Consider the following 135,024-nt stretch of genomic DNA (forward strand, 5'->3'; position numbering starts at 1 on the left):
CTCTTGCGGGCCTAAGCTGGTCAGCGCAGTACTTGTAGCCTCTGCCTTATGGGGGTATGAGCCATTGATGAAGATAGTTTTTGTTCACGGGGGAACAAAAATGCACGGAACCCTAGCCATGTACAGCTTTGCTGTAAAATAATTTTGTGAGATTAATGAAGGTACTAAAGGTATATGGATAGTACACCAATAAACATAATAAAGGAACATTTATGAACTGCTATGAGAATGGTATAATGAATAAGGAATCGAGCAAGTAAAAGAAGCATTTCCTTTATTGTACACCAGGTGTTGCTACCATTGAATGCAAATATGGCTACATTGTTTGGCGGACAAGGGGACAAGAGAATGACGTCACCATATTGAAACAAATAAAAATATAAACAAATAAGCTCCAACTTGGGCCACATGTCTGCTCCATGCCAAAACAACCACGAGGAAAAAAAGAAATGACACCCAAGAAGATTGGTCGCAAGTAACCCGGCATCACAGGTTGTATGCATAAGTAGTGTGAGCTCGTGCTTAGCCACAAAGATTACACCAAAGGCCAACTTCAACAAAATTTACCCGACTAAATTGGTTATTAGTTGTACTATCAAAGCAATCTCAGAGATAAGTTACAGTGCTGGTTGTCCATTTTAAAACAATTCTTTAAGTAACACCTGGTGGCTAACCGTGATTTCTTGGATGTTGCATAAGGGCACTGTGCTAGTTCTCAACATACTGGGCTCTGCGTCATTCCTGACGTTTGGTAATGGCAACATCATTTTTCAGTTTCGGTATCACAAATATGTAGTCAAGCTAGTTCCTCATGACTCAGCCACACGTAATTTAAACATTAGATTTCACGTGGAGGCTGCCCTGAATTTACATCATCTAGGCTTTGCATGCAGCCCGAAAATTTTGCTGCAGTTGACCTTTAACCTAAGACAAGCACAAATAAAGAAATTTCAGCATATGTACACGTCAAAAGGTTCGATCGCGAAAGATAAATATAAATACGACACATTCGGTAGCCTGCAAGACAAACACAAGTGTTCTTTTTTGGCTCGCGTCGACAACACACGCTTCAGTCCAGGCATGCTCAGGACTGTTACGTCGATAATGAAATCACACCAACAAAGGTCCACGCACTTCAATGTCGCAGTCTCATTCGTTGCAAATGCGTCTGTATAGTCCCGGCACCGGAACTTCCAAAAAGTCCATGCTACGTCTATGTCCCGGGTATCGTAATATGCCTTGGCTAGCCTGTGCACGCAGTGAAACAATACTGTGCAGGAGTTTACTATATCGTCCAAAATCGATCACTCCTATGAGCAAATCGTACGTCTCGGTTACAGACATCACAATGAGGTTAAAAACGTGCGTTTAATGCACTGGCCATGAGACATGACTGCAAATCTGTTATGGTCACGTGGTCCTCTAGCAACACGCTTGCAAGGAGTACCAGACGTTGCATAAATAAGCCACACAGATATAAACAGCTCTTCTGACCAAACTATTGGATTGATAGTGCTCGAAATTCACATGGAGGTAGCATTTTGTGGTGTAGTTTAAGGGGGGACGAGGCACTTTAAATTACAGTAAATGTATTTTTACCAGCCGATTTCAGAAATGCATTTTTTTTTCCATGATAAAATTTTTTTATGATATCCAAAACAGCGTGTTCTTTGTTTAGGGCCTAATTAGCAAATTAACAGCAACTTGTATGGTAACGTACAGCTCGCAGAATCGATTTTGAATGTTCGTAGTGCGTCGTAAATTATAAATCGTCGTTTTAGTATAGGTTGTCAAACTTGTTAGGAAAACAAAGATGCCCACCTTGATAATAGAGGAAAAAAATATCGAGTTGGGCATTTCTTGGGCGCAAAAGCTGAGCACGGACAAGCCAATAATTTTGTTAAAAGAGCAGTTTCATTTACACAGCTTTCAGCATATCCGAGCGGCAGCACTGTCAAAACGTCAAGTACCGAGGCAAGAATCACAGTCTAACACGAGAAAAGTACAGCACCAACAATAACTTCACATAAAAAAAGGGGGGGGGGGACAGAATACAAGTGGATACCTTTCATCAAGTTTGCAGGCCTATAGTTGTGTACAAGCAAAAGTTCCGTAATGTATATATATATATATATTTATGTATATATATAAAAGGCAATAGACCTATAGTGATGACAGAATACGTTGAGACAGCTTGTACATGTTCTGTTATCTACTGATAAATGTGTGGGGTATAGTAACTAAGCTGGGCAGGGAAGGAGCTGTTACTTCGATTCGACAACACATATACGAATAAAGCTACTGTGCGATACAAAAAAACGGCAGTAAAGTTGCCAGAGATGTAAAAAAATAATGGCCTGTGAAAGTAAGGTTGCACATGGCCACATTTATTTTGGAACCAGGAGAAGAATAGCATAAATGCCGTACAACTCTAGAGGACCCTAGGTAGTCCTCGGCAGTAAGACCTCGCTATATCATCTGAAATTTTGGCAATGAAGGAAGATGATATGGTCACGAGGATTTAAGGGGGAAATAGCTGACATACAAACAGCACTGGCATCAGTAACTGTGTCCAGGTATTGAAACACTACTAATGTCATCAGATGCTGTTGCCTTGTAGTCACTATATGCACCAGAGACTTTGCACAGGGCTGCAGGAAACCAATTTTACTATTATTTGCCATGGAACAATGCCATTAGCCGCCCACCATTAAGCACAGTACATGAATTCAGCACTCACGAGCCTATAACAGGCATGGTTATTACCACAGCGACATGGGCACCTTTAAGCATGCTTGAGTCTATCACAATCAAACTCAAAGCACATAGTGGGTTGATACATGGTAATGTTCGAGCATGCTGCTTGTTCCGTCACTCGACCACGAGTCAGTCGCAATCAAATTTCTCAATCAGAAAAAATTCTCAAGTGAAATTGAGACTGATATGCCTTGGCTCAGTAAGTTAGCTCACACAAATGCAAAAGAACCAAAATTTAGTCAACAAGTATCTTAAAGGGACACTAAAGCGAAACAATAAATCAGTTTAGACTAATGAATCATTCTTTGAGAACCCTGCAGGCAGTCATTTAAAAAAAAATAGTTTGATTATTAGATGAGAAAATGAAGGTCCAAGTATCAGTATTTGAATTTCGCACCGAAACCCCAGTGCCGGTACGCCAGCGTGACGTCAGGGATTCCAAAGTATGTTTTCGCATTTGGGCCGCGTTGGCCGAGTAAAGGTTCCGGAAACTTGCCATGTTTAATATTTGGTTCCTTTAGAACACAATGTAGTGAATCTGTAGCGCTATATATAATTAGTAAGCTCTAGAAGATGCCATCAAAATCCAAGACGTCACAGCCCCCAGGTGCGGGAACTTAAGTAGGCGTCACCACCCGCATTTCGTTCTTGTGCTTTTTCTGGCTTACCAAACGTCTTATCGTTGTAAGAGTGGTGTTTTTGGTGTTGTAGAATGGTAATTTACTGGTGCAGAAGAAATCATTTTTCACTTTAGTGTCCCTTTAAGAAAGACATATCTGAAGTAAAATATGGGTTGTGCTAAGATACTTGCACAATATAGCACATGTTTTGCAAATCCATGCTTGCAGTTGCTAGTGCTGATCACATCAATAAGGTGCAGCCCACCCTATACCTAGAACCAGATAGATAAAGCAGGTGTTTTGAGAAAGGAACTGTCTCCGCTGCTAATATTGCTACAACAGAGAATTGGTAAACTACTGTTTTCTGTTGCAGATGTATAAAGTGACGTCTGATATGTGGGAAACAACCAGGATCAATGTCCCGATGAGCGTTGAGAAGCGCTTTACTGCAACTGAGCTCAGATATTTTCAATTCATTTTAATCTGGTGCCCGCCTATGCGACAAGGTTACAAAAGTCCTGCATCATAGTTCACAGAGAAAGAAAAAATGATTGCTGTACTGTCCACCATGCAGTAAATTGAGCAATAAGGTAACATTTTCAAGTTCTATTGCCTTTTTTTTCGTTTGAGCTGAGCAAAGAGGAAATAGTCAACCATGCTTTTGAAATGCACAGGCTTGGTCTAGTGATACGCATGTCAGTGCTACTATTGACAAGTGAAGTGTGAATGGGACATCTCAAACGTTAACGATAAAAGCCAACAATCATGGTTGAGGTAAGCAAAAGAAATGCATGGTTTTTCGAAACTTGCTGCAAGGTACACCGCTAATTAGAAAGTGAAAACCAGGGGCACCATTAATTGACCTTTACCAAGCATAACCTTGCCGTCTTGTCAGCGTTTGAAACTGTCCCATTCATGTGCCATTCATCCATGACAGTAGTTCAAAGTAACCCAACCTATTGCTGCGTGCATCCCAGTGAGCTAAAGGTTTGTCTATGCAGAAAATGTAGTGAATTATTTTATACATGCAATACAGCTCATGTTAAACTCTGATGCTAAAGTACAACTTTTTCATGCTGCAAGGTTTACATGGTGAGTTTGGGCACAGATGTTAAAGGTGAATTGGGAAGGGGATTATACAGTTGGTAAACCAAGGATAAGTCTTATATGATGAAACACTGGTCAGTGCATATCTTGTACTATCAGCGAAGCACTCATCTTGTACGTGATGTGGTCATGAAAGCAATTCTTGATATGTTATAAAACCAGAGAAGCCTGACCAATGGCTTCTAGTAACGATTAGCCTTCCAGCACATCAACAACTGGCCTGATATTCTTTTGTTCTTTGCACAAATTTGTTCTGGACCACGAAAAACTAACAAAATGACGAGGCACCGACCTGCGATACGTCACGCATATATCGACGCGACTACTGTCACGTGCGACGCGCATCATGTGGCAAAGTCTAGGACTGCAAGGCCTGCTCATTGAAGTGAACATCAGGCCCCAGTCAACCAAATGACAAACATTGACCGTCGCATGACCACCATCACATCTGACACATGCATTGACATGCGACATCAAGCAAATTCTATCGCTGCAAGGCGTGTTTAATGGATTAGGCACCAATCTGTTGCACACCATACTACTGTCGCAATACACCTGTAACGTGCCATGAGATTTGCCATAAATGTCACATGTGACAAGGTCTAGGACTGCAAGGCCTGCCCAATGAAGTGAAGGTGGGCACCAATCTGTGACAAGATACATGTCTATCACATGACTACTGCAGCACCTGTCACATGTGACAAACATATTGACGTGCGACACATGGTAGGATCTAGGACTGTAAGGCTTGGTTAATAAAGCAAAAATTAAGTACTGCATTAAGATTTCCACCATAAGTAGCAAGCTTTGTGAAGCTTATTAAAAGAGCACAACATTAAGTACTCGACAGTGAACTGAATGCAGCTGGCTCATTTGCATAAAGCTGATAGATAGGCTGCTGAAGTTCTGCTTTAATCTGCTGGAACACAGCATATGAAAAAGCGACTCAAAACTCCACAGCAAAAATTAGATTGTACATAGTATAACACAATGTAAATGTTTCAAAGAATGAGAGAACAAAGTGACGAATTTTCACAAGCACAACCATGTCATAAAAATAACCTTCACACTATTATACAAACTTCCAAGTAAAGATCTACAAAAAGCACTGCAGTTCTTGAAAAAGGGAACACAAAAAGATCTACAAAAGTATTGCAATTTTTGGAACAGAAACCAAGTTCAGATGAAAGTGGGCAAACCCTCTAACAAAATCTGGTTAATTAAAATTGTAACACTGTATAAACTAGTACTAGAAGAGTCAGACGGATCCTTTCACCGAACCTGTGGGTGCTCAAGCGGACACAGCAAGACGAGCAAACGGCCACCACTAAAGAAAATATGTGAAAGGGGAAGATTTGCCTAATGCAATGATGACTGGATCAGCACAAGAGCAGACACCTTATCACGGTGACCTCAAGAACTTCTTTGGGCGCTTCAAAGATTTCATGTACAGAGTGAAGCATTCGAGTGAGGATTGATAAGAAAGCATCCTCTTGAGGCAAAGCAATACAAAGGAACTCTGCAAAAATGCTCCGCAAAGCGATAATATGAGGTTAGCAATAAGTCCCAGGTGCAACACAACGAAGTCTTTACATGAGAAAAAACTGAGACTGCACTCTGAAAACAGTTCACACCCTTTGGGGCGTAGTGTTGTTCCACAAACAATAATCATGATCTATCTTGAATGCCTTTCCTTTCTTTAATGCCACGAGCCAAGTATTCTAGGTCACAAATGGCATGCGCATTATCAACATGACATCGCATTCTTGACAAGTAGCAAGCGCAGAGCTTTGAAGAAAGGAAACGCAAGCAAGACAGATGATGATGGTTGTTTTCAGACGACGATAGACCCCAAAGGGTGTAAACAGTTAAAGTGTGTGGCATCATCTTGTTGGAGTTGCAAGTCCACTAATAAACCTATCACTCTAAACAAGTCTGTGATATGATAGCTGTTCAGGTGCAGTATTATTCCAGCAGCCAGCTGCGTTATCTAGCTATAGATAACTTCACGAGCCTAGGCCAGGGCATACTTCCACAGTCCTTTCTTTTTTGAGAGAGGGGCCAAGACTGCAAGTGGGAGAATAGAATCTAACATTTTGTAAAAGCAGCACTAATGGACGGGCCTACAAAAAGTAGGGCAAAGCAAAGACGCAGTGCTATCTATATTTTGTGGTCATGTTTGTTAACACTGCCTTTCCAACATACAACTCGCCCTATTAGTCAGCTTGCTGACTGAGTGCCGACCTTCCGTCAATCCCAACGGCACAGTCTGCAGGGGTTACGTCAGCTTAGTACTAGGAGTGAAGTTTACTTTTTACTAGGCGTGTGCGAGTATTCAATATTTCTAACACGAATCGGACAGATCTCGTTATTCGATGCAAGAGTTAACTATTCAAGTTGTTGAATATTCATTTCATTCGAATACTAAGGCGCAGAAAGAGTAGGAAAAACTAATCAAGAGGAGAGTCCGCCGAATGATTCTGCTACAGGAGAACCATGGTTGCTGGCCAGACGTACAGGTTTGTGATATGAACGCATGGAGGAAATCATTCACGTACAACGGTTTCCAGTAGTTATGACTGTCTCACCTTAGGCAGCCTACGAATTCTGTCTCCAACTCTGTCTTCCAATTTAGGCAAATCTACTTATTAGTATTTGGGCAATGTCACCATGCTTGGATCTCTTTAAAAAATTAGCGGTGGCTTAGCTTGGCTATGCCAGGATATACGTAGTGTGAGCTAAGGTTCATGGTTGGGCACGTCGCTCAGCCTCCTGGCGACACCGCTTTACTAGACGTTCCTCCCTTTGCTCCGGTGTCTCCGCAGCACGTTTAGCCCTCTGTTCATTCTTCCTACGCTCAACCGCTAATTGCCAGGCAACTACTTCGGGATCCGATGAGTTAACCTTCTCCACTCTTCTGCGCCGCTGAGCGGCAATTTCGCTCTCCTTCTCCATGACTATACCACACTGGCAAACGCCCTGCTACATATATACCCCCACTGATACCTCTGCGCAAGCGCACAAAATGAGAGGTGCTATCAAGCAGCTCTGGCGCAGCGTCAGACTTGGCTACTGCGCAACGGCGGCACACAGCTGGACGCGCGCCGGAGCTAGTGCGTCTGCCGCGGCTATGATGTCACTCCTCTGGAATGCGCAGACCAGCGAGGCGCGCGTTGCGGCGGTGGCTGTGTGCCGTGTGACGTTACTGCTCCTCGCGCATGCGCAGCACGGCTCTCCAGGAGCCATGCAAAATTGCTCAACCTCGGCCAGTGTATCTCACACTACAAAACAATGCATAGCATTGTATGGCATTGTATGAATGCGCTTAACACTACAGTTCTATGTGCATCCGACAACATGCCTTTTGTTTGCTGAATTACTGTCATTGTTATAGTGTGCCAGATACAGTCACGTTTGCTTTGTTCTCATTTGCAAGGTATTCAAATGAGCTGCAATGCATTCGATAACGGCATTAAATGTACAAAGCATAAATAAGCCTTTTGTTGCCAAACAGACTGCATGGGGGTTTTTATATCTTACTTTGTTTAGAAATGATAATATATTCTACATTCAATTCGACATTCGAAGCCCTTTAGCACAACATTTACAGCAACAGCACAAGACTGTGACCAGCACTTAACAATTTACATAGATGAAGGGCATTCGGGTGAGCGTGCGTCATGTGTTGATTGCGCACAGTGCGAAGTTCCTGTGAGAAATTCAGATTTTTCATGGCATTCCCACTCTGCACACTTAAGCTTGTGAATGTTCGTACACAGCGTACTTCTTGTGCCCGTCTGACTCTTTCGAATAAGACATTTTTTATTTTTTCACATTAGCTTCAATACCATCTGGATGATGTGTGAAGCTCAAACCAAAAGGTGTGAAGTATACACAAGGGCCTTTGGGAACACCATTACAAGACTGCTTATAGCATCTCCTGGTTGTTACATCTTAGAGCTGGGCCAATAGAAGCCTAGGTTATAACAATATGAAAGCAATGCACCCATTCACCTCCATCTGGTTGATATATGCGGTCTTCATGCAAACCGAGGCAATCTACACATTTGCAAAGTCCACGCCAAAAGCCCTTGACAATATACAAGAGTGCTTCTAATGCTTCTGGCCGTCTCACTTTGATTGAGTTGATGGAAGCCAAAGTCATACCAATATAAGACCAATGCAATTACTCACTTCCATTCAGTTGATGTACGAGGCCTTCACACAAATCAAGGCAACCTACAGAGTTCGCAAAGTCTGCACAAAGGCCATTGATTATACAAGACGAGACTTGCTTATGTGTCCCGACTTTCGTTTAAGACTGAGCCAATGAAATCCAAGGCTGAATTAATGTAAACACAATGCATGCATTGATCTTCATCTGGTCGATGTACGATGAGTTTGTGCAAACCATAAAGCATGCGAAAGCCCTAGAAAATACACAACAAGACTGCTTCTGTTGTCTTCTGGCTCTTTCGCTCTAGGATTGAGCCGATGGAAGTCAATGCACCACTGGTGCGACTCACGTTCCTGCTGTCTCATGACCTCTGGGCAACTGTTGGTGCACCGACCTCCGAAACGCACATTACAGATGTCTCCCGCACAACTGCACCTGACACTCACTACCAATTCAGAAGTCCTCGGCGTCCCTGTAGCTGGGCTCAGTGGAGACGAAGTAGTCGTCGAAGAAGCCGAAAAGGTACTCGAACGTGGGCCGCTTCTCGGGGTCGGCCTCCCAGCAGTTGAGCATGATGTTGTAGACAGAGTCCGGACATTCAGAGTTGGTCGGCTTGGGCATCCGGTAACCCCGGTCCACGTACTCTATCACCTGCCGGTTGGGCATTGCTGGAACACAAAAGAAGTTGCAAGGCTTCAGAAGAATGTTGTTTGCTTCGCAATTCCACGGTCCGTGTTCTTGATCGGTTACCTACCACTGTCAACGAGTTGATTAGAGCTATGCCTGTGGGAATGGATGAGACACCTTCCACCAGCCTTAATTTTTATGCCCTGTCTGTCACAAGCATGACCTCCACTTCAGGGAGATGTCGTGGTGGTTGTTTGCACCACGCAAAATGGAATGCAACACCGAAAATCATCAACTCAGATTATGCCTTAACGTAATACACACAGAACTAGAATAAGATCTCTAAAGCAGTGCAAAGTAGTAGTCCTTTTTTTCTTTACAGGGCACTTCTATTTTCTTTCAGTGTTGCAAGCGCCTGGTGCAGTAAAATGTTCGTAAAATATGTAATGACAAAAAGAAAAGCATTGCACTATGGTCACCATCACAAGAAGAAACAAAAGGGGGGGGGTACATACCCGGGTAAGGGATCTGCCCATGGGTGATGAGTTCGTAAAGCAAGATGCCGTAGGACCACACGTCGGACTTTATGGAAAACTTGCCGTACAGGGCTGCCTCGGGGGCCGTCCACTTGATGGGGAACTTGGCACCTGCGTATGTAGGCGGGGATGCAGGTCCTTCATCAAGGGCCAGATGACTGGTCAACGCAGTAATCACGACTGTTGTAAAGTTCACTAGCTTTTATGGATTCCTTCAGGCCTCGTCCCCCCCGTATGCGCATCTCCATGCATTTAACCCAGGTAAGCTTCATAAATCTATACTTACATTAAATGGTCAATGCAGTAATCGCAAGTGTTTCAAACTGCAGCGGCTGTTATAGATACCGTCAGCTCTTGCTGTGTTCACACGCCCTCCTTTTAGTTGCACTACAAAACTAGCTGACCTAGCCAAACCTCCACAAACCTCTGTGACATGACAGGCACCAATGGCACTGGACGTATACAGTCCGAGTAAGTCAACAGCCCATAACAACTACTGCTGCAAGTAAGCTGCACGCAATTATGCAACGCTTAGCTTATCTCAACGAAAACTGCAATAGCACAAGTGGCAAAGTCACAGGCCAACACCCACCTTGCCTTGCGGTGTACTCGGAGTCTTCGATGATCCTGGCCAGTCCAAAGTCCGCAACCTTGACCACGTTGTTCTCACCGACGAGAATGTTACGTGCGGCCAGGTCACGGTGGATCAACTGTTTGCTCTCCAGGTAGGCCATGCCGCTGGCAATCTGTGCACAACACGGGAGTGCTTCCTGCTCAGTCTTCGCTTCACTGAAGAATGGCATATAACAACTTCCCGAGGGCTTGCATATGGCTCTATTTAGCATTTCCAAATATGCTCCCGCTATAATTGACTGACTGGTTCGTTTGTTATGAATTGAAAACGTTGGCAACAAACACAACGTGCTGGTTGGTGGCTTTTCCACAATGTCAAATTGTTAAATGAATGAATGTCAGATGATCAGTGGAATGAAACGTTGCAGTTGCTTAGCAGTTCGTAGCCAAATGTGGGGCAGTCATAACATAACCTCTTTCAAACATAACATTGAAAGCATCATAGCTATGAAGGCCCATTTCTCTTCAGCATCTCAAAATGGACTTTTTCCAGATAATTTAGCTTCACAAGATGTGCTAACTTGTCATACTTTGCAACAAGTTCAACGTGCTGCTATCATGGTATTCATCATACAACATCGCTGATAAACCATCAAGTTCACTATCAGCAAAACAAATTTCCACAGTCCCATCGTGTGTATTATACAGAGGGAGTCTACTGTATCCCAATCCTCATCATCACATAATAGGGCCATAGGGTATCAGTTGCAGCAAGTTATCGCTTAGCCCATGATGCACTTGCCGAAACTTCATGAACTCACTGAATGACAGAGGAACGTACAGTCGACTCCCGATAATTCGAAGCTGCTTAATTGGAATTTTCGGTTAATTAGAAGTGAAGTGCTGGTCCCGTCAGTTTTGCATGTAATCCTATAGAAGAAATCGCTCGATAATTCGAAGTCCTCATCCAGTAATATTGTTTAATTGGAAGTTAATTTTCAGCCGGGATCCTCGAGGTGACCGTCATTCTTTGGTAGAATGTGCAATTTTTCAAGTGTTGCAACAGTTCCGTGCTCCGCGTTGGTGTCATCGCCACCGCAGCCGCCCGCAACGCCATCCTTCTTGGAGCGGCGCGATTATTCATTGCTACGGCTGCCGTGGCCTCCGTGATCAACTCCGGCGGGAGGCGAAGCGGCTGAGTTGATCAGGAGGCCACGCGGGTGCCATAGGTGCACGCAGCGCTGCATACTGGCAGTGGCGAGATTGTGCGAGATTAGTCTTGCAGCGTGCGCAGCGCGTGTTGGTCGAGCGCCTTTGTGCGGCAAGCTCGTAGGCTAGGTTGTTCCACGAGTGATTCGGAATTGACTGTACCTAGTCACGCAGTTTATAGCCATGGCAAACGGTGGCTCTTATCGCACGCTCGACCTGGCAACGAAAGCGGAGGTTTTGAAGGAAGTTGAGAAGGGAGGTGCCGCCAAACAAGACATAGCGCGGAAGTACGGGATCAAGCCGAACATGCTCTCTAACTACATCAAGAACAAGCGCACAATAATGGATGCATTTGAGAACGACAAGTTCAAGACTTCTCGGAAGCGAATGCGCACCGGCGCTTACCCAGAGTTGGAGAAGGCTCTGCTGGTTTGGATTAGGGAGGCCAGGAGCAACAAATTTCCTCTCAGCGGAGACATTGTTGCGATGAAAGCCCGAACGCTTGCAGAAATGTTGGGGATCGATGACTTCGTTTCGTCAGATGGATGGCTGACGCGCTTTAAAGATCGCCATGACCTGGTTTTCAAGAGCGTGTGTGGTGAAAAGGCGTCCGTTAACCAAGAAACATGCGCCACGTGGAAGGACGGAAAGCTGCGTGAATATCTCGCCGAATACAGACCGGAAGACATCTTCAATGCAGATGAGACTGCACTCTTCTATCGGCTTCTACCAGAGAAGACCCTGACATTCAAGGACGACGACTGTGCTGGGGGCAAACACAGCAAGGAGAGAGTGTCTGTGCTGATCGCGGCAAACATGACTGGCACGGAACGATGTCGGTTACTTGTGATCGGGAAAGCCGCGAAGCCTAGATGTTTTAAAGGCGTGAAGACGCTGCCTGTGGACTATGAGGCGAACAAAAAAGCGTTGATGACGGCCGAAATCTTCAAGAGCTGGATAAGCAAATTGGACCGCAAGTTTGCTGCTTCGAACCGCAAGGTGTTGTTCCTTGTCGATCACTGCAGTGCTCACGTGAATGTGCCAGTCTTGAGTGCAATACGCCTCGCATTTTTGCCTGCAAACACGACGGCTGTTTTTCAGCCAATGGACCAAGGCATCATCAAGAATGTTAAAGTCCTGTACAGGCGGCACCTCCTCGAGCGCATGATTTTGTGTATGGATAGCTCCACAAAGTACGAGGTGAGCCTGCTTAGTGCCATCCACATGTTGGCGCGAGCATGGGATCGTGTGAAGCAAGAAACAATCGCAAACTGCTTCAGGGCTTGCGGTTTTGTGGCAGCTTCTTCGGAGGATGCCTCTAAAATTTCAGCGTAAGAAACGTCAACAAGCGAGCTTGACGGCACCGATTTTGGTGATGCTCTCGGGGACGTCAATTTTGAAGATTACGTCGCCGTAGACAAGGCGGTCGAAACGTGCGGTACGCTGACCGATAGCGAAATTGTAGAGATTATTCGGCCCCAGGAAGCGACCCAGGAAAGCGACGATGACGTTGAAGGCGAGCCACAACCTAAGGTTGCCGATGTAGCTGCGGGCCTTGCTCTTGCGGAGCGCTTCTTTGCCGCTGAAGGTAACGCGGAAGAAGCGTTCCGCCACATCTACAGCCTGCAGAACTTGCTTTCAGCAGCGCGATTCGGCAAGAAGAAGCAAAGCAAGATGACCGACTATTTTTCTTAGAGAAAATACTCGATTTCGCCACAAATAAAGTGCTGTTTTTTATGTTTTGTGCTTAATTGGAAGTTCGTTCAATTCGAAGTTTTTTGCGGTCCCCGTGAACTTCGTATTAACGGGAGTAGACTGTATAATCAAATCACATGTGCAATAACACCATTGTACTATTTAGAATCTACATGAATGCCAGTGACAACGTTCTAACAACACATGGGGAGAACACGTTGGCATGACGCCGTACGCACGGTAGCTGCTGCTGCAAAGCAAGAACAGAGCCCCGTCAGCTACCAGGCGCCTCACAACGCTGGCATGACAAGTTCCGCCAGCGCCTCACAGGCATCTCGCGTTGGTGGCGCACGAGATGAAAGAGACAGAAAACTGTTGGCATTAGTCAGTGCAAAGCATTAGACAGCTTTAGCATGATGTTTGCTGTCCATCTGGCTCACACCAGCGTAGGCACACAGATGCTTAACAGAACGCTACTGCGTGTACACAATGCTCACGCGAGCAACAGAAGCGCAGAACGGGCTGCACTGCTGAGTAATGGTGCATACACTTGGCTTTTTTGTATTTGCAGCCTAATGTACTGCGCGTCTTGGGTAATTGCGCCGCCGACACCAGGACAGCACAACGGCGTGAATGCGTCGCGGGTGTTCGCGCAATTGCCATCGCAGCAAAAGCTGACCTGTGCGGCCATGTCTATGAGTGCGGGCAGCTTGAGCCCACGGCCGTCGCGTCCGCGCAGGTGCTCGAGCAGCGAGCCGTGGGCCATGTACTCAGTGACGATGTAGATGGGCTCCTCCTTGGAGCAGACGGCGTACAGAGAGACCAGCTTCTCGTGGCGGAACTTCTTCATGATGGCCGCCTCCTGGAGGAACGCCGCCGGGTCCATCGTGCCCGGCTTTAGAGTCTTGATCGCCACCTCCGTGCTGCCCTTCCACAAACCTGCGAGCGATTTTCAAGAGCAACTACTTGGACCAGTTTCCATACGCAGCGACACTGCATCGGAAGAACTCTTTGGCCTTATCAAGGCATTTGCAGAATTATGCACATGTGAAACTAACAAGGCACACGCAGAAACGTAAAAACAACGACGACAACACAGCCTGCACTTCCAACTCCCTTTTTTCTCATCCCCCCCGTCAGCTGCGTGACTGACTGGACAGCCTGGCTCAGGTCCGGGGACATCGACCGACAGCTTGAACTGATGGACTGGGCAGGGAAGGCCAAGCAGGCCCAGGGCCTTACTTGAGCCCGATCCCTCAGCCACCTCCCCCTTTCCCCTTTCGATAAAGTTTACCACCACCACCATTCAGCGTGCACACAATAATAGCATCCAGTAGGGGCACTCCAATATTTGAAACTCTGTTGAACATCTGAACATATTTAGAATATTTTTCAAATGCTTTGCACTGTCAAATGTGCTGGATCAAACGTAGAATTGAGGCGAAATTGCAGCATTGATGCCAGTCATTGTGGACTTTAGCAGAAGCACAAGAAGATATATTTTTTTTTTCAGTTAAAATGCAATCATATGCAATTAAACATTGTTTGGTGACGACATTTGGCAGTAGGCATTGCTTAACCCTGTTTAAGGTTGCTGCACTTGAGCATTCTGTTGACAATAAATCTGAATGTGCTTTGTTGCAACATTATTTGCATGTACTAGTATCCCCGTGTTCCACAGCTATTCCAACTATAGAAAAATACTTCCTTTTTTCTAAAAGATTTGTACGTGGCTTCAAATGATGTGCACCTTCAATGTAGTGCTGATGGTACGCACAGATGCAAACTTGTACACAGGACTCTTCAATGTGCTATGAATAAACCACACTTCTTACTATTCCATATGCAATCACAGAAGTAACTTGCCAACATTTTCTATGCCAGGATATGAACATTAGTATAGATTTCAAATAGTGTTGTTTGCACTCCCCTAGTACTTTGTTATCCAATGTAGGAAGCTATGCTGTAAGTTGTCTAAATTGTACTTACATATGGAGATACTGAACTGCTTATAAGAGTGACTGTCCATTTTTCTGTTCGCCCATCTTATTTATCTATTTTATTTATACATCATGATGCTAGAGACAAAATTGAAATCAACGGTCACCTGACAAGGCCTCCAAGCACAACAATACTCATTCACCACATAACGACATTGGAGAGAGAGAAAAAAAGAAACATTATACATAAGGGTTGACAAACAGGTTGTTCATGAATACTTAATCAGGATTGAGCTTTCTTTAGTAACAGGGCAAAAGTAACGAAAAAAAAGTTATGTGGCAAAAAAAAAAGTGAAAAAGGCGGGCGACACTTACCGTACCAGACCTCGCCAAAGTTGCCACTTCCCAACTTTCGGATGAGCTGCACTGAGCTGCGTGGGATCTCCCACTCGTCGCGTGTCTCTGGCGACAGGTCCCAGACCACGGGCTTGGGCTTGGGGCACGCGATTGTGAGCTTGTGGCACAAGCCATTTGCACCTTCTGCACATGCGAACAACAAGATGGCAAACACGAAGTATTCAGAGTGCTTCAGAAGAGGGTGTTAGAGAGGTCTTTCCAAGAAATTACCTGTGTCACTTTTCTTTCTTGCCACAAAATTGAGAAGTGTTGACATGCCCGCATTGAAAACTGATGATGTGTTTTGGACACCCTCGTACCATGAGCGCAAATTTAAACTTGAACAGAAGAATGTCGATGGCGACACCTTTTGCATGTAATTACACGAAAGGGCGATGTGTAGTTGCCCTGTGGCCAGTGTTTCTTAGCATAATGTACTCCCAAAAGCAGACTTTGGAGCCTGAATTAAGCCGCTGTTACAAGTGCAGGTGAACATAAAAATACAGCAGTGCCCATCAGTTGTTCACAACTTGTTCACGTTTTGAGTTATGCTGGTAGTGCCTTGTTTCGCTAGATTTGTCAGTGTGACGTTTGTAGTTAACATCAGAAGTGCGAATACGTGTACAGGATGTAACTGGCAATTCCTTGCATGTTCAAGAAATTCTGGCATGACACTTTAGTAATGGAGTTGACAGCTATCGGATAAAGAAATAAAAAGTGGGATGCAGTACCCCTTTAAGCACTTCCCTGTCTATCTCTCTCCCTTCTTTCTCTTCCCCTTCTCCCAGCGAAGGGTAGCCAACTGGACTCTTGACTGGTTAACATCCCTGCTTTCCTTAAATCCCTCTGCCTCTCTCTGTCTTGAAATGTGGCGGCAGAGGCACCAATGTGGCACTCACCCATGTAGTAGGAGATGAGCTCTTGGAGGGTGGAGAAGGTCTTCTTGGTGGTGACAAAGAAGCCACCATTGTCCATCGTCTTCACCTTGTAGTGCTTTACGTGGTCCCCCTTGGTTGGCTCGAAGTCGCGGATCGACAGCGAGAACGCCCCTACGCGCAAACAAATCCAGAGCCTTTAACAATCTCTATCACACAGGCGAGATTAGCAGCACTAAGTGCAGAATGCCTTGCTTTCTTCAATGCCAATATTTCCAAGGCTATGCCCCGCGCCCAGATTGCACTTCCCCCATGTTACAGTGATGGAAACCGCAAACCACTTGGTTAATTTCCAACGTACTCTTAAAACATTTTCGTTTGTTTAATCATCATCATCATTAGCCTATTTTATGTCCGCTACAGGACAAAGGCCTCTCCCTGTGATCTCCAACTACCCCTGTCCTGCATCAATTCATTCCAACTTGCGCCTGCAAATTTTTAATGGACAGTTTTGAGTCCAAGAACTATTGACCGCGTAATGATAATTTTGCAAGAGCCTATAGTGCGAAGCGCTAACAATGGGACGACAACAGACAAGGATGAGTGATGACTTCCAACTAAGGTTTAATTGCGAAAATGCTGCGATTTACAGTACAGGTTCCCAGAAAGTTGTATAGCAAGAAGGCAGGACGCTAGACAGCATTTCTACAACAGACCCTAGCTCATTTGTATTTCATGAGGTGGGTGTGGTTGTAGGGATGAAACCATGAGCAACAGAAAAGCACTGGCACACGCATTTTGAACTTCATTGCAAATGAACTGAGATTGGTTGGGCAAGTGTGCAACACAGAGAAGCAGACTTACAGAAAATCAGAAAAAGGACCTACACTCGCGGACAACATTTTTATGGCAGCTAATGGAAAGCTGCAGAGGCAAGGAGCGTACAAATAGGAGCGCTCCTGAAAATAGTGTCCCACATTCTCATTAGTGCCAGTTTCAGCCGGGGTAGAGAAACGACAAACATTGTATTTGCAAGAGCAGCATAAGACAAAATCTATGGCACTCAGTGCTAAACTTGAGCTGCCCCCCCCCCCTTTTGTTCTCCCACGTATGGGCAAATGAATAACTGCGGCACGTGGACATATGCTGATACAGTATCTGTTCCTAGAAAACAAAAGCATTGCTGCATGCTGCTGGAATACTTGGGGCAGTAAGAGGTGCAGATTTTCCGCCCCTGCAGTATTCTCTTCATCGTCACAGAAAGTTGTCCGTGAATATAGTACAGCTCGAGACTTTGCCAAAAGAAGCCTGAAACGCAAGGGGCGCCATGATGGTCGATGTACAGGTATGATAGAGTGCACATTTTGCCTCCAGGATGCACGGATTGGTGGCAAGGTTGCAAGGGTCGGCTATGTATTGTGCTACACTTGGCATTTTTGTCTTTGGGCGAGCTTGAAATGTGACACCAAGGCACCAGTCGATCGAAGTCAACTCTAATACTTTCACTGCTACTTTGTGGCTAACTGGATACTTCCGGAGCTTGATAGCTAGAATAATTTCGTCTCTTTGAACTGCTCGGCTACTATTGTAACCAATAACAGATGCCATAGACACACCGTAAAATTCCAGTACTCTCATTGGATCTTGCACAAACAGCCGTGTCTTTGCACTACAAAAACAGCATGCAGCCAGCTACACTTTGTGTTTCTGACTTTGGAAATGATGAAATGCAACATGAAGTCATCAACCCTTTCATATTGCCTTGATGAGCCCATAATGAGGGTTCCTTTGATGACCACTTTTTGCAGTTTGGCTACTTCCTTCTTAACCGATGCTTAAGTTGTCTAGTTTCTAGCTACTTTGAGAATTCGGTGGTTATTTTTTAAATTTAGGATTGATCTGCTAAGACTAACGCGTGCAAATATATTCGTTTTTATCTTCACAGTTCCAATGTATAAAATATAATGCATGAACCCCATTCAAGCGATTTTGCTTGCGTCAGTGACAAGTGACGCAACGGCGATGGCTGTTGCATCCTTTTATCGCTTTCAAGTCGAACCTCATGCGAGAGATGGGGACTCAAGGCCAAGTTTGAACTGCTGTCCCCAATCTCAAGTTACGTTCATGGGTGGAGGAGAAAAATAAGCTTTATTGTGCAATCTCTGGTCCATATACTTTTGGTCATGGGTATAGATCCTGTGCTGGCTTGGCCCTATTGGCTAGTCTCTCATAGGATTTCCAGGCGACGAATTCTAGATTTCCAGAATCAAGCAATCAAGCACACAAAATCGCCTGCATGGGGTTAGGCCTTAAGTCAATGGCAGTACAGGGAAAGGTGCAAACCTGTTGTCTGCTCGCTGTTTCGAATGAGGAACGTGCCCCTCGGATTGGATGCGAGCATGAGCATCTTCTCGGCGTCCTTCCGCGATACCTTGCCAAAGAACCAGCTGTAACATAAGAATTCGCAAGCATGAAGCAAGAAATGGCATGCTGGCAAATAGAAGTTAGCAGCCAAAAGACCAAATGATAAACTATTGTGCAGGATTGGGGCTACAAAACAGCTACCGCATTTACACGATTGTAAGTCGACTTCTTTTTTTAAAATTTGAAAGTCTGAATTTGGGGGGTCGACTTATGATCGAAACCAAAACATGGCCGCGCCAAAAAAAGCAATACCAACTGGAGCTACAACGTAGTTACAATTTTATGTTTGCTCTATGGCCCTACCCGTATCTTTTCGCTATCCTGCGTGTTTGTTTGCTTTTCGGAAGGGTTTTTCAACATTTTTGAGAGTCTTACAGTGCATGCAACACTCACGGGGGAGTGTCGATAGTTGATGGAAGCGCCGCTGTACTCATTTGCGGCGGCACCCTGAGAACGGCGGTCCTTGCGGGGAGTATCGGTAGTTCATAGAAGAGCAGACACCGCTCGCAAGTTTCAATTTCTCTGTTTAAAGGCATTGGTATTGTTTTGACGCGTTCCACTTGACTGCCAGCTACGTGCTACTTCTATGCTTCCCCAGTCGTCATGAGTGCTCCAGGCCCACTAATTGTTCGGCACTCGTTCACAGCAGCGTTCAAGAGGGCTGCCATCCTTTACGCCGAAGAAACAAATCACTGCACAGCGGGCCGCAATTTTGATGTTTCTAAACGGGTGGTGCGAGAGTGGCGACTGCAGCGAAGCGAAATTTTCATCTGTGTGACGGCAAGTGAGAAATTTCCCATGTGCCGAAGTATGGACGCTTTCCGGAGCTGTAGGCTAAGCTTGCGGCGTACGTCGCTGAAATGCGTAATCGGTCCCTGCCAGTGAAGTGCGACGTAGTCATGAAATAAGCCCGGACCTCCGCATTAATTTTAAGGTTCTGCTCTGCCGTGAGGGCCGTGAGTACAACAAGTGGCTGGCGGCAGAAGACTGTGAAATTACGCCAACCGGACCTGTCAAAAGAGCCTCCCTGATGGCTGCGTGTGGTTGGGTGCATTTGGCGTGGGCTGCTGTTCTGCAAGATGTCCTGGTGCGGTAGTTTGCCTAATTTGAAATTTCGCTGGACCACGACGCGCTGTGGGACCGCAGCAACGATGACGATGGCAGCACTAGTGAAGACGAGTAGTCCAGTGACCATGTCAGCTACTAATAAATTTTCGCTATCGAATGCGCCCTCGGGTATGCTCTCTTATTTTTTTTTTTTTTCCGGTCAAGCGATATGGGGGGGGGGGGGGGGGGCGACTTACATTCGAGTCGACTTACAATCGTGTTAATACGGTACTTGATGCGCAAGACTCTGTAGGCAGTAATAAGTGCATAGATCTGCGTTTCTTTCTTTTTGTTTGGTCAAAATAAGGAGCACAGTCAGCAAATATCTTCACGGCTTGAAAAATTAAGCATTGAAATCTAGGACACAAAAGGAACAAGAAGGATAATAGACGGTCAAGAATAGGACAGAAGAACAAGGACAAGAAAAATTTAATTGCTCAAGAGTTCAGCGTATGCCCTCCAAACTGAGTTAACATGATGGAGAAATAAATGTAAAGTCATAAAATGCCCAAGTAATGCCAAGCTGTACATGACCTGACGGTTTGTCATGGACCATAAAAGGAGTCCCGACTGATGACAAGGTGGGTTTGTTACAAAACTACTTAAGAGGTAGAGATAAGCATTAAGCATAATACAACAGTATTTCTTTGTTTCTGGTGAAATAGTGTAATTACATAGCTTTCTGGTTAGAAGAAGGGCATTAATGAGATGACACTGTTCATTGCTCTGGATTTTTTTTTCCTTGCCGGAGCCCAGCTAGCTCACAGAGAGTTAAATGACGGCTTAGATTTGACAGCTTAGCAAGATGAGAAAAAGAAATGGACTCACTTCAAACTAGCCAGGTCCTTGAGTAAGATTCTACACTTGAACTCTTTTGTCAACACACATTTGCTCCGAATGTTTGAGAAGGGCACACAACTCGACAGTTTAGCACCAGAGGACCCGAGGCTGGCATGTGCTACCATGGAGCCTTACCACAGCAACTTACGTTTTCACATCTTCTTTCAAGTGTTACTGTCTGAATTTCAATGCACAGAGAAAGGGAATTACAAAAGTGACAAGAAGAAATAGCATTCGAAGAGAGAGAAAATCAAGACTCACTCTTCACTCTCTACGGTCTTCTCAAATGCCACGTAGTTCTGTGGAATGTAGCCAGTCTGTGGGCCGTTGAGCTGTTTGGCATGCCACCAGTCCGGATCACTGGAAGAACGTATCAAAGACATGTTCATCATGCACTACAAATGTGACATTCATGACTCAAAATCGTGTACAAGTTCTTTGTCTATGAGCAGAATGTAAAGACAACAGTGACTGTTTGCCTGCTCTTGGATGCGAGTCCAAAGCCACACTAACGAAGAGTATATCATGCACAGTGGACATGGCGTTCATCACTTGGCGTCCAAAGCCGCCTTTGTTTCTGAGTAGCATGTTAATTACATGTTTACCATGCTTTGTGAACGTGACATTCATTGCTTAACTGTGTTCACCTCTGGGCCCACATTCTGAAACGTTCGCCTTCCGCGAAACTATCACCTTGGCTAGGCCTCTGCCAACGGCGCTGATTGGCAGTTTTAGCAAAACCGGAAAATAAACAGCGCCATCTAGTAGTTCCGGCCTATGTCACTTTAACGTCATGGTGTCGATGGGTGCTCTCGACATACATTGCATTAACGAACACGTATTTTGGCATTCGGTTGGTGGTGGAGTGTAGTAGAGATAAGGTAGGTGGTAGTTTATAGTAGCCTTATCGGTGGCGCCTTACACGCATTGTTTCGCAGCGATATTTGTTGATTCATTTAAAATAAAACATTTCACACTTCTTTATTCAATGTATTTTACCTAAAGCAGCCGTAACCAACCATATCAGTGCGCAGAACCTGTACTGCGGCCACTACACTCAAAAACAACACGCCCGAGCCACTCTGCACTCGCACGGTGCGCTCTCTTATACGATGTGAAGCGTTCGACAGCGCGTATTGGTAGTGCAGGCTGACGTCACAGGTAAGCAGTCATTTTATTTATTGAAAGCGACTATCGCAGCGGTGAAACTATCGCGGAAGGCGAACGTTTGAGAATACGGCCCATGTTTATGAGCACCGTGGGAGGACTAGCGAGTGTTCGAGTGCACCGGATTGATGCTCCCCTGTTGTTGGGAACCTGAAGTCGCATCAATGACATGTTTATCATGCACCGTTAACATGACATTCATGACTCAAAACTATGTCCAAAGCCCCTATGTAAGCAATAACTATGCGAGTACTACTGTAGCGTGTGTTACAGTTCACTTGACTACTGCTCACCTGTCGTTGAGAATCTGAAGCCGGTCTCCCTTCCTAAAGCTGAGATCACCATCGTCCCTCGCATTGTAGGTGTAAAGGGCCACTACCACCTTGCCTGCAATGGAAACAGGCAGGAGAAAATGACACATTGAAGAAAAAATACAGAATGCACTAGAAATCTAGGAGTGTTTTGACTGCATAGACGAATTCATATATATTAAGTACATTAAGCTCCTGTTTAGCACAGATACAGACTGAAAGCAAGTAGAAGAAGAGCCATCCTGCACTTCCAACATGACTGTCACATGAACCAGGCCTTATGTCAACCCTTGTCTACCAGATAATTTCGTTTCACGGTTTGCCCATGCAACACAACACCATTCGCTCACCCTGAGCTGAGCCGGCGATGTTGGGCACCCTCGGGGGCAGCCCCTCGTGGTGCAGGTGGGGCCCGTTTGTCGGCAACACTGCCACGGCCCCCACCGGTGCCTTGGTGTAGCGGCCGTCGTGCGGCCGCAAGCCGCCGTTGTTGTCGGCGGTGCTGCCCGAGACCTGGTGCATCGCTGTGGTGTCGACGCCAGTCTTGTCCAGGCCATCGTCACCGTGCCGCGAGGTGCCATCGTGTGACACCCGGGCATCTGGCGACGTGAGGCAGTTGAGGTTGCCCATGCTGGTGGCACACTACGGGCTGCACCGTCACTCAGCTGGCGTGTCTGAAGGGTAGATCAGTGAATGAACAAACGAATGAACAAGCAAACGTATATGATGTGCATGAAATGTATATGTACCAGTTGTGGAAAGTTTCAAATTAAAAACTCAGTCACTTTTTGATTCAGACCAAATTCTGTTTGGCTATGATTAACTGCAGCCTGTCGTAGATTTGACCTTGCTGCGTCTCTTGCCTCCTTTTGCTCTTTTTTTCTGTAATGTCTGTACAATGAGTGGCAGCTATGCCTACAAAAAGTGTGAAATGTTGCCACATTAATTAGTACCCGTGGCTATTATGTAACCTGAAATTATCACGTAACAGGTCTAAAGAACATTTTCAAGTTACTTCAGAACATGAAGTTTTTATAAAAATGAACACTGCTGCTGTTACACCCAGCACAATCAAGGTGCCCATTAGGAGGTTGATCACCTCGTCTTGTCCTGACCTGTGGGCAATGCCATTCATTGTCCAAACGAAAAACTAGAAGATGCTTCCTATGCTCCATTTACACTAATGCCTCGCATACTTTCCTGCAATATTGCACTTCTATTATAGACCTATTACTAACCAGCCTTTGGCTACTGCTCAAAATTGAGGCTGGGCATCGATCAAAATTTTAAACGCTATTATTGAAATCTTTCGTTCAATTGCTTGAACTTGTAGATTTATGTATGCAGCCTAAAAAAAATCTGAACTGATAATCTTTGTACATAATCCTTTTAAGAGAAAAGCCATGCCACGCGAGCAGACAGTATATAGTAACACACCAGCGACACCTTGCTTGAGTGTACATACATTAAGTGTATAAAATTCACTCAGATGAAACCGTAAGGCCAGACGCAGTTAGGCTATTTACTTGACCAACTCTCCCACTGGTTTGAAGTGCAGCATGCATAAGTGGCGTTTGTTCCCTACCCTGGGAGACATGCATGCAGGCACGGACTCAGTCGGGACATGTAGTCAGTAGCTCCATTCCTTTGAACAAATGAACTCGGGATGCCGGTGCCAAGGCTTGCCCGATTTTGTTCACATGATCTACCTAACTAATTATGATAAAGAAAATGATTTGTGATTAAACATGACTGTATTAATCGAAAGATTAATAGATCGATCTCCCAGTCCTAGTCTAGACAGCTTTTGTAATAGCGTTGTATGCTCTACGTGAAATAAAATGGAACTGAATGAATAAGGATGATGTTATACAAGTGGCAGAAAGCACACTGGCAAAGTGCATGATAAAACCTTAACAATACTGTCTCTGTACACTGAGAAATTCGCTAACCTAAACCGACTTAATGTAAAGTGCATATTGCAGCAGGAAGGCTGAGCCTACCTTCTGAAAAACGTTCAAGAAAAAAATGTTCTTTAATCTTAATTTTTCTAAATTGTTTCTTCTAAACCCTGATGAAGACCAATCCACCAGTCAAAACTGTTGATATTACTCTGAAAGGCAGCCGAACAAGCATATCTACAATCTTACATGCGAAGTTACTGCACTGCAAGATCACTGCGCTCTATGTGTTACGCTTTGAAATGTAGTGCTGCTCTTACCATGTATGAAAAGGTGCACGTAGGCACACTTGCGTACATTCTGAATGTTTTTTTTTCTTCTCTCTATTGCGCCCACACTGTAAAGGCCCACGAAGAGACAAATAAATAAATAAATGTATAAATAAATAAATAAAAAATCGAACAAGCATATCTACAATCTTACATACGAAGTTAAAGAAGTAGAGACACATTTTTGAAGTTGTAGAAAACCTGCCACATGTTCCTTGCACAAGAAAAGATGACACTTAGCAAGTATATAAAGGTTGGGAGACACATATTCCAACTTGGTACTAAAGGTGTTCTCGTTATGCCGGACTTGGCGCAAATGACCACCTAAAAGTACCAAAATCGGAAGCTTTTCATATGAACAATTAATAAAATAAATTATTTAGAGCACCCCCCAGATGCTTGTTAGTATTCTTTTTAGAATTCACTGAGCGTTTGGACGTCATACACCACAAAAAAAAAATGACGAGCCAAAAATGCCTTGTCAGTACTCCGACAAACTGCCTGTATTTAAAAACAACTCTAATAGGTCATGTGCTGGAAAATTGGCCAATTCTATGCATAAATAATTACAAAATGAGGTGCTGGAAGACAGGCGAGCCTGGGTGGTGGCGATGCCAGTAGCTGGCCTTGTAAAAGGTTCTCTCATGTTTCCCAATATGGCTGGGCAATCTTCAAGTACACATCTCACATGATACTGTGATACGTGATTCTGTCCCCATAACTGAAAAAAGCTTTCAAAGTTGTGGCACAAAGCACAGAAGATTCGGAGACAGAAATAACAGAGACGGAGAACTAACTGGAAAATCCAAAATTTCACGCCTCTTCTAGTCTCAATTTGTTGCTAATGTTGCTGCGCGTGCGACGTATCTTTCAAATGCTACTCCTGAATAACATTGCCAATAATTTATGGCATTTAACGAGTCCTAAAATCGCATAGTGAGTTATAACCAGGGCTCCGGATACATTTAGAATACCTGGAGTTCCTTAATGTGCTAGAATGGTACATGAGCACTTTTGCACTCCAACCCCATCGGAATATGGTCGAGGCATCCATGAGTCGAACCTGCGACCTTGAGTTCAGCAGCAAAACACCATAGCCACTTAACTGCTATGACAGATGATAACATGATTCGGTTGAAGCAGGTGACAAATGTCAGTGCCCCCCCCCCCCTATAGTTGCATACAACAACAACATTCATTACCATCAATATAACTTTATGTCCCAAGTAGTGGCAGTACACATTGTGGCAGGATAATAAGGAAGCATAGTGTGGTGCAGCCAGCAGTCATTTTCTGCTATTCCAACCCTACATTCCATCCAAACACAAAAGACAAAATAACCTATTCAAACGGTGCAGCCTGGACACTGAAATCTTGTTCTATACCGGGCGCAAGCGCTTTGCTAGCAATCTTTGTCCAGGGAACAAAAAGTGACGACACAACCATACCTAGTGGCGAACAGAACTCGAGGACAACCACACCTGGCGCAGGTGACGAGTTTCACAACACATGCTCACATTCTCGGCACATCCTAAACACACAAACGTGTGTGAATCACAATTGGCACCAAGGGCAAGTAACCCATTCCAGGTAAATGATCACAGCCACTGACGTCGACTTCCCCACCTAGTGGAAAAAAAGAGCGCAAAGCACTTTTGATGCTGCCCACCAACGCATGTCGATCGTGACACCTGAGACTGAAGTACCAAACATCAATAATTGATAGGAGGCTATTGCCGCATGCCGACAAAGATAAGCTTATCTCCTCTGCATTATTGAGGTGCTCCCCATTCAAGTTTGCCGTTAGTCATCAGCTCGGCAAGGCCACGCAGTTCGTTTCAATAGATGGGCGTAATAACAATGGAAATGGGAACCAAATGGGGGAAGCTCATGGAACCTCAATAAGTTGGAGGTGGGGTGCAAAAAACGATGCCAAGAGTACAGACGTTAACAAGAACCAGAGGGCAGCACCCACATGACAACTAATAAAGAGTAAAGATAAGAGGGTGCCCCAATAAAATGGCACATGACAAATCAGGATGACAATGTTAATATACAGATGGAATTAAAGGGACTGAAAACTGGCAAAAATGTGTTACTAGATGTTGATGGAAATAAATTGACCACGATTCATAGCGATAGAATCTAGCATGCTATACGCTATTTAAGTATGAATTATAATTTTAAATTGGCAAAGAAAGTCTCAAAAACCAGTAAGTGGCACAAACTCACGGTGCAGCCTTGGTACTTTGGATACAGTATATGAGATTACTGTATGCAAGTCAGCTGTTATTAGGTACTGCATACTTATAGTTTAAAATTGCAATTCGTATGTTATTAGGCTTTGGTACTTTGTTCTATGTGTATTGCGATGTAAAAGAGAAGTCCATCCTAACGAGCAGCGCTCAGGTCCCTCAATGCATGGCAGCGCGCACATGACTACTGTTGTACTTGCGTGATATTCTGAGCACACATGTGAGCTAAAATCCTTTGTTCCAGCTTGCTCAGGTCTTCAAGAGACGACATGCTTTGGAAATCAAAAGCACATGCATGGCTACGGCAAGACGCTGAACTGTGTATATTACTCGTAGAAGCGTAGTTTCACTTTAGAGAACTTGGCTTGGCTAAAGAACTCTCGGCTTGTTCATGACCAAAGCTGCCGGGACAAGAAAACATGAAAGCACGTAGCTATTATTGTAGAAATAATTTAACACCTCGAAAAGACAGGGATCACAGGAACATAGGTTTGATAAACAAAATAATACTTTCTTGCAGCTACGACCGCACTTGTCTGCCTCCCACCAATGCTGGCGTATAATCGCTATCGCGCTCATCTATCGCCGTTTCCAGCATGCCTATAGTGAATGACTACATCTTCACTGCAGGTCTGAAAATTCTGATAAAAAATGTTCCTAGGCATTTTCTGTGCTACCACTGCATGATTTGACACTCTGATTGGTAAACTTTCCACTGGACAATAATAATAAAAAAAAAATCGTACCACATAAATGCAAGAATTATATGCGCTGCATTTACAGTTTCCTCCTCCTGAGCATGTGCCACTTGATTATAAAGAGTACAGATAAGAAGACGCATCAATTGCATGGCAGATGGCGAATTATGGTCCTAATTATGATGGACAGCCAGAATCCTTTCATTCAATGGGTTTCTGAGAGACCGGTTTCACACTCCTTGCTTCACACGCAAGATATTTATGAAACATAGTTTCATTCTCACGAGCATGTGATAGGAGGGAAGATAAGCCATATGAGCTTTGCAGGAGATATCACCTGTTCTGCTGGCCCAAGCAAGCAAAGGTGACAGATGTAATTTTAGTCAGAGACGTCACACAGGCTGATTAGTTTTGACCATGCCACGAGAACACACGGATGATAACACTTGCACAATTTGTTTGGCACTCCAGCACTCTTAACACTCACTCACTTACGCAAGCCCAAGAGTAAAGTGCGCAATGCAAGAGGTGACATCAAAGAGCAGTGGCCTTTATGAAGACAAGTTCTGTCAAAATGTTGGCTCGAGGCTAGGTCAGGCTACTATAGAACGTACAGAATTGAACAGGCGAAGCAAGTAAGACTTCTGACCTCGCGCAGCAGCTCGCACGTTGTTAGATGGAGAAGGCATTTGACTAGCCCGACATGATGCCAGACCAACTGACTAATTTGACCTCAAGTGTAGGCTAGATACACACAATTGATGAAAACCGGACATCACAGTGCATGCCATTCTGACTACAAATAAGTGGTTAAAGGAATTCGAACTCCAATAATTCTTCCTTTGTTTGTACTTACTGAAATCATGTCCCTAAATTGTAACCCCTGGGTTGGTAAATAGAAAAATAAAGTTCGATACAGACACCTCAAACCAAACATGAGCATGGAGGTATAAAGCAGAACACCTCTTATAGGCCATAGCTTTGAAAGCGTGAGTTCACGCTGTTGCACACATTAGGCAGACATCACAGCAAATGTCATCACACACATAAAAATGGAAAAAAAAAAAATAACACGTCGCAATACTTGGACTGTCTTCGTGTTGCGCATGCGTGAAAATTACTCATTCTTTTGACGCCTTACTTTCAGTAAACAGTTTGGTAGCGGTGCTTGTGCATGTTGTCTTCTCTGCGTGACGTCTGTTTTTGCACCGTTAACAGAAAGCGTAGGCAAGCCCTGGCCATTTCAAGAGGCAGTGAAAGTGTCAACTTGATTAAAAAAAAAAAAGTAAATGCAGCGGAGGAGGCTTTCCTCACCTGGCCGTCTGGAAGTGGTGACAGCTGGCGTGGGAGGCTGGCCAGTCCCCATCCATGCCCGCGCTCCACGAAACACAGGCCCCCTTGAACACTGCGATGACGTGCGCCGCCAACGAACGCTCGCCCTGCGACGGGGGCAAAGGAGGCGGCGGCGAGGCCCACAGGCTCACACGAGGAAGTATAATCGCAACGAGAGGAAGTTGGCCGCTTCCTGTCACCACCCCCTCCGCGTGGAGACGCCACGAAAGCAAGCTGAGAATGCGCGTGTGTGTCAAGATGTCAACGCAGTCATGCAAGAACCATTTCCTTTGCAGGCAGGCTGGATGGCTAAGACGTTGGTGCAAAGATTGCGGATCTCGTGTGGGTCACGGAAAGTACAACGACACGAACGCCGATGCGGGGAAATCGGTTGGTTTGTGAAAGATACCAAAGGCGGAACCTTCGCAGGGATATTCCCCATATTTGTGTTTTCCTATACTTCCAGTTTCTCCAGGCTGTCTCCGACTAATTTGATACAGTGTCTTTTTATAATTCATAGTATTGTGGTTTTGACTGGTGGGGAAGACTAAGTGATTTATAAAAATATGCTAACTTTATTATGCCGGCCAATTATTTGCAATATTGCGAGCAAGTCTCAAGCTAGATTGGAGCCCCCCCCCTCCCCCTACATTTTCTGGGCTGGAATTCATAAACATCTTTTAATGGGACACTAAAGGCAAATACTAAGTCGACGTGGAGTGTTAATATACCACTCCAGAAACCTCGCAGCGCTTGTTTCGTGCCAAGAAAAGACTTAGTTTACGAGAAAATTGTATATGAAGGCTCCAAATACTTTTATCGCAATTCAAATCACCTGCCACCCAATCAGGGAGTGGTGACGTTGCATACGCCATCACTGCCCTTTGCTGCCATGAGTGAGTAAAACGGCGCCCGACAGATGGCAGTATGCCATTTTGCAAAGAAACGCAAGTGAGTGGCCACGGAGAGACTAAACCAGGACAGAGCAGCGGGGAATCCGCTGCTGCTTCTTTCAGTCAAGGGGCGTGGACTGTTCGGGCATCCCGCGACACCACGTGGACGTGCAGTGCTCTGCTACTTGCAGTTTGTGCGAGTTTCGCAAGCCAAGAAAACCAGCATGCCAATACGCAATAACAAAACTACTGAAACTTGAAAGTGCGGGCGGCACAGCGTCTAGCGAAAACGAAACCCTTCGATCGCTCGCGTTGTTGTCAAGGGTAATGCCAATGAACACTTTTTTTTTTCTAGAAATGAAATAGAACTGGACAAGTAGCATTTTCTTTCTTCTTATAATGCTGATGCTAAACAACGATGTTTTTATGACGAGTGGTTGAGTACTAGAGACAAAATTTTAATGAGGACTGCTTCTTTCATCGAGCAAGTACTTGAATGTTCCGGGGGAGTCTTAATCATGTGTTCCAATTAACTCAATTTGTCAATTACTAAGGCTTGGTTCACAATAATGATGCCTTAGAGATTGTTGAGGACGAATCTATCATTTTAACTTGACCCAACATTTGCCTTTACCTTAAAGTGTCCTGCATGATTGGCCATAGTCATGGCTGTCATGCCAATCGGTATCCCATGGGTAGTGATGACTGGCCATTGCTATGACAGACATCCTGTTATTGTGCCAATCAATACCCCAAATAGCAGGTACCCAAACTTCAACCAATGAGGATATGCTCTTTAGGGGGTCTTGATGCTGAATAGAACCACATATGTATCGTTCGTCCTAACCACTAGGAAAGGTGCAGCACTTATGCAAGTTATCAAGTGGGTTGGAGTCATCCATTTCATGTGTCTGGGGGGAAAATTTTATTTGTTTTGGGTACCCCCCTGACCTTACCATTAATGTTAAAGATGAATTTCCTTCCCTGTGGGTAAGTGCACTCTAAAAATTTTGCTGTCCATTCCCCGACTCTTCTAGAACTGCGTTCCATTTGTGTGTATTCCATTTGTTCCATTCAGTGCAAGGCACTGAATGGAACAAATGCGAATACAGTACCTGCTTGCATCATTGACATTAGTAGCAGTACACAAATAGCTTCTTTCATGGGAGCCAACACACTGAGACAACCTAAACACTGCATGTTAATTTCCATCCCATATCCACTACTTTCATATTCTTTTCTGGTAACTGCATTATGCCACTGTACGAGAAAAGTCTGTTGCATAAACCCTTAATTTATTTTTGCTTCAATTGTATTACATAATGCACAAGTATATTTATGTATACATCATATACAGAAGGAGGTCACAAAATCAGTGACCATAAAGCTATATCTCCAGTTAACACTAGCAAATAGAAAAAAATAAATATTACCTACAGCAGAGGGCAATGTGTTGTATAGATGCGAAACTGTGAGCATAAATATGTGGATGAACAGAACAATGTAACCACATAAACACAAAAACTACATAAGCATACTAAATCAAGCTTATGAATATTGCAAGGAAGCATGGAACTTGAACTTAAATGAACTAATGGCAGAATATCCTTTAAGTTAAGCTCTGGGGTTTTACGTGCCAAAACCATGATTTGATTATGAGGCACGCCGTAGTGGGGCACTCGGGGAACTTAGACCGCCTGGGGTTCTTTAACGTGCACCTAAATATAAGTACACGGGTGTGTTTGCATTTCGCCCCCATCGAAATGCGGCCGCCATGGTTGGGATTCGATCCCGCGACCTCGCGCTTAGCAGCCCCAACATCATAGCCCACTAACCGAATCTAATATTACCAGCTCATCGGCAACTTCTGTATGTACTACAGCAGTACTTTTAATTTTGAGGCCTCCTATAAGTCTGTCAATCATGTGCTTGACACAGTTGTCCTTTAGGAATATAATATCAATAAACTTTCAATTCACTTGTGCAATGGACACGCTAGCTCTTATCATATGGGGCAGGCACACCACAGTTTCTGCGAAGCCTGAGTCGCAGCGAGCTCATTGCCGTACATTTCGTGCTGTCATTTCCCCATGCCATGCAGGACAAGGTACAAGCATATCTTGAAAAATGTGACTGCTAAACAATGGCTACAGGAGCCACTACTCAACAAAAATGCCTTGAAAATAAATTACGACAATTAAGCACCATTAACTGGACCAAGCATGCCTTGTAAAACATGACAGCTGGGCAACAATCACAAAAGCAACATTTTAACAAGCATCTCTTGAAAATCTTGACAGCTGAACACTAGTAAGAGCTGCACTACTCTAACGAGCATGCCTTGAAATTTGTGGCAGCTGGACAACGTTCACAACAGCCACACTTTAGCAAGCATGCCTACAAGTGACACTAAGAGCCGTCTTAATTAACTGTTTTTGAGGAGGCAAATACTTGATTGGCACTCTACTAAGCAGCAAAGACTGCTTAATCTGACAGCTTCGCAACTGTTTTCCAGTGGAACTGAAGAGATTGCGAAGCGAAAGGGTCATGACAGCTTCTTTTTAACGCCTTCACAAACGTCACAACTGAGCTGTCACGGCTGCGAACGCTTTCTAATGACCACAGAAAAAAAAAGAAATGGCTCATGCGAAAAAGCCCTGCTGCACCCAAGACGGGGGTTTCCCCGACAAACAACACGCGAAGGAGCAACACCGACCGTTACCGCAAGTTTTAATGATGTACACGAGGAGAACTGTGCCGTCGGCAACCCCGTCGAGAACCGCCTGAACACAAACAAACCCAAACAAGCGATGACTAAAAGCTGCCGGCCGTCAGTAGTAGACAAGGGGAGAAGGCGTTAAAGCGAAAGACGCGGGGGTCGGTGATGGGGGGAGCAAAATAATGATCGCCCCGCTCAGGAGCCGCAAAGTTCGCGCTAAACCGTGACCTGGCGTTTTTCCAAGAAACAGACCGCCGCTGTTTCATCTTCTCCCGTTGTATAGTCGCCCGGCCAGTTTATATACACGTATGCCTGCCGTCCCGTCAGGTATGCGCCCACCCCGTAACACAATAGAGCGTCCTTCTGCGCAACGTCGTATCATCGGGGCCGCGTAGCTGAACGTCTGAGCTCGATTTGACGATGCGACCAGCTTGTTACGCTTTGATCACTGGGTACGACGCGACGGTACCAACACGGGCTGCCAGGGTCTTCTTGCAAGCGAGCCACTGTGTCGTCAGATCAAACTCGCAAAACGACGTCCGACAACTAGAAAAAGCGATGAAAGGAGACGTTTCAATGCACATTAGAAGCTACGCAACAAGCCATCAGAGAGAAAGTTTGGCCAGCGCACTTTCAGAAGCCGCCCGTTTATAAACTGGTTACACGCGTGACTGGTTATTCACACCAAAAAGGTCTCGTTCACACAAGCCGCGGCTTTTGGCTTCATTCGGGTCGACGCGTTTACTAAAAATAGTCCCCCGCAGCGAGAAAGAAAATAAAAGAAGGCAGAACAGAAACTTGTCGTACTCTTCGAAAGTTGCCCCGGCCTGCAAAGGAGACGCGGCGGCCCGAAGTGGGGTTCGCGAAAACGGAGGTTTGTCTTAACACCCCCAGGAGAGCTAAGTCCCGACCGACCGCGTAAACGACCGTGCAGCGAAGGACGGTCCCGGGGCGCGCATAAGAATGGGACGACGCATCTCCGTGACCCAGTCGTGGCGATGTCACTTTTATAACGGGCGTCCTTCCTAGCCGAGTTGATGGTGCGCTGGTGGCCCCGTCACAAACAAGGCACGGTTTGCGCGCGTGTGCGAATGAGGCCTACAGACAATACACTCACCTCGCCACGATGATCAGCTCATGACTGAGCTCCCCCAAAAAATCGTCTTCCAAACCGTAGTGGTGTTCAGCCGAGCCGGCGGAGATCAGAGGAACGGAGGTAGGGGGGAGACGGCGAGGCTTTGCGGCGATTCCGGCTCTTCGCTTTCTTTTCCTGTTGTTTAGTTTCCCTCGCTCCTCGCCGCAGCGACGGGACCTACATGCTAAGCGAGTACGTTACGGCGAGAGCTTGCGGGGAGACATCTTGACAGGGCATCGACACAGAAGGCCACCTTTGCGGTTGGCAGACCTTGCAGAAAGCGGCGGCGGCAGGCAATGAAATGTTGATGGTGGTTGGCCTTTTTAAAGTAGAGGACGCTGCTAAACGCAAGTAAAACATTTTTAAAATTTTTTTACAACATAAATATTATGTAAATGTTTTTTGCTTCTGTTTTGTTTAAAATAAAAGTAAAAATAATAATCATGACGTATTAGTTGTTATGCAGTTTGATGTCTCTCATTCAACGCGTCCCACAAGCTGGCGCCACATTACTATTAGTACTCTAGCGTCATCTGTGCGTTAAAAGTCATAAGCAACATTTTTATAGGGAATCGCCATTTACATAGTTGTATAATTTTTGGGTTCTATAACATGCTTCTGAAAACGATTTAGAAGGTTTACTTTACGCCGACTGTATTTAGATTAAGGATTGCCCCGCTTTTGCAACAACGCTAATCAACACGTGACCTCCAACAAATATGGCCGCCACGATGCACTCAAAAAAGCGGGTTTGTTACTATTACGATGGTAAGTTTAGTTAATTTTTGTGAATAGTTAAACTTACTGGTGTCGCGAAGAGCCGTAGCAGCGTTTTTTACGTACGTGCGATTTTATTAATTGCGTCAAATGACTACTGTCGCGCGAGCCGGCTGAAGTTTGCGTCAACAAGCATCGGCGGCTTTGACAAAACGTTTCGCTTTGTTCACGATGGCGAATTTAAAGGTATCGCGCGGTCATTACAAGAAAACTCGCTCTTTAGCTTCTCAAATAGAATGTTACGTCCGTTGTGTTTCGTGTCTTAGCTCGTGACAAAGCCGGCGGTTGCAATAACGTCAAGCCGGTGGAAAAAAAATGCGGTTTTGCGCTGAAAGTTCGAAAATGTGTGTTCGCCAGTTCGGCAGTAAAGTTCGCCTAAGTTCGTTTAGGGTGTGTAAACATTCTTAGTCGGTGTTAGGTTTACAAATTATTGCATGCGTTGTTTATAGTTTGCAGCTCGCGAACTTTTGCTACTTGGAATGCCGCATTTACTAGTGTTGCTTGCGTTTCGCTTCAAAAGCTGGGCTGGGCGGTTCGGTTCGCACTCGCCAAATTTTCGAAACTGTTTTCGAAACCATGTTACAGCGCGATCGATTGGTGTTCGTAAGTGCCGTTTTTCTTTCTTTTTTCGTCCTCCCGATACAGAACTGTAAAGAAAGCATTCAACAGCGATGTTCACGGCGCGAAATTTTGTAACAATTCGCGTAAGATTTAAAGCTTGTTATGGGGCGGTATTCTCGAGTAATTCGCACCGGTACAATATTCGGACTGCCCCCTGCACGAATTTTTTTGACCGCGCATTATGAATGTAGTTAACGCGCGGTTATGACGCGAAGTCAAGTTTTTAAACCGAAGTTAAAGGAAGCTCGCCGTAGATGCTTTCTAACGGAAATATTTCGAACCGAAACTTCATTTGTATTCTGTCATCAATGGCTCGCCGACCCGTTTAATTGCGAAACTGCAAAGCGAAGCTTTTTTTCCATGAAAGCGAACAAGAAAAGGTTGCACTACGGCGCAAGCGGTCTTTCTATTAGAAACTTCTTGGTTCGTGCTTGCGCAGTTGTAATGCTAGCCGTGAAAGGTATCGCCGCTAAGGTTTGTGCAATGTGTAATCTTAAAAATTGCGAAATTTCTATTTTGATAAAGGAATCATTTAACGCTGAGGGGCTCGATCTTGCTTTCTTTTTTATTCTCTCTTTTTTTCGCCGCTCGCTGTTACCGATAGCTCGCGAAAGCTGTAAGGTGATGCAATTCTGCGAAACGTCAATCTTTCTTTTCGAGTAGTGAAAGAAGTTTGGCTAGCACTCATTTTCGCCAGTTAGAAGGCAAGATAGGAATCAATGTGATATATATATATATATATATATATATATATATATATATATATACTATTGGCTTTCATTACAATTAATTTTTGTCACTTAAAAATAAATTCGTTGACCTGTCAGAGGCATGCTAACACATTATTGAAGTTTGAAAACTCATGCATTCGTCGCAAGTAAGGGGGTGACGCTTGGCAATTACTAATCTTAGGAAGCACGTGTAAGATATTTTAGTTTCATACTAAAGTTCTCGAAATGCTGGACCTGGTCTCGCAGATGTTATTGAGACATCATGGCACGGAGCGAAATTTCCTGATGTGCAGCTGTAAGCCTAAGTAGGATGACGTTACTCGGGTAAAAAAAAAATAAGTGTTAATACTGTGCACATTCTCGTGGTGCTTGCGTGTCGCCGTCGCGGCAATCACAGAAATTTAGTGAGCCAGCGCGTAGCGATGGCATAAAACCAGTCGTGGCCAGGATTTTGGGACACGTACATGTCGCACCATCCTTCACCAGAGGCCGTGTCCCCCACCTCAACTGAACAGGGAAGAGAAAAAAAAAAAAAATTTCGCAAACGAAATTGGTTATCAACAGTGACTCGCGTTTATAGATACTAGAGACCCACTTCGACAATCTCGTGAAATTCCAGTAGCATGCTACAAAACATGCATGTCCCTGGGACATAAATATTTCGCAACAGATCCTGTGAGCCTTTCTGATAGGTGCTCTCATAGACCAGTGGGTCTTCAGTATGTATCGCTGTGAGCCATATTTGATAAGGAATTTTGTGTGTGATTTTCCTTTTTTTCACCGATTCAGCGACGGCAGGGCACGGGACCGCCGTGCAAAGATGGTGTGACATCTATGTGTCCCCAGATCATGGTAATGTCGTAGAAACAAGTGCTATAGCTAAGTCAAATATGATGCGTGCCTGTATCGTTTCTAGGGCTCAGAGTGCTTGTAACCTTGCCCAACGCTGCAGGCCAGTGGCCATGGCATTGTGCAGCTGAGCTTGAGGTTGTGGGCTCAATTCCTGCCGCGGTGGCCACGTATTAATGTGGGCAAAATTAAAAAAAACGAAACACCCGTGTGCTTAGATTACGTTTAAAGAGGAAAAGCCCCAGGTGATCCAAATTTCCCAGAGTCCCCCACTATGGCCCGCACGCCCCTTATAGTTATGTAGGCAAACGGCAAAATTTATTATTATTTTTTTTTAGTGCTTAAACCTTCATTTAATGTGAGAAAAGGGACAGGTAAAAAGTGTCCGTGTCAGTATTCCTTTCATACATAGCATACAATGTTGGGGAATGTATGCAAATGGTGCAGTCATAAAAAGTCTCACTCTGTGCGTTTGCAGGGGAGTGTTCTGATCTATCACAGTTTCTTCAGAATAATAACTTCACATATTACAGCTACAACTCATGGGCACAAGGTTACATCAGATCGCGTATAGTAATACACAGTCAGACATTTGTTTTCGTGATCTGACATTATTTCCGCATCTTAGTGCTTCCTATGTGATGTACTATGTTCTGATCGCAAGTGGTGCGCCGTGGCTGTTTGGTCACATAATTGTGTGAATTGGCGGTAAATAGGCTCGTATATGCGACAATTTCTGCGTAACAAGTACGTCATGCTTTACGCCATAAAGGTAGACACTTAATGTTGCTTTGAATTACACAGCGCAGATTTCTCTCTTTCTTTCATGTGGGGCATGTTGCTTTGTGGTTGCAGATGCAAGCAGTGTGAGAGGTCTCTCTAGCCTTTGTAGCGTTGCCTGCCATGTGTGAAACGTAGTGTAGTACGTGCAGTAACGGGGAGGGATATATTGTGGCAATTGTGGCAGCAACTCGATACACACGAGGTGGCACACTTTGTGGTGTGTACGAATGAGTTTTAATGCAGAAGCACATCTTGCTAGAAATGTGCACTGACGTTGTGTTCTCATTTCATGACTGCAGGGGACATTGGAAACTACTATTATGGCCAAGGGCACCCCATGAAACCCCATCGCATGCGGATGACACATAATCTGATTCTTAATTATGGGCTCTACCGGAAAATGGAAATCTATGTAAGCTGCTCTACCATTGAGTGTATTTTTTCTTTCTTCTTTCTTTAATGAAGCTGGGTATTGTGCTAGATGTGTTCCATCATCTGGCTTATGAATCGCTGTGGTGACAAGTCCTTCACTTGAACTAAGAAGTTGACAGCCTCGGAAGTACAATGGCAAATGTACCACTGTTCAATTTAAAGGGCATGTGTTTGGATGTGTCAGCCTATTACGTTTGCTCAATTCCGTGATGTCATGGTGGAGGCAGGCTTCTTCGAACATTGGTATCCCTCACAAAATGTGTTTTGGAACATTGAGCCACCGAGGGCATGCAAGCACAGGGAACTTTTGTGGGTTGAGCTCATGCAAAACTCTTGGGCTGTCACCAAGAATGGTTGATGTTTATGAACTTGCATTGTCGCTGTAGCTTGAGAGAGCTAGATGAAAGAGGGTTAATTGGAACACCGCGGCAATATGCATTACAAGCAGTCTTGGGAGGATGTGGGCTTCCGTCAAGAGGCGATGTTTTAGGCTAGACTAGGTTGCCTAAAAACAATAACACAAACCGTCGAAGAAACCTGTCTTTTTTTTTTTTTTTTTCTGTGTGGGTGTGTATATGCATTTTCGTTTTTAGACAATGCCCTTAGGTGTTTTCACGCCTTTTCTTGACATAGCCCGTATGAAGGGCAATGTTTCAATGAAATTAAACATTTGGTAGTTTGCGCTTCTTTGTCTGGTGTATCCTAATCTTTTTACTGGTTTGTCAGTAGCACGCACTTCATTACAAATTGAACTGCTTGCTATTGCATGCAATTCTTATACCAAAGAAAGAAAACATTGCTTTTGGCGCAGGTTGTACACCTATGAACCTTTGGAGCTAGTGCGTTGTCACTGAATCCAGGTGTGTGCAAGAATCATGCGTGCAAGGATGGATGCGTAATTCACTTTGTGCAAATAGATGTGCATGTATCAGCGTGCCTTTGTGCTAATTCTGTATTTAGAGCGGAATAGTCATTGCCTCTGTGTTGAAAGCATTGTGATGAAACCGTTCCGTTTTGGACATTGCTAATCTTTTGCCTTCTTATCTCACTCGTACAGCGGCCACACAAGGCAACACAGGAGGAGATGACCAAGTACCACAGTGATGACTACATTCGCTTCCTGCGTAGCATCCGGCCCGACAACATGTCCGAGTACAACAAACAGATGCAGAGATGTAAGTGCCTTGTCTTACACTTTGTCATTGTTTACCCATCGCTGCTTCACTGTAGTCCAAAAACATTTTTTTTTTTACCTTCCATGCTTCCCTTGCGGAAGCATTATTATGTGCTGTGTTGGCGGAGCATCCATGTTCCGATGGGGGCAGAATGCAAAAACCAGAAGTGCTTAAAGTTAAATCGGAGCCTTCCATAATGCATCTTTTCTAGCTGGTGTGTTGCTTTAGGATGTTGAACTATGCAATTTATTTTCAATTTTCAAGGAAGCATTATGAGGGAAGGGGCTATCATACAGTTGAAGCTCGCAATAATGAAGTTGGCGGAGAAAGCAAAAAAAAGAATAAATTCACTTTTGCATAGAATTAGATTGTTGTAGAATGAGACAGCACAGATGGGGAATGCATTGCAAAGTGAAACTTTACTGTCCAAATTCTTAACCTGCTTTGGCAAGCCTTGCTCAAGGCTGCGTAATCGCATAGCCAACAGAATGAAACGGACGTTTGGGCGAGTTGGTAAGCCATATTTAAAATAGAACAGCGCCGTTTTGACGGGGACAAGCAGGGCGAAACGACACGGATGAGCGCTGACTTGCAACTCGGCGCTCGTCCGTGTCGTTTCTCCCTGCTTGTCCCCGTCAAAACCGCACTGTTCTGTTTCAAACAACAGAATAAAGTGTGCGCCATGCAACGGGTTAGCTATGGTGGCACTGCGATGGAGTGGTATTCTCAGTTACTTGCTTTTGAACATATACTTGCTATCACGAGGTTTCGCTGAGCAATCGCTGATGCACTGGTAGCGCCATACACTGACTGTTGTCAGGCCGGCAGAGCAGCCACGCTGATGCATCTGTTGCATTCCCGTTGCCAAGGCGACCTCTGCCGCCCTGCCTTGACTCCACCCCGCCCCTTCTCGTGCTCCCCCCCCCTCCATAAAAAAATTAATATTTTGCTTTGTGCTATATCATGGAACTTGTTGGCCGTTTTTAGACACCTTGCAAGTTTATCAGGAGCCACCAATCATGCGACCCATTTTTGCCACGTCTGCAAGATCTTGTCTGCAAGATCTGCAAGGTTTTTGCCACGTCTGCTTCCATGGGTAGCCTTATATCTGTATTCCATGCCTTCCGTCATCTTCGGTGTGCCGTGACAATTCGAAACTTTTCTACTTTAGCACACATCAGCTTGCATGATATGTAGTAGCTTCGCTGCCGGTGCAAAAGAAAAAAGCAAGATGTGTTTGGGTGATAAGAATTCTTGCACCGTCCCGAGAGGCAAGAGCAGGTACAAAAAGACATCACTGATCAGAAATAGTTGAACCTCAATATAAGATAGTGTCATGTCACTTCAAAATAACTTTGTTATATTGGATGTTCGCTATAGGCATATATATTCTTTACACACTGATATCAGTGGAAAACATTTTTGATTTACTTGGATATATTTTACCCGCCGTGGTTGCTTAGTGGCTGTGGTGTTGGGCTGCTAAACACCGAGGTCGCGGGATGGAATTTTGGCCACGGCGGCCGCATTTCGACGGGGGCAAAATGTGAGAAAACCCATGTACTTGGATTTAGGTACACGTTAAAGAACCCCAGGTGGTCCAAATTTCCGGAGTCCCCCACTACGGCTCATAATCATATCATGGTTTTGGCACGTAAAACCACATAAAAGTAAAAAAAAAAAGCTTTGATATGTTTTCACGTCAGGCTGCATTGCAGTATTGTAACTTTTATAGCCACCTCGCTTAATTGGTTTTTCGCATTTTCTTTCATTTTAACTTGTTTTTCAGTCACTAACTCGTTTTATTTTTATTTACTAAAACTCAATTTTTCAGTCCCCATTTCATTTGTAGATTGTGTCACAACTTTGTATTTCTCTTGCTCTTGCTTGCAGTCAATGTTGGTGAGGACTGTCCTGTTTTCGACGGCCTGTATGAATTCTGCCAGCTCTCCACAGGTGGCTCCGTAGGTAAGTTGGGGCTCGCAAGATCGTTATGCAATTTTGGCTGTTTTATTTCAAAGCTGATTGTCCTGTTCTGATTATTACTTCCTTCTTTCTGTCTTCCTTTCTTTCTTTTCTTCTTCGTATTCTCTCTCCTATTATTATATTTAAAATCTTGTTTAAGGGGAGACACGGCTCTTTGGGACCGAAAATCGGTCAAAAAGCCCGATTTTCAATCTTTTCATTTTTGGATTCATGGCATAATTCTGCACCTTTGAGCAAATTTCCATTTAAATCTTATGCGTAATTGCGCCGTAATGTCGATTTAAAATAGTGTAGTTTCTAAAAGCGCCCTTTAAATTGTGGACAAACAGCGCTAGTTACGACCGCGCGCCGCGCAAAAACGAAAAGCCGCACCTATGCCATCTTGGTCTTGTTTGAAAGCTCGCGCGTCTGGCTTCCCTTCCTCTCTCGGCCAGCCACCATGTGCCAGCCGCAGTAAAATAAAACAAGCGCAAAGTTTTCTTGAACGCGCGTTCTTATTGGTCGGAAAAAGCACGTGACCCGAATGGCACCATCTGATAGGCTTACGCCGGTTGCCCTGGCATGAGCACTGCACATGCCGCCATTTTGAGCGAGTCCTCGGTACTGCACGGAACTATGCCAGGGGGACCGAAGAAGCACCATTCGGTGTATATGTTCGGCCGGAGACGAAGGAAAACGAAGAAGAAAGTAGGGGAATCGTCTTCTTTTCCGTCTGAAGCCAGCGACCGACGAGGAGCAAGTGCCGACGAGCAGCCGCATGATAGCCGCGGAGAAGCAAACAATGCATCGCTGGACGACGCATCGCTGAACCGTGCACCCATCACTTCTGCGGATCGTCAGCCGCCCGATTGTCGTGGAAAAGCAGGAAATGCTTCGCTGGACGATGCTTCGCTGGACAGTGCAGCCAACACGCCTGCGGACGCCAGACTCGCCGACCGACGCACGGACGGGCAACCGCCCTGCCGCGGAGAACCAAACAATGCCTCGCTGGAAGTTGCATCGGTGGACAGCGCACCCGACGCGTCTGAAGTGTCCGCCCGAGTGAGAATTGACTCTAAAACTGTCACCGACAGCGACGTAAGGGAGGCAAGCGCTCGTGAAAAGGCTACGCTCGAGCGGCTTGCGTCGACGGCAGCAACGACGCGAAAGATGGAGCCATTCACGGACCTCGACGGCGCGGCAGCGTCGGTAACAGACGAACGTAAGGCAGCGTTTACTGCCGTCGACATGCGTGCGATAAACTCCCTCCTTGGCTTTTTGCGCTGCCAGACTTGTCAAGGACGCGCGGAGATGGTGACAGGAGATCGCGAGTACGGCCTCGCAGTGAAACTGATGCTGATCTGCGAGAGGTGCGGTGAGGTAGCGACTGAGTGGAGTTCGCGACGGGTACAGGGTGAAAAGAAATGCAACCCGTTTGAAATTAATATCCTTGCCGGGCGTGCGATGCTCGCAACAGGTAACGGCCAGACAGCCATGAATGACATTTTCGCAGCGATGGGCCTGTCTGGCCGAGGTCTCCACAACAAGACGTTTCAGCAGCATTTGAAAAAAACTCTGAACCCCGGTGCGACGCGTGCAGCTGAGGCTGTTATGGTGCAGTGCGCAGAAAAAGCGGTTGCACTTTACGAAAACTTGTGTTTTGGACACAAAGGCAACATTGCTGTGTGCTTTGATGGCACCTGGATGACGCGGGGCCATTCTTCGCATATAGGAGTAGGCGCAGTGGCGGAGCTATTTACCGGCTACATCCTGGACTACGTCGTGCTTTCAAACTTTTGTTTGGGCTGTGAAATTGGACCCACACCTGACTCTGAAGAGTATGCTGGGTGGAGGAAATCCCATCAGTGCCAGAAGAACACCGATTGTAAATCTGGCCAAATGGAAGTTGAGGCTGGATTAATCTTGTTCCAGCGTTCTTTAGAACGCAACAAAGTAAAGTACACAACCATGCTGTGCGACGGTGACAGCCGCACTTTTAATGCTATCAAGGATGCAAAGGTGTACGGCTTTGTAGATGTTCAGAAAGAAGACTGCATCAATCATGTACAAAAACGTATGGGTGCAGCGCTTCGAAACCTGCTCCAGAAGCACAAAAGTGAAGGCATGCGGGGACTTGGTGGCAAGGGGAGGCTCACAGCAGACCTCATCAACAGGCTGAGTGCCTATTATGGTCGAGCACTCAAGTCTCATTGTGGTGATGTTGACGCCATGCAGAGAGCGGTAATGGCAACGTACCACCATGTCACGTCAACTGACAGCTGCTCTAACCACAGCCTGTGCCCAAGTGGCAAGGATTCTTGGTGCCGTCATAATGCGGCAACAGCAAAAGGTGAGCCACAACCAAGGCACAAGTATAACTTGCCAGCGGACGTGGCAAAGGCTCTTTTGCCTGTGTATGAGCGCTTGGCAGATGTAAAGCTGCTGAATAGGTGCAAGCGAGGGAGAACCCAAAACTCCAATGAATCGTTCCACTCAGTCATCTGGAGTATGATTTCCAAAGAGCAGCATTTCTCCCTTTTTGCTGTGGAGGCAGCCGTTGCAGAAGCAGTGCTACGCTTCAATACTGGAAATGAATATGCAGCAACAGCCATTCTTCAAGAAATGAATATGAATGTGACAGACTCCGGCTCAAAAAGAGCCAAAGAAAAAGACTTGCGTCGCACCACTGCTTCCAGGAAAAAACGGGCATTGTCACTAGGCCTCCAGACGATGGCAAAAAAGAAGCACCAATCTGGGATGCACCCAGATTATTCCCCAGGTGCATTTTCGTAATTTGAGGTGCTTTCGTTCTCATAAAGGTGCTTGAAACCGTTTTTCTTCATTTTCTCAAAACTACAATTTTGACACACTAGCAGTTTTGGAGTGAACATATTTCTGTTTGTATTTGTGCTAGCACAGTAATTTTTTTTTCCCTGAAAACAGAAACTCTTACTCTCTGTAGTAAGGCTAATTTCACTGCGCATATTGGTCAGTAACATTTTTTTTAAAGTTACTTTGTATAAAGCAGGTGAGGGAACTTTTACTGCAATGGGTTTGGCCACCCCTAGCTTTACACCTAATTGGCCTAGGAGACTCATTCTTGTTTTACTACATTCCTTAGATGTTAAACATTAATTTGGTATGCTAAATTTTATCACTGCATCAATTGTTTGGGAAATTATCAAACTCCAAATGAAAAACATAATATTGTAAATATTTTGAAAACTGTTTGTTGTATGGAAAAAATAAATGCAGATTTAGAATCAGTGCATAAAACTTAATGAAACATGAAAGTTTCATTGCAATCAATCCACAAATAAAAAAAATTTTTCTAAGAGGGGTGTGCCCCCTTAAGCGTGAAAGGACTACAGTCGCCGACCAATAATTCAGATTCGCTGGGGCCCACTGAAAATGTTGAATAATTGAAAGATCAAGATATTAGATTTGCCAGGAAATAAGTGATCTTATCGTACAAGCTGCCAGAAAAGGTGTGCCATATTCTTGGATGGCCCCTTTCTGGGATACCTTCCATTGCACGACTAGTGCAGGATGCGTGAGCGTCTACGAGCACCAGCATTCTTGGCACGGTGTCCGGAACACTGTCCCCCATAGGGGTGTTCGGTCCAAGTCACTCAAAATATTGTGAAAGTAAAAGTACCACTTTTGTAAACGCATTGCTGTGTGCACATATGCTAGCCTTTGACCTTATACAGTCCGTACCTAGACCTTTGTCACGCTTTTACTACAGATAGACGGAAGTAAATGCGTGCACAAAATATCCATCCCCTGCCAACACAAGAAACATCTACAGTGCTGTGATAGCCAAATGTTCGCGAGTCTCTTCACAACTGTTACAGACCGGCGCTTCTCTTGCCGCTCTTGTCGGCACAGACGTCGAAAGTGAAGTTGGTGCCACACTTCAAGAAGTTGTCCTGGACCCTTTCACTATATAACAAAAATGAACAAATCATGAACGCGCGGAACTTGCATGACAAATTGCAAATACTGCCGTTGCAACTTAGAGGCTTGGCTTGACTTCTTCCAAGACTTAGGCACAGTAGGCGACTGCTGAATTGAGTAGGCTTCACTAGTTCCGATTTTGAGAAGGTGCCGGCGACAGGGCTGATGACCATGCAGGGGGCATATCAAAACCAAAATATCACCATTTCTGCTCAACTTGGTGGGCAAATTTGCACAAGTCATGCAGTTGGAGCCCCAATTATTGCGCGGCCCACCCGTAAGGTGTCTGAAATTTCAGTTGTCTTTGTACATTAAGTCTGTAGGGCGAGTGGTGTTGCTGCGGAGCCGTCCGAATAATTGGGTATGTCCGAATAATTGGTGAGCGACTGTATTCACTGCTGTCGTTAGTAGTGTCTCCTGCTTCTTCGCTATCCCTGCGGTTGGACAATATGAAACACTGTAAGATGAAAGATGCAACACAGTTGCCTTTACATAAAGGGAGCTCATATTGATTTAGTGTCTTTATAAGGCCTTTTCTTTTCCTTGTCTTTTTCTTGGCAGCTGGGGCAGTGAAACTGAACAAACAAGCGACAGACATCGCGATCAACTGGGCCGGTGGCCTCCACCACGCCAAAAAGTCGGAAGCGTCTGGCTTCTGCTACGTCAACGACATTGTCTTGGCCATCCTCGAACTGCTCAAGTGAGTAGCCCGGTTCAGTAGCCCCTTGTCAAACTGCCTCTTGTCGTTTGTCTGTCCGGTAAGCCAACACCTTGGGACCCTGTTGCAATCCAACTGAAACATGCATTCACTTTTTGCTCTCCGGGAAAACGCTTATGGCACCAAGGGACACGGACACACATAACTGGTGGATGTCAAAAAATATATATATGCAAGCGAAGCAGTTATTTCTGTCCTCTGAATTTTCTTTGCTATCATAAGAGTGTGCTGTCTCCCATTTCGGGCTCACGCCGTGATCAGGTAATCCTTTTCTTGCCATGCCATTGCATTAAATCCGTATGTTTCTTTATAATTCTTACGGAATCTATACGGATTCCGTAATATTTCCATAAGAATTGTTCAGAGTTATTGAAATGCATACAGATTGTTTCAATAGGGATGGTACACTTTCCACACTTATCAGTTTGATACATTTCGAATACAGTCGAACCCGGCTATATCGAACTCGCAAAAAAACGCCTATCAGTTCGATATAGAGCATAATTCGATAAAAGCCTGCTAAATAATTGGATGTCATAAAAGCACATACCATTTATAAAATCACTTTATTGATTAAACTAGCTTAGTTTCGCACGATATAGTCCTGCATTTTCTTCTGCTTTGGCAATTTTGCTGCCTGCGACGCACGCACTTTTCCACATTAAGGAGTCGGAGCAGCTGAGGCCGCAACTTTCCGCATTCGCGCAGAAGCACCGGACTAGTGCGAGCGCACCAATCACTTCGGAGGATGTGGGCCAAAGACCGTCGTTGCTTTCCTCATTGTGCCCACTTTCACTTGTGCTCGCTACGATGTTGGCAATGTAGTCTTTGTTTTCGGGCTCTCCCGTGGTCGCGACACATCATTTGCGCTCACAAACTCATCCACCGTTGATTCGTCAACAGCTTCCGGAAATTCTGACAGTTCGCTCCAAACTTCGGCAACACGGCAACGGCTTCGTCGCATTCATCAGAATTTACGGTCATCACCGAGCGCGCGGAAGTCAGCACGGCTGAAGCAATTTCAGATTAACCACTCGTACACGGCCGTGCGTACGGGTCGGGCGCCACGGGCACCGGGTTGCGAGTTTGGACGCTTTAGCCCTAATCTCCCCCTTATTCTTCAAGATCGTGCCGAGAGTGCTCCTCGGAATCTTGCGCTCTGCGGGGACATCCGACTTCTCACCGCGTTCGACACGATTTATGATTGCGAGCTTCACGACGAAAGGCAAGTTCTGCCGCTTCATCACGGCAACACTGCGGGAGAAGGCCTACAAGGCGCACACAAAAACAGCAAGACAAGTCGCACTTTCGCCATCTTGCACGACGAGGGCTCAAGAGCTTCTGATTGGCTGTCTGAGCAAGCGCTGTGGGCGGGCCAGGATCATTTTTTTGCAGGGGGGGTGCCGACGGCTCGTCCGAAGCAGCGCGGTCGGGCGCGGTCACGGTAGGGAGAGCGGTTGGATGGAGCCGCGCAGCCGGGTTTTCTCCGCCGCCGCGAGGGAAAGCCAACTTCCGGGGGCGCTTTCCGCCGCTTGACGTTCGATATATCGGGTGTCGCTGCTATTTTTGTTCGATGTAAGCGTAATATTTGCGATATATACTCATTGTAAATATATTGTGTCCAGAAATTGTTCAATATATAGAATAATTCGATGTAAACGGGTTCGATATAGTCGGGTTCGACTGTAGTTCAACTATCTCTTGCTCAGTTTGGTACTTTGACTGTGTTATGATTTTTGTATCGCCGAACTGTGGCTCACAGGCACACATTACGCAGTGTATGGCATGCATGAAGGGGCTCTCTAAGCCATTTATTGACGTGTCTTCCAGCTTGGCCTATGCATATATGCTTCTCACTCAGCTGGGCATGTCAAGCTCAGGTCACCACTTTGTTGCTATCTTAGCTGCCTGTGAAGCGTGGTCTACGGTTTCATATCGTAGCACAAACGCACCTACCTTAGTGATCGGTTTGATGGCCTGTACAAAGGCTGGTGCTCGTGAAAAATCACAAGTCTCCTCTAACAAACTCGAGTGTGATGTCTCTTTGACAGCACAGCTCACCACACTGAACAAGCACAGTCGTCGCAAGAGTGGAAAGAGTAGATATTGTAACACAAACACTATCATTTTGTAGCTATGCAGGAGTGTCAAAAACCTGAAATATACCCTAAGCTTGAGAGGCGAAGGAAGAGAGGCATCGTACGAGGTGGAGTCTACACAAAATCATGTCGTATAATCCAGGTTTTTAATAGATTATTTCTATGGGGTTTTTGCCAGGACCAGACCAATTCATTGCAAAATGCGGGTCGTTGCATGACCTGGGGACGTATAATTGAGGATTCATTGTATGGAGAATGTTGGGAAGAGCACTCTCATTTGGTATTGCTGCAGAGTTCAAGGTAGAGGGCCAGAAAATTACTACTTCGAAAAAGCAAAACACTGTGTTCTGAAATTGAAAAGCTTTATTAGAGGGCATGCCTCCTGAACACTTTAGCAGCTGTTATAAGACTCCTCAACATCAGAATAAAAAATAAAAACGGCTTAGCACATGCAGCACCGCAAAGTCGTGATACCAATTGAAGGCATGCCATGCTCCTTGCCATTTTTGAAATAGTGGATCACATCAGAGATGCGCCACACCTTTTAACGACAGTGCACAAAGCCAAATTGGCCAACTTGGGAGGCAGCCACATCAACTTGCTGTGGTTGGAGATGTTCACCTTGGTCTCTGTTTAACGTTTCTTCAAATCTGCAGGTACCACCAGAGGGTGCTGTACATAGATGTTGACATCCACCACGGTGATGGCGTCGAAGAGGCCTTCTACACAACGGATAGAGTGATGACGTGTTCGTTCCACAAGTATGGGGAGTACTTTCCCGGCACAGGTGATCTCAGGGTAGGTAGCCCTGCAACAGGCTGCTCGAGTTGTGCGTTTTCTTTAAAAACTTGGAAAGGGCATAGGTGAGGTCAGTTCGTTCATGGCCAAAACTGCTTTTACACTCTGTTGTTGGCAAGAAACGTGTGGAATTTAATGTGCTATATCCATTAATACATTTTATGCATGTTCCTGGTATCAATGCTTCACTGTAGCTGCATAAATAGTGAAAGTAGTTACAACTGCAGCATTCCCCCGTTAGCTGAAAGTAAAGCAATGCACTGGTAATTACCACGTTTTGCTCATGATTAGCCCTGTTAAACAATTGTTGCAGCTCTGACCACCTCCTTGTCTTTTGCCCAGGACATTGGAGCTGGCAAGGGCAAGTACTATGCCGTCAATTTTCCCCTCAGGGATGGCATCGATGACGAGTCGTACGAGAGCATCTTCCAGCCGGTAAGTTCAGGATGGCCAAACTCGGGCATAATGTTCCAGAGGGCCGTATCATTAAATAACGGACAATAAATTTGCTAACTTATTGTCGCAGCACCTGCACCAAATGGGACATCATGCCTTTATTCGATGTCCATAAAGAAAAATTTCTAAAAATGTGGCAAATTCCCTCAATTAAAAAAAAAATTGGCTGGGGCTTAGTTAAAGTTAAGCCTGGATATCTCGAAGCGAAAAGGTTCGATGATGCTTATGGTTTAGATTATGGTTATGCTTTATGATTTAGCCTATGGATATGCTTACGGTTTAACTTATGGATATGCTTATGGTTTAGGTTATGGATATGCTTACGGTTTAGCTTATGGTTATGCTTTGTGATTTAGCCTATAGTTATGCTTACGGTTTAACTTATGGATGTGATTTGGTTAGTTTATGGTTATGCTATACGTGTGCCTTGTGTAGTTATGCAAATTGCTTATCAATGATATATACCATAAGTTATGCAGGATTATTAAACTTCTTTATTCATCATTGTTGGGCACATTGTCTTGCGATTTCTGTACAGCCATAAACACAGCTCTCTGTATCGGTAGTATCACTCTCTTCTCTTTCCATGTTAAATGCGCACGCCTATTCTCTGGCAAGCAGTTATATACGAGTAGTCGGCCTTCGCGATAAACACGCGCTTGCGGCGAACGTCAAACGATGACACATAGCGCGCGGCAGTGACCACCTGCGCCGACTCCGAACATGCTTACAGAGCCAATTCCGACATACACCGGCTCGCGTGAAGCGCGGTGTTGACTAGCGTAGTGAAGCTTTTCGCTTCAAAAGTCGTAAGAGATCACTAGAGGTTGCTGTCAGAAACGGAGTGCATTGAGCACTCTGTGGGATTAGAGCAGTGCTGGCAGATTTTTGCGGACAAAGCTTTTATGTTGCGGCCACAACACTCCACATATAGTGAAAAGTCGCTAAGTGACGGTGATAATTATTTGCCAAGTCAATTCTTTATTTATTTATTTATTTATTATTTTTTAAATTTATCGTTGCGGTGCCGTTGCAGCTCATCTCCAAGGTGATGGAGATGTACCAGCCCAGCGCGGTGGTGCTGCAGTGTGGCGCCGACTCCCTGTCGGGCGACCGACTCGGCTGCTTCAACCTAACCCTGAAAGGCCACGGCAAGTGCGCCGAATTCGTGCGGCGTTACAACCTGCCCCTTCTCCAACTTGGGGGAGGCGGATACACCATCCGCAACGTGGCACGCTGCTGGACCTACGAGACAGCCGTCGCGCTGGGCGTCGACATTGCGAATGGTGGGTGTCCGCTGTGCATTGTGGTGGTCCATACTGTAGTCCCCTGAAACCTCTTAAAAAGGAGATAAAGATAAGTTAAGCTGTATAACCATATTTACTTGAGTGTAACGCAACTGCGATTATAACACGAGGTTTGACTTTTCAGTCAGGTGAAATATAAAACATAAAACTGTGAATGTAAAGGTAGTTGAACCTAAGAAGAAATGGTAGCTTTATTCAAGGAATTGCCATTCGGGAGTGAGTTCTCCTACTTATCATCGCCTGAGGAGGAGACTGAACTTATTTTGGGGTGGCATTCTTGGGCGATCAGTTTCGGAGATAAATTTCACTTCTGCAAAATTTCATCCGACTCTGCACCGAAAGTGTACCTGGCAAATGTTTCTGGCACTATGCCAAGCTCGCTATTAGTGCCAAGTGCGCTGTCGGACGTATACTTCGAGGGGTTCGCTGCCGAATTAAGGAAAAATAGAGCTTTGAAGGAGTACCAGTTTGTGTAAACTGACTCTGTGTTTCTCTCTTGTGTTCCTTTAAATGGGACAGCACTTCTTTATGCACTGCTGCCAATTTTTCTGAATATACCTAGCTACCTAGCTACCTGTACCAAGCGTAGCAAGAACAAGAATTCTAGACTTCTATTGATTTTGAACCGAGCACACTTAAGTTCGCATGTTTTATTAATTTTCTTACTAACTTCAAGTTGCGGGTATAATGACTGTTTATTTAATGACTAGAATTGTTCAATCACATAAATGATTGTACTTGTTTAAATGTTGTATTAATAATTGTGTCACTGCTGGTATTATATTGTAACAGTTTTTGTTATCATTATTATTTTTTACTGTCTGGTAGTTTTACGTTGCATGTAACATATTATAGGTAGTCCCCCTACAGTGTTTTCACTGTGGGACCTCCTTCTGCATGACATCATGCCCACCTTCGTACATGCATTTTTACCAGAATAATCTTCACAAACTTGAAAATTATTGCATCGGTGTTGAATTTAGCAATTGCACTGAAATCTCCTCATTTAACGGGCTTTTGTCAGCTTTCGACTTAAAGATGTGCACTTTGTGGCGTTTGCACTTAAATGCACTGCTTGTTAAGCTGTTTCCTGCAACAACGCAATAGGACATGTTGCACAGCTCTAAGCACGCATGCCAGATAGCCTCCTCGAGGTGATGGCTGGGTGCCCTCTAAACAACACTGTACCATAGCATGGCCACTTTGGATGACGTACCAAGGTCTCCCACAGAGGTTTTGTGACGAGAGAAAAGAAGGAGGTCTTAGAGGACTTCACCAGTACCGTGTGTTGTTGTGTATTCTCACCACCTCTTCCTGCTTGATTTGTGAAGTTCCAGTGTTCATGTTATCACTGATAGGTTGTTCAAATGTGCTCCCTGCTTTTGTGCTGTCCTCTTGCAGAGCTTCCGTACAATGACTACTTTGAGTACTTCGGGCCTGACTTCAAGCTGCACATCAGTCCTTCCAACATGGCCAATCAGAACACACCAGAGTACCTTGAAAAGATCAGGTATGGTGGAGCACTTTCAAAGTATCTTGTTAAATCAATGGTGGTGCAGGTGGACTTCACTCACTTTGGAAGTATCCATCATCTAACTCTGCGCTGGTTCCCAAGGCAGTGAAGTCTAACAGAGCATCTCAAATCACTACAGTGAAATCTCTGTATAACAAACTTCAGGGGACCGCGGCGAATTGTTCGTTATTCTAAAGGGTCGTTAAATTGAAAGCCCCAAAATTATCCATTCTGCCCATCAGGTTATCAGTTGATGCCGTATGAGCTATCCACGGAAACGTCACTGTTGACTCTTGGCCTGTGCGGTTGCTATTTTCCATTTATTCCACTGCTACGCACCACCGAAGCACCGTACAGTAAGAGTGGTGCTCGCAAAATAGACGCTGATGCCGAGTAAACCAACCGACAGAGGGAGCTCCATATTGCCTTTCAAAGCACAATGTCTCTTTTTGTTTGTTTGTTTTTCACATACCTTGCTATGCGCGCCGCAACTTTCTCACTTGAGGCGGACAGTTGAACTATTCCAAAGTGCAAGCATGTGTAAACAACACCATAGTTCAACGATTCACGAGACCGTGTAGCAACCCCCGAGAACGGAGGTTACATTTCTCAGCACGCTTAGCTAGTACAGTTGCAGAAAAAGGGAAGAGACATGCCTCCGTTGCTAGGCAACGCTTGTCTCGGTAGAGCATACTCTCACAAAACCTGATGCGTCATCGCCTCCACAATAAAAAAAAAAGAAAGAAAAGAAAAGAAAAACCTTTTCCATTTTTGTTCTCCGGTGCCATCTCAGGTTTTCCAAACCCATGCGCTGTGGCGCATGATTTTGTCATGTGAACTTTCCCCGGGCCTCCCAATTTGAGAACTCTTTACCGTTGACACCAACCGTAGTCAACGCGTGTGGAGCCGATGAGCGCGTGTGGAGCTGGGCTGAGTCGCGTGATAACTGCATTCCTCACTTTTGTCTGTCGCCCAAATTGGTCTTAATCAGCTGACCCACGGAAATAGCCTGCCATAGAGAGCGAAAAACCCTCGTTTTTTTGAAAGGAAACTGAAAAGAAGGCCTTTTTAAGCAACAGAAACTTGCCATAAGCACAGTATGGCCCACTAGTAAACTGAAAACCCCTGTTGGTATTTAGAACAACTTCGCTACTTCTGCAGTTTCAGAGGTCGGAAAAAAAGCACTTGATTCTATTTGACAGGCATTCTATCAATAAAAAATATTTTCCAGACCTTCCAGACTAATTTGGGGTTCCCTGTAATAAGAGTTCATCATTGTGGGCATCACGATTCCTAACTACCTAAGTTAATGACAGCTAGCAAGATTCTGGTTAAGTAATGTTAGTAGCCTCCTGAGCACGTGCAGCCCCGAGGTTTCTGCGCAAAATTTGGGAGCATAAAATACTGTGTTAAATTTTCTGATATTTGATATTTGATTCAAAATTTACTATTCAGTATTCGCATGCTCTTACTATCAGTGCTTCTTTGCCTTTCTGGTGAAACCGCAATCTTTTGTTTTGTTTTTGTCTTTCACTAGAACTGCTACAAACTGTGTCCTTACCCTCTGTTGCAGGACACGACTTTTCGAGAACCTCCGCATGCTTCCGCATGCACCTGGTGTCCAGATGCAACGTGAGTTGGCAGATTCATGATTTTGCTTAGCTGCCGTCGTTTTAATGAGTGCTAACTCCTTATTTGTACAGCAACCGGCTCTGCACGTGCACTTTTTTACAATAATTAAAATTTATATATGTTTGTTTGCAAAACTGTTGGTAGCCAGGCCATTGCAGGGGGGGTAAACAACCCTAAAACAAACTCTGTGCAGTGTAACCTCGTTAAACCACAGTTGGCCAGAGCTCGAAAAAAGTATGTGCTAAACGGTAGCCGTGAGATAGCGTGAGATTACCCAACGTGTCAGAAACGAAACTCAGCGAGAGTGCAATGAAAGCGAAAAAAATATGCAGTATTTATTCACTTCGCATGACAAAAGTCTTATTTTCTTTTGATGCCGCGGTGGCCTAGCAGCAACGACAGCAGCCTCAAACTTGCTTAAGGGGGGACACGGCTCTTTGCGGCGAAAAAATTCCGAAAAAATCGATTTTTTGAAAACGAAATTTTCTATATCTACAGCTAATATTCCTTTAGTTCACCAAGTTTCGAATCTCAGGGAAGAGTATTTCGTCCGCAATATCAATTTATAACATCACTGTGAGCTGAATTCCGCGCAAAAACAGCCCTTTTATTCGCGGCGCGTAGCTCTCTTTCTATGCGCGCGATCGCAGCCATCTTGGTCTCGTTGGAAAGAGGAGCCTTCCTTCTTTAATTTCCCGCCAAAAGTGACTCCGTCTGTACGCCAGTGACGTTGAAATCCGGGGAGAAAAAAAGCCTGAACGCGCGATTCGATTCGTTGACTAGCGCACGTGACCAAAAGCGCGTGCTGTGGTTGGCTGCGCGAGGTTCCCATCGTCTGCTCCACTCCGCAGGCGACGCGACGGCGCGTCTCGTAGGTTTGTTGGCACATGCCGAACGATGTCCGATCCACCGGGGAAGTTCGCCACGAGGCACAAGTTCGGCAAAAAGAAGAAGCGATCCGCTTATAACTTTCAAAAGCGCTCCATTCCTTCTGAAAGCATCGAGAGTAGCTCGCCGCCAACCGCAAATGATGCCGAAGCCGCGGACGATGCCGAAGTAGGCCTAGCCAGCTCACAAATGAGTGAAATCGTTACGGACAGCGGCCGCGTTCCGCGTGACACTGCAATGTTGCAGCGTGCGGATTTTTTGCAGAGGGAGATGAATGCTCAAAAAAACTTCAAGTTCTTGCATCAACGCCAGCAACAAAGCGGGTGTTGGATTTGCTCACTCGCGCCGACGGCGTTGCAGCCGCGCCAGTCGACGCCGAGACAGGCTTCGCTTTCCTCAGTAGAACTCGGTGAACGCACTGATGTCGTTTGTCAAGTGCAAAGTGTGCGGCGGCAGTGTCGCAGGAGGCAAAAGCGAACAGTAATCTGGCCTCGCCATAAAGATCGTTATCACGTGCGCGTGTTGCGGCGATATCGTGTCGGCGTGGAGCTCGACCCGCGTGAACGACAACCTTGCCGCGCGCGCGATGCAAGCCACCGGGAATCGGCGAAAGGCGCTAAACGATGTTTTTGCCGCATTTGGGTGGCCGTGGTCAGAGCGACTACATTCCTGGTGGCTTTTAGCCACTTTCACAGCAAAATAATGCAAAATTATTTCTGTACTTTTGATTAAAAGTGAATGTATTCCTTTTTTCTCGTTTTCTCAAAACACCGACTTTTGACTTGTTGCTGATTTGCCGCGGCGATGTCTATGCCTTCAAAGCAGATAGAGTCATAATTTTTGTTGTGGCTCGTAGCTGAGTGTACAAAGCACACAGGGGTAGGAACAGATTTTGGAATTTATGCTTTAAAATTTTTCAGTTCTGCTTTAGATCAGACAATAGGGCACCCACAATTGGAACAGTGAAGATTGAATGGCTATATTATTACTAATATTTAATATATCTAGAAAGTATTGCTACCATTGTGTTTCTTATGTTTTCTAGTACCTAGGCGTGTGCCAATATGAATTTTTGTACTGCAGTTTTTTTTCTATTGTTTCCGCAAATGATGGACAATGAATTTCATTTACCTTCAGAACTAAATGGCCTATTGGAAAAATAATTACATATTTGAAATCAGCACAAAAACCTTAACAAGACTGGAAAGTTTCATTAATATTGATGGAAAAAGATGATGAACATTAATTTAATAGCAGTGTCCCCCCTTAAGCTCCGATCCAGCTTTCCCTCCAGCCCCCTCTTCTCTGCAAAACAACCGCATGAGGCTGACATAACGCGCAGCTTCTGCCATTGTAGGGCCTGATTGCCCGTGCTGTCGCTTTCCATGTTGACCTCATCACTGTCGTTAGGCAACACTTTGACAACAACAGAGGCAACGATGCCATAAAGTCGAAACTCGAAAAGTTGAAACTCGTAGCCAACATCTTTTTGCAGTCGCAGCATCACTGCTGACCAACTTCTCCTTCACATTCCAAATGCCACGCACCATAGTAAACGGTAGATCCCTCTTGCGTGCCAGCGCCGACTTCTTGCCACATTCTATAGCACAAACAATGACCAATGTTTCTTCTATGCTGAGCACCCAGTTTTTGTCCAAGCTTGGGCATGACGCGAATCCTAGCTTGCACGCACAACAGTCTCGGGCATGACGCCAAAATGGTGTTGATGTGGCTTCTCCCTTCCAAGCGCCTTTTGTGTTTGTGCTTGGAGGCCGTTCTGATATCGGAGGCTTGTTGCTCTGCCGTGCCGACGTACGCCTGTGATTGCACAATGAAAAGTAGAAACACTACGTGTTAACTGATACGTACGCAGTAGGCTGGTATGCTTTATGCGGATACAAAATGCATTATGTTCAATGGCCGCTGAGTGGGAGACTTGACTTTACTACGTTTAAAACAAAACTACTGTTTAAGCGATACCGGTTTAATGAGGTTTTACTGTATACAAGATGACGGTATAAGCAGTAGATGTAGTAATAGTTGTTGTAGTCTAGTATTCGTAAATTTAGTAGACAATTTTCGGCACGAGGGCTGCTTAGGCAATAGTTTGCAAAGATGAGTCGTGTAAATAACTTGCCAAGTAATAAAAAGGTTAGGGCAGAGCTCACCTACGATGACTGTCTAGGTAATGCGAATAGCATTATCTTGAGATGAAAATATAATTATTGTGCACTGAATGGGTTAGACTCGCTCGTCAATCAAACACGCAGTCTCCAAACATCCGCATGTGCCCAGGACGGAGTGAGCGCAAGTTGTGACTTTGTAGCATTGTGGGAGCAACATGACCAGAACAGGATCACATTTGAGTGGGCCCTCACAGTGTCACAAGCTTCGGTATTTTTTTTTGTAGCGCAAGTCATCACTCATGCTAAAATCAAGTCTTATTTCAGCTGAACAACAGAAGCGATTCCAGTACGAGGGTCCTTTATTCAAATTTTCTTCAAAACTTCGATGTCAATGCAAAGCTTTGCAGAACACAGGTGCTCCCATTAGTTCTGGGTGCTTCGCGAAAACAATTAGACACAAGAAAAGAAGGGTTACCAATGCTAAGAATGCTATTTGCATTTTAAGTCGTCTACAGTAACCACTTAGCCATCACTATGACTCTTCAATAACGGCACACCCTAAAATACAGCACATACGATTTCTAATGTGCAGCCATCCCCGAGGACGCCATGGACCAGGAGAGCGAGGACGAGGACAAGGTCAACTCAGACGAGCGCATCAGCATCCGGGCATCGGAGAAGCGCGTCGCTTGCGACGAGGAGTTCTCAGACTCTGAGGACGAGGGCGACGGTCGCCGTGACAACCGCTCGCACCGACCCAAGAAGCACCGCAAAGGGCCGGCGCCTGGGTCGGCCAGCGCTGCGACTCCTGGTGCCAACGCAGCCGCAACACCTGGGGGCGGAGCCGCGGTCGCCCCTTCGCCCACGGGCGGTGACGACGAAGCCCGGACGTCACCTGCCGTGGACGTCAAGGTGGCCGTGCCTGCTGGTGGGGACGGACCACAGGCACTGAAGAAAGACGTTGATGGTGAGTATTACAATTATCATCATCTATATTATGTTCAGTGCAGGACGAGGACCTCCCAGTGATATTTCATTACCCCGTCTTGTGCTAGCTGATTCCAAGTAGTGCCTGCAGGTTTTCTAAGCTCATCGCTACACCTAAACCTGCAGGCTCCTGTCGATTAGATTTTCCAGCTGACCCGACCCCCACCGAAGGTCCTGGCCAGTGCCCGTGCATTTTTATGGGCTGAAACTTTCGTTATTTCAATCGTAAAATTTCGCCAGATAATGAACTTGACCAGTCAGCACGCACAAGCACACCTGACCCCTATAATTACCCCAATAGTGGCCCCTTAACCAGGTTAGCCAACCTAATTGTCGTGCCGCACCGTTTCGGCACCAATATACGCCAATCGATGTTAAGTGGCCGCGCCTGTCTCGGTGTAGTTTAAGGGACAGTGAATATGTTGAACACACGTCATTTCTCATCGGAAATGCCTATTTTCGACCTGCACTAGGAAGATTTTCAAGCAATAACAATAGCTCACAGTGTCTGATTACAGTATTTGCACTATTCTAACGAGTGCCTTTTTCTTCTTTCGAGAAGATTGGGCCAAAATTTGCCTGCGTGGTGCAATTGGATACTCAGCCAAAACAACCTTAGTGGTATTCGTGTGCTTTACCGCCTAGCAGGGATGCATTGCGGCGAAGCTTACTAAACAAAACTGTGTGGCAAAGCTGACTTTAGAAAACCAGCTGTCATTGTGCCACACACAACCCTTGCCAATTTTGCTTGGCTGAAAATTGGGTACATGTTAGATTTCTACTTTGTTTAGGGGCTTTAACATCATTTATACATTGGACACATAGAAAGCGGACATCCGTTTGATTCAAGGGCTTGTTAGAACTGAGCAAATACTTTCAAATAAATCAGCGTTGTGTTCTGCCATTTTTTTTTCTGCATCTTGTTTAATTCGACCCGCCAGATAACTCGATCAATTTCGTCGCTCCCGTCAGAGTCAAATTAACGGAAGCGGACTGTAGACCATCGGTTACATGCTCTATGCATACATTCCCTGCCCAAGTCTTATACTCAACTATTGGGGACCCGGCCCCTGCTTGATAATCTACACTGCTGTCTTAACGTTGTGCCTTATTGTTTTCGTTCCATTGCTTCATTGCACGGTCTTTGGCTTCTCAAGCTTCCATGTTGAGTTTCCACACCATATTTTAGTACTAGTAGAATAAATAGGTTGTGCAGCTAGCTTGACAGAATGACAGCCTAGCTTAAATTCAGATTGTTGATGATGCCTGGTTCTCTCTTCATTTATTGCTTTGCAGATAAGGACGACAAAAAGATGGACACCTCAACGTCAGATAAAGATGCAAAGCCTTGAACTGGAGGTGAGTGTGTGGTGCGACTGCATGTAGCTTAGTTCAACGCTTTGTTGTTCCCCTTGTTGATTTTTTTTTTAGACCCTCTACTGCATGTTTTACAGTGCCAGATATTAAAGAGTTCATCCACACTTTGCTATATCACCCTTCCCTTTGTGTTGCTGGAGGTTACCAATGCGTATAACCCACAACAAAAATGCAAAAAAATTTAGCAGTAAAGTAGATGTGTGTGTTATATACAAATTCAGCCTTGTAAGTGTGGCTTCACGGTGGTGCGGCACACGCCATTTTTTAATTTTCCTTTATCTTTTTTTTTAATTTATCTTTATAATCTATTTATTTTATCTTAATTTTCTTTTATCTTTTTTTTTTAACTGATACTCCTGGCTATCTTTGGGCCCATGCAGCAGTGGTTACCACAAACAAAACATAAAATCAAGTACAAAGGTACAAAGCTGGGTTCTCTGTAATTTAGTTTTGTTATCTCCTGGGGAACTCCACCTTCTCCCCTCTTCTCTTCGTAGTCGCCCATTCTCCTCTTTACGGATTGCCATTTTGCTTTTAGTAATTAGCAAATAGCGCAAATAGTGCTGGCAAACCGTAACCCAGATCACGATGAGCTGTGCTCAACAGCCGTTCTCGCATAGCAGAAGTTGATGATAAAGTTACGAATGGTGCTTGCAGATTGCATATATCACGGGACCGTACGTATTTCACCAGTGCACACAGTGTTCCCTCAGTCTGCACAAAGCGCTTCACAATACGGCTCGGTCACGTTTGCTCCGTTGCCTGTGCGAGAGCTGCTCTTATCGCGCCGTGATACTTTGTCATGTGAACGTTAGCTGCAAAGTTATCTGATTCACGTCACATGTCAAGTATCTGATTCGTCTGGGATCGCACTGTTGTGACTCCACCTTTATCGGTATCGCCGAAGAGGTGGGGGGAGACCTTTTGCAAGAACTTTAGCGTTGTTTTATGCAGGGTATATGTGAGTGTTTTTTGTTTTTTTTCTCCAGGGCTTTTCTAATTGGTGGTGTGGGTCTTATGCATCTTAACTTGAGCCTCATGCTTGACTTGATGTAAGTTGCACCTGATGTGAGCACACCCAATGCACTCATTGTGTTTCCTTCGACGCATTCATGACAGGCATCATTTATGTCGTCAAGCATGGGCGTCAAGCTAAAGTGCATTTATGAATGCGGGGGTAAGTCTAGTATACCAAGTATAGTAAAGAATATGAAGTTTGGCATAGCTAGATGTAGCAAAGTATAGTCATTATTTGCTGGCTGTTTCGTTTTTTAAACTCAGAAGAAATGTTTTAAGTTGCCTGTGGCAGATAGCAAAATTCTAGTCTTCAAACTTGAAGTAGTAGCTTAGCACGAATAAAACCATGGACACAAGAAAGACGGACGAGGACAAGCGCTTGTCCTTGTCCATCTTTCTTGTGTCCATGGTTTTATTCGTGCTAAGCTACTACTTCAAATATGGGCGACCAACTAGCCCAACAGTCAACTCTTCTAGAATTCAAACTTGAACATCATTTGCACGATAAATCAAAATGCATAATCTACTAATTAAAAAAATATGTGCTAATTAAGTTGTAAGAACTGTAAAACTAACCTATTGTAGCATGTAGGCGCTGCATTAGTACAGGTAAACCTTGATATGATTAACTTCTATACTACTACTAGTAAATACCTTGAAAGTTTAGGATAAATTGTTATATAAAGCCCGTGATTAACTTGTTTAAATTAATCCTTGGCAGAGCATTTGGAGCAGGAACAGTTGTTGTGCCTTCTCAGTGTTTCCAAACTTCGGCAAACTTGAGAAAGCTTGAGTGAATACTCCAAGATCAGCTGAAGATTGTATACAGCAATCCTTGCCGGCCTTTAGACGTTCGTTACTTATTAGTTTATGGCTATTGATGTGTGTATCGATTAGTTTGCACTGATCTGCTAAAGGCTGTTTTCACTTCTTTTGCAGGGAGTACGCCTTCCGCTCACATTTCATGCAAGGAGGAGGGGACGCAAACGGACATTTTTTTTTTATCACACGCTCCATTATAGCCTGCTGAGAGGATGGAAACAGCCACTCCCAGCGATGGTGCAAACCGTGGCGAAGAAGCCATCGCGTGTGTGGGAACATAGTAGTTGTATTTATCAGACTCTTCAAAAGAAGAAACAAAAGTAGTTTTTATCGTCACGTCACGCTTGTGCACCCTACAGCCCCGAACATGTGTACCCCCCACCCTTTGCCTACACCTCCCCTCCTTCCTTCGTCTGTCTTTGTCATCTCTCTCTCATCAAAACGCATTTCTTCTCTTGCTCGTGTTCCAGTCCAACCATGGTGCATTCCCATGTGTACAAAGTGTTCAACTCGTCATCTAAGTGCCCCCTGCACCCGTCTGTTCTCTGTTATAGGCATTTTCTTTCTTTTTCCCCCTGAGAGTGTGTTGCGAGTTTTAAATGGAGGTCTTAAACATAAAAACCCCGACTTGCAGCTGCAGTGGCCGGCAACACATTGAGTCTAACGCGATTGAGGGTTCTTGGTCTGCCCTGTATGAGTGATTGTGCTCCTGTCTATCATTGTTCATTAAAACTTTCGGGATGGATCTTGTTTTCTTTTTTTTTTGTGTGCTTTTTAGTAAATTAGTAAAGCCTAATAGTAAGTAAACCCTATTTATGCATTAGCACACAAATAGGCTTTATTTTGCACAGAGTGAAAAGTAGAGTTCCGCAAAGTGGTGGGTAGTTTAGCATGGGATGCTGTAGTACAGGCGAAACTCGTTACGACAAATTTTCACCCGGCTCTAAATAGGTGAACTCGAATATGACGAATTATCGCATATAGCAACAAAGTAAATGTGATATCTGGTTGGCCATGCTCTATTGAAGCCAAGAAGGCGGGTCCCGACAAAGTATTGCTTATAGTGAAGCGAAGCAAGCTTTGCTTGTGTGTGGCTCAAAACATGCATTATAGTAGTAAAAATACACTTGCCGAAAACAGTTCTTATCCGTATTTCTTCATACGGAAAAGGTATACAGCATAATGTGGCGTTATGTGAACCCTGTGAGAACCGTCGGCAATGGGCATCCACAGGAATGCTAAACGTTGCAGAAAGCTACTTGCGCAATTGTACCTTCTGGGTCAAGATGGGCACTGCACTGTCGCGCCCATGCAAGGCGCTGGTGTACCTCAGGGAGGCATGCTCAGCAGTACACTCTCTATCATCGAGATGAATTAAGATGAATCCACTCTTGAGCATCATTACTTTCAACCATATTCTATGTATGTCGACGACGTATAGATGGGTTACAAATCCTGTAACCTTTCAGCGTGTGAGCGAACAGTTCAAGTAACCTGAACGAAGTACGTAGGTGTGGTACAGAAAATAGCTAAGTTAAATACTAGCTCGTGTTCTATTCACACAAAAGAGTGCTGGTAGTAGATCCTGATTAGAACTACCAGTTAATGAACGCACATTTTTAGGCATCATTCTAGAAACTTTCATTCCCAGCATTGAGTATCTCAAAGCTAAACGTACTGAAAATTTAATGTAATTCAGTGTAATGCCTCTGGCAAAGCTGTTATCACCATGGCAGTAGTGAATTTTAGAATGTGACACATCACTTGTTCGCATCGCAAAGCGTGCTACGGAAGTGTGCATCCAAATGCATATGCTTCAACTTCAGTTAAAATACTTTTGCCCGGAATTTTACACCGATGCTTCAGTCACATGCTGGAGTATCATATGCAGCAGTCACTCCATCCTTCTCGGAATCTGATGACCTGCACCCTTAAACAAGTATCTCTGCAGCTGAGGCCTGTGGACTATTATCGGCTGTGAAGCAAATGAGAAAATTCAAAGTTCGAAAAGCAATTTAAACTTGTCCACAATTCACTAGTGCAGCTGAACCACGACAAGGATTGAAATGACAAAAGTCGTGACAACTTGCATGAGAAACTGCGTCTTAACAAGGAGAGCAGTAGAGCAATGAAACAAAAAAAAAATTGTAGACTAATAAAATATGAAACAGCTATTTAACAACACAATTGAGCTAATGTACCGTTAAGAACTGCAGAACAGCAATATATGTATTTATATATACACACTGAATGCATGCACCCTCCAGACGCTAGCGACAGATTGATTGATTGAAAACTTTATTATTCCACCGAGCTGGGGTGCCCCCCTCTTAGCCTACACGTAGGTAGGGGGGGGGGGGGGACGAAGCAGTCCCCGCGCGTTGAGGACGGTGAGTCCTCATGGCCTCAACGGCAAGACTGATTGCTCGACGCTGTTCTTCATCAGCCTCGATCTGGAGAAAGGCCTCTAAGGCTTCTCTACTGTCAATCTTTTCCTTGGCCCCTGGGGAGCCAGCACACTCCCATATTACATGGTCTAGCGTACCTTTCTCCTTACAAATATTGCAGAGGGCGTCGTTATAGTCCCTCGTCTGTGTTAAGTAGATCCAATGTGGTGATGTATGTTTCCCTGGAGGCGCCGCCAAATGCGAGCATCCTCCACAGAGAGAGACCGATGCGGAGGTGAAAAGATTCTTCTTTTGGCCTTGCAATGATCTACGATCTCCCTGTACGTTATGATGTTATCTTTGATCCCTGGAACTGGCTGCTCAAGAGTTGCCCGGTGGTAGAGTGCTCGGTCGAGCTCGTGAGTGGCTTCGTTACCTCGGACTTCCTTCATCTTTGCTACAAGGTATTAAAATGTATAAAATTGCCACGTTTCAAGCCTTGTGCGCAGCTAGAACAAATCTGTCGGAACTGAGCAGAACCGTGAGCGATAGGCATAAAGTAATCATAGTGACCGCACCGAGGAACATTACTGAGTCAAAATAAGCATGACAAGCCGCTGCTTCAAAATATTTGCCAAGTTAAAGTGAGAGGAACAAAACACGCCAATCTTGATTCAATTCATGAACGTAAAGTTTGGATATCTTGGATTACATATTTAGCCCCGCTTTTAGAACAAGCACCTTATACACTGCTCGCGCCTTTTGGACATAGGTTAATCAGCTTCCAAAGCGCTTTTCCATGTTCTCTGAACCTGTGGTTAAAGCTTAGTGTCGTCCACGTAGTCGCCGTCTACGATATCTCCCAAATCGCGGTTTGCTAAGCCATACCGGCGTCATACACATCTATTGTAAACACGGATTCAATGAAGGCGGTTGAGGCAAGCAATGGACGCGTCACCACGTGATCAAACATGGCAGTGCCAACGAGATCGGACAATAAAAGACGGAAAGGAAGTGTAACGTCACCACAGCATCACGTATCGCTTAACAGCGTAACAAGCCACCCCTACCAGGAGAAGAACACTATCTCTTTCTCTGACAACGCGACCAGCTCACACAATCTTAGTTTCTGTTCATTTCAAACGCCTCTACGATTTTCATTTTCACTAGATCAGAATGCCTGGCCATCGGTCTAGTCTTTATTAAACAAAGATTTGCAGCCACAGCGCATGCAGTGTGCAGCAAGGTGACCCGTTCAAAATGACAATACAAAATATATCGCCGTCTAATAGGCACTATCTCAGAAAAAATTTTTTTTTTTTTTTCATTGAAGAGGTATTCCACTACAAAAATTCAAGTGCAAGCACTACAGTTGGGCGTGCCGGGCTGCGGCCGCCGATGTTCCGGGCTGCTTTGCGTTGTTATCGCCTTCAAAGTCCGACGAAAAAGGCAGCATTCTCAGACTCGCTGCTGCTCGATCCATCGATAAAAATCAGCCGCAGATGCAGCGGAATCGCGAGATCTGCGACCTCTTGAAGCGCGCGTGCCGCTTCCAGGGGCGGCTATTTTTGCTTTGTACTTCAACGATCGCGAAACTAGGAGCCACAATGCTAGGAACCACAGCGAAACCGCGAAACCACAGAAGAATGGATGGATGGATGGAAGGTAGGTGGGTCCCCATTGAAACGGGGTGATGGCAGTTGCCACCATGCTCAGCTTTTTATTTTTGTTTAACTGTGTTGTAAGTTATCAAAATTCACCAATTTCTTTAAAACCTGCGCGTTCAAAAGTTACCGCCTGGTGGGGAAAAATAGAACTGCTTAGAAAACAAAAATCTAGTTTTCCTCCTTCACGTCCAATGGCGCGGTGTGTCTGTGAGCGGGCGCGGAAGATCTATTGGTCATGAATTTATAAATATTGTAGATCGAAATGTATCACTTGTGTTTGCCATGGTTTCAGTGTTATTTTCTGACAAATGCATTAATAAACTAAAATAACTTTTGCAACATGAAAGAAACGAAAGAGCTTTTTCTTCCCCCTCGCCTCAGTTCGATAGTAAGTCCGGCATTGATGCTGTCCGGCGACTGCTGACAGATGCCCAGCTCAGCTGACCAGAGCTGACTTAGCCGCTAATGCTTGCTGTGAGTGTTGTGCGGGTGTTCCTTCGCTTTGGCGACAGTTGTTGCTTTCACTGTAAGACTGACCGTGAGAAACTTCGGAACCGTCCCAATTGGCGGGGTGTTGAGAAACGACTGAAGCAGACGATCTCGGATCAAACGACGAGACGTCCATGTTCGGGCATCACAACGCTTGTGCGGCTCTGCGGTGCGCGCCAGGTTCTTTCGACTCACAAAAGATGACAGGTAAGCGATATTCTTTTCTGCACGCGTTTCATTTCCGTTATGCGAGCATTTCCGCGTAGTCGCGGCAATTACAAACGAACTCCATTCAGTTTCTTTTTGCGACTCTTGCTTGATGGAAGCTTAGTTTATCGTACAGTTCGTTTGATGTGTTCAAAGAAAGAAATGAAGCTAGGGTTTGTGTTTGGTTTCCTGTCGCTGGTAAAGTCCCTCGATAATTTGACAGTGCCGCCACACTTTGAACTCTGCTGCCGCCGCGCGACCTCCTCGACTCCTCCTCAGCCCTTGCGCGGGAAACGGATTCGCGCCTGTTTTTCTGCACGACGATTGGTCTCCCTGCCATTGCCGTAGGAAACGCGCGGATCCCGCGTTTTGCTTGTGTTTTTCTTTTTCGTTGGCGCCATTTTTCTCGGCCCTGCGCAGCGAACGTTGCACGCTGTGTTTCCTGCGGCGTAGTGCTAACGGTATGCCGTGCTGTAGCGCATGCGACTGCAGCAAGAAGCCTGGAGCCGGTTATGCAGTCTTTTTTATGATACCACAAGGAAAGCGTGACGGCTTGCGCAAGAAGCAGTGGCTGCACAACATTGGCCGAAAGAACTTTGTTCCGAAAGAGTACAGCGTTGTTTGCGAGATAAGGCTCCTTTCTTATCGCCCGTATCGAAGCATCCCCCAACGCTGCAGTTTTCAAAATTCTTCTGGCCAGCTCATCAGCGGTTTTGCTGCAACAGTTTGTATACGTTGCATGAAAAAATGGGTTTGTTCTCAGTATACTGAATATTCTGCCTGTATTCAATCACCTCGCGCGTCGTCAGCTGTTACTCAGTCTGAAAAGCAGCACTAGAGGTTCTGCGTTCAACTGTGAACAATTGTGTGCGGAGATACCGCTTCTCGATCGCACTTTTTTGTGATTGTTAGGATACGTTGCCTGTTTTACTGAAAGTCGAAATAGCGGCTTGAGGAGAAGCTCCCTTTCCAGCTTACTTCGATGCGTGCGCCAGTGACTTAGATGCAATGAATGTAGGCCCTGAAAAAGTTAATGGCAAGCAAGTATACCCGCGGTTCTGCGGTTGAGCGCACTAGCTAGTTCACGTTGCGTTTTTTTTTTTTTCAGTCCTTGAATTTGCTTTGAATTGGGCTGCCACGCTCGCATGAGCGGGTGACTATTATTATTTGGTATTCTCGCGGTTACAGTCAAGGTGCAAGGTGTGTTCACATGATCTCACACGCTTGCTCGCACTGAAACTGTGTAACCGTCCCATTTAGTTTGGGGACCACAGCGCAAAAGATACTTTCACATTGAGGAGACAAACGCATGGAAGGACGATACGCTCGCGACTAATTCATTATAACAAGGTACGCTGAATATAATACCTGCGGCGCACTTGCGCTCGCATGCAAGAAAAAAAATTACCGACGATTACGTTACTTCCTAATGCGAAATTTGAGCGCAGAAAATTAGCTGTTTCACCTTTTCGATAGATTGAGGCAAAGAAATCGAGCAACACATGTATGCGCTATCACAGAATTTTTTTTTTCTTTTTCACACGTATTCCTTTAACAAAGACTCCACTAACAGTTCTTGACAGTCATGAAGGAAGCTTTGTGGTCGGAGAAATAGACTGATATATGTTCGACTTGGTACACCAATGCTTGATTCTCAAAGACGATATCTATACAAGTGCCTCGCGAGGTTGTCACAGCCGTGGGACGCGTTACGAGCGAGAGGAACGGGATGTTCTCCCGCATAAGTGTTAGGAAATTGCTGTTTGTCTTTATGTCAAGCCGCCACCGATCTGGCTCTCTGATTGCCACCGCACAGGGCGAACGGCAGCAGCAATTTCGGCTCGGGCGGTGCACATATACAGATCCGCCGCCACCGATCTGGCTCTCTGATTGCCACCGCACAGGGGTTGCATTGGAGGAGGAGCAAAGAAAGGAATTAAGTTCGAGCCGGCGCTTTGACAACCGGAGACTCGCAGGAAGAGGGGGGAGGGGGGCGGCGTGTACACCCAGCGGCAAACGATGGGGGCAGAAGCGCGCGCAGCAAGCGGACAACACGATAAAGGGAGGAGGGAAGAGATAGCAGCGACTGACTGATGCCGCTGACGCCGATAGTGAGTCAACCCCAGCTGCGGAGTTGGTTTCAGGGACAACGCCGTCGATGCCGACACAAACAATATGATACCCTCGCTTCCGCAGCGCTAAGAACCAGGTCTAGCCGTGGGAAGGTGGTCACGTATTCGTCGACGTGCCGGGGCCTACGTGAAATAACCGGCGCGTCGGCAACTGAAGAGCACCCTATCCGCCACACAAGAACAGGGGGGGGGGACCCTTTCCTCCTCTTTCTGCATGGCGGCGACGGTGTTCTATGCAGTCATGTTATCTTGACTCTCTAGCGGCGTCAGCGGCATCCAGCGGTATCAGTCGGTCGCTGCTAGCGCTGGGGGGATGAAAGGGGGGCGGAGCTGGTTACGAGGCCGACGACAACGCCGACGACGACGCGAAACCCAGGAACGGACGCCAAAGAGCTGCGCTCTAAAAAAACCATACACAGAGGCATGCGCCACAAGCAATACTAGATCAGGTGCACAAAGTAAAGCATCTGATCGTGTGGCACAAAAAAAAATGCGTGGTGTATAGAACTCGCCTCAAAGCTCCTTTTACATCAGTATGCCCCACTCGTACGGCTTTAAGAAGGAATCAAGCTCCTCATGAACGTTACCCTCAGCATTCTCGACGCTGTTATCACCACTTTTCAAAATTCACTGCACCGACTGAGGAGCGAAACTGGCCCAAAATCATGCGCCTCCAGCGAATGCTGCGGCCTGTCCGCGGGAGCCAAGGAGAAAAAGCGTGCCGTGCGCAGCGCGCGCAGCCGGTGTGCGAGGAGAATAGAGGAGAAAAAAAGCCCCGCGGAGAGGAGAGCGTCGTTACTTTCACATTATGAAGAGGTTTTAAGGCGTAAGCCTTTAGCGGCTCATGAGTGTCCGGGCGCAGGCCGTGGTGGACGCAGGAAAGCGGTGATCACCGGCGAGGGGAGCAAGGAGAGGAGGCGCCATGCCGGTAGCGCTGTGCGAGATGGGCGCGTGGTTGAGCGCGGACATGCACGTGGGGGTGCGCGCACATCGGCGACAAACCTTGCAGCCATATGGTTGTGATTGCATACCATGCTCGCGGCCACGGCGGCGTCCGTTCGCAGAACAGTCCAGACGGCAGCAACAGAGGCAGTCATAGGCTTTCGCCTATCGTAGTTTAGCTCAGCAAAGTGCCCATAGATTTTAGTCGCTTGTGGTGGCGCTTTATTTACTATTTTTTTTTTACCTATACACCGGCCACACGAGTGTAGCTAGTGCAGGAAGTCGCCCTTCTTTTTACTTAGTGCAGAAAGGAGTAGCTCCGCCAACCTATACAAAGCCATTTTTTTCATCCAAAGTCATCCAAACCACGGCGCACACTCTTAATCGCAACGAAGGCAATCTGCCGCCCATGTATGCCAGGTGCCTTAATCATGTTTTGAGACGCACATAAAAAGGGGCGCCAGCTCTGCCGCTACTTTCATTGTGAACAAGGCTCCCGTGGGGGAGCCGAAACGTAAATGACTCTTTTAAACCATTTTTGGTCGGTGTCCAGACCTCTTCCTGTTAAGAAAGCCATTTTTTTATAGCTGCAGTGTAGCATGAAATCTACACTTTCTACACTGCGGTTTCGATGAGTGTATAGGCAGCAGACGACAAATAACAGGCTGCCGTTGCAAACGCGCGGCGCCATTTTGTCGGCGCTGATATAGCGGCGATGGTGAATATTCGCTACGAGGTCGGTAGGTAGCGAAGTGCTGGCGTGAACACGTGTCACAGATTACGGTGAGCTAATCTTCCCAAAAAGGTCAAATTATCTTACTCACGGATGGTGCGGGCTGTTTCAGACTCCGCGCTGTATTATACGCATTGAGAAGTTGTCTTCGTGCACTGCCCGTTCGCGACGTATTTCGCTATAGTTTGTCTAGATTTGTTGGTGAAGGGAAGCTCGTACGTTGACATTCCATTTCAGTCAAGGGCATATGCGCAACCATTAAGAGCGAAGTCAGGCGAAGTGCAGAGTCCGGCGCTTTTAGTCTGCTGTTGCAGAAGACGACGCGCTGTCTGCTCTAATTGGCTACAGCCCAGCGAGCCAAGTGTAGCACACAACATCATAGCTTCTGCCCGACCCTACACTCGTCTACACTAGCCTGCACGAAGTGTAGGTAAAAAATAGCCCTAGTGTTCCTGTATATATGCTATATACAGGGACACTAGCCGCTGGCAGCGGTCAGCGCGAACACGTGGCGGCCGGTGAAGTGAAGACGCAGAGGGCCGTCAGGGGAGAGGAGGGTGGAACGCGAAAGGAGGGTAACGGGACGCCGCCGCCGCTTTTGATTTGTTTGCGATTTACTTTTTACACCGTGCACCGCCAGGGGAGACATTAGAGAATTTTAGTGCGTCCAGTATTATAGTGTACTAGGATAGGTACACTGTGCCAGTATTCCGGCAAGCGCGGGCGGTTTGCCGGATGAGCGGGGGGGGGGGGGCATAAACGTGAGCGGCCAGATTGGTGGCGCCAGCTGGTGGTGCAAAACTGAACCACACAAACACCGAGTCAATTACTATATTCTGATTAGCTGCTGGAGTAAATTTTCGGCAGCGGCGCAATCGTGTTCACAATTACGGCGCTACGGTAAATTTGTACCAGCAGCGAAGCAGAATATAGCAGATTACTGCAATTTTAGCACTGTGTTTGTCTGGTTGAGCTTCACGCCACCAGGCGGCTGCACTGCTCCAGTCGCTCTGTTTACGCCCCCGCCCATCCGGCAATCCGCCCTAACCACCCCCGTTTGCCGGAATAGCGGACAAGATAAATGTCCCTAAATTGGCGTTTGTTGTAGGCCTAACCACGGCCGGGCTAGGCAAAGGGGGAGACGCGGCCGTGGCCTGGCGTAATTGTGACATGATTTGACACGGCTAGCGTGAGGTTTTGACCCTTGTCGCGGTGATCCCCCGTGGACGCTGCTATGCTTGATCACGTAGTGACGCGTCCATTGTTTGCCCCAACTGCCTTCGTTGCCTCCGCGTTTACATTAGGTGTGTATGGCGCCGGTGCGGCTTAGCAAATCTCTGTTTCGGGAGATACCGTAGACGATGACTGGGTGGACGACATTAAGCTTTTGCCACAGGTTCAGAGAACATGCAAAAGCGCTTTGGAAGCGCATTGAGCTATGTCCAAACGGCGCGAGCAGCGTATATGGTACTTGTTTTAAGAGCGAGACAAAATATGTATCCCAAGTTGTTCAAACTTTCCGCTCATGAATTGAATCAGGATTAGTGTGTTTTGCCCTTCGTCCTTTATTGGGCAAGTATTTTGAAGCGGCGGCTTGTCGCGTTTCCGACTCAGTAAATTTACTTGGTGCGGTCCACTATCTGATTATATCTGCCTAATCGATCGCGGGTGTGCACAGTTCCGATATATTTGTTCTTGGTGCGCGGAAGGCTTGAAACGTAGCCGTTTTGTACATTGTAACACCTTGTAGCAAATATCGCTAGTAACTCGCTTACTGTTGTTCACCGTCGCGAAACATTCAGCTTCGACCATTCGGGCGCTATCGGTGTAGTCCGTCTTTTATTTTGCGTATACGGTGCGCATATATTCAAGTGTGCGCCCATTCGCTTATTGACACGTTGGCGATAGAGTGGGCGTACGTTTCCGGGCCAGTTGGGGTAGATGTGTGTAGATAAAGTGCGTGAAACTTGCTATGACAGGAAGCGGCGCTACTCGTTCTGTTACTGTTTAACAAGCGGTACTCACTCTTGCCGAAGTCCCGGGGCTGAAGCCCTTTCTTTGAAGGCTAGCGATACAACGCTGGCGGATGAGCAAATTTCTGTATCCTCGAAGAAAGCCGTACAGCTCGAAGTTCCGGTGACACGTGCGGACAGGTGCGCAGTAGCGGTCCGCGAATTCGGCTACGCGGATTCATTCCTTTCCTTAATATGCCAGTCGCTATTTTTCGCAGCCGACTACTGCACACGTCTCCAATCCACATGATTCAATCCGGCACGATTGGAGCACGCTGCGTTATCGAAAACTCAGTGCCACTTCCGACAGGAGATCGCGCAGAAGCAAGGTGCTCGTGGTAATGGTTTCGTATTCGTGCGCTGTCGCTGAGGCGACGTGCGGCGCGCCGCCGAAAGCGCCATCTCGTTTCTCTAGAACGAACTGCTCCGCGAAAAGGGTCCAATACGGAGTTCCCACCTCCTGGTGTTGAAGCGCTGCCCTCCGCCTCCTCCCCCCTGTGTGAAGGTAGCTGAAGTTTCCTACCAAACCAGATTGCGGAAACTCCCTGTACCTCCATTGGGAATTTGAAATGGCCCCCGGTGGCATGCCGACGGCGTCGCTTCGATCGCTATCGGATGCCGGGCGTCCTACTCAATACAAATCAGAAACGTAACAAAGCGACGCACTTGTGGCGTCACTGGTGACGTGTCCAATAGGTGGGAGAGAGATGGGTATGCTCGGAAGCCGCCCTTGCCCAAAATATCATATGCCAAAAACGCCTATGTAACTTACATTCAGGCGCCCATTTAAGGACTCAAATGTTCAATACAATCCGGAACCTTTTATGACAGTGTCCTGAGCAGCCACAGTCTCCCTTTGGGACGTTAGTCACTCAATAAATAAATAAATAAATAAGAAGCCCGGACACAAATTCGGTACGTCCAATCGTGGCATCCGAACAGCCGGAAGTTTTTTGCGGGCACTAGCAGTTGCTGGTCGAACACTGACAACACAATTAATGGAGAAGGCAGTGGTCGCGCTTTTTTTTTTTTTTACGAAGCCCGACACTTTATTGCACTAGTTTAAATTTGTCTCAATCGGAATACCCCCCCCCCCCCATTTTTCACCGTGTGCGATGCAAACCTTGAGAGATTTGTTTTTTTAAAATATAATTTACAACACGCTGCATTGAAATAACATGTGGATTGAAGTGTAGTCGACCAAGTATTCGTCCTGTCATGACTTCGAAACACGGGCTCTCCAATTGCGCCAGGCGACGACATTGTGGGAGTAATTCGTGGGAAACACTCAGTTCTATTCCGCAACCGTGCAGAAAGTAATCAGTTTCTTTTTTTGACGGTGCTATGAATGAACAACTACCCGTAAAAACCCGAGGACCCCGGACAAGGCGATAACGGAAATCACGAGGCATCCCGTATGCTCACTCGGGGAGTGTCCTCAGGTGATGTTTGTCGCGGGCAACGATAAGGAAACAATGCGAAAGTCCGCGCTTGCTTATAAACGTCGCATCACTCGAAAGCACAAGCGCTTTCAATGATGGCCTCAGTCGTTGCCGCAGTCCTGCTGTGCGGAGCATTCCTAGCTCCAACCTGCGCGCAAGATGCCGAACTTCGGCACGCTCGGGCCAACAACGGATTCGGCGTTGCGCTCTTCAAGGAACTCTGTTCGAAGACTGTGGACCAGAACGTTTTCTTTTCGCCCGCGAGTGTCAGCATCGCCTTGGGAATGCTGTACGCCGGAGCTGGGGGCGGTACACTCGAGGAGTTGTCTTCCGTACTGGGACTTGCGAACGCCGGGCTAGTCGACCGGGATGCCGTGCTAACGGCGTACAAGTCGCTCCTCGAGACGAAGCCCGCGAACGCCACGCTGGACATAGCCAACACGGTACTCATCCAGAAGGACTTCGAGATCCTGGACCAGTACAGAAATGACGTGGTCAAGTACTTCCAAGCAGAGGTGAGGTCGGTGGACTTCGTTCGGGATGGTTCTAGAGCGACGGCCGAAATTAACGAATGGGTGAAAGCGAAGACCGAGGGAAAGATCCCGAAGCTCCTGGACGAGGCTCTGCCGATGAACACCGCCGCGTTTCTCATCAACGCCGTCTACTTCAAAGGGACGTGGGTGACCAAGTTCCAAGCGCGGGACACCAAGCCGCTACCTTTCTACAACCACGGTCGAGACGAGGTGAAAGTGGCCACCATGTCGATTCGTCGGCGATTCGGCTACGCCGTGGTGGACGAACTGGAGGCGAGGGCCTTGGAAGTCCCTTACGCGGGAGACAGGTTCAGCATGATCATCGTGCTTCCGAAGAGCAGGACCGGGCTGCCGACGGTCGAAGCCCGCCTGACAGCCGGCCTGGTGGATAAGATCGCGACTCGCCTGACGCGGGGAGACGTCCAGCTGTGGCTGCCCAAGTTCGAGCTGCGTACCGACTACGACCTCGTGAAGCCGCTCCGACGGCTGGGGCTCGAAAGCGCCTTTGGCGGCCGTGCGGACTTCTCGGGCATCAGCGGCAGGAACGACCTGGCGGTGTCCGACGTCAAGCACAAGGCCATGGTCGAAGTTGGCGAGGAAGGCACTGTGGCTGCTGCCGTCACGTCGGTCAGTTTGAGGTGGAAGACAACAAGCGTTCGACGTCTGCCTCCCATTGCGCTCCGCGTCGAGCACCCGTTCGCGTTCTTCATTTGGGACAAAGTGAGCATGCAGGCGCTTTTCATGGGGGCGGTTAGGAGTCTCAACTGATCCGTCGTTACGTTTACGCTTGACAAAGTGCCTCAAATGCTCTCCACGAGTGCGCGAGCAATTTGCAAACTTGAGTTAGCGCATCGTAATTGTTCCGCGAGGCTCTTCGCTTCGACGTCGTCGCGCGAATTCCATGTGTTGCTTTGGGACTTAACAATAAATCATCTTGTACGGATGGAGAATTGGTTTCCCGTCTTTTTATCATTGAGGATACGTAACTTAGACTCAACCGGGCATAATGAAGGACAAGAGCAGGTTGGCAACTGCCGCCTGAAGGGGCGCACATACTCGCTTGTTTTTCTCCTCTTGTTCGTTTCGTTTATTGAGCTTCAAATGCGTACGCAATTAATTTGCTTCCTGCGTCACTCGGGAGGCTAATCCACCTTTATAAGCCCATGCGCCGTGGTATGAGGTCATTATCATCATCATCGCATGCAACGTTGCAAAGGAGAGGCTAGTTGCTGTTGCTGTCCGGAATAATTCTAGCGCATACCCACAGTGGAGGGATTGGCCATGAATGAGGCGCTTAAAAAACAGGCATCAAGACGAGAACAACAACAACAAAAAAGATGGAAATAGTAATTATATTTAAAAAGTGTAGTGTGCAGGAAGAAGTGAAAAGAAAAAGACTTGTTCATTTCTTTACTATCCTCAATTTATGTGTACAGCATCACCGCCCACGTAAATAGGCAGGTATCTCACATGTGCGAGTCAATTACCCTAATTTCTGAAAAGGATACAGCCGTTTACCACGTTCGTCAATGTCACTCGATCAGAACATGGCTAGTGAAGGTATCTAAAGTAGTACTGCTACAGTCTCACAAGAGATCGAAGCAGGATAAACACGTACGTACATACGTATAGTACGTTTTATACGGAGTGACCATTGTCAAATTTTACGGATTAAAAAAAAAAATGTCCTGTTGCAGGTAACATAGTTTCAGTCCTTCAGCTGGGTTTTCCAGAGTCGGGCATTACTTGCACGAGAAATCAAAACTCATGTTCAACTAATTAAGAAACATTAACTGATTAATATAATAGTTAATTACCTTACGACACACATTGAAATTTAGGGCTTGTAGCCGGTGAGTCTGCAAGGCGATACACTTGGAATGAACCTGCAGAATGACACCACTTTGGAGATATACACGCCATCAAATGCCGTAAGAAATGCTTTCCGTTTACTAAAGATGCTCTTTTATGCATTGAAGCACAGAAGTAACTGAAACGCCGATGTATTTCGTCCCACACTTTGCGAAAAACTCTAGAAACAGGTGTTATCCTGGAGATTCATTTCAAATGGACACTTCTTCCAAGCTCACCACCTGCAATTCGCAAATTGCGATATGTGCCGTGAAGTAATTAATCAAGAAGTGAACTCGTCGTCAACTTCGTCGTCAGCCTGGTGCGCTGACGCCTCATCATAATGACATGTGCAGCTTTTTCACTCTAGAACCACATATGCCAATGCCGGGGACATAGTTTCGGAACGGTGAACCGTTGATCTCTTTTTGGTACAGATATTTTTTACAAGGCTTGATCGAAACAAGAAGCTCATCTTGCCCAAAGTCCGAAATAACTGCGGCAATGAAAACTATTCATTTCATCGCTTTTTCATTTTGGAACTCGGTACGATTTGTTTTGAAGTTGCTATACTCCTTAATCCTTAATTTTGAAGTACTACACTCATTATTCACGGAATTGAGAAGCCTTTTCTTGCGTAAGCCGAATCATAACATAGTTTCTTTTTGGGCATGTATTATATAATGCATCCGTTTGCATTGCCACTGTTAATTATAAATAATTACGGCTTATCATATCCGATTAGGAGACTTAGATGTGCTATAGTTGGTTGCTGGCTTGATGGACATTATATTCGATTGACCTGCGCAATTGTTAAAACATTGCCTCGTTTATGTCCAAGTTGTCTTTGCTGTTGCATTGTACGTGTTTCTACGTCTAAAAAAATAGATTAAGTTTTCTGTTTACTCGTTGATTACGAACCTCTTTGTATAAGTGCGTTCTTTTCGTGATGCCTTGGCATGTGATAATTGATGCCATTCTGATTTGTTTGATACATAATTTTTTTTATGCGGCTGCTATTGCTTCGTTACTTCTCTTTCCGTGTCTACCATAGACAATTCAGTCGCCGACTCCGAAACGCGCCCCTTTCCTGTATATTCCGTTCTCTAATAACAACTGTTTTGATCTCACCGCTGGTACGATCTGTTGTTGGGAGCTCGGCGCTGACGCCCGTGGTTGTACCTGGGTCGCAAGCCCCAAGGGTAGCGTTGGCCTGGCGGCCTGGGGTACAACTGGAAGCATCCGAAGGTCCCGGCAAAGCAAGAGTCGACTGGTAACAACAAAACAACTTGTTTATTTTAACATCGCAAAGAGTTGGCGGTCAGGTTGACCGAAGTAGAGAGACGGGAGAGCACTTTACTCAACAGAAGAAATCGGAGCCCTCTTTTTGGCGTCCGGGGGCAGCTGTTTTTATACTCTCGCAGTTGAGGGCAAGAAGGAACCCCTCAATTGACGAGCACGTGATTGTACAATGGGCTAATGGTGACGCACACTGTCGTAGCGCCGCCGGTCGGGCACAAAGACTAGGATGAGAGGGTGATCCCTGCTTTCGCATCGCCTGGTTCGGGCACAATGACTGGAAGGAGAGGGTGCCCCTGCTGTCGCATCGCCTGGTTCAGGCACAATGACTGGAAGGAGAGGGTGATCCTTTGCGGTCGCATCGCCGCAGTCGCGCCTGGAAACACCTGCCGATGAGCGTTGCGGCGACGACGATCGGGCCAAAATGTCTGCCGCCCCGCCGCAGTCGCGCCGGCAAAACCACGTGTCGCAGGCGAAACGCAACAGACCGCCCCGCCGGGGGAAGGAGATCCCGATGGACAGGGGACTGCATCCGCTGTCCGGAGGGATGTCGCTCGATGATGCTTATAACCGAAGTCGGGCGTCCCTCGACGTTTCTTGAGCGCAGCTCACAGAGAAGGCCTCGTTCTCTCGTTCAGGTTCGCACGGGACACTGCAAAGTGACTTCGGGAGAGTTCACATTTTTGTTCTCGTTCCCGGCAAGCGTTGGAACTACGCTGAAACTCAACCGCTCAGTCAGCAAGCACGGCACAACCCTCACTAAGCCCTGCCAGGCTCTTTCCCCTTTTTATACCACTGCCTAGTTCCTTACAGTAGTCTAGCATCACTCAGAACGCGTCCACAAATTGAAAAATTGCACTAGAAAGCATATCATCACTTTGAAACACTAAACAAAAGCAATATGTTAAAAAAAATCCTGCCTCAGGAAGAAAAACATCAGTAACAAACAATTTTGAGGCTGATTCCTACGTTAGGGGCTTCGACTTAAGCCATCGGCGTTACCGTTGAGACTCCCCTTTTTGTAACGCACCTCAAAGGAATATTGTTGTAAAGCGAGGCTCCAGCGCAGGAGGCGGCCATTTTTGGGAGAGATGGTCTGCAGCCATTGGAGAGGGCAGTGATCCGTCTCAATGATAAACCTCGAGCCGGCTAGATAGCATGACAATTTCTGAACGGCCCACACGAGACACGCACACTCTTTCTCGGTGGCGCTATACGCCTGCTCACGACTGGTCAGCTTACGACTAGCATACAGGACGGGGTGTTCTACTTCTCCATTTTCCCGTTGGCACAGTACAACGCCCATGCCTCGCTCACTAGCATCGCACTGAACAATGAACCCTGTTGTATAGTCTGGCGATCGTAGCACAGGCTGGCTTGTTAGGGCACTCTTTAGGGCGCTAAAAGCTCTTTCCTTTGTCTCGTCCCAGACGACTGTTTGAGGCTCTGTCTTTCTTAGAGCATCCGTCAGGGGAGCCGCGATATCAGAGTACCTAGGGATGTACCTCTGATAGTAGCCGGCGACACCCAAGAACGACCGAATATCGGTCTTTGTGCGCGGTTGCGGAAAGTCTCGCACAGCGGCCACTTTTATTTCAGAGGGGCGGCGACGACCCTGACCAATCACGTGACCGAGGTAGACAACCTCGGCCTGTGCTAACTGGCATTTAGGAGCCTTTACTGTCAAGCCCGCTTCGCGCAGGCGGGTTAGCACTGCCCGCAAGTGTGTCATATGCTCAGACCAGGATGCGGAGAATATCGCTACGTCGTCTAGATACGGTAAAGCGAATTCTTGCTGTCCCCGCAACACTTTATCCATGAGGCTTGAAAAACAGTATGGCGCGTTCTTCAAACCAAAACTCAACACTTTAGGACGGAATGTTCCCATTGGTGAAATGAACGCCGCATACCTACTAGCCTCTTCTGTGAGTGGAACCTGCCAATAACCCCTGACAAGATCTAGGGTGGAAATAAACTGAGCGCTACTAACTTTTTCTCAAGGCGCTCCTCGATGTTAGGGATCGGATAAATTTGATCCTTAGTGATGGAATTAAGCCTGCGGTAGTCGACGCAAGGACGAGGTTCCTTGCCCGGTACCTCAACTAAAATCAAAGGGGAGGTATAATCACTCTCACCTGCCTCAATAACACCGAGCTGTAGCATTTTCTTTACCTCAGCCTCCATAATATCGCTCTGGCGGGGTGACACCCGATACGCCTTGGATCGTACTGGCTCTGGGGAGGTAAGTTCTATATCATGAGTAAGTACAGAAGTCCTACCAGGCCTCTCAGAGAACAGACCTTGAAACTCTTGGAATAGCCGGTGTAGTTCGGTTTTCTGCTCGGGCGACAGCGGTGCTTTACTGATAAGGTCACTAATGACTTGACCTGTGTCTTCCCTGTTCGTCACTGAGCCTAGTCCCGGAAGCTCGACCGGAAGCTCTTCAGGAACGTTTACCATCATGCACACCACTGCTTCCCTTTGTCTATAAGGTTTGAGCAGATTACAGTGGTAAACTTGCTGTGCTTTCCGCTTTCCTGGCAGACTTACCACGTAGTTAACGTCCGACAGTTTCTGAACAATTCGTGCTGGGCCCTCCCACTGCACGTCTAGTTTGTTGTTTAGCGATGTGCGCAATATCATGACCTCATCGCCCACCTCAAAACGACGGGCCCTGGCTGTCCGATCATAATAAACCTTGGCCCTCTGCTGGGCCTTTGTCATTGCTTCACCTGACAACTCCTGTGCCCTTCTTAAGCGTTCGAGGAGCTTAAGTACGTACTCCACCACGACTGGGTCGTCGCCCCTGCCTTCCCATGATTCTCGAAGCATGCGAAGCGGAGACCGAAGCGAGCGACCGTACACCAGTTCAGCTGGCGAAAACCCCGTAGCCGCATGCGGCGCGGTCCTTAATGCAAACATCACCCCAGGCAGACACAGCTCCCAGTCAGTTTGATGTTCAAAACACAAGGCTCTCAACACGCGCTTCATGACGGAGTGGAGCTTCTCAACGGAATTCGACTGTGGGTGGTACACTGAGCTGTGTAGCAGCTTTACCCCACACCTTTCGAGAAAAGTTGTCGTCAAAGCGCTAGTAAACACTGTGCCCTGATCTGATTGGATTTCCGCAGGAAAACCAACTCGCGCAAATATGGACAGTAGTGCATTGACTATCTCAACTGAGCTGAGTTCTTTAAGCGGCACTGCTTCAGGGAACTTTGTCGCTGGGCAGATCACAGTCAAAATGTGTCTGTACCCCGTGGCTGTTACCGGCAGAGGTCCCACTGTATCAATAACGAGCCGTCTAAAAGGCTCCGTTATGATAGGTACCAATTTCAACGGCGCCCTTGATTTGTCCCCTGGTTTGCCCACACGCTGACAAGTGTCACATGTCCTCACGAAATGGTCTGCGTCCCGAAAACACCCTGGCCAATAGTACTCTTGCAAGAGACGGTCCTTAGTTTTCTTAACTCCTAGGTGTCCGGACCACGAACCCCCGTGTGACAAGCGCAACAGATCCTGACGATAGCATTGAGGCACGATCAGCTGATCGAACTCCACTCCACGGCGGTCTAGATACTTCCGGTACAGGACTCCACCTCTTTCCACAAAACGCGCAGTTTTCCTGGCGATACCTTCTTTGACATTGCAGCGCACGTTTTCCAGGCTGCCATCCTTTTTTTGCTCGGCTATCAAAGCCGACCGGCTGACTTTTAGCAACCTATCAAGTCCGTCTGACGTAGGCGCGATGAGCAAATCAGTAGATAGCTCTTCTAACTTTCCCGTGTCGGGCGTTTCCTCTCCAGTATCTGGCGCCTTTAACGTTACAGACTCAAGTTTATTCAGTTCGGGCGTGCTCTGAATATCAGCTTGCTGCGCCTCTGACCCTTTTTCGTTGTTTGATAACGTCGGCCCCGCAACTACCGCCTTTGCAGCGAGCTCCCGAACCTTCGATCGGGTTAAGGCCTGAACACTAGCTTCACCAAACAAAAGCCCCTTCTCGCGCAGGAGGTGATCGGACCTGTTTGAAAATAGGTACGGGTACTGGGGTGGCAGCATAGATGACACTGCCGCCTCCGTCTCAAGCGCTCCGAAAGGTCCTTCAATAAGCACCTTTGCTACTGGCAGACACACGCTATGAGCTTCCACGGCTTGCTTGATCCACGCGCACTCGCCCGTGAACATATGGGGTTCTACGTAAGACGGGTGAACTACATCCATCGTAGCTGCGGAATCGCGAAGCACTCGGCACTCTTTCCCGTTCACGAGGAGGTCTCGCATGTAAGGCTCGAGAAGCTTCATGTTCTCGTCAGTGCTGCCTATGGAAAAAAACACAACTTTTGGTGTTGTTTCCGGACACTGCGCCGAAAAGTGACCCGGCTTCTGGCACGTATAACACACGCGCGCTCGCCTCATCTCGAACCGCTTTCTGCGTTTGGCTGCCGCCGTCTCTTTACGTTTGGTCGGACTGCTTTCACTCGCATCCGCACTACGCGTGTCCCCCTTTAATCTCATGGGCGTGAACTTCGGCCTCTCAAACTTGGGGCCAAATTCACCCTTTTGACCGTCCTTAGCTCCGCGAGCCCGACGCGTCACAAACTCCTCGGCTAGCTCAGCGGCTTTAGCCACCGTACAAACGTCTGGCCTATCCAAGACCCAGTATCGCACGTTCTCCGGTAACCGACTATAAAACTGTTCTAGCCCGAAACACTGCAGAACTTTATCGTGGTCACCAAACGCTTTCTCTTCTTTGAGCCACTCCTGCATGTTCGACATAAGCCTATACGCAAACTCTGTATATGACTCACTTTTGCCTTTCTCATTTTCCCGAAACTTCCGACGGAACGCTTCCGCAGACAGCCGGTACTTTTTTAGCAGACTCGATTTTACTTTGTCGAAATCCTCTGCCTCCTCTCTATCCAAGCGAGCGACTACGTCGGCCGCCTCGCCGGGTAACAAAGTGAGCAAGCGCTGTGGCCACGTTTCCCGAGAGAACCCCTGCTTCTCGCACGTTCGCTCAAAGTTAACCAGGAACAAACCAATGTCCTCTCCAAGCTTAAACGGCCGCATCAGGTCAGTCATTTTGAACAATACTCGTTCTCCTGCACCGTGTGCCTGACTTCCATTACGAGCGCGTTCCATCTCTACCTCAAGACGCTTCATTTCCAAAGCGTGTTGACGGTCACGCTCTTGTTGCTCTCGCTCTTTCTGTTCTTTAAGTTCGCGCTCTTCTTTTTCTTTTTGCTCTTTAAGTTCGCGCTCCTGTCTTTTTGCAGTCTCCCTCTCTTCAATGGTCTCAAGGCATTCCGACAGCTCGTCATCCTCAGCCTCTAACTCAAGAATAGCCTTTAGCAGTTCTGGTTTTCTGAGTTTGTCCGAGACATCCAGACCCAACTCTCTTGCAAGCTCCAACAATTTCGGTTTGCGCAACGACTTCAAATCCATGGCTGCTCTGAATGCTGCTTTCTCTACTGCTTACTATTGTCTTGCCGCAAACTAACCCGGCAGCAACGACAACCACAATTACCAGCTCTGTTTCTGACACTAACAAAAGCCTGGCAAAGCTCAGAAGAAGAAAGTCCCGCACTCACCAAACCTCGCAGCCAAGAGTCCAGCGCAGTCGTTCCGCTGCAGGCAACCAGTCATCACACAGGGCTCGTTGCACTGCTCCCGGATCGTCGATGAGCTGCTCAGCATACAGTCAACTGCATCTCTTCGCTGCTGGCCTCCGTTGTCGCGATCTCACCGCTGGCAGACAGTTGTTTGAAGTCGGAGGCGATCTCACCGCTGCCAACCAGATGTTTGGATCGCACCGCTGGCGCGATCGGTTGTTGGGAGCTCGGCGCTGACGCCCGTGGTTGTACCTGGGTCGCAAGCCCCAAGGGTAGCGTTGGCCTGGCGGCCTGGGGTACAACTGGAAGCATCCGAAGGTCCCGGCAAAGCAAGAGTCGACTGGTAACAACAAAACAACTTGTTTATTTTAACATCGCAAAGAGTTGGCGGTCAGGTTGACCGAAGTAGAGAGACGGGAGAGCACTTTACTCAACAGAAGAAATCGGAGCCCTCTTTTTGGCGTCCGGGGGCAGCTGTTTTTATACTCTCGCAGTTGAGGGCAAGAAGGAACCCCTCAATTGACGAGCACGTGATTGTACAATGGGCTAATGGTGACGCACACTGTCGTAGCGCCGCCGGTCGGGCACAAAGACTGGGATGAGAGGGTGATCCCTGCTTTCGCATCGCCTGGTTCGGGCACAATGACTGGAAGGAGAGGGTGCCCCTGCTGTCGCATCGCCTGGTTCAGGCACAATGACTGGAAGGAGAGGGTGATCCTTTGCGGTCGCATCGCCGCAGTCGCGCCTGGAAACACCTGGCGGGGAGCGTTGCGGCGACGACGATCGGGCCAAAATGTCTGCCGCCCCGCCGCAGTCGCGCCGGCAAAACCACGTGTCGCAGGCGAAACGCAACACAACCTTTATATGTATAGTAGTAAAATCTTACTATGAACTTGCCTAGTTCGTATATGTGCATGGCGTTAAAGCGCCAACAGAGACACACGGAGAGCGAGATGGGAAAAACGCCTACTGAAGCATGCTTAGGCTCCTGGCACTGCCCAGGTGGCGCGTCGGATTAACAACAATCAACGCCTCTGGCGGCAGGTCGAGTCAACACTGGCACTCACGGACCGCTCTGCCCGCGTTGCGCTAGCAACGTAACTGCACGCGCGCTCTAGAAATGGGCACAAATATCCGTACTTAATACTGTTTACTTAAACAGTATTTAAACAGCATTAACTATCGATTACCAACGAACCCGAACGATTCGCAAATATTCGCTTCCGCAATGCGTTCGTCATCAAGTAGAAATGTTGTGCAGCGCCTTGGACGCGTTCAAGATTGTCAACGCTGTCGTCAAGTCTTTGTTGGAGTAACGACATTCTCAGCGATGGAGACACAGTTAAGCTGTTTCTCCGGACACCACCATATCCCGTATTTTCATATTATGTTTTGACCGGGCGCTTCAACACAATTTTCAAGCACGACTCGTCTTTCTGTTCAAATAGCTCGCTCGTTCATGGCACTGATCAAGGCTCTTGCGAGCGCTCGATTTTCGCTCACTTTTGCGTGCTCAAATTCATTAGCCGCTTCTCAAGCTGATGCGCTGACGTTATGTCGAAGTGTGTTCATGTGATATCCACGTCAAGATGCCCGTGCATTTTGCCGGATTACTGCTGCGGCGCCAACGTATCGATGAAAGCAGTATGCAAACAGATTTCTGGCGCGTTGGTCAACGCTAATCCGGATTTTTGTACTACGCCCCGCCTCACAGCATACGGTGGACTTCTGGCGTGTTATTACAGAGGTTTAGCTTGTCCGGTATGTCCGGTATTCCGTCGGGGCCTCCGTTGGGGCGGAGGCGTGAACGTGAGCGGTCTGCATGGGGCAGCCACCTGGTGGCGCAGTGCTTAAACAGACAGAAACAGCTAATATTGCAGTAAACAAGTGTATTTTACTTGTGTTGCTGCCAAAAATTTACACCCGCAACAGATTACGCCAGTGCCAAAAATTTACACCAGCAGCGCCTGCGTTTTACCGGAATACTGGACAGGCTAAACCACTCTATTATGCAGTGCAACGCTATAGCAAGTCAGCGACAGGAATCACGCACGAGCCAAAAAGCTTTAGTCACCAGGTATTCGTATGCGAAAGTCTTTGGCACCCGTTTGTTTTTGCATGATGGTTTATTCGTACGGCGCGACTGCATAGAAGAGGAATTGAACACGTGACCGCGAAACGTCATGTCTTCGTGGGCAACGGAATGCCGTTGGGTCATCGTAGATGTGTGTCAAATATGTCGGCTTTTGCATTGGCATGCACTCCTACTGAACGTATGATCACATAAATACGAATAATCCGGAAGAGTCTATTTAGTTCGCGTATGCCAATTGGCCTGACAGCCGCCGGGTCGATCAAATGCGTCGCTGTGTACGTTCCATTTACTCTTAGCTTCCGTTCACGGGAGCTCTGGCATACTTCCGTTCGTAGGCTCGTCGGGGCCTCGGCGCGTATTTACTTAGCGTCGCAAAATAGCCGCATTTGTACGTCGACACGTTTGCGGAGGGCAAAACGAGAAGCCATCCCCGGACGTTGTTCCGGGCGTTCGCGGGGAAAGCCATTGTTTCCATCAATCCACTAGCGCCACCACTTCCGGCTTCTGCTTACTCGCGGAACTGTTCCGCCCACTTGCTCTTCGCAACAGACGGCGCCCGTTTTTGTAAGAGACAGCGCTGGCAGAGGCTGTATAGCAGGCGGCATCTCGAAACTGGGATCGTCTGCTACGCTAACGGTCGTCGTCTGCTGATGCCCCTGACTTACGCGGCGGAAGTCGTCTGCTCACTTTTGATTGGCGGAAATGATTTGCTCGTCTTGCCGCGGCGCGGCTGTCACGTGCCTTGTCACTGCATGCGCCCCCGCGTTGTGAAGTCGCGTATGTAGTGTTGTCCCAAGGGTCTTCAGGGATTTCGGTACGCTTTCTTCTGCGCGCGTCAAGGCGGCTTCGGGCGCATTGAATCAACCGCACTGGAGGCGCGCACTGTTGCTTTCTTTTTTCCCAGAAGCGAACGCAGGCACGCGCGCGCGCCACTGTGACGTTGCGTGTGTCGTCTGCTAACCGGTTTCGTCGGCGACCCTACCTCGGCGAGCCGACGACGTTTCGGGCAGGCTGCCTGCTCTTCGCCCCGCTGTGACGTAATTTGCCGCCGGTGTCTGAGGAGTTAGATAGACCTTCGTTCTCGCCACTGCGCTTTTATTGCATTGTTTATTTGCTCAGAGGAACGGAAAGGCAGCCTGTCTTGCGGTCACTATTGTTTGGCGTTTCCTCTTAGAATACTCACTGGCGTCTTCCTGTTATTGCTCACGTCGCAGTCTTACGAGCTTTCAATAGATGCTCTTCTACTCTAAACGCGCACCCGTGCCTAACTTACGATCTGGCGCGGTGTTTTGTTGCTAAGAACGGTAGTCGGGGCTTTCTCGTACCGACCGCATATTGAGAGGGCGGAGAGTTAAGATGTAAATTAAGCAACTGCAAGAACGTTAGAATGACAGAAGTTTTCGTAAGCTAGAAAAGACGCATTAATGATCGAGCGCCGGCGCCATCCTGAAGTCCCCGCGATAGTTAACCGTGACGTCATGTGCTTTGGCAACTCTCTGGTCTATAGTTAAATCGGTGAAGAAGAAACTACACATTAAATGCATTCTAAAGGAGCCTTAGAATTAACCGAGCTTGTTCTGATCAACCCTTATTCACCGCCAAACGCGTGACGTACCGGCGTCTATAGGTTGCGGCGCAAAATGAAAAAAAAAAGCGTTCTTGCATTTCGTCTCCATGGAAACGTTGCCGCTGCAGCCGGGGTCGAACCTGCCACCTCGAGGTTAGCAGCGAAACGCCATAGCCATTGGACCACCGCGGCAGGTCTCTCCAAATTAAGGAGGGCAGAGTTTTGAAATAATGCTTTGGCAGTCTTGAATATTCCTTTCAAGCGGCACTCATGCCTCTAACAACGACTAGCGGATCCAACGACGTTGAAACGGATGACAGTAATGACTACGACGATCGATAGCAACGACGAGAGGACGGTGAGCGGTATTCTGGACAGTTTTTTTTTTCAAGTTCCGCCATATTGACTGTTCTGATTGGCTCACACAGCCGCTTTCGGCCCCTGTGCTGATTGGCTCGAGGCGCTGCCATTGCAGAATTTGACAGTGTGGTGGAATTCGACGCAGACATGGTGGAAGATAATATAAAGATGTCTCAAGGACGCCTTCTGTCGGCGGAGTGGGTTGACTATACGGCCCTGTTCGCTCTTAATTCCTTTCTCCGCCGGCAGGGGTGTTGCAGTGTTGGTGTCATTAGGGGTTTCAAAGGGAAGCTCATTACTTTTCGAAGCGAGATCGGGATGCCTTAGAACACGCTCCTATGATGCGTGGTATAAGAAGGAAGAAGAAGCATGTGCTTGCTGCGGCAAAGCTAGGGAAACGATGGAGCATGTTTTATTAGAATGTGCAGACATATGCCCAGCGGTCGAATTAGGCACCACTGGCCTCCTTGAAGCCCTCGGGTTCAGCGAGAGCAGTGGAGAAGTAAGCACGTCCGCAATAGAGATTAGTAAGAGGCGATTGGAAGATCAGTGGAAGAAAAGTAGGGAAACTGCAAAAAACGGAGACGTACAAAAGCACAGTTCGCAATAGGGGGATCAGAAAATTTGGTTGTGGCAATTCATGGTGTTCTTTTTTTTCGTTTTCATGTTTTTCTTTTCTTTTTGACCTAGGTAGGACATTAGGCAATATAATAACAATAACTTGGTGGCACAACCCACTGCCCCGCTCCAAAGGGGGCGCTCGTAGCGTCCGTCCATCAATCCGGGGTTCAGCTTTGACTGCGCGGTTTCGACACATACGCACTCACGTCGGACGTACAGTCGACCAAAAAAGTTTACGGACCGAGAGATCTGACAAAAAGCTAGATATCTCCTCAGTCTCAAGACACAGCCTGTTATTCCCATTTCCAGCCTTTTGTGGCATATGCGAATGACATTGTGATGCACAATTTTACTGGCTGCTTTTAAAGGTTGCTCGTATATTTTGAATTTTCTGAGATCCCGTGGTCCGTAAACTTTTTTGGTCGACTGTGCAGTGTACCTACTGACTGTACCTATGACGCCTGGTAGGTCCCGGGGCAGTGTTTGCACTGCGCAGCAGCGTAAAGCTCGCGTGCTTGGCTATCGCTGTGCTTGCTTCTTTTTATTGATATGATATAAGGAGATGTTGACCCACAATTTAAGGCGCCGGCTACTCCTGAATTCTTGAATGGTTCCATTATACAACGTACAGGGTTCAAGGTTACATATCAAATAACCTTTTCACGCAAGCACCAGGACTTATCACGCAACGTTTTCACAGGAAGACTATGACGTAAGAAACACATGGTACGTACAATATACAAGGTAAATGTCTCCACAGTGATGTAGATAGAAGTCTCAAAAGTACAAACGATACTGTCGCCTAGTAACACAGTCTCTAGCTTTGCTCGTCGAGTGAAACTTCAAATAATAAAAGACTGCCCATTTGTGGTCTTGTAGTTGTGAATGCGCAACAAAGCCTCCCCCGCTGCTTAGAAAACACATTTCACTTTCGTGTTAGGAGCAGTATTTCTGAAGGCGGGATAAACCAATCTTTTTTTTTTTCTCTCTACAAGAGTGACGTGAAAGAGGTTAGACAGATTGGGAGGTAGAGATTTGCGTCAGGTATCCTAATAGTGCTAATCAGGTTAACACTGTTATTCCAACCCGCCGTGGATGCTCAGTGGCTATTGTGTTGGGCTGCTGAGCACGAGGTCGCGGAATCGAATCCCGGCCACGGCGGCCGCATTTCGATGGGGGCGAAATGCGAAAATACCCGTGTTCTTATATTTAGGCGCACGTTAAAGAACCCCAGGTGGTCAAAATTTCCGGAGTCCTCCACTACGGCGTGCCTCATAATCAGAAAGTGGTTTTGGCACGTAAAACCCCAAATATTATTATTATCATAATCAGAAAGTGGTTTTGGCACGTGAAACCCCATAACATAATTTTTAGTGTTATTCCAACGAAATACTATACGAATATCGTGAGTCACGATGACGGCATGATGCAACCTGTATGATAATACAGAGGTATTTTTCTTGCGGCACCAAAATGTTGTAAATGACATGTGGCACTTGGAACGATTCTAACCCCTGACCTAAATTACTCGATGAGACGGCCATTGCTTCTAGAAGAAATCAAAATTCCTATTTGAACGATGCATAGAATTGCGCTAATTAACATTCTAATTAATTATCTTACGGGACACATTTTAAATCTACGAATTTTAGTTGGTGAGTTCGCAACGAATATTCACTTGAGGCGAACTGTCAGGGCTCCACCTGTGTCCAGATATTAATTTTCGAAGTGTCCGGCGAAATGCATGGGCGTTCCAGTTACTTTTGTGCTTCAGTGTATAGAACAACCATTCTCTTAAAAAAAAATAAATGGAACAACAGTGCATTTTTACCGCAACTCTGACGGCGCTTATCGAAACAAGTGCCATTGTTATCGTTATCGTAACAAGTACCATCGCTTATCGAAACAAGCCATCGATATGGCTTGCAGACTCATTGCCTACAATTCGTAGACTGAAATAGGTGCCGTAATGCAAATAATTAAACAGTTAATTAGCGTATTTATATGAATTATTCAATTGAGGATTTAGAGTTCTCGTACAGGTAATGCCTGCCTCATCGAGTGATTTAGATCAAGGGTTAGAATTGTGCTATTTGATGCAGGGAACTTATTTTAAATGTGTTGCCGCTAATAAAAAAGCCCCAAAGTACAAAAAAAAAAAAACGAGCACTATTTACCGTGCACGTTTTTGCACCAATTTCAGAGTTCTCACGATCTCACTAACATATTATTGCTGAGACAAATATAAACACAGTTACACATAATCGAGTTGTCAAATTATAAACATGTCGCATGTATTTAGCAAAAGCTTGGTTTTCCTTCTACAAACTATTCCAACAATAAATTAGTGTCGTTTCATAACTGAGTCACATTGTGTGGTTGGAGCCGATCTTAAATGCATTCAAATGTAGGACACTCATTTTCAACATCAACAGTGACACAAGGCTTTTCGGTAAGCTTTCTTAAAACAAAGACGTTTCAACTGCGAACATATCTACATTTTTAAAAGCCATGAACTACGTTTCAGAACTTGCATCGAAATGTATTTCGAACATTTGACAACAACTTAGCAAAGTTCGGTCGAGGCCTAGTTATCACTACTATATACGTTAGTATTCCTCACATATTAATATCTCACCTTGTGTTCTCGGAGTGTTCACATGATTGTGAAACACTTCTCAGGGTGCATGAGGCTGCTCAAACTATTGGCCTTAGATGTGCGCCGGAAAAATCTTAGTTGCTACTGGTCCATCGCAGAAGATGGAGACCGCCCACCATACAAATTGTAAACGAAGGCGTGCCGATTTCCCCACCAAAATGTATTAAGATACTCGGTCTCCATATCCAGAAAGATGAAGGTCCCGCTGCGACGATGCAGCACCTGCTCAGGCAAGGAGGACAGGTGCTGCACATGATGCGTAGGGTATCCAACCGAGCCAACGGGGCGAAAGAGGCGGATATGCTTCAACTAAGAAACGCACTAATTATGTCGCGCCTGCGCTATCACCTGCCTTATACTAATCTACGTCAGCAAGATATCAATCGCCTTGACGCGCTCAGGCGGAAGGCGACAAAGCTGGCCATCGGCATCCCGTTTAGTGCCAGCACTAAGCTCCTCCTTGACATCGGTTGCGATAACACGGTGGCGGAACGAGTCGGCATTCATCGTCGTCGCCAAGAACTGCGTTTGCAGCGCACGTGTCAAGGCACGCACATCCTGCATAGCGTCGGTCATCATCCAGAAGCTGCGCCCCTTGGGAACACGTGCCCACTAACCCCGAAACAACGCGAACTCCGAACCATAGCTCCACTGCCACGCCACATGAATCCAGAACGAGGCAAGGAGAGGCGACGCCAGCGAGTTGCCTGCTTCAAGAGGTACACGGCAAGGCACCCTGACGGCATATACTTTTACGCTGATGCTAGCGTTGGTGCACGGAGCTCCGCAATAGCAGCCGCGAATAACGACCTCCAAACTGTACATACGGAGGTACTCCCAGAGACAGATCCGGCCTTAGCGGAACTAACGGCCATCGCAATCGCGATCAAACACATGCCCCCTAGTAACTCAGCCTACCCAAGAATCATATTTACCGACTCCATGGCGGCTTGAAGGAAATTGTTGCACAACGATCTCCCGGCCCACATTTCGACATTCATTCAAGGGCACCTTCAGGGTCCCTTGTAAATCATCTGGATACATGGTCATGACGGGCTGCCGGGAAACGAAAGAGCTAATCAGCTGGCCTGCGAGACTTTGAACCAGGCACCCTGCATTCCGCGACCAGCCCAGACGAAAAATTGGGCTCCCCTGCTTCTGTGGCCATATCAAGAGGCAAGGCGCAAGTTCCCCAAGCTCAGCAAAGTGCTCACCCGTGAACCGGGTGTACGGATTCGTCAGGCCCAGACTGAAACACTCCCTACACCAGCGCGAATGCACCTCCTCCGCGGCCTCTTACCTGAAGATCCCCCACCTTGCCGATACTGTGGCGAACACCCGAACACATCCCATATCCTCTGGTCCTGTGGACCACCCCCACCTCCCCTGCCTGCCCCTACAAATCCTTACCCTAAACCCCATGCCGGGTGGCTGACAGAAGCAGCCAGCTCCGACGACCAACGGTACCTTGCGGCGTTTATCAGTGCTGTACTGAAGAATGCTGCAAGCGAGGCTCTGGACTGAGGGCCTTTCCATTCACACCACCCAACATTAAATAAAGGTTTCTCTCTCTCTCTCTCTCTCTCTCTCTCTCTCTCTCTCTCTCTCTCTCTCTCTCTGATTTTTGCTATTTTAAATCTCAGGGGGCTGTAATTTAAACGAGTGCCTTTCACAGTTGGCGAAAGCTTCGTAGTGTAGTGGTTAGTTTAGAGCGATAACAATTATAAGCGTAGTCATGATGATGATTTATTGCCAGGCCCATTGAAATGGGGCGGTGACAAATTGTCATCTAGCGTGCTTGATTTAATCCGGTTTAATCGGGTGTGCTATACGTATTTCAATGCGCAAGCATTCTTTGGCGAGTGTCCCAGCCAAATCTGTCACGCCAAAACTTGAGTGCCTTGTATGTGCAGAGAAATGCGTGATTTGCGAATACCTTTAATCGTTGCTAAAATGAAAATGTAGATGGTTGGTAGCTTTATATGCGATAAGAAACAATTGAAAAAAAAATTGATCAGAGTGAATACCGGTGCGATCAAATTTATGCATGCCTATAGAGGAACATAGGGTTCCATAGAAAATGCTTGGGGAAGCCTGTAGTAAGGGTGGGCCAACTGAAATGTGAGGTTGGGCCAACTTAAAGTTGGGGACGGGCCAAATGAAATGTTGGGGTGAACAAACTTGAAATATTAGGATGGGCTAACTTGAAATATTGGGGTGGGCCTACTTAATATTTGGGGTTGGACCAACCTAAAATTTAGGGGTGGACCAGCTTAAAATTTAGGGGCGGGCCAGCTTAAAATTTAGGGGCGGGCCAGCTTAAAATTTAGGGGCGGGCCAACTTGAAATTTGGGGGTGGGCCAACTTGAAATTTGAGGGTGGTGGGCCAACTCGAATCTGCGGGTGGTCCGAAATTTCGAGGTGGGCTAACTTGAAATTTAGGCGTGGCCCAAGTGAAATTCAGGGATGAGTCAACTTCAGTTTTAGGTGCGAGCCACCTTGAAGTTTGGGGGTGGACAAACCTGAAATTTGTGGTTGGGCTAACTTGTAATTTGGGGGTGGGCAAACCTGAAATTTGGTGTTGGACTAACCTGAAATGTGGGGTATTGTTGTCCGATTTTCGCTGAAAAATTGGCGTCAAGTTCGTGGAGTTCTTACACCTTGATCCTGTCTGCGTAGACTCACCACGCAGAGTGCCTTTTTCGCATGGTCACTTTGTACTTAATCGAACTCCTTCTTGTCTTTTGCTGCATAGGAGTGCAATGCCTACGCGACAAAGGACTGAACGCGCCCTGGCTTTAAGCCATGCCAACAGCGCCCATCTACCTTGGCCAGCCCTGCTTCGCCTTTAAATATCTCGTGATGCTTTTTTTTTTCCTACCGTAGCAGTCGAGAAAAATAAAATTCCCAGAAGTGGGTAAGGCTTTAGCTTTGTGCGTTTCCGACCAGGCCACTACGGGAATTTCAGAATGCGAAAACTGCAGCGGGAACTGCAGTTCGTCGACGTACGCAGCTGACATGCATTGGCAGTGCAGTGCTAACTCGCACTTTTATTCGCCTGCGCGTTTGTTGACTTAGTTGATGATGGTGCGGATTTCCATTAACGATCTCACAACTGCTCTTCACGAGGATATCTTTACGGCGGTTATATTCGGCGGTTATATTCGGCGGTTACATTCGGCAGTGTCACCTGTACTCAGTGGTAGCAAGATCACTGCAACGTGTGTCGGCAACGCGCCGCGTCGTGTCGCTTAAGATAAAACTCTGCTCCAACCACGCGCGTTTATAACCGAGGTGAAAAAACAGTATCACGGCAAGGGTAGGATTGAAGGAAACAGCGATCGAGACATCTCATTCGTCAGCGAAACGAAGCGGACACTTAACGGGAGCTCCACTTCGTATAAATGGGCATCGTCCCGCTTGTGTGCGGGACCCATTCGGGATGTGGGCCGACTGGTCTGTCCCAAACTTCGGTTACACCGTGTTACGTATACATGTCTGCCCTCATACAAGCAGTGCGCCTTTCCTGCTGCTGTCACCGCTCAAGTAGCGCTCTGGCACGCGAACAAGAAAAATTGCTACGATGAACTTCAGCCGTCCTTGCTGCAAAGTGTTGTAGTCTGCTATTGCATCCCGATCGCATTTTTGTTGTTGACCTGAGTGCTTGTGGCGCGTATGTACAGTGGGGGATTGGCCATGAATCGGGTGGTTGAATGGGGTGTACAAAGACAAGGGAATTAACACTTTGAACGTCGGAGCTTAAAAAAGTAAAGCTTTTGTGAGAGCAAGAAAGTAATGAGAAGAAAACCGTGAATAAAAAAAAAACAACTAATAATAGATAAGTAAACATACAAACAAATAAAAAACCCGGCAGATCCCACGCCCTGTGGGAATCGATGTTGTGCGGAGCAGTGGTCAGGAAGCCTACCAATACCAAGTTAACGAAACGACCATGACAGCACCAAGACACAGGCGGCTGTTTCATGACCTACATGATACCTATAGCATGACGTTCATGTCATGTCCTAGCATTTATGTTCGTCATGCACTGTTGTCATACCATGCCACTTTTGGTACATACCAAGACGTAGGCTGCTGTTTCATGACCTACATGACACGCATGTCATGACCTAGCATGTGTGTTCGTCACACGCTCTTGTCATACCAGGCCAATTTTGATACATACCAAGTTAACGAAACGACCACGAGAGCACCAGGACGTAGGCGGCTAGGTAGATAGATAGTATCAAAGTGGCAAATGTCCGCGAAGAAATGTTTCGCATTTGATAAGTACGTAAGTAAGTCAGTTAAGGGCAGGTAAGGTGAGGTAAGGTAAGGGTAGGGTAGGTAAGGTAGGGCAAGGTAAGGTAGGTAAATAAGTAAATAAAAGAAAGCTATATGGTGGGGCAACGGGGTAGAGAGAGGTCGCAAACGTGCCGAAAGTGCTCGAAAACGTTACACGGCAACGCAAAAAGTTTTATTGTGCGCAAATAAACCCGTGTTCTCCGGCCGGTGCCAGTAGCCAGTGCCAAAAAGATCGGCAGGAGCCATCTTTTATTCCTTTCCGAACGGGGCAGCCTGCGGCTATTCAGAAAAAAATTCCGTTTTGTTCGGCACATTAACGCATCTTTAACGCGTACACGTCGCTTCAATGCGGTGAGTTTGTGGTTTTTAGACGTCGTATGACAAGCAGGTAAACTGGGTGCTCACGGTACCGTGCATGCGCAGACCCATACGTCCGGGTCTGCGCATGCGCAGTACCGTCGCCCCTAGTTCTTGCGTACGCAAGCCGCTTGCGTCCCCTAAACTAAAACCCTATTAGAGAGTTTCCGTGTGGGTCTGCATAGACGTAGGTCTAAGGGACACAAGCGGCTTGCGTACGCAATAACTAGGGGTGAAGGTACTGCGCATGCACAGACCCAGACGTAGGGCTCGGCGCATGCGCAGTACCGTGGGCCCTAGTTCTTGAGTACGCAAGCCGCTTGCGTCCCCTAAACTAAAACTCTCCAATAACAGTCTTTCCACTCTTCGCTTGCAGTTCCCATATCAGGGGGGGGGGGGTGATAGTGAAAAAGGTGACGCGAGAAGGCAAGGAAACGCTAGTACTATGGACACAACAGCGGTTGCGGGCAGGGGGTATAAATTTAAGTTCGACGTCCGGTACGGTTCTACTATTTCTGAAAAATACACACCATCCAAATTTGTTGAGCGGGCAACTTGCGTATAGGAAGTGCAGAAGCAGAGCCGAATTAAAGCGCACCGTAGGGTCTAGGCGACACTACGGCAGCGATCGCAAGTCAACGCTTCTGGGCCCGCCGCGGTAGCTTTGCGGCTGTGGCATTGCTCGAGGTCTCGGGTTTGATCTCGATTGCAACAGCCGCATTTCGAGGGGCGAAAAAAAAAGCGAAAAAAAAAGAACGTTCGTGCGCTTAGATTTAGGGACACGTTTGTTTCCATAAACCAATTGTGGTTTTGGCAAGTAATTCAAGTATAGTTTGGTGCTTCTGCCAAGATGCGATGGGCCATGTGAGGCAATGAATATGCTCAAACCCCTCAAAGGCTCTGAAGTATGCCGTACAACGACGCCTCAAGCGAATACCTACCCTGCCTGTTTGTGTACTACGCAAATATCAGTATTGCACGCAAGATAACGTTTAAGAAGAACTCGCCACTCTCGTCTTGGACTAAACGTTGAAGAAACGAAGCAGTCACCGCCAACATCACCGCAAATTATCCTCAATCAAAGGTAACATCACAGAAAGCTTCCCTTATATCGATCCACACAATGCGTGGGATCCGCACATTTTTTTAGATCTTGTCGGTTGTTCGGGCAGACGTGCCAGTAGAATTACGAAGATCACTCAGTCTGTTTCAGGACGCAGGCTCGTCATCATCAGCAGCTCTAGTTTAGTCTAAACAGCATCCCAATCTAGAAGTATCGAAACAAGATATTCCCGGTTCAAGACGTTATCTCTCTCTCTACGCCAATTATATGGCCAGTCGAGCTGATGCACCAGTGGATGGTCTGATTTTGTGCGATATTAGAGCTTTGAATACACGGTTCATCGACGGCGGAGTACAAACAGCTTTGTTAAAAATAGGGTTCGAGGTCATCAACGAAGGCCTCAGCACTGCGAACGTTAACATTGAGCTTGCATTTCGGACACAGGACAACCCACAGTACTACAGCGTAGTATCAAACACGAACGTCGCCTTGAATGCAATGGTATTAGGAAAGGCCCCTTTACAGCCACGTCACACCAACTTCATAGAAGTCGCAACTCCACTGTAAACTCAACACTGGCTTGGCGCTCTTTGGCCATACCTGGCCCTTCCGCCAATAAACACCACACATTCATTCAATCAATCGTATTAGGAGCCGCACGGCATTAATAGAGCGAAGAGTATCGACGTGGACGCCATAAGGTCAGAAACCGCTCCAGAAGCACTAATATTTAGGAACACAAACTGTATTATCACAATAAATAAACTGAATGAACAGCCAGTATATATAGTCTTAAACCAATAGGTTGACATTTACAAAGGATAGCAAATCTCAAAAAATAAATTTCGCAGCGATAACCTTGTTTAGGAGAAAGGACATCAAAAGTTCGCTAAGGTTAAGTCACGCACAAACACACATACTGCAAGTGGCAAGGAGGATTCAACAGTGCAGTACACATTCTGCGATGACGAACGTTAGGGTGCTCCTATGATCCCGTGGTCCGTTGGCGTATAGTTGAGGAGGATATAGAATTTTATCTTTCCATTTCGGAGGTCACCGCCATACTTAAGCAAGGCAGTGTCTGTGCGAAATTGAAGGTGAAAGTGTGCCAATGAGTCATCGTAGCGCCCGCAGAAACAAAGCCTCGCACTGGAAGTCAAATCTACTTTGTCTCTTACGCCATCCACCACGCTCACGTGCCAAATAGGCGGCAAACACTTAGAGTCCGCCAGTATCCCGTTAAACTCGATCTGAACAGTGATGTCGTTCGGGGAGTATTCGCAGTACTTCCAAACGGCGACCTTAAAGTACGTGTCCCTCATGTGCCACACCGTAATGTCGGCAAACTTTCTTCTGAAACCCTGATACTGAATGATTTCCTCGCAGTTTTCCAGGGTCAGGTCATACGTCACGTTCCCAGTTTCTTTAATCGACGCGAGTGTCGTTGGCAGCGCACTGCATAGATGCCCAGCGCCACCGCGGAAAATGCTACAATGAGCAATTACACGGCCGAAATTAGGCTTCGGGGAAGTTTTCTGCGAGTGTTCCAGGTGGGCCAAGTGTTCCAACTTTCGAAGTACTAGCGCCTTTTCCGAGCGCAACGAAAGCTGCGAGGAAGTGCAAGCTTCCTCCTCCGGATTTTCCCTAGACGTCCGCTGGTGCGACACGTTCGATGAAATCGTGGCGGCGATTTGAGCCATCTCGCCCTTTAAATTGCGCTCGCATGCTCCGAGCTCGCGAGTGAACCTGGCTTCCTGGTTTCTGGCTTGCTCCGTAAGCTCATTCAACTGACTCTGAATCACTGGCAGCAGCTGGTCGTGGTTGAGACATCCCAGCATCGCCCTCACGTCTTCAAGGGCAGCGTTCACGTATTCGAGTGTCACTGCTGTAGGTTCCGAGGACTCTGTGATCGCGGAAGAAACACCGGCACTGCATCCGGCCGCGTAGTGCGTCGGCAGGTCTCTGTGCTGGACTCCCTCGCCGCATCGCCAACATTCCACGGCGTGAAATGTGCACTCGTTCTCGTAGTGTTCCAGCATGCGGTCCATGGTGCCGGTGTACTCGCAGCCATGGGCTTCGTTCCAGCAGTACACCTTAATAGCAAACAAAAGAAAACAATAATTTTGCTTTGGCAGACAATTTTTTTTTTTACTAATGGCGCGTTGCACCCCTGTCCCTAACTTTTAGACGTACGTTTACATGAATTCCGGTGCGAACCAGTGCATACGCGAGATTCGATGGAGTAGTAAATATCCTGAGATCGCTCAGTAGCATTTGCCGCTGTCTATGCACTAAAGATGCATCAAACATGGACACTAGGTCAACGTGAATCACTTAATTATGCTTCTAAATAGCAACTTATCCCACTCTTACAGAAAAAGCAGGCTTGGTAAGCCACAATCGAGGAAGAAAGGGCGCCATATTCCGACTATTCTTCAGCTCCTAGCTTATCTTTGGCGACAGCGGCATCTTGTGCAGTGTAGACCGCCATCTTGTTTTCGTTTGCTAGCTTGCTCCTCATATAGATGCGCTCACGCACTACGGGCCGAGATAGTTGTTTTAGGGTGGTTTGGGGGCGGCGAGGCTGGGGCGAGTTGCGGTTGAGGAATAATGTCTTAACATAAACATTTGCGGAAATTGTACTTTTTCAGAAACAACACTACTTTTTAGAAGAATATGTAATGAAGTTATTTTGTGGTGTACGCAACTTTCTTTTCTGATGTTTCAGTGCGAATATCAAGGGAAAGAAGAATGAATAGAAACTGATTGTCACTGTCGTGATTAATTCTCGCCGATTTGCCTTTCAATTTAGCGAAGAAACGATAACTCCAAAACGTCAGTGTGACGTCGCACATTTCAAAGTATTTAGTTTTTTGTATTTCTCTTATCTCTCGCAATAAGAAATGAATAAATAGTTCCAACAGAACATTTCACATGAGCCTACAGCGAGTTTGCGTTAGTTTTGATAGACGCTAAAGAGTAACATTTAGTCAGGGTGAATTTGTGTATTAGCGTTCGGCAATAGTAAAAGGGAGACTAATCGTTAGGCTTGCAGATATGCCGCGGCGGAATTACGCGAATGCATAATTGCTTTTAGCCCCATAACCCCACACGAAGAAAAGCAACAGAAATTGTTTCTTAGTTCCTCACCTGCACGGTGTTCGCTTTCCTGGCAAGGAGTTCATAACTGACGCACTCCGCTTCTTCGAATGCCTCTCGATCCAACGGACACTGGCCAACGCCCCCTTCGAGACTGGCCGCGTGGCAAGATTGGCAAAGAGCGTGCGAGCACGGCAACAGCACCGTCCGCTTTGGGATCATGCGGCAGAGGCCGCACATGCGTGAATTCGGCACCTCGTCGACGAACCGCGTCGGTCGCCAGTTGACGCCGGCGACGACGTGGTCGCGAAAACGGTGCACTCGTCCCTGTCCGTGATCTGGCATCGCGTTGTCTTCAGGCACGAATCCTACGCTCACCAAACAGCGCGGTGGCTTTTTATACCGAGCTTATCGCTACTGAGTGGTCTCATACTTTGGCTAGAGTAGCGTCAACGAGAGATAGAATCGGCTCTGCACGAGTTATCGCTTTCAATGACGAACACTTGTCGCACCTTGGCCTTCGCGACGCGGCGGGGAACAAGTGCTTCGTCATCGTCGGTGACAGCCGTTCCATATATCTGCCGCGGATTCTGCAGGTGCATATACATTGGGCTTGCTCCGTTGTCACGTATACACTCGGCCACAATATATTGCGGGACACGCGAGCGCGTGGCGAATTGGCCCTCCGGGCCTACAGCCGTCGCACCCCATGTTGTAGCGACCGACTTCTGTGCGCATGCGCGTTCTTCCGGGTCTGCACGCGCGCATGTTTCCACGTTTCCTCCTTGTTCGCCGGCGATAACCGAGTGCAGCCGCGAGGTTGCCCACTTGCGATTTGGGCTGCGGCAGCTTCGACAGGCCCACTTCGTTTATGTAACGGAAATCGAAGGTTCATTTTCGTCTTCGCTTTCTCCTACAGAGTGCCTTTTCTGCCACGGCTTTATTGCGAGAGCAATTATATGGACGCCCCACGTCGATTTCTGCCGTCGCCGTCGCCGTGATGTTTCGTATGAGTGAAAGTGTGTGAGCCGGGGAGCACGGTTCAATCTCGCGTGCGCGAGCCAGGAACGCGGCCCGGATGTTTGCCGTCTCCTGTGGCGTGTGAGGCAGGGGGGTGAGGTGAGGGAGGAGGGGCGCTCTTCTCCGGCGGCTGCTGCGGCGTCTCGATGTCCTCCTCGCCCGCCGCTCCGTACAGAGTGGAGACAACCGTGGCGTCTGCTAGGGCCTTGGCCAGGCGAATCGCGGATGCCGTAGTTGACACCTTTAGGCTGTTTCACATGGCGCGATTGGGGCGAAAAGAAATGGTTCTGCCGCGCACATCGCAGGGCTATTTTCGCTGACAGCTTTAGCATGCGTTTGCGGCAGCGCGATTTTCGTCGCAGCGATGCGCAAGCTTGCCTCCTGCCCACGAAGTATCCATGCCTGCATCGTGAAATAAAAACAGCATGGAAACTAGTCAAATATTCGAATTTTCCTATTATTATTCGATAATAGAATGGGTACACCATTTTTTTAACGTTTAAACGCATTGAGACTTGACGACAGCTTGCAGATGCGGTGAGTGAGGCGCTACACAACACCGCAAGCATGAGCGTGCGGCTTGTGCGGCGTCGGTGGGGTGGTTCCGTTTAGCACACTTTAGTTTCGTTGTTACTATGGGGGCGACGAATTTTTTCCTGGATGAACATTTGCTTTTGCAGAACAACAAGCTACTATTGAGTGTGCATGTATAAGCAGCTGGCGCAGTTTGTAGCGATTAAGAGGTTGACGACGGTGGCGATCAAGTGGGTACGTGCCTTATCTTGAAGGCAGCGTCCTTCTCCCGACCTGGATAGCGTGCAGCTTCTCCTTTTAAACGAATTGTGTGAGCGAAAAATGTTCCATGAGGCTCCTAAGCCGCAAACGTTGGTGGGCACGCCCTATTATAACATACCTAAAACGGGCGCGCGAAACTGCTCCACAGGGCTACCAACGCGCGGTAAAAGAGGAAGGCGCCTATTTTGACGGCGTTTTGTTTCGTCACACATTGCTCCTCCCACGTCGCGCCGATCGTTGCGACTCAGCGACGGCGCAACCAACTATAGTTGGAATCCAGTCGCGGAGAGCCCACGACATCGCGGCGGTCGTTGAGCGACGGAGTTCGCGGTGTCGGTGACTGAAAATCGCGCCATGTGAAACAGTCTTTTGGCGGACGCCGTGGGGGCGCGTTGCCGGCGCTCGTGTCTTGAAAGCGGTCAGCGACGTGGCCAAAATGCTCGCCCGCGCAGGCCTCATCTTGAAAGCGATCTGCGATGTTTGCAGAGTGCCCGTAGTGCCGGTATAGCTTCGTATGCGCTGTGCTTTCGTCGTCTCGTTCGCGTTGAAGCGAGTGATGCACGAACGACAATGCGCCTGCTGCTGCCGCGATTCCTAACTCCAGCGTTTTCACAGCCAGTTCCCGCTGTCATCGGGCGATGTGTGTTCACGTTTACCTGTGCGCGCGTGACACCTTGCTGGGCGATTTAGTTAAAACACGTTGACGCGCTAATTGGTTTGAATCCATAATAGAGTGTGTAAGCGCGACTGAACAGAAACGTAGAAAGAAGCAGACACACAAAGACAGCGCGGTCTCCGTTTGTCTGTTTCGTTTTACGTCCTCGTTGAGTCACGCTTACGCATTCTATCATTGTTAAGTTAGTAAACGAATATTTATTTATTTATTTATTTATTTATTTATTTATTTATTTATTTATTTATTTAACAATACTGTCAACCCCATTGCGAGGGTCCTTACAGAGAGGGTTATGAAAAAGAATATATAAAAGAAAAGAACAGTGCAATAATCACAAACACAGAATACATCGAAATCAAGCGGCTCATTCGCACAGATAGTCATCCAGAGATTTTTTGAATTGGGACAGATCAGTATGTTCCACTACACACATCGGTAACTTGTTCCACATTTCAATCACGTGGGGGAAGAAGGAGTGCCTGAATGTATTAGTGTGAGTGGTATAAGCTTGGATAGATCGGTTATGGTTGGTTCTGGAGCTCCGTTTGCCAGGTGCTAGTATGTATGTTTCCTTCCTAATATTTATTTGGCCTTGAAGTATTTGGAATAATAATTTCAATCGATGTTTTTGTCTACGTGTTTCTAGCAGGTCCAGTTTAGAAAAACGGAGCATTTCTGTGACTGAATCAGTCCTTCGATATCGGGAGCATATAAAGCGCACCGCGTACTTCTGAATTTTCTCTAGTTGTTTCTTCAAATAACCTTGATGAGGGCTCCATACCTCTGACGCGTACTCAAGAAGTGGCCTTACAAAAGTTTTGTTTGCGGTGAGTCTTACATCGCATGTAGCACCCTCCAATTTTTTTCGCAAGAAAAATAACCTCCCGTATGCTTTTGAACAAAGATTATTTATATGTATACTCCACGATAAGTTTTCTGTTATCGTTATTCCCAGGTATTTAAACTGACTTGTATTCACCAGACACTTGTCACCAATAGTATATGGAAACAAAAGACGGTCCCTTTTTCGTGTGGTAATATGTGTATATGTTGATTTAGAATAATTTATTTCCATGCTCCATTTGTTGCACCATCCGCTTAACGCCTTTAGACAGTTATTAAGCTTAAGTTGATCGGCCGTGTTTCGTACTGTAGAATAAAATAAACAGTCATCCGCGAACAGTTTAAGATGTACATCTGGTTCCATAACAGCAGAAATGTCATTAATATACACCAAAAATAAAAGCGGTCCCAAGACAGATCCCTGCGGGACTCCCGAGAGTACTGCCAGTGAGCCGGAGACATGGCCATCCATTCTGACCACCTGGTTGCGATTCGTTAAGTAAGCTTTAATCCATTTTATTATAGTGGCATTAAGGCCGGTTATTTCCAGTTTGTAAATCAGCTTCTTGTGTGGCACCTTGTCAAAAGCCTTGGAAAAATCTATGGCGATTACGTCAATCTGCTCTCTGGCATCAATCGCCATTGCGAAATCATGAATTGCCTCTACGAGTTGTGTGGTAGTGGAAAGGCCTGTTCTGAAGCCATGCTGGCATGGGTAAAGTAAACAATTATTTTCTAAATGGCGAATGATATGCTTAGCTATTATGTGTTCCAGAAGTTTACAAGAAATGGATGTAAGAGATATAGGCCGGTAATTATTCACTATTGTTCGATTGCCGCCTTTAAACACCGGAATAACTATTGCACTACGCCAATCTTGGGGTACAGAATGAGTTTGCAATGATTTTTGAAATATAAGGGTCAAGTAACGCGACGCCCATTCAGCATATCTTTGAAGAAACTGGGTCGCTATGTCATCTGGTCCATACGCTTTTTTTGCATCTAAATTCAAGAGCTGCTGAAATACGCCCTCCTGTGTAATTATGATGTCATCCATTTGGCTTGGCTCTGTGCTTTCAGAACTAACATCGACGTCATCATCGTTCGTGGTGAATACGGACTGAAAGAAGTGATTAAAGTGTTCTACAATATCTTTTTTGTTTATCAGAACTTGATCTTCTTTCCTGATTTCCTGTACCTCTTCCTTTCTTTCACTGAAATATCGCCAAAACTTTTGCGGTGATGTTCTGAGGAAGCGGCTAAGCGTGTCACTGAAGAAATTTTTTTTAGAATCGTGCAGGGCTTGCTTCATCTCAGCTCGAAGTCGCGAAACCTGAGTAGATTTATTTTTGCTTTTACGTAGCCTTTTTATTTTTCTTTTCATATGAATTATGTTCCTGGTCATCCAGGGGCTTCGGTGCTTTGTCTTCTTTACGCGTTTAGGGATATAGGTGTCCTCGCAGTGTTGTACAATTACCTTAAAGTTCTGCCACAACTCTTCTACTGTTTTAGTATGGAAATCAATTTCAAAGTCAGCAAATGCAGAATCCAAGTAGTCAAGGATGGAAACATCATCCGCGCGTCCATAATCGTTAATGCGTACAGGGATGTAAGGCCTGAAACAAACACTTGCTCCCACTGTGATTGTAACAATAATCATCTTGTGGTCAGAGATACCATTCGCAACGTTAACAGTATAAGCACCTATTTTATCTGACACAAACACCAGATCCAACAATGACCGCGATGTGGCCGTTACTCGTGTGTCTTCTTGAACAATTTGGTTTAGATTATATATGAACATAAGTTCCAATAGCTTCTCTATTCTAGATGAATCGGAGCCAATAGTTCATGGGTTTTGCCAATCTATGTTATGAAGATTAAAATCGCCGGTCATTATTAATCTCGCGTCTGCTTTGACATTTGCACGCCGGAAAGTGTTTAGGTCTTCCAGCAACCCAGGCGAGGCAGAAGGGGCGCGATACACTGCTCCAACGATGTAGGCAATAACATGAAATGTAATCTTGCACCAAACCGTTTCAGGAACATCGCAATCAATCAATACAGCAGATACAGAGTTTTTTACTATGATACAAACGCCCCCACCACGTGTGTGCCTGTCTTTCCTAAACATTCTATAGCCGGGAGGAACAATACAGTCATCAGATATATTTTTATGTAACCACGTTTCTGTTATTACCACAACATGTGGGCTTTGTGAAAGGAGCAGATATTCTAATTGTGTAGTCTTATTTACAATACTTCGCGCGTTCAAACTTAAAATGCGTAGCTATATCTGTGACGACGAGCCCGAGGTGTTGCCTATGGTATGAGGATCATCAGTGCCACTTGGCCGATCTGACCTGTGCTGTTGTCTGCTATCAGCCCTATGCCCTAAGCTTTTAGATATAGAGACAGAATTTGTTGACAGGAAAGATAGAGAGGTCGACCTGAGCTATAGTGCGCTCTAGTCTGCTACTCTGCACTGGGGAAGGGGAGTGAAAGTACTGGGATGGGTGATGACGATAAGTGAAGTGGTGAGTGCTTATGTACATGAGACAGTTGTCTTGCTAGAGCCGCTCGTCGAGCTTGGTGTCCTGCAGAAACTTCAACAGCGCTTTAGTGGCTCGCATTGAAGTTGCAGTGTCAGGCCATGGGCCGAGCTAGGATAGCGGCCTCCGACAGTGGTTGCCTGCCAGCGCTGGCTAGGGAACTTTCCAACGTCCTTCGCTCCAGCATGTATGCTGCGCAATCGCACAGTATGTGTTCGAGCGTTTGAGGGTTCTGGCAGCGTGCGCATTCGGGGCTGTTCGACTGGCCGATGAGGTGCGCGTAGCCACGGCTGAAAGCAACGCCCAGCCGAATCCTGTTAGTAAAGGAATGCTTACAAGCTTATACGGTCGATAAAGCTACTGTCTTTACTTTGTATAGCTATTGTTACGTTTCGCCTACGACGCGCGGTATAGCCGGCGCGGATGCAACGGACGCTGGGGCTTCGTTCAAAGCGGCAGACATTTTGGCCCGTTCGGCGCCGCCGCTACGCCTCCCCGCCAAGCGCGTCCAGGCATGTTCCAATGCCACGTGTCTTCGTGTGCGTGTGTGTGTGTGTGTGTGTGTGTGTGTGCATGTTGGTGCCCACGCTTGTCGAAGCGCGGCAGCCGGGGAGAGGAGCTCCCCCAACTGTGAAGCGAGGAGGTCTGACCGGCGCCGGCCCGGCGGATGCGCCACCTACTCATCCCAACGTGCCCGAGCGGCGCCGGCCCTGCGGATGCGTCACCTACTCGTCCCAACGTGCCCGAGCGGCGCCGGCCCAGCGGATGCGCCACCTACTCATCCCAACGTGCCCGAGCGGCACAGTCACGTGCGCGTCTATAGAGGCGTTCCTTCTTGCCCTCAACTGCGAGAGTATAAAAGCAGCTGCCCCCGGACGCCAAGAGAGAGGCTCCGATTTCTTCTGTTGAGTAACGTGCACTCCCGTCTCTCTACTTCGGTCGACCTGACCGCCCGCTCTTATGCTATGCTTGAATAAACAAGTTGTTCTGTTACCAGTCGACTCATGCTTTGCCGGGACCTTCGGATGCTTCCAGTTGTGCCCCAGGCCGCCAGGCCAACGCTACCCTTGGGGCTTGCGACCCAGGTGCAACAACGGGCGTCAGCGCTGAGGTCCCAACACTATCTACTAATTTTCTATATCAGCAGGTGCTTCGCATTTCCGGCGGAACTGCGAATTTTTTTGCTTCAGACCCCCCCTGAAATTTTTTCGTGCTGTCACGCACAGCCGACCAAAACGACCCCCGGCGCCGGAAATCATTCAGGAGTTTATGTCTTTCATGCTGACAAAGACATTTCACCGCGATCATTGCGAACTCGGGCTGATTTCGCCGCAACGCCCTTGCACCGGCAGTCACGTGACGCAAGGAGCCCCTCTGAGCACAAAGTTTCAAGGGCGTTTTGATGGCGAGCGGGCTCGTAGCGGCATCTCGCGGAGGCCGCGGAATCTACGGAGCGCATGGATTTCAATTTCGAAATCTCTATGGGTATAAGGTTCTCAAAATTTTGATGCGAAAGGTGCAGTGACATTTCCAATGTCGCGCTTTAGATTTCATATTACGGCACTTTGTGGGTTTAATGTTGTTCTAAACATTTGACGCCAAAGGTGCATTGACTTTTCTAAAATCCTACGTCGCACCATACTACGAGACAAGCAAAATCAACACTCTGTCAGACAAGCTGGCAAGGCACGCAGCGAGGTCCGATGAGACGAAGCTTTTTGGTGGTTCATTTGTGCCGCCATATCACAGAAAGGAATATAAACACATTTTTCACCTGCGTCAAAGCATCCATGTCAAGACACCAAAGCCACCAAAGGTAACTGCGTTCATATTTTTTTTTCTACTTTGACTTTTATTCGCGCGGACACATTGAGCCTCTTCAATTTTCTTGTTCTCGCCACCCGCGGGCTGCCAGAGCCAGCCACAGCGCATGCGTTTTCCTCGTGTTGCCCCGACCACCGTCGTGTGGCGCACTTCGGTGAGCGTTCGTTTTTCTCTGGCCGAGTGGATTTTCGTTTGGCAGAGTTTCGGACGCTCTCTGGCTAGCAGACGAGAAAAAGAAACAATGGTCGCTCGCCGCCATCACTGTGGGGACTCGACGGATTCCGACGCGTTAGCTCGAGCGCAAGCTCTCGGCAAAATCTTGTCTCGCCGGTGTTGCCGAGCATAAGTGTGCGTATGGTTCTCTGTGGACCAAGCGTCTCGCGTTTTCTGAGATATTCCTTCGGTAGCCACATTAGGTGCCCAAATGGAAGCAAAAATAATAGCGCGTGAACTAGCTGCAGGGAATAGATGTACGGTGGCGAAAGCGGAAGTGGAACAGCGTGAAGGTGTTTACTTGAGGGCGCGAATTGTCTTTACAAGATTGCTGCGAATCGCAATTGCGGGGATAAAAAGTGTTCGATTCGGCCTAGTGTAACCTACTTCAAGCAGAAAGACCTGTGCCTGCCGCAAGCAGGCAAAGATGGCGGCTTGGTTATATTGCCTAAAGGTACTTTTAAAGAAAAAGCGGTCATGCCATTGACAAGAATGTCGCCCGCCAAAAAGTTCGGACATCATGCGCGAGGAAAGATTTTCTTCGTTTCTGCGAAAATACCAATCTAAAGAACCTGCAAAAGTGCATAGGAAAAAGTAAAAATGACTCGTTCGCTGTGTTTCTTTAGTGCCAAAGCGCACAAACCGGATACCCCTTTAAGGACCATTGTTAGTGAACGGGGCACTTGGCAACTCGACGTTAGGCGATTTTTCTTTAATTGCCTGAAGCAAATCAAAGTCCATGATCCTTTTCTAGTAACTAACTCCGACGATATCATCAGTTTTTTTTTTTCGTGTCGATCATAAGATTGGTTTTGGCTTTTCTGTTGATACAGAAGAATTATTTTGCTCTATTCGGGACCGCGAAATGTTTGTTCGCACAAAAGCACGCACCGATGCCCGTGGTGAATCGGTATTTCAAGACGCAATTGGTCTTAGCTTTAACAGTTTTCTGGCCTATTGGAAACTTACTGTTATTTTTTTTTTGATAACAGCCAGATGCCCACACACAGATGTCATCGGCATACATTGAAATTTTAACTGTGTTCGGAAGTCGTTCCACGAGACCAATGAGTACAAGGTTGAAGAGCGTGGGACTCAAGACACCACCTTGTGGAACTCCATGGTGCGTATAATATTGCGAGGTTGGGCCAGCTTCAGTGTTAACAAATATAGACCGCCTATGTAAATAACTGCGAGTCCAACGATATAATGGACCGCCTAGGCCCACTGATTCCAATGCTTCAAGTATGGCGTCATGAAAGAACGTTGTCGTAGGCTCCCTTTATATCTAAGAACATTGCGACAGATAACCTCTTACACGTCTCTTGGTGTCGAACATAGGTTACCAGATCGATAACGTTGTCGATAGAACATCGGTGACGTCGAAAACCAGCCATGGCGTCCGGGTAGATTTCGTAATGTTCAAGATACCACTCAAGTCTGGCGAGGACCATTCGCTCCATTACCTTCCCAACGCAACTTGCCAGCGCAATTGGTCGGTATGAAGTAATCTCTAAGGGAGACTTGCCAGGCTTAAGAAGCGGTACCAGGCGGCTGATCTTCCAATCTTGAGGAACTTTGCCCTCTTGCCAGGGCTCGTTATAGATATTAAGGAGCGCACTTCGTGCCCGTTCACTAAGGTGACATGGCGACATCATAAAGATATGGCAATGCGAACTCCTGCCTGTAAGTATTTTAGGACAATATCCATCAACTTAGAGAAGCTAAGGTGTGCGTTCTTGAGGCCCAAGCTAAGAACGAGAGGCTGAAAGTGCCTACGGGAACTTGCGAGTATCCCCGCACGAGATCTAGAGTCGAAATGTATTTAGCAGCGCTGACTCTTTTGATTCGTTCCTGAATGTTGGGTATCGGGTACAGCTGATCTCTATTGATGGCATTTATGCTATCAGTAGAGATTGAATCAATAGGCATTTCAATAGAGATTGCATCAATAGGCATTTATAAGGTCAGAAACCAATCGTGGAGCACAAGAGGAGCACAATAATAAGGAATGAAAACTGTATTAGCACAATAAACAAACAATACAGCAGCTAGTAAATACATTAAACAATAGACTGACAGTTACAAAGGATAGCAAATCTAAAAAAAATTAATTTCGCAGTGCTAATATTATTTAGGAGAAAGCACATCAAAAGTTCGCTAAGCTCATGTTACACACATTGCAAGTGGCAATGATTCTGCAGTGCAGTACACATTCTGCGATGACGAACGTTAGGGTAGTCCTGTGATCCCACCATCCGTTTCTGCATTGTTGAGCAAGATATGGAACTTTATCTTTCCGCCTCGGATGAAATCGGAATATTTCCGGACTCCAATGTCTGTACTAAATTCGAGGTGAAAGTGTACCATCGAGTCAAGAGAGCGCCTGCAGGAACAAGGCGTGACCCTGGAAGTCAGCAAACGTCCGTTGAGTCCTTCGTGATCCACCAAGCTCACGCTCCAAATAGGCGGCAAACACTTGGAGTCCACCAGCATCCCGCTAAACTCGATCTTCAGGTGCAGAAAGTCAAGACTCCTCCAGACGGCAAGCGTAAAGTACGTGTCCCTCATGTGCCACACCGTAATCTCGGCAAACTTTCTCGCCTCTGTCTGCGACCGTAACATTTTGTCACAGTTTTCCAGGGTTAGGACATAAACCACGCACCCAATTTCCCTAATCCGTGCGGCTGTCGTTGACAGCGCACTGATCAAATGCCGAGCGTCATCGTACAAGGTCTCACAGTGAGCAATCACACGGCTGGAATCAGGCTTCGGGGAAGTTTGCCACAAGTGTTCCAGGTCGGCTATGTGTTCCAACTTTCGAAGTATCAGCGCCTTTTCCGAGCGCAACGACAGCGACGTCGGCGTGCTGTCTTCCTCCCCCAGAGTTTGCTGAGACGTCCGCTGGTGCAACCCGTTCGATGAAATCGTGGCGGCGATTTGAGCGCATGCTCCGAGCTCGCGAGTGATCCCAGCTAACCTGGCTTCCTGGTTTCTGGCTTGCTCCGTAAGCTCATTCAACTGACTCTGAATCACTGGCAGCAGTTGGTCGTGGTTGAGGCATCCCAACCTCGCCTTCACGTCTTCAAGGGCAGCGTTCACGGCTGCAAGGGTCAGTGCTGTATGTTCCGAGGACTCTGTGATCGCGGAAGGAACACGGGCAGGGCATCCGGCCGCGTAGTGCGTTGGCAGGTCTTTGTGCTGGACTCCCTCGCCGCATCGCAAACAGTCCACGGTGTGAAATGTGCACTCGTTCTCGTAGTGTTCCAGCATGCGCTCCATGGTGCCCGTGTACTCGCAGCCGTGAGCTTCGTTCCAGCAGTACACCTTAATAGAAAATAAGCAATTAACACAGATTGCTATTTTTTTGCCCACAAAATATTTTTACTAAAGGCGCGTTGCATTGCTGTCCCGAACTTTTAGAACGTACCTTTACATGAAGTCTGGCGTGAACCAACGTATACGCGAGATTCTATGGGGAAGTAAATATGCTCAACATCAACCAGCAGTATCTATCGCTGCCTAACATTAAAGGTGCGTCAAACGTGAACATTAGGTCAAGGTGAATCAATTATGCTTTAAATAGCAACTTAAGTACTGTTGCAGAAAAAGCAGGCTTGGTAAGCCAGAATGGATGAAAAAAATATGCCATACTTTTCAACTCATCTGCGGGGACAGCAGCATTCTTGTGCAGTGGAGACCGCCATCTTCCTTTCTTTTGCTAGCTTGCACCTCATATAAATGCGGTCAACCTTTACGGGGCTAGACAGCTATTATATGTTGGTAGGGGGGGGGGGGGAGGAGTGTCGCTTGAGGAATAATGTCTTAGTACGATTTCTGCAAATTTATATTTTTTTCATAAGCATCACTGTTGCTTAAAATAATGACTAGTGATTTTGTAATGTATGCAAATTCCTTTTCTGATGCTTTGTGCGAACTTCAAAGAGAAGAAGCATACTGTTTGAGTAGCAAGTGATTATCACTGAATTATGACTCTAGTGATTTATTATCACCGATGTCTCTTTGAATTTAGCGCAGAAACGACAACCCCAAAATGTCAATGTGACGTCGCATATTTCAAAGCATTGCCTTTTTGTATTTCTCTCTTATCTGTGGCACTAAAAATGAATGATATTGAGTTCCAACAGGATATTTCACATGAGCGTACAGTGAGTTTGTGTTGTCCTATTGTTTCAGTTTTGATAGACGTTAAAAAGGAACATTTAATCAGGGTGAATTAGTATATTACTGTTCAGCAATAGTAAAAAGGGCACTGTTACGTTTCGCCTACGACGCGCGGTTTAGCCGGCGCGACTGCAACAAAGCGGCAGACATTTTGGCCCGTTCGGCGTCGCCGCTACGCTCCCCGCCAAGCGCGTCCAGACATGTTCCGATGCCACGTGCCTTCATGTGCGTGTGTGAGTGTATGTGCCATTGTGCCCGACCGGAGGCGCTACGAGAGTAGAAGTCACCTTCTCCTCCCAGCCATTGTGCCCGACCGAAGGCGCTACGAGAGTAGAAGTCTCCTTCTCCTCCCAGCCATTGTGCCCGACCGAAGGCGCTACGAGAGTAGGAGTTACCTTCTCCTCCCAGTCTTTGTGCCCGACCGGCGGCGCTACGACAGTATGCGTCACCTTATCTCATTGTACAATCACGTGCTCGTCTATTGAGGGGTTCCTTCTTGCCCTCAACTGCGAGAGTATAAAAGCAGCTGCCCCCGGACGCCAAAAGAGGGCTCCGATTTCTTCTGTTGAGTAAAGTGCTCTCCCGTCTCTCTACTTCGGTCAACCTGACCGCCAACTCTTTGCGATGTTAAAATAAACAAGTTGTTTTGTTGTTACCAGTCGACTCATGCTTTGCCGGGCCCTTCGGATGCTTCCAGTTGTACCCCAGGCCGCCAGGCCAACGCTACCCTTGGGGCTTGCGACCCAGGTACAACCACGGGCGTCAGCGCCGAGTTCCCAACAGGTCGTACCATCGGTGCGACCACAACAACCGTTGCCATCGGTGGGATTCAAATAGCACTCTTATGGTTCGGCGTACATTTATGCCATAGTGCAATTACGCCAATACTAAGGCATAGTTGCCCTCCCCCCCCTTAAAAAAAGTGACAGAAATTGTTTCTTTCCTCCTCACCTTCACGGTGTTCGCTTTCCTGGTAGGGAATTCATAACCGACGCACTCCGCTTCTTCGAATGGCTCTTGATCTAACGGACACCGCCCAAGGCTGGCTGCGTGGCAAGATTGGCACAGAGCGTGACCGCACGGCAACAGCACCGTCCGTTTTGGGATCATGCGGCAGAGGCTGCATACACGCGAAGTGGGAACATCGTCGAGGAACCGCGTCGGTCGCCAGTTGACGCCGGCGACGACGTGGTCGCGAAAACGGTGCACCCGTCCTCGTCCGTGATCCGGCATGGCGGTGTCTTCAGGCACGAATCCTACGCCCACACGAGAGCGCGGTGGCTTTTTTTTACCGAGCTTATCGCTACTGAGATGTCACATACACTTCTGCTATAGCAACGTCAACGAGAGATAAAATGAGCCCTGCACCCACAATCGCGTTCAATGCCGAACACTTGTCGCACTTGAGCTTGCAACGCGGCGAGTGCTTCGTTATCGTCGGCGACAGCCGTTCCATATGTCTACCGCCGATTCTGCTGCAGGAGGTGCGAATACATTGGGCCTGTTCCATTGTTACGTACACTGGGGCACAAAATATTGCGGGTCACGCGAGCGCGTGGCGAGATAGCGTTCCTCTCTAGACCGTTTTTTCATAGGCGCCGCCATATTGCTACGCAGTGGCGCCATCTTTGGGCAGTCGGCATGCTGGCTTGTGCGAGCGCTCCGTATCGCATGGTAGGTATAGACCCTTTTCATGCTTAGAAGCAGAGTTCCCAGAAGACTTCCGGTTAAGCCCTCAGGAGCAACCCAAGCTACGATATATAGTCTATAAAGTTACAGGACCCTCCAGCTGGCACGAGTTTTGCTGCAGGTTTGGAGTGTTTGACAAGTGAGTTATATTGTTAAGTAGAACGAAAGAGCCCGTATACACGTCCTTCATATCTGAAAAGATCAAGAATATGTGCCTATAGTATACTATGCTGCAAAATACTTCTTTTTTCTTGGCTAACTGGACTCTGGAAAATGGCTCACCGGATGTTGTCTGGGGGTCATGAACGCACTGCTGCCACATCGCGGATGCAAATGGCGTTTGGTCTCGCGTTCGTGCGGTCTATTTAGTACGTACGTAGCGTGTTCTACGTGAAAAGCGGTTCTGTGTTACGTACTGAAGTGGTTTCAGTCGGTATGGCTGGACTTTCTGCGGGCGTTGAGGCGGACGGAGCACGCAACGCGGAGTGTCGGGGCATGTTTGAGCCTGCAATCAGCCTCGGAGACCAATTGTGTATTTCCGAAAGTTCCATTCACTAATGTGACCTTATTGCAGTATTATCCTCTAGTTCTAAGCTGCGGTTTCGGAGCAATGAAACATACGCGACGACGGTAACATCGTGCGTGCCGTTCTAATATACGATAGGAGCTGTGCTGTTATACTTCGACAAGCGTTCAAACTATTAGCCGCAGATTACATTGCGTGACTACTTGGTTCGGTGGATAACGTTTCCACCGATGAATAAAATAGTTTTGGTTAGTAATAGCAGCATACCTTACCGCGTGAACTATACTTGACCAGCAAAGCGACCGTTTACGAACTGCGCGAGCATCCTAAGCAGTGGTAGGTGCTGGATTACACATCTTTGTTCTATATGGTTCGCATGGTCCAAGCATGCGGCATCAACGTTTATAGATCTATAGACGTTGTGCGGCGTGACTGTGCGAGGTCGTACTGCGGCATTATCTCGTTTTCTCTTTCTGTTTCGAGAAAGAGGATGATATTCAATTTTTTTTTCGGTTATGTTCGTTCCGTTCGCTACCACGCACTCACACGTCTTATGGAAATTTTGGCCTCGAAAATAGCCATCGCATTCTTTTTATGCGGTCCCTCTCGGATATTATGGCTTTAAAGGGCAAAAAGGAAATGCCGAAGAACATAGCTTATATATGTATCACGCTGGTTCACCAACCGCAGTGATCGCTGTGTTGAGAAGCGCCATCGGCCTCATTCAGGAGCCTAGCGTAGACATTTAGGGATATCAAGCCTGCTAGACTTGAAATGCGTGAGACCGATGCCGGTGTATCACAAATACTGAAGACGCCTGCCGCTTAGACCTTTCGTGGTTGTCATAGGTTGGCCGTACACGAGCATGCGCAGGGAGCGGCAGAAAGTCAGGTGGGCGGATGAGATTAAGAAGTTTGCAGGGACGGCATGGCCACAATTAGTACATGACCGGGGTTGTTGGAGAAGTATGGGAGAGGCCTTTGCCCTGCAGTGGGCGTAACCAGGCTGATGATGATGATGATGAGCATGCGCTCTTTATGTTTTAGTCCCTACGCCAAGCGATCAGATAGTGAGCAGATGTACCATTTCATGCTGATAATACAGATACGCCGGTCCTCTTCGTTGAATTAAAACCGATGTACGCAAAATACTTCACAACACATACACACACTGCGGCTGATAATGCGCGTCAAATGGTTGCGCCCCCAAGAGATATTTCCGCGTAGTGTAGTTACCGATGCACCGAATCGCTTCCCTGACGACTTCATATGAATGGGCATTGCGTAAATTTCACAAAGCACGATCTAAAACACCTAGAAATCATTCCGCAGCACGCGAAAATACTTTCAAGCAGCGCCGCCCCGGATCGCAGAAGCCGGAGAGGAGGAAAGGCTCGCCACACTACAGTGGCTAGAATGGTTGTGGCTACAAGTGTGGCTACAGTGGCTATTCTAGCCACTGTAGCCACACGTAGGCGAAACAGACCTCTGCGCCCTCTGGCGTCGCACCCCTGCTGTCGAGACCGACTCCTGCGCGCATGGGCGTCCCTCCGTGACCGCAAGCGTGCATGTTTCCGCGCTTTCTCCTAGCGCGCCGGTGATAAAGGGGTACAGCCGTGGGGTGCCCCTCTTGCGATTGGCGCTGTAGCTGACTGGACCGGCACAACTTTGTTGACGTAACGGAAATCAAGGGTTCATTTTCGTCTTTGCTGTCTCCTTCTATAGAGCACCGTTTCTGCCACGCTTTTTTGCTATTGGCCTCGAGCTCCACCACTGGAAAAGCTGGCGCCACCGTCGGCGTGACGTACTATTAGGGATCACGTGGACATAGGGGCCGCGTCGGCTGCTTCGGGAGCGCCGAAGCGAGCTGAAAACGAGAGTTTAAATTTCCTCGTACGCTGCTGTCCTCATTTAGTGGCGAGATTTTCCCGCTTAGAGTGTCTCCTTTACAACGCTTGAAAGCACTGCAATAGGTAGTGGCTGCCTTTGAAGGCGCTCAACATGGTAGGCTACTGCTCGGTGCCGCAGTGCCGGACGTACGCAACGGAGCCCGGTGCCAAGCCTTATTCACACGTAGCCGCAAGACAAGAAGCTGCGCGAAGCTTGGCTCGCGAAACATAAAACCGGCAAACAGTCATCGGCTACAACTCGGGTATGCAGCAAGCACAGACGCGAGGAAGATTTCTGCTACGAAGCCGGGTCCACGATGTTCGGAAAACGCGCACTGAGACGCTCGGCCGAGTCCGCTGCCCGACTAATGTCATGACGGTGTGGTATATATGAACTTGTCGATGCTATAGATACTGGCAAGTACACTGGAGTGGAAAAGGAGCGGTAAGAAGCCCGTTAAAAAAGCATGGCATATGGTCATGTTTGTGTTGTGAACTAATTCACTGGATTACAAAAAAGAAGCAGCGGGAAATCGCACGTTGAGAACACCGATAAACATACAGTGCGACGCAACTAGAGAAATAATATTGAAACGTCCAAGAATTTAGAAGAAAAAAAGAAAGATTGAATCGTCGCTACGACACATCACAGTCCCCGTAGGCGTCGAAGTCTCTGTAATGAAATTATTTTTGAACAGCTCTGATAGCGCCCATGTAACAATGGTTGATTGTATACTGTCAAATGCTCATATTCTGCGGCCTAAAGCTCATGGCACGGTGCGAAAATGCGCATGCAGCGAAAGTGAAACAGTGTGTGGACAAGCATATGCAGACGCGCAGTCGGTCGCTGCGAATCTGTGCGATCGCTGCATTGAGGCTTCATTCTATTACGCTCCATTTATTAATACAAACACATAAGAACATATTTCACATAGTTTGCTCGCAGCGTTTACCCACCTTTCACGCAAGAAGCCGGTTCGGGAGACTCCATCGCGGCGACAGCGCGCAGTGGCGTTCACTGCACGCATTCGGTAAAGAGATAGCGTTTGTAAACGATTCTGTGCATTCAGTTTGCCCAAGATTATTGTTCAGACGGTAAAAAACTTCTCTCGTTTCGAAGGTACTTACAGAAATGTCCGGGAGAGCTCGCGCGTGGTGTTTTCAGTGAGCGCTGACAGCAAAACCTATGAGGAGCGCGCCGCGTGATCCCTCATACTACGCCAGCGAGGCGCTTCCGATAGATGGCGACTCCGTAACTCCTCGCCGCCAATAGGCAACGCCCCGGGCGTTCGTGAAAAAGAAAGTAAGAACGAAGATTGGCCACGTGAAGGCGCAGCGCAGAACAAGCAAGAAGAAATGCCTTGTTGTGTTCGCGACCGTGACTCGGCAAAAAGCCTCTGCAGCGGCGCGCGCCAGCTCAGGCTTCACATAGTTGTGCCCGTCGAAGCAGCCACAGCGCGAATCGTAGCAGGGCTACCTCGCGGCTACGCTCGGATACGCCGGCGCAGAATGCACGCTTGCCGTTACGGAGGGACGCGCATGCGCGCCACAGGGCCTCGCCGCCAGAAGGCGCTGCGGGCCGTTTGGTCACGCGTTCGCGTGTGCCGCAATGTTTTGTGGCCGAGTGTACACAATCCCGCTATTGCAGATTGCTAAACAACTAAGACACGACGAAAAAAAATGGTTGATTTCTTATCATCCGAGAGCACATTGCATGTCGTGACGAAGGCTTCCACATGTAAGCTTATATCGGTGAGTGAAGGCAGCAAGTATACCAGTGGCATATTTAAACCAAGAATACAGACATCTCTATAATACAACAATTGAAATGTTAAGTACTTTAGTCTGATGGGTGAAGCACTGAAACGAATTGCAAGATTTTAGCCTAGCGCTTCAACACCTCCGCTGGTGTTCTTGCAACGCGCGGTTACAATGTATTATCGCGACGAAGCGCGCAAGGACGCTCTGGCTGCGCCGAAGAAACAGCGCCCTGGCAGCTACCAGGCTTCTCACAATGCTCTAGCGACGAAGAGCGCCGCCACGTTGCGCTGCAGGTGATGCACCACCATTGCGCACTAGAGATGAGACCGATGATAGACAATCGAGGTTAGTCAGTGACACCTTCTTGTTATCAGTCAGTGCCTATTTAATTCATTACCGAATGCATTACCGAATGTATTAGCTAATATAAATAGTCTATAATCTCAAAATGGTATAAAGATGTTTCACAAGATCTTTCTACTGACGTACTGACGTGAAAAAGTCATGCCGATCGTACGAACCGTGGGAATCGGCGGTAGGGACGGTAATATTTGATGCATATAGAAGCTCGTGTTAGTGCTAAATGTACTGACGCTATACGCAATGTTAGCAGATAATACGTTATATTATGTAGATGCTGTAGACCAGAATTTCCAGCTTCTGTAGGCGGCCGCCACATTTCTGTTTTGACGGTGATGAGAATGGTGCGACGACTGCGGGAAAGCCGCGGCCGGCATTGGACCACGGCGATTGCGGTTGTCCGTCGCCCGCGATGGCCGGTTCCGGAAGCGCTTCGACCACGTTGTCTTTTCTGAACGTCGGTAATTGTATCTTCTTTAACCCAAGTACATTTCAGCTCACAGAAGTATACTGCGGAGATAACTTTGCGAGAAGTCCCAGTGGCACAGTCTTTATTTATCGAAATTATAGCGTCGTCTGCTTCACGGTAGTTGGAAAATTGTCCTGTTAGCCTTCCTTTCTTTCGGCGATATATCTACAGGGAGGGGGGGGGGGGCTTCAAGCGCTGTATCAAAGGATACTAGAGGCTATAGTTTTCTTTCCTTTCATGTTTGTGCATATTTGTGCCTCGCGCTACCGTCATACATTGTGCTGCATTTTTTGCCGACTTTGTAGTCTCTATCGTCCACTGCTATTAAGACACCACTATCGATATATATATTTTTTTATTTGCATCAGGCCGTGTGGCCCAAGGAGGAGGTGCAAGGTAACAAAAAAATACGCGTGCAAAAGGCAGAATTGCAAAATATAAAACTTAGGAAATTAAACGATATAGCACAAAACAGCAATGTTACTTAGGAAGTACAATTAATATGAGTAATAATATTATTTTCTCCCTCGCAGTCTATATAGATCAAGCCATAATTAGGTGTTCATGTTAGCCATCACAGAAGGGGGCGCCAGCTCCTTTAGGAACGGCTGAACATTCTTGTTGTGAAGCTGAGTGAGCGTCGGAAAATATATATCAGTTCAAGCACCCACACTGTGCGTGAAAGAAAAAGAAAAGATCAAGTGAGGCATTGACCGGTCGGGAGCCCTGTTTCTGTGCACGTTACTGACATAGTGCTCTCTCTTTTCGCGCTCACAAGTAATCGAATACGGCTCGTTCGCGTTCGTGAACAACACAGGGCACGAAAACCGTCAAGTTCCGTGCAGTCTTGTTTACTTGCCATAAGGCGGTAATCACTACACCAGTTACGAACTCTACCGGCGCACCAGAACGCTTTCTCGAAACGCAGTTTTGTTTAAACGGGTTTGCCGCCGTGCTCTCCGTCCGGAAATAGAACCGAGAACCGAGCAGAAGCTTGCTAGGCATGAAGTCATTTCTGTTTAAGGCCACTACACAACAGTGTCGTTTCTCAAGTGCCTAAGGAAACTTCTATATCCGAATGTACTCCACACAAAGACAAACTTGTGCCTACATGAACATCGATCGCAGGGCTCTTGCATGAGCAGTTTTGTCGATCGCTGGTTGTTGCCGCAGCCAAAGCCGGCACAGTGCGGCTCGGAGAAGTGACCTTTGTGCATACCGCTCAGCAGACGCAATAATAACACGTCTAACGCAAACAGATCAGCGGATGCGGCAAGAACACGTCGAAAGAGACAACAACATGCCAGGACGAACTTCAAGTGCTGCCATATTCGCCGGTCTACCGCAGTCCCCACCAGAAGGCAGCACCTGGGGGCTATTCTGTAACTGCCCACCTTGTGGCCATCTCCGTTTCGTCTGCTGCTGAATTGCTGATTGGCTGGGGGCGCCTGGCTCCTTTAGACGCATACGGTAGCCCAGTCAATCAAAACTTCGGCAGCAGACGAAATGGACATGTTGTAAGTGTTGAGGCCGCGCATGTAAAAAGGGGTAGCTGGCCTATGCCGTCGTACGACCTATCCACGCTGAGGACGTTGTTGAAGGGAGGAACTTGTTCTCATCGAGAACGAGGAGTAGCGGGCTTACTTAAGATATCTACATGAATAGTTTAGGGCTTACAGACTGACTCCAACCAAATAACTTAATTTTATTAGCCCGACGTTTCGGAGCCCATTCGGCTCCTTCTTCAGGGGTTGTTCTTTGGGGGCGGCGGTGTGCAGCTTTTAATGGGTCTTTTGTAAAGAAATGGAGGGGACAGTACGGAAGGTGGGGAGACACTGCAAAGAATGGAAGGGGGGGGGGAATAAAAGGGTTGCCGTGGTGCTTGGCAGCTGGGATGACCGGTGCAATTTCCGTTTCCATGGCTAATTTGACTACGGAGAGTATCGAAGAGAGAGCTCTAAGTACTTTTTCCCCGAAACCAAAAGTCTTCCTCAGGTACGTGGTTGGTTGCTTCTGCATCGTGATGACGGGGCAAGTGTAAAACCGTCAGAGACACTTGAACTCTATAGACGCGGATGGTTCTGTTCACATATGAGCGCGAACAGAACAGATCGCTACCATTCTTATATGTACATGTTACACGAAGAGGCGGCATTCTAAAATTTTCAGTCTATCGAAAACCAACCCACACGGTCCGCTACCTTCACTTCCAATCCGACCATCCGGCAAACCACAAGGCGTCTGTTTTAAATTCTTTATTCAAAAGAGCCGAAACTCATTCCCCATCCGAATCGGATCAAAAGAAAGAAAAGAGAACGCTTCTCATCGGACTTAACAGGAGTGGCTACACAGATGAGTTCATTCGAAAAAGAACCCGACAACGAAAAAGAAGAAAAACAACTGCGGGACCATCAGCCGTTGACTTCTCCCCAGCCCAGAAACGAGTGTCCAAACCGTACATCAGGGGTACCAGCGAAGCGCTCAGCCGAATGTTAAAAAAAGGAGGCCTCAAAGTGGCGCGCAAACCGATAAACACTTTCAATATCTTCCTTCCTAAACCAAAAGATCGTCCACCAAAAGAAAAAGCTCAATGCGCCGTCTACAATATCAGCTGTGCCGACTACGTCGTACGTCAGGGAAACTAAAAATCTAAAAGAAAGGATCAGACAACACGAGAACGACGTCAGAACATTCAACCGTATACGCAGCGCCGTCGCCGAACACTCTGAAGACGCCGACCACAAAATTGCTTTCCAGGATACTCAAATCTTTCATAGAGGAACTCGCGAAAAAGAGGAGTCGTGACACATTCAGAACATAGGGGGGTAACACAAGCCGCGTGAAGGGCAACTACCCTCGGTGTATATCCACGGCTTTGGCGACATGACAAAAAGGAGGAAAGGACACCCAGCCAGGTAGATTCCCGCTCGAGTTCACCAACACCAAAACGTCGGCGCTGCAATCAATTTCCCAACCAGACAGGCAATTCTCTCGAAATGTTTAGCTTCAATACACTACATGAAGAGTGGAGAACGTTGCATCTCATCAGTCCAGCATGACGGAAGTGAAGCACACCGAGTAGGCGAGAGACGTCTGCTTAAAAACCCTCTGTCCTCCCTAGATCCCTAGGCCAGGGAAACTGCCGTCCAACCTTCGTCCAGTCGGAGCGTCCAAAGTCGTCGAAGGACCCGCGTTGAGGGCGAGGGTTCACACACTCACTCCCGCACTTTACTGCAGACACAGGAAGGAGGGGGGAGATTTGTAGACAGGGGCTGTCACGCTTGGCTCTAGCTGGCGTGTCTTGGTTCCTGGGATGACCCCGCAGTTAGCTGGAGCGTTTGTCAAGCGACCATGGCGGTTACTGGGGTCCGTGAGGTAAAGCTTTAGAAGTTTGTTGCTCCCATTGGTCCGTGTAGGCGACAGTGAACCAACAAACAATACTCGGTCTGCCAAACCTGCCTTGCCTTGCTGGCGCCAGTAGTCTGTCCGAGGGAGACATATTTGTTGGCTTTGCGAAGCGATTCGTGGCAGCGGGGCGGGACAGGCTAGAAGGTCACTAACCCTGCCGGGCTATTGCAACAATGTCCACCAGGTGGACACTTACATAATAGCCCATAACACTTCTTTGCCCCATGATTTACGGATTTTCGAGAATTTTCACTCAATCCAACATGTTTCTAATATAATAGTCTAAGGCAGTTGTTAAACTTAATCCTTCCCTACTACATGCAGTAAAGTTCATGTAGGGTTCATAGGTAATGAATGGAGAGCATATCTGTATTCGCATGTACATCAATCGGCGAATTAGAGTTGGGATTGGGCACCAAGACCAAATCTAGTGCCTCTCAAGTAGAGACAAAACGCCTTTCCCATATATCGGTTGCTCGCAAATAAAAATAAGTTATTTCATACATAAGAATAAATAAATCATTTTATGAATAAACATAAATTAATAAATGAAAAGAACACTATCGTTCTGCTTTGGGGGAAGGAAGTTTTGAGAATGCCAAATCGGAGGTAAGGTTACTATCTGACAGTTTTGTTATGTTTTGATGACAAAACAATAAATTAATAATCACCCCTTAGAAATTTCGCTAGTTTGATTATTACCCGCCGTGGTTGCTCAGTGGCTATGGTGTTGGGCTGCTGAGCACGAGGTCGCGGGATCAAATCCTGGCCACGGCGGCCGCATTTCGATGGGGGCGAAATGCGAAAACACCCGTGTGCTTAGATTTAGGTGCTCGTTAAAGAACCCCAGGTGGTCGAAATTTACGGAGTCCTCCATTACGGCGTGCCTCATAATCGGAAAGTGCTTTTGGCACGTAAAACCCCATAATATAATTTTTATTTTCGCTATTAGATTATTTACGTTTGCTCCGATAACATGGGTGTTGCGGTTGTTTTGTTGCGTTATATGAGGAATCTGGTGTAAAAAGCAATATCTTTACAAAGAAAAACATTCGTCCCTCGTCAAACTAGATTTACAATAGTTTCGCAAGGAAGAAATTTATTGCGTAGGGATAGGGTTGTTCTTGGTATGGTCACTACAGTCTTTCGAAGTTCGTGACACAAATTATACTGAGGATAAGAAAAAGCGTTCCAAAAGAGGGGTAGGCAGGAAAGCTATCCGAAGTATCTCCTACTCTGATATCGTATCTACTTAAGCAGGGGCAGATGCCTGACCGTAAACATCGACCTGAGAGAGAATTAATATTTGCGATACATACGGGATGTTTCATTGTATTGTTAAGATAATCTTTACAAATGACTGTTGACACGTTGCATAATTTCACTTTTTCAGTTAGTCTCAGAGGCAGACATTATTTGCGTAAAAAATCAAACTAATTATTTGACGTAGTAGTTCTGCGGAAGCCCGCAACGGTCAGCTGGTAGAGTGGCTGGCCCGGAAAGGACGTGGTCATGGGTTCGAGTACCGGACCATGCAGGACGAATTTTTCTTCAACTGTGAGGCTTTTCTTTCGAGGAACCCGTATGGGTTTCCTTTGTAGCAATTCCTACGAACTGGTGGATGTCCGATTTCCCCATTATCAAACTAATTATACGTATAATTAAAGCTTAAATTTTTGTGTTATTTAGCTGTTAAGCTACTTTGTTTACACCACATATTCCGGTGAATTGGACGGCTATATTTAGCAGAAACGAATTCTCAGTATGGGACATCAGTTTGGGATCCGCATTTTGAAAGTTTGCAACTACAGGCGATGGTGATGCATTAACATTCTAGCCTGAATGCGCAAAAAGCGCTTTTTGTTGTGTATGTGTTTTTTGTTCAAATTCTGGCGTTTTACGTGCCGAAGCCATGATATGATTGTGAGGCACGCTGTAGTGGGTGACTCAGGGTTAATTTTGACCACCGGGCATTTTTTCAACGTTCACTTAAGTGTGCATGGTACACGGGTGCTTTCGCATTTGTCCCGCATGGAAATGCGGCCGCTGCGGCCAGGTTTGGTGCTTTGTTAAAAAAAAAAAAATGAGGCGGAACAACAGCCCATTTTCACCGGAAGTTTGACGGGGCTTTTCTCAAACCTCGTGCTACTCTCAAAATTTCATCAGGAGCGGACGAGCCTTGTGAAATCGCTGGCTTCAGCGCGTGCGTTGGAGTATATCTGCTCAAGTAATTAGTTTAATACTGATTCAATTGAATTATGTTATTAGTGAAGTGTGCGCACTGGTTTTTCGTTCAAGTAATGCATACATCTCCTAGTACTTCAGCGGAATAAGTAGGTTTGTGCCGACCTCCACAGGCGAATAAAAAAATAAGTATTTCTGTCAACAATAAAATAAAACACGCAGTAGTATAATGCCATGTTCTTCCTCTACGGCATTGCCTTCTGTGGGTATTCAAAAGACGAGCACACGGGCCTCGAATCTCTTTTTAAAGAGGAAAAGAACTGCGGCTTCAGACGGCATGCCAGACGAAGTAGTGGACACCCGCCGTGGTTGCTCAGTGGCTGTGGTGTTCGGCTGCTGAGCACGAGGTCGCGGGATCGAATCACGCGACCACGGCGGCCGCATTTCGATGGGGGCGAAAGGCGAAAACACCCGTGCGCTTAGATTTAGGCGCACGTTAAAGAATCCTAGGTAGTCGAAATTTCCCGAGTCCTCCATTACGGCGTGCCTCATTATGAGGAAGTGGTTTTGGCACGTAAAACCCCATAATTGTTTTAACGAAGTAGTGGACGCGGCAGGCGGTGTCTGGATGACGTCGAACATGCCACCCAAATTTCCAAGCACCGAAGCAGCGCGGTGACGCAATCATTCGTGTGTCCTGCTCCTTACTTTTAATTTCTGAAGGGTCGCGGGTTCGATCCCAGGGAGTCACCGGTGGGCGCGATTGGCTCTTCCTAGGCAGTGTGGCGCATCAGAAGCTGATCACAAGGACCCAACCATTCGAGGACGGCGCATTGGAAAGGCGACGCACAGCAAACCGAGATTCAAGCGATTGCGGCAAACCTTAACGATGCTAAATGTTCCATATGGACTTTTGACGAATGGACTTTTACAATCGGAGCGTTGAACAGAACTGGTCGCTTTTTAAGAATATTTTTAATGAATTAGTACAAAAATACATACCCTTGCGAATTGTCCGGTATAACCATCGAGCAGTGTGGTTTAATGCATCCCTAAAACGTATCTTGAACAGGAAGAAGCGGCTGTTTCACCAAACTAAAAGACGGGACACAACTGATAGCTGGCGTGCGTATCAGCAGGTTGGGTTCACTGTTTAAAAACGCAGTCAAAAGCTAAGCGCGTTTTCTTTTACAGTACACTTCCATCTCTGCTGACTGAAAATACTAAAAAATTTTGGAAAACTGTCAAGGGTTCCCAATGTAACACAATATCGTTAACTGAGTTAGATGGTGCTGTTGTTCCGCAAGAATGTTGTTCTGTACTCAATGAAGTGAATTCGAAATTATTTTTGAATAACGTGTTGCCCTGTGCTTCTCTACATGAAGTTGTTAAGATGAATTTTCCTTACATGGAGCCTTTGTTAATTGAATGCGATAGTGTCGTGAACTAGATTCGTAAGTTACAGATTTCGTCATCGTCAGGAATAGACGATATTAATTCTAAGTTTTTGATAAATACCGAAGTGTACTCATCCATAATTTTGTGCAACATCTTTTCGCAATCTATTCTGTCGTGCTGATTACCAAAGGATATTAAAGTCGGTAAGGTGGTTCCATTATTTAAGTCTGGCGACGTGAATTCACTTTAAATTAGAGGCCGGTTTCTCTAACAAGTGTGCCATGCAAAATTCTAGGTCATATAATATATTCTAATCTCGTCAACTTCCTAGGAACAAATTCATTTTTGTCATCTCGTCAGCATGGGTTCCGTAAATCGCTTTCCTGTGATACTCAACTTATTTCATTTACACATTAAGTCGGCGCAGCGTTGGATAATGGATTTCACATTGACACCATCTTCATAGACTTTCCTAGAGCATTTCATCTCGTTTCTCACCAATTACTTTGTCTAAAATTAAATACACTCAACGTTCACCGTAATATTATCTCGCGGATTGAACACCTCTTATCCAATAGAACACAATTTGTCTCAGTTAACAATTTTGACCCTTCGCTTTGCCCTGTCAGTTCCGGGATGCCGCAAGGTTCTGTTCTCGGACCCTTGCTTTTTCTCATTTATATTAATGATTTGCCTAACTGTGTACCGTCCTCCATAAGGTTATTTGGAGACGATTGTGTCATTTACAGAGTAATATAATCAAATTCTGACACTCAAACTACAATCTGATCTAGACAAGGTAACTAACTGGTGCGACACTTGGAAAATGCGACCTAACAGCCAAAAGTACAAACTAATCAGGATGTCCCACAATACTGCTTCGTCTAACCTATCCAACTATCACTTGATGAACTCTGTACTCGAAGAACTCAGTTCCTATATATACTTAGGCGTCCACATCAAATTTTTCCTGGCAAACCCACATAAACCACATCACTAACAATGCTAACCGTACGCTTGGTTAGCTCCGTCGCAATTTCTCTATGGCACCCGCTAACTTAAAGCTACTTCTATACAAAACACTAATACGTCCTAAGCTTGAATATGCGTCTTCTGTATGGGAAGCTGGCTTGGATTACTTAACTAATGCAATAGTCTACACAACATCGTTGCCCACGTTTCATTGTTACTAACTATTCTCGAACATCAAGCGTAACATCTATGAAGGCTACTTTAAACCTCCCTCTCCTCTCTTCCCGTAGGAAGTTAGCACGCTTATCACTGCTTCAAAAGATTTATTATTACAATCCGGAATTAAAAAGTGAACTTTTGTCCGAACCTGCATACATATCATCTCGTACTGACCATCGCCATAAATTGAGCGTTCCACCCTGTCGCACGAACCTATTTTTTTATTCATTTATTCCTAAAACTTGCAATGAATGGAATCATCTACCGGCCTCAGTTGTTAACATAACCGATACATCTGCTTTTAGAACTACTATTGAAGAATACTTTTGTTAATCCGCACTTTCTAATTTTTTTATTATTATACCCTGTTATCTGCACATGCTCTGTATTTTGTTCCGCTCCTTTCTGCAACACTTTCGGGCCTTGAAGGTACAATGAATAAATAAATAAATAAATAAATAAATAAATAAATAAATAAATAAATAAATGCGATGCATTAACACTGGGCGTGTATTTCGGACACGGGACAACGCGTGGTACTACAGCGTAGTATCAAGTGCGAACGTCGCCTCGAAATCAATCGCTTTAACAGTCGCACGGCAATAATCGAGAGAAACGTATCGGGGTGAATGTCATAAGGTCAGAAACCACTCGGGGAGCACAAGATTTCGGGACAAAAACTGTATTAGCACAAGAAATAAACAATATGAACGGCCAGTAGAGTAAGAAAAACAATAGGTTGACAGTTACAAAGGTTAGCAAAGTTTAAAAAGGAAATGTCGCAGAGCTCACTTTATTTAGGAGAAAGGAGATCGAAAATTCGCTAAGCTCATGCGACACATTTTCTGAACTGGCGAGGAGGATTCTCCGGTGCCGTACACATTCTGCGATGACGAACTTTAGGGTGCTCCTCCGATCCTACCGTCCGCACCTTTATTGCGTAGCAAGATACGGAACGCCATCTTTCCATCTCGGAGGTAGGCGTCATTTTCCATCGAGGCAATGTCTGCAGTAAATTTGAGGTGGAAGTGTAGCAGTGAGGGATCATGGCGCTTGCAGTCACAACGCTTGGCACCGGGAGTCAAGGAGCGTTCATTGCATATTACGCTCCAGAAAGGCGGCCAACACTTGGAGTCCACCAGCGTCCCGTTAAACTCGATCTCCACAAAGAGGGTAGATGCAGAAGAAGTGCCGTACTTCCAAACGGCAATCGTCAAGTACGTGTCCCTCGTGTGCCACTTCGTAATCTCAGCAAACTTTTTTCCTTCTCCCTGCCACTGAATGATTTCCTCACAATTTTCCAGTTTCAGCATATAACTGACCAACCGCACTTCATTAATTTGCACGTTTGTCGACAGCGCACTGGTCAAATGCGAAAGTCTGCTGTACAAAGTCTCACAACGAGCAATGACACGGCCGAAATCAGGCTTCTGGGAAGTTTTCCGCCAGTTTTCCAGGTGCGCTAAACCTTCCAACTTTCGAAGTATCAGATCCTGTCCCGAATGCAACGACAGCGACCTCGACGTGCTGGCTTCTTCCAATGGATTTTGCTGAGACGTCCGCTGGTGCGCCACGGTCGATGAAATCGTGGCAGTCATTTGATCCATCTCGGCCTTTAAGTTGTGCTCGCATGCTCTGACCTCCCGAGTAATCTCGGCGAACCTGGCTTCCTGGTTTCTGGCTTGTTCTGTAAGCTCATTCAACTGACTCTGAATCACTGGCAGCAGCTGGTCGTGGTTGAGGCATTCCAACATGGCCTTCACGTCTTCAAGGGCAGCGTTCAAGTCTTCAAGGGTCAGTGCTGTAGGTTGCGAGGACTCTGTGATCGCTGAAGAAACACCGTTACTGCATTCGGCCACGTAGTGCGTGCGCAGGTCTCTGTACTGGACTCCCCCGCCGCATCGCAAACATTCCACGGTGTGAAATGTGCACTCGTTCTCGTAGTGCTCCAGCATGCGCTCCACGGTGCCCGTGTACTCGCAGCCGTGCGCTTCGTTCCAGCAGTACACCTTAATGGAAAATAAGATATATAAATAACCCAAATTAAAATTTTTGGCCGACAAGCTATTTTTACTAAAGGCGACTTCTATACCTGTCCCTAACTTTTAGAACATACCTTCACATGAATTACGGTGTGAACCGGCGTTATCGCCAGATTCCTTGGGGAAGCAAATATGCTGAAAATCAGCAAGCAGTATTTGTCGCTGTCTAAACATTAAAGATGCATCAAACACGAATACTAGGTCAAAGTGAATCACTTAGTTATGCTTTTAAATAGCAACACAGCTACTCCCACACACGAGTCAACACGAGTCACAGTGAATCACTTAATTATGCTTCTAAATAGCAAGACAGCTAGAGCTCCCACACAAGAATGAGCCTTGGTAAGCGAGAATCGAGGAAAAATGCGCCCACTGTTGAGCTATTCTACGAGGACAGCAGCATTCTTGTGCAGTGGAGACCGCCATATGCTCTTCGCATGCTAGCTTGCTGCTCAAACAAATGCGGTCACCCACTACGGGCCAAGATAGCTGTTATAGGGCGGTTGTGAGGGAGTGGGGGGGGGGGGGGGGTTGAGTAGTTCAGGTTGAGGAATAATGTCTAAAAGTAAAATTTTGCTGAAATGGTACTTTTTGAGGAGCAACACCATCTTCTGGAAGAATAACTGGTGAATTTATTTTGTACTGGTACCCAACCTCGTTTTCTGAAGTTTCAGTGCAAATTTCAATGGAAAGAAGAATAATGTTTGCATAGAAAGTGATTAACTATCACTGAATTATCACTGAATTGTCACTGAAGTTATTAATCATTACCAGTTTCCCTTTGAATTTAACGCAGAAACGACAAAGCCCAAAAGTCAGTGTGACGTCGCACATTTCAATGTATTGCCTTGTTGTTATTTCTCCCTTATCTGTGACACTAAGAAATAAGTGAATACCGAGTTCCAACAGAATATTTGGCATGAGCCTACAGTCAGTTTGTGACGATGAGCGGAACGAGAACAAGGTGAAAGCAGAAGCCAACGTTATAGTTGGGAACGAGAAAGAAAATACAGAGGATGATACCTTATCCATAAGTTCAAGACACTGCAACCAACAGACATAAACGTTTCAAAGGGAGCTTTAGAATACATCCGGGATGCTAAATTTGAAGCTATAGGCAACAACATTTAGTTTGGTTTCCTAGCGCTTTTTCTCCCTTTCCTTCCTTCCCTGCTGTTTTTCTTTTCTTTTTCAGCCGGCGTGTCAGACGCCGTTGACACGCCGGCTAACACGCGGGCGTTGACGCGTGATCGGCAGACGACGGGGCGCCTGGCCTTGTGCACAGCACTCCATCATTCTCAATTCCACACGCTAACACACCTGCGCTCGTTGCCGCACCCGCCCGCGACCTCGGTACCCGGCAAAACGATGGAGTCGATGGCTTTGAACCGACTCGAATGGATCGCCTCCGCCCTCGACGCTCTTGCCCCGGAACAAAGTGGCTTCCGCCGACTCCGCTCGACAGCTGATTCCATCGCGGACGTTGTCGCCACTCTCGAGCACGCTGCAAGCCGCCACGAAGCCGCATACCTGGTGCTGCTCGATGTTGAAGGCGCGTTTGACGGCCTCCCGCACGGCACCATCATCCAAGCGCTTCACGAGCTGCGCATCACCGGCCGCCTACTGGACTATGTGTCGGCCTTTCTTAGCGACCGAACACTCAGAGTGCGTGTTGGCGACGCGCTCAGCACCCCCCGTAGCGTGACCACTGGTGTTCCTCAGGGCAGTGTTCTTAGCCCCTTTCTATTCAACTTGGCGCTTGCAACGCTCCCCGATTTCATCCCGAAGCTAACAGCCTTCGAAGTCCGTGTGGCGATTTACGCCGACGACATCGCTCTTTTCGCTTCCGGGCCCACGGACTATGGCTACCAAGTGCGGCAATCACTGCAGTCTGCTATCAACGCCGTGGACGAATACCTCACCAGCGTGGGGCTTCAGCTCTCGGCGTCAAAAACCGAGGCGCTAATGATTCACCCCCGTGCTAGCCGTGCTCGCTCCGAAGTGCCCACTCTCTCGCTGCGCGGAAGCCCCCTCCCGTGGCGGAAAGAAGTTCGCTACCTGAGCCTTCACATCGACTGCCGCCTGAACTTTAATGCGGCAACCACACAGCTCTGCAGGGATGCCAGGAAAGTCGCAGGCGCCGCACGCTCCCTGCTCGCCCGTGGCCGTGGCTGCACACCGCACCTTGCGCTCCGAGTTTATAACTCGATTGCAACTTCGCGAGCGCTCTACGCGCTGCCTTTTACCAACGCCAGTGCAGCCAACTGGAGGGCCGTCGACGTCGAACACCGCACTGCAGTTCGCCAGATGTACGCGCTTCCCCGCTTCTCGCAAGTGGGGGCAACTCTCGCCGAAGCGGGAAACTGGCCGCCCTCACTTCGTGCGAGGAAACAGGCGCTTCACCACATCGAGCGTCTGTAACGGTCGCCACAGGGCCAGCGTCTCGTGTGCCGCCTCCACAACCTCGAGGGCTCGGGCGTGGGTCAGCATGCCACCGACTTCAGCACCCGCATGGCGTCTCTGCCGCAACTCCTTCCCTTGCCGCCATCGCCGCACGCTTCCCCGCTGCTTGACGTTAACATCAGCGTCACGAGCAAGCGCCGAACGGCACTTTGTGCCATGCAGCAGGAGACGGCTGCATTGATTCACGAACACCTACGCGACCGCCTCCTCGTCTACACTGACGGCTCCGTTTCCAGCGATGGTTCCGCTGCTGCCGCGTGCACGGCACCGGACATTTCTGCGTCCCGGCAGTGCCGTCTCCGTTTCCCTGCCTCATCGGCAGTCGCCGAGCTCGCGGCCATCGACCTCGCGGCTGACCTTCTTCACGAGTGCGGTGCTTCGTCTGCTGCGATCCTGACAGACTCGCGCGCGGCTCTGTCTATGCTGCAGAAAGACTACGCCGGTCTCCCACTTGTGCAGCGCGTGGGATCGAAACTGCGCCACGTCGTAGATCAGGGCTGCGACTTGGTTTTGCAGTGGGTCCCCGCGCACATTGGCCTCCCCGGAAACGAAGCAGCCGACACCCTTGCGAAGCAAGCTCTCTCGGCTCGCTTCCCCCTCGCCACCTCTGTCACTCGCTTCGACGTGGCGAAGACGGCTATTCTACGCACCCTCCGCGCTCATCATCCTGACTCACGTGTTGCTGCGGGGACTCCCCCTCGCCTCCTCCCCCGCGCCGGCCTCTCCCGCTGGGACCGCTCCTTTCTCCTGCGGTTGCGCGTCGGCTGCTACAGCACGGCCGCCCGATTGCACAGACTGCACGGAACTGGCAGCCCCGCATGTGTGGAATGCGGCGAAGAAGAGACTCTCGAGCACCTCCTGTTGCATTGCCCATCCTTTGATGTTGAGCGCACTGCGCTTTGTGCCTCGTATCGTCGCGTGGGTCTGCCTTGCGACACGGAGGGAGCCCTTCTGTTTCCCGCAGCGCACGCCTCTATCGTCAAAAGAGTGCTTGCTGCCCTCCTTGACTTTTGCTGCGAAACGCAGCTGAGAGCGCGGCTATAAGCCCCGCATCGCTCCTTCTTCAACCTTGTCCATTTTTTTTTTTTTGCCGCTTTCTTTCCTTCTCTTCCTGATCCTTTTCTCCCCACTCCCCTTACCCTGTGCAGTGCTGTTGAGGTGTCCTCCTTTGAGAGACAGTTACGGAACTGCACTTCTCTCTTCCTTTCTTCTAAAAATCACTACACACACACACACACACACACCCGCCCGCCTTACGCCCTCTCCCCCTTGTTTGAACCAGGTCGTGGCCTTGAAGAAGACGAGTCCACTTGTCGAAACGCTGGCTCCTGCTTTCACCTTGTTCTCGTTTTGATCATCGTCTTGAATTTCCATCTCTCGCCTTTCCCGTCTTTTCCCTACAGTCAATTTGTGTTGCTCTATTGTGTTAGTTTTGACAGACGCTAAAGAGTAACATTTGGTTAGGGTGAATTTGCGTATTACTGTTCGGCAATGGTAAAAGGGGCACTCTAATCGTTAGGCGTGCACATATGCCGCAAAGGAATAATGCGAATACTAATGCATAATTGCCTTCCGCCCCCCCCCCCCCCCCGCGAACAAAAGAAACAAGTGATAGAAATTGTTTCTTTCCTCCTCACCTTCACGGTGTTCGCTGTTCTGGTAGGGAATTCACAACTCAAGCATTCCGCTTCTTCGAATTGCACTTGATCCAACGGACACTGGCCAACGTCCCCTTCCAGACTGGCTGCGTGACAAGATTGGCACAGAGCGTGCCAGCACGGCAACAGCACCATCCGCTTCGGTATCATGCGGCAGAGGCCGCACACACCTGAACTGGGAACCTCGTCGACGAACCGCGTCGGTCGCCAGTTGACGCCGGCGACGACGTGGTCGCGAAAACGGTGCACTCGTCCCTGTCCAGGATCCGGCATGGCGGTGTCTTCGGGCACGAATCCTACGCTCGCGCAAGAGCGTGGTGGCTTCTTTTACCAAGCTTATCGCTACTCAGTGGTGTCAGACACTTTGCCTAGATCAGCGTCAACGAGAGGTAGAATGAGCCCTGCACGCGCTATCGCGTAGAATTGCGAACTCTTATCGCACTTTTGGCCTCCGTAATAACGCGGCGAGGAACAATAGCGTCGTTACCGTCGGCAACAGCCGTTTTACATCTCCCGCCGATTCCGCAGCAGCGGCACGTTGCAAGTGCTAGGCGGAGCCCTGTCTACCGGACCCCTAGCGCCATCTGACGAATAGCTGCTCAAATGCGGTAGGATTACTGAAGGCGTCACCAGCCTGCGCTGTGTGTTTGTCACTCTGCCAAACGGTAGCGATGGCGCGAAACAGCGGGCTCATATTAATTTTAGCCGGGTTTCGGGAATTACAAGATCTGGACAGCTTTTTCCGTGGAAAGAGTTTGGAGAAAGGATGTCGTCTATTTGAAGCGGAGCACGTGAGGGAACTGCTGAACTCGCACGAATCGGAAGTGACTGCCAGGTGCATTCCGCAAACGAAAAGCACCGCACAAGCGAGATGCGTGAAGGTTGGCGTAAGTTACTTCGTTACATACGATGTGGACGCATGAAATTATAGGCGACATTTATTCTTGCAGATCGGCGACTGCAGAGAAATCTTAGCGGCGAGCTGCGATTCACGTGCTGGCATCGCAGGGAAGTGCAAGCACGCCGCGGTAGTTGCCCTGTACATACAGGACGGCAAATGCGACTCCAAAACACCTGGCCTAAGAACGTGGGGCGTACCAACGTCTCGTAAGACCTACGCGAGGTATTCTAACGTTGCTCTCGCCAAACACACAAAAAAAGTGAGGAACTTATCAGTTATGCAGAACTTACCAGTTATACCACTACGCTGAAAAAAATATTTTCGCCCAAATTACTGGAATTTCGAGACTTGTAATGTTGTTGAAATTTTTCGGTGCTTGCAAAGGAGGTTCCAATAAACCACGTCGGCAAATATTTTGGTGATCTCAACTGCCCCTGAGTCGATATGCTGGGCGCAGGAGGGTGTACGCCAGCTGAGCCAGGTGCAACCCCTCCTCGGAGCTCTCAGCAAGCCCTGGCGCTGTTTGAATGGGATAGGATTGGGAAAGAGTTCCACCGCTTCACTTTGGTACAGTGTGGAAACAAACTACTTTGTTTGGTGCATATGCTGGTAAGCAATATAGGTGTCCCCCCGTTGGCGCATTTACATTCGCTCGCCTGTACAGGCGGTCGACTGCAGCGCCGCCCCCGCGGCACCAACGGGAACTATATATCTAGGTAACTTTTCGCCCTAGGGGAGCGTAGGTCCCTAGGTGTCGTGTAAAAAACGCACCTAGCTCCTGAAACGCCCTAGTCCCCATGCGCGCGCGCGCGGGGCCCATAGAAATATACCATAGCGCAGATAGTATGTGGTAGTATTGTTTGTGCCAACTCGCCAGAGTAGCAGGGTAGGCGGTTCATTGTGCGTGCACGCAAGCAGCACCACCACGAACGAAGCGATACAAGGTGGAACAGCGCGTTTTACGGCAATTGAAGTTGTGTGTGTGTGACGCGCTTGGTGTGTGCAAAGAGCAATTTAGTTGCGCGTGTGACCAATGTGTATGCGCAAATAGCACGACCACGAACGAAGGTGGAACATCGCGTTTTGGCGTGCGCAAACAGCAATCGAGTTGCGTGTGTGACGCGTTCGTTCGCGCAAACAGCACGACTATAGCACGACCACGAACGAAGCGATGCAAGGTGGAACAGCGCGTTTTGCGCAATCTAGTTGTGTGTGTGTGCGTGGCGCGTTTGTGGTGTGAAAAGAGCACGACGACGATCGTTTTCGAACTGCGCCAGAGCAAACCGATTGTTGGATTCTACATAGGTATTGAACGGGCGTTAAACCTAGAGAAACACCGGATTCCGACGCGACTAGCCGCGATGTATTGCACTGTACGTACGTACGTAAGTTTACAGCACCGACTTTTAATTCGGAGTGAATAAGGGACACGCCACGAGTGATTTGTATTTGGAGGTTAACTCATACGTGCATTAATTAGCGGCGGTATAGAAAAAAAAAAGGGGGGGGGGGGCGGAGGGCGGCGGGGATTGCTGAGACAGGTGCTCGAAAGCGTTTCCACGCATGTTTTGTCGGTGTACTCGATGAACTAAATGCCGCTTTGAAGAAATTGTGACGAAATGTTGGCATGTGCGTAGTGGCGCAATTTAAAATTTTCATCATCGGCCTGGTTACGCCCACCGCAGGGCAAAGGCCTCTCCCATACTTCTCCAACAACCTCGGTCATGTACTAATTGTGGCCATGCCGTCCCTGCAAACTTCTTAATCTCATCCGCCCACCTAACTTTCTGCCGCCCCCTGCTACGCTTCCCTTCCCTTGGGATCCAGTCCGTAACCCTTAATGACCATCGGTTATCTTCCCTCCTCATTACATGTCCTGCCCATGCCCATTTCCTTTTCTTGATTTCAACTAAGATGTCATTAACTCGCGTTTGCTCCCTCACCCAATCTGCTCTTTTCTTATCCCTTAACGTTACACCTATCATTCTTCTTTCCATAGCTCGTTGCGTCGTCCTCAATTTGAGTAGAACCCTTTTCGTAAGCCTCCAGGTTTCTGCCCCGTAGGTGAGTACTGGTAAGACACAGCTATTATACACTTTTCTCTTGAGAGATAATGGCAACCTGTTGTTCATGATCTGAGAATGCCTGCCAAACGCACCCCAGCCCATTCTTATTCTTCTGATTATTTCCGTCTCATGGTCCGGATCCGCCGTCACTACCTGCCCTAAGTAGCTAGATGTATTCCCTTACGATTTCCAGTGCCTCGCTGCCTATTGTAAATTGCTGTTCTCTTCCGAGACTGTTAAACATTACTTTAGTTTTCTGCAGATTAATTTTTAGACCCACTCTTCTGCTTTGCCTCTCCAGGTCAGTGAGCATGCATTGCAATTGGTCCCCTGAGTTACTAAGCAAGGCAATATCATCAGCGAATCGCAAGTTACTAAGGTATTCTCCATTAACTTTTATCCCCAATTCTTCCCAATCCAGGTCTCTGAATACCTCCTGTAAACACGCTGTGAATAGCATTGGAGAGATCGTATCTCCCTGCCTGACGCCTTTCTTTTTTGGGATGTTGTTGCTTTCTTTATGGAAGATTACGGTGGCCGTGGAGCCGCTATAGATATCTTCCAGTATTTTTACATACGGCTCGTCTACACCCTGATTCCGTAATGCCTCCATGACTGCTGAGGTTTCGACAGAATCAAGCGCTTTCTCGTAATCAATGAAAGCTATATAAGGGTTGGTTATATTCCGCACATTTCTCTATCACCTGATTGATAGTGTGAATATGATCTATTTTTGAGTAGCCTTTACGGAATCCTGCCTGGTCCTTTGCTTGACAGAAGTCTAAGGTATTCCTGATTCTATTTGCGATTACCTTAGTAAATAG

The 135,024-nt window shown here is 47.1% G+C and overlaps 5 protein-coding genes across 9 annotated transcripts; 2 read left to right on the top strand and 3 right to left on the bottom strand.

Moving 5' to 3' along the window:
* Positions 1-257: 257 nt before the first annotated feature.
* Positions 258-33,901, bottom strand: Src64B (Tyrosine-protein kinase Src64B). Of its 2 annotated transcripts, XM_075669165.1 has the most exons (12): positions 33,606-33,901; positions 28,859-28,983; positions 22,712-23,035; positions 22,344-22,437; positions 21,145-21,243; positions 18,856-18,959; positions 16,537-16,686; positions 15,617-15,781; positions 13,981-14,240; positions 10,417-10,570; positions 9,804-9,935; positions 258-9,329 (listed from the first exon to the last, which is right to left on the bottom strand). In XM_075669165.1, the coding sequence occupies exons 3-12, from the start codon at positions 22,989-22,991 to the stop codon at positions 9,115-9,117; spliced, it is 1,653 nt and encodes a 550-aa protein (XP_075525280.1). In that variant the 5' UTR covers positions 22,992-23,035; positions 28,859-28,983; positions 33,606-33,901; the 3' UTR covers positions 258-9,114. The 2 variants fall into 2 exon arrangements, with proteins under 2 accessions (XP_075525280.1, XP_075525281.1); XM_075669166.1 differs by lacking the exons at positions 28,859-28,983; positions 33,606-33,901 and adding an exon at positions 26,040-26,060.
* A 350-nt stretch (positions 33,902-34,251) lies between these two features.
* Positions 34,252-61,401, top strand: LOC142557374 (histone deacetylase 1-like). The gene is made up of 13 exons (XM_075669167.1): positions 34,252-34,391; positions 37,684-37,796; positions 38,874-38,991; positions 40,885-40,959; positions 45,478-45,616; positions 48,390-48,531; positions 48,874-48,966; positions 50,024-50,273; positions 51,696-51,804; positions 53,381-53,439; positions 57,046-57,420; positions 58,737-58,799; positions 60,774-61,401. The coding sequence occupies exons 1-12, from the start codon at positions 34,343-34,345 to the stop codon at positions 58,790-58,792; spliced, it is 1,578 nt and encodes a 525-aa protein (XP_075525282.1). The 5' UTR covers positions 34,252-34,342; the 3' UTR covers positions 58,793-58,799; positions 60,774-61,401.
* An 11,331-nt stretch (positions 61,402-72,732) lies between these two features.
* LOC142557375 (iripin-3-like) lies at positions 72,733-74,150 on the top strand. The gene has a single exon (XM_075669169.1). It carries the CDS (start codon positions 72,760-72,762, stop codon positions 73,966-73,968), a length of 1,209 nt encoding a protein of 402 aa, XP_075525284.1. The 5' UTR covers positions 72,733-72,759; the 3' UTR covers positions 73,969-74,150.
* Positions 74,151-95,696: 21,546 nt separating this feature from the next.
* On the bottom strand, positions 95,697-111,616 carry LOC142557376 (uncharacterized). 3 transcript variants are annotated; one of them, XM_075669171.1, is made up of 2 exons: positions 111,148-111,616; positions 95,697-97,082 (listed from the first exon to the last, which is right to left on the bottom strand). In XM_075669171.1, the coding sequence occupies exons 1-2, from the start codon at positions 111,427-111,429 to the stop codon at positions 95,964-95,966; spliced, it is 1,401 nt and encodes a 466-aa protein (XP_075525286.1). In that variant the 5' UTR covers positions 111,430-111,616; the 3' UTR covers positions 95,697-95,963. The 3 variants fall into 3 exon arrangements, with proteins under 3 accessions (XP_075525286.1, XP_075525285.1, XP_075525287.1); XM_075669170.1 differs by lacking the exon at positions 111,148-111,616 and adding an exon at positions 98,140-98,602; XM_075669172.1 differs by lacking the exon at positions 95,697-97,082 and adding an exon at positions 107,949-109,338 and having other exon boundaries at positions 111,148-111,569.
* Positions 111,617-125,718: 14,102 nt separating this feature from the next.
* On the bottom strand, positions 125,719-132,971 carry LOC142557377 (uncharacterized). Of its 2 annotated transcripts, none has more exons than XM_075669173.1 (2): positions 131,213-132,971; positions 125,719-127,079 (listed from the first exon to the last, which is right to left on the bottom strand). In XM_075669173.1, exons 1-2 carry the CDS (start codon positions 131,504-131,506, stop codon positions 125,970-125,972), a joined length of 1,404 nt encoding a protein of 467 aa, XP_075525288.1. In that variant the 5' UTR covers positions 131,507-132,971; the 3' UTR covers positions 125,719-125,969. The 2 variants fall into 2 exon arrangements, with proteins under 2 accessions (XP_075525288.1, XP_075525289.1); XM_075669174.1 differs by lacking the exon at positions 131,213-132,971 and adding an exon at positions 130,252-131,141.
* Between the last annotated feature and the right edge of the window lie 2,053 nt (positions 132,972-135,024).

The sequence above is a fragment of the Dermacentor variabilis genome, chromosome 9, assembly GCF_050947875.1.
Source record: "Dermacentor variabilis isolate Ectoservices chromosome 9, ASM5094787v1, whole genome shotgun sequence".
NCBI classification, from domain to species: domain Eukaryota; kingdom Metazoa; phylum Arthropoda; class Arachnida; order Ixodida; family Ixodidae; genus Dermacentor; species Dermacentor variabilis.

Bases quoted from the DNA above. Each gene is read 5' to 3' on its own strand.
- Src64B (XM_075669165.1), bottom strand. From the start codon at position 22,991: ATGGGCAACCTCAACTGCCTCACGTCGCCAGATGCCCGGGTGTCACAC. The intron at 21,244-22,343 runs GTGAGCAGTAGT...ACGTTCTTCCAG, and splicing joins CTTCAGATTCTCAACGACAG to TGATCCGGACTGGTGGCATG. The intron at 9,936-10,416 runs GTGGGTGTTGGC...CTACATACGCAG, and splicing joins CGAGTACACCGCAAGGCAAG to GTGCCAAGTTCCCCATCAAG.
- LOC142557376 (XM_075669170.1), bottom strand. From the start codon at position 98,433: ATGCCAGATCACGGACAGGGACGAGTGCACCGTTTTCGCGACCACGTC. The intron at 97,083-98,139 runs GTGAGGAACTAA...TTTGCTATTAAG, and splicing joins GGAAAGCGAACACCGTGCAG to GTGTACTGCTGGAACGAAGC.
- LOC142557375 (XM_075669169.1), top strand. From the start codon at position 72,760: ATGATGGCCTCAGTCGTTGCCGCAGTCCTGCTGTGCGGAGCATTCCTA.
- LOC142557377 (XM_075669173.1), bottom strand. From the start codon at position 131,506: ATGCCGGATCCTGGACAGGGACGAGTGCACCGTTTTCGCGACCACGTC. The intron at 127,080-131,212 runs GTGAGGAGGAAA...TTTTCCATTAAG, and splicing joins GAACAGCGAACACCGTGAAG to GTGTACTGCTGGAACGAAGC.
- LOC142557374 (XM_075669167.1), top strand. From the start codon at position 34,343: ATGGCCGCCACGATGCACTCAAAAAAGCGGGTTTGTTACTATTACGAT. The intron at 45,617-48,389 runs GTGAGTAGCCCG...TCAAATCTGCAG, and splicing joins GCCATCCTCGAACTGCTCAA to GTACCACCAGAGGGTGCTGT. The intron at 48,967-50,023 runs GTAAGTTCAGGA...GTGCCGTTGCAG, and splicing joins ACGAGAGCATCTTCCAGCCG to CTCATCTCCAAGGTGATGGA.